The sequence below is a fragment of the Mytilus edulis genome, chromosome 13, assembly GCF_963676685.1.
Source record: "Mytilus edulis chromosome 13, xbMytEdul2.2, whole genome shotgun sequence".
Taxonomy (NCBI): Eukaryota; Metazoa; Mollusca; class Bivalvia; order Mytilida; family Mytilidae; genus Mytilus; species Mytilus edulis.
Window position 1 is genome coordinate 63,490,342 of NC_092356.1, and position 144,179 is coordinate 63,634,520.

The window sequence follows — 144,179 nt, forward strand, 5'->3', positions numbered from 1 at the left end:
AAATATTTGAAAGCTGTTTTCCATTATATTAAACGGTTATGACTAGCTAACGAATGCTTTATATGATAATTACGTTTTTGTATATTCGGAATAAGTGCTGATTATGCAGTTTTCAGTAAGCAGCAAAACGAATTGTAGAATCTAAATCCGAATTTATGAAAAAATAAATGTATCTAGATGTGGGATGAACGTCTAGGACGACGCAATCTAGCGAGAAATGTAACGAGATGTGGGATGTACGTCTAGGACGACGCAATCTCACGAGAAATGTAACGTAATGTGGGATGTACGTCTAGGACGACGCAATCTAACGACAAATGTAACGAGATGTGGGATGTACGTCTAGGACGACGCAATCTAACGACAAATGTAACGAGAGGTGGGATGTACGTCTAGGACGACGCAATCTCACGAGAAATGTAACGAGATGTGGGATGTACGTCTAGGACGACTCAATCTAACGACAAATGTAACGAGATGTGGGATGTACGTCTAGGACGACGCAATCTAATGACAAATGTAACGAGATGTGGGATGTACGTCTAGGACGACTTAATCTCACGAGAAATGTAACGAGATGTGGGATGTACGTCTAGGACGACGCAATCTCACGAGAAATGTAACGAGATGTGGGATGAACGTCTAGGACGACGCAATCTCACGAGAAATGTAACGAGAGGTGGGATGTACGTCTAGGACGACGCAATCTCACGAGAAATGTAACGAGAGGTGGGATGTACGTCTAGGACGACGCAATCTCACGAGAAATGTAACGAGAGGTGGGATGTACGTCTAGGACGACGCAATCTCACGAGAAATGTAACGAGATGTGGGATGTACGTCTAGGACGACTCAATCTCACGAGAAATGTAACGAGATGTGGGACGTACGTCTAGGACGACGAAATCGAACGAGAAATGTAACGTAATGTGGGATGTATGTCTAGGAAACTGCAGTTTCAATTTCACAATGTTTATTTGAATTGATCTTATTGAAATGACAAATAAGATCTATAACTTGTAAATTGTACATAGAGTTTTTAAATGGCATATTCAATCCAATCCATGTAGTTGCCGATATATACCCAACAGCGGATATACGTTTCACTTACATACAATCTCTTAATTACTTATCCATGGACATGTCATACATGTATATTGTCTTACTTTAATATATATTTATTTATGAATGTGTTGGTTCGGCATATCTTTGTTGGAACTCATCCAAGTTTGCAGGCTGATAAAATGTTACGCTTTACATGTTTTTTTCGTTCTACACAACGGTGGAGACCTGATGCATTTCAAATATTGTAATTGAATTAATTTTCTATGCTTTCAGGCGTCATTCTATCATTAATTTAGGGATGGTTACCAATTATATTGTCTCTCAACACATAAAATACAATTACCCACGGTGGTAGGTAATGATATTTGCCGAAGAAATTTCTACCTATGATTAAAATGTATTTCACGAACTAGCTGTTCCTCAGCACATAAACTGTGTAATTTTTTAAACTTTTTGCTCTATTTCTTTATTTCAAAAAAAGTTGTCTTATTAATAAAGGTTAATCCAGAAAAAGCAATTGGACGCATTCAATTTATGTTCTTTCTTTCAAAGAAGGTTTTTAAATATTTATTTACGCTTTATAATGAGTTGTGTTGTGTTGTGTTGTGTCGTATATGTTATGTTATTCAATTATGGGATGTTTTATATAATACTGTTGTCATTCCTTTGTCTACGTGCCATGTGTGTGTCAGTTGTTTCGCGTACGAGTTGTACATATCATAGTCAAAATGTCTTTAATTTAGAATAACGTATTGGCTTCATTTCCATGTCAAACAAATTTTGTCACAGTTGAAAGCAATTAACTTTGAACGAAATAATGAACTTACAAGATTCTTATAATGTTATTCTGTACTCCATTTTTGGCATTTTTACCTATTATGTCTGTTTTTTTGTTGTCAAAACATTGTTGTCAATATAATGGAATTTTATTAGACTGTCATTCAAGTGAGAGGTTAAGCTAGCTTCAAAACCAAGTTGAATCCATCATTTTCTACATAAGAAAATGCCTGTACCAAGTTTGGAATAAGACAGTTGTTATTCATTCGTTTGATGGCTATGAGCCTTTTTATTTTTGACATTTGATTTGAGTCTTTTCATTTTGAATTTTCCTCTGAGATCAGTACTTTTTGTGATTTTACTTTATAGAACTTCTTAAACGTGTTTAAAGTATTTTGTTATACAAATTTGTATGTTAGTATTTGTTCATGTCATAATTTGCATAAACTCTTCGGTGATGCTCGAGACCGAAAAGGAGAACACGTGAAGACAAAGCCGGGCAAGGAATCAGAACTTTGCATGAGGAAGGCACATGTTATATTTCTTTAACTGAAATTAATTTCCAAAATTTTTTAACAGCAAATTTTGATAAAACAATATCCGTATTTTCAGCTATTAAAAGTACTCAAGATTTACTTTGTATCTAATCCTTTTTCAATAATCCCTTTCAAATTCCTTTTAGCGTTCAGTGGCCGTCACTTTGAACAAAATAATGATGCCATTCGTTCATGTATTTTATAAGCAATTAGTTTGACATAAATATAGAGTATTGTCATTATAATAAGTCAAAGAAAATTGAATATTCAATAAGTTTAATATACATACTTGTAAGTATCATTCATCGTTTATTAACAGACATAGAAGCTTTATTGTGTGTATATAAGCTAAAAATATAATGTATTAAACTCTTTTCATCAAGAATGTAAAATGAGATTTTTATTTGTGTATTAAAATATGTTACATTTGTTTCTCTCTTTCTCTCTTAAAGTTAACTGATAAATTATCAATTTTATATCTTATTAGAAATATAAGCAGGACTCAACATTAATCACCCAAAAGCTTTCAACTGAAACATATTCCGAATATATAGAGCCAGATAATAATCAACATACATCTGCTTACCTGTTAAGTTCGTCATAAAAGGTCTTCTTGGTTTAATATAAATATAAATAAAGAGTGGTGTCGTGTTGCCTCGTATCCAGGTTTTTGTGAAGAGGTTCGTAAATTGTTTCTCTTTCGTTTTAAGTTGGGGATGACGTTTTAAGTTTCTCTACAATTAATATGTTCATTGTGTATTTGGTTTCTACATGAATTGCTAAATATTCAAAACAAACATGTGTCTTTACAATTTGTCAACGTAAAGCCGCCTAGAATCAATACATTTAAGGATGTTCGCTTGTCATGTTTTGGAATTTATGTCAGATTTTCGGAATCCTCTGGCGTATTAAAATTATAATCATGGTACCTTTGATAACTATTAACACCACTTGGTCGATGCCACTGCTGGTGGACGTTACATCCACGAGGGTATCACCAGCCCAGTAGTCAGCACTTCGGTATGGACATGAATATCAATTATATGGTCATTTTTATAAATCTGTTTACAAAACATTGAATTTTTCGTAAAACTAAGGATTTTCTTATCCCAGAAATAGATTACCTTAGCTGTATTTGGCACAACATTTTTTGAATTTTGGGTCCTCAATGCTCTTCAACTTTGTACGTGTTAGGCTTTATAACTATTTTGGTCTGAGCGTTACTGATGAGTCTTATGTAGACGAAACGCGCGTCGGGCGTATTAAAATTATAATCCTTGTACCTTTGATAACTATTAACACCACTGGGTCGATGCCACTGGTGGTGGACGTTTCGTCCCCGAGAGTATCACCAGCCCAGTAGTCAGCACTTCGTTGATGACATGAATATGAATTATATGGTCATTTTTATAAATTTTCTGTTTACAAAACAGTAAATTTTTCGTACAATTAAGGATTTTCTTATCCCAGGAAACGATTACATTAGCCGTATTTGGCACAACTTTTTTGGAATTCTGGGTCCTCAATGCTCTTCAACTTTGTACTTGTTGGGCTTTATAACTATTTTGATCTGAGCTTCTGAATATACGGTTTGGGTGTTTTCTCATTGTTGACGGCCGTACGGTTGCTTACATTCATATGACTTAAGCTTTGGTGGAATGTAACAAATATATTTCTTTATTCAAACAGGGCCACGAAAATGCATTTTTCCTCATGCCACAAAAAATAGAACTTACTAAAATAAATGAATCCACAGTATTTTAACAAAATATCAAAACTAAATACAAACTAATATAAACCAAAAATTAAAAGAAAGCTCGGGTCCATCAGAAGGGCATACAATATCTGAACCATATTCGTTGTCCTACTGTTGTTTATATCAATGGATATATTACAATTTAATGATCATGAAGAAAAATTGAAAAATAAGATTTGTTGAAAAGGGCAAATGTAATTCAAAACAAGATCAGCATGAACCCCTTTACAAAATAGGCATTACGTAAGGCAAAGTGTACTGTCTGTATGATAGGGAAACATTGATGATGCTAAACAGTGTTTTATCAATAACGATCATTAACATATTAATCGTTCTCGGCTGCAATTAGGCAAATAGAACTGCATCCTTTTATGTCAAATTTTTATTTCTGGAATCAATTATAAAAAATACAATATCAAGAATACCGAAATTATATGAACATTCAAATCGGAAATGCCCTTATCAAATGGCAACATCATAAACTCAAACACATCAAACTAATTTAAAAAACAATTTGCAAATTCCTGACTTGGTGCGGGCATTTCCTTATGTAGAAAATGTGGGATTAAACCTGGTTTTATAGCTAGCTAAACTTCTCATTTGTATGACAGTCGCATGCAGTTCCATTATATAATTATCGACAACAGCAATAAAGTGAGATATGTAAATGCGTAAATTTGTAAAATAAATATATTTCTCTAATTCTTCTTCAATTTATCCCTTTCTGCACCCATTGTATGAAAAAAATTAATCAACGTGTGCTTTCCTCTGTATTTCCTATTGTGACGGCATGAAAAAAGTCGACCATGTCTGATGACGTCACATAGTAAGAACACATCTTTTTGTAGATCACTCGAAAAGAAGAAATACGTTTGCCTGTATATTGTTAGAACATCATTAGAGAAACAGATTCCACCACCAAATCTCGTGTAATACGATATTTATCCACTCTCGACAGTTAAATTTTAAATATTTAAAACGCTCGGCGAGCGTTTTAAATTTAAAAATTTGAAAATCTCGAGTGGATAAATATCGTATCACACTCGATGCAGTGGTAGAATCTATATATATCTGTCATCGGTAACGATACATTTATTGTTCTCTACTCTAGAAAAAAAGAGAAAATTATGAAAGTAATGGCGACCGAAGTTTACAAATCTCGCACATAGATCAGGAGAAAAATAAATTAATATAATAAACGATACTGAAAAAAACATTTCAAACTAAAAAATAAGCTGTATTGATAATACATATAACAGTCTTTAATATTAAATTTTACTATTACGCATATGATTTTGAAAGATGATTTAACAATAGAGTTGGTTCAATAACTCATAATTTTAATCCTAGAATTTAAAGAAAATTTCAACTGTGATAACGTTTTGTTTATTTGCTGAAAACATATCTGACAATTATTTTAATAAAAACTGAGGGAAAGAGATTTCCGCCAATTGTGACATTAGTGATGAAAATGTAACGTCATACAATGCTCTTCAACTTTGTACTTGTTTGGCTTTATAACTATTTTGATGTGAGCGTCACTGATGAGTTTTATGTAGACGAAACGCCCGTCTGGCGTTCCAAATTATAATCCTGGTACCTTTGATAACTATATACAAACTAGATTGTTAACATAATTCGACAAAATGTATTAAAATTTAATATTCTCTATGTCTATTTTCTTTCCTTTTCAACACCAAATTTTTTTTCGAGGGGTGGCGCCATGAATAAAATCATTTAAAAAGGGTGGAAAAAGGTTACAAATATCAAGAAAAATGGACGTGAATAAAATATATTCCTTTTTTGGGCTAATATATTTAAAGCAGATATACACATTTTGTTTATTATACTTTCAAAACCATACATTTAACAATACATACACTCTAGATTTAGTTAAACGAAAAAGAAAAACGTTTATTGTAATATAAACTAGCTTTAGTCCTTAAATTCAGTAATAATCAATAACATAGTTAATCCATGCTTTTAATTTTAATATAGATCATTAATTCTTATTTAAGTTTCTGTATTATTGACAACCAATATGTGTTCAGTGATGTAAAAAAAAATCCACATTAACTTCGAATATAAGTTAAATATGTAAAATATTGAAGGATAACAATCATGAGACAAACCCTATTTGTATCAATCAATATTGCAAAATCAATTAGTATGTTAAACTTTTTAATACAAACACAAATCATTATTATTCTATTTACAACGAATCATTTTTTGTTTTTATTATACATTTTATTAAGAGATAACGAGACAACAAATAACGAAATGTGTGTTTGTTTTTCCAGGAAAATATTTAATCATAGTAAAAAAGACAGATTTGTAATCGTGTATAAAGTGGTTATTTGACTAAACATATATTTTTTTTAAATTTTGGAAGTTAAATGGATGTATTTCTGTCCTTTTTTTGTTTTTATAAAACATGATTTATATTAGGTGTGGGTTTAAATTGCCACATACAAAAATACACCTCTATTTAGGGTTAGCTTACTAGGCGGTATGGGTTTTTCTCATTGTTGAAGGCCCTACGGTGACCTATAATTGTCATTGTGGTCTCTTAAGGAGGGTTGTCTCATTGGCAATCATACCACATCTTCTTTTTTGTATAACTGCCAGTTGTGTATTGTCTATGAGGCAATGTACACTTAATTTAAAATTAAATACTATACGGTGTTTGCCAATGTGAACATCAAAATGTGGCTATCACTTCACATTGATTTTTCTATATAGGTTGACACAGTCCAGACATATAATATATCCAACAACAAACACGATGACAATAATTCCTGTAGTGCCAATCACTTTGGACGAATATCTATCATCAGGTGCACTGATAAGGGTTCTTTTGTATTCTGAAAAGAAAATCAAACAAGAAAAACATTTGTTTTTCAAATGTAAACGTATGAGCAGTTAAATGTTCATGAATTATTATCAGGGACTTACATCATACATCCTTACGACAATACATTTTGAATACCTCTCACTACAACCCATCAACTCAAGCACATAGAACATTTTCAAAGGTTGTTTATTTGATTCAATGATGAAATTAAGTGAACATTCAAACGCATAAGGTGTGAGAATTGACATTGCAAACCAAAATAACCAACGTAAAGACACACACGTTCATGAAACAATAAACATAAAAAAAAAATTGAGATTTTGCAACATAAATTCCACCGACAAAATGATTAAGATGAAGATAACATAGTGACCAAAGTACAACAAAATATTCAGAAGAAGAATAACAACAAATTTTATCCACTGGATTGACGAGAAAACCAGTTTATAACAATAAGAAGAAACGAAGCATAACATATAGGTGTGTCCTAATGGTGTGACAAATAGATGTTCGAATAAAATCAAATGTCAATGTTTACAAAAGCAATTGACGTCGTTTTTATATTGTTTTCATTATAACTTATCCAACATATCCAAAGTTGTAAATACAATGTATTTTAATTCAAATCTTACTGCTTGTATGTTTGTGGTTGATAGTAAGAAGCTGTGTGATTGCACTGGCAGTTGCTCGCAGGGTCGTCATATCCGTTGAAAGCTCTGGTATAGTAGTTTGTACTGTAGACGGTACGTGCTGAGTCGTGGGAAGCGTTGTGGCAGATTCAGTAGTGTCTGTCTGGGAAGATGAATATCCAGTGGTTGTGATTTCTGGGCATGGATCATAGCAGAACTTTGCATCGTAGAGCTGAATGGGATGTGAACAAACTGGGAGAGATCGGCAAACTCTTGTTTGAACTGTGAAAAATATGTTTAATTCATGTCAATAATACTTGCATAACGAAATAATATTTTCGTAAAAAGCCTTTGACTGTTATAACGAAACAATTACAAAACCGTCTGGTATACAGTAAATTTAGATATGTGAGTGTGAGAATTGTGGCGGTTTCAACTAGAATAGTGGCATGGCTCTCCAGAATTTTGTTTACAACTCGAAAAGAATGAAAGGTTTAGTTAGTGAACGGTTTGATATTCGCTTGCTTTAAGTCGTTCTTATGTTTAGATCCTCTCAAAGTTTTGATGATACATGAATTTGAGTTTCTGTATGATATGTATAGATTATTGCATGGCATTTTTCATATCAGACCCTTTATCGGCCCAAGGTTATGATATCAGCCCAAGAGCCGCAGGCTCGAGGGCTAATATCATACACGAGGGCCGATAAAGGGTCTGATTTGGAGAAAAAAATGACATGTAATTATCTTTTTATCATATACTTCAGCAAAAGAAATACAGACAAGAACTATTAAAATTTAATATTGTTTGCCTTTGCAATTTCAGATGCCATTTAGAGACAACAACAAAAATTTTTAGCTTTAATTGTTTTTATTGATATTACAAGCATTTTATTTATCTTCTCACAACAATTATTATGTTCTTCAATAATAGTGTCAACTTATTTATGTCTTTCAAAACATGTTTAACTTAATTCATTTAATGCTCCTCAACCGTTTTATGAAAAGTTTTATCACTTGCCGTTTTCCGCAGTCAGTTGCCATTTTCAAACAATTTTCCGGAAATGCACGAAGTTGCATGTGGTAAACGTCACGGAAATTAACGGAAAGGCATGTGATAACATTCCGGAAGCAGTCAATAAAGGTACCTTTATCAGCCCGCTATGGAAATTCTTATGAATCTGGTGAATAAACCTTGTAATCCTTTCATAGATTTTTGATATCTTCAAATGTTATTGAACTGTTAAATTTTAATAATATTTTATACAAGTATATGATAAAATAATAACTCTCTGCAAGTATGTTTAGTGGATATATTTACTTAAGTTATTTTTTCTATAATTATTAAAGCAATTTGTTATTAAAGACGACATATTTCTATTTTCCATCTAATCTACATAGTAAAAACAGTTATCGACAACATTACATGATATTTACCTAATGTAAGTACTTACATTTTACGAAAATTGCTAAACTATCTGCTAGAATTTCGTCCATATTAGCTATGATATATATAAAAAGGCATCATTACAAACTTAATATTGGAATAATCGGTATAAAGCAAATATAAATACTTACAAAGAAATACTTATGGAGCCACATTTGAAAGAGGATATGTTTACCCTTCCGGATCACATGAGATCAATCCCTTGGTTTTTTTTTTTGTGGTGTTCGTGTTGCTGTCCTAATTTTTTATGTTGTGTATTGGCAATCAAATGCACCTGGTTATTTTAACTTCCATTGGTCTTTATTCTTAAAGAGAGCCGATTGATCTAAAAGAATATTCAAACACATATGTCGAAAAGCGTAATGACAATGCAATGACGAAAAACTGCAAAAATGACAAACAACAGTTAACAAATAATAAATATTCACCAAAGAAAAAAGGTTCAATGAAGCTGCATTTATCAGTACATGTGAGGCTTTCATCAATGCTTACATCTTTACAACACGACCCAGGATAACAGAAAGGGAACCGAAAATTAAACGAGAAAAACAACGACCTTATCTTAGCTTATATATATCATTCAACAAAAAACTCACTGTGACAAATAGAAACTTATGACACAGAAATTGTGGTTCTTTTATATAGCATCTAGCTAAGAACATGAGAATGCTATGCGCCATTTGTCTTTAATTAATAGTTATGTTATTGTAAATCATATCGCATTATCTGACTGTACAGTCTTTTTGGGTTCCATGTGAGATTAATGTTAAAAAAATATCTGCTGCATTATAGTTGCTGATATTCGACAAAGAGGAATGCTTCAATGTTTCATGCTTTGTATTTTCCGGTCTAAGGCTGGTAATTGTACAGTTGAAAAGGTTTCTGCACACCTACATATTGTATACCAAATGGAAAACTTGGCTTCTATGATTAGTTGTTACAATCATTTAGTATGTCGATGTCACAACTGGTAGATGTTTCGTCTACGAGGTGTATACAGCCTAGAACTTTTGTTTTGATACTTTATGTAAATTTACTGTTTATCGTCACGAGTGAGTAGACGATACGCGCGTGTAAGTATATCAAATTTTAAACCTGATATACTGGATTTTGGTCGAAATAATTGCCAAATTAAGGAAAGATGAATGAGAATTACAACGAGCAAAGGAATCAAAAAGAAAAAAAAAGAACTGAGCAAAAACAGATGTGTTTTATTTTTGTTTTAATTTTGTTCGGATATCTTAATTTACATATGTACAAAAACGACTTACCAAATTCAGATACAGATAAATTTACGGAAATAAACCACATGGCACACAAAATAAAGACACGTAGAAGTCATAAAACATTTACAATATATACCCTTGTATCAATATAACAAGGACTGGAATCGTCTCCAATCTTGCCAATCAGTAAATAAATTGAATAAGGACTAAATTAGTTTACTTAAACTCGAATGCGTTATTGGTCAATACCTTTGTACGTTATTTTATATATTTAATTCTGACAAAATATTACTTTGGTGCTTGAATATACCTATTAATTGTGAGAATTTGATAATGATGTTTTTTCTGTCATTAACCAACTTTTGTATGTATGTGTAACGTACCTTCACCAAACTTAATCTGTGTAGAAAACGGACTAAAGAGAATGAATGGTTTTTGAGAAAGATGGTTTGTCTCGTACTGGCAATCGCCGGTGGATAAAACATCCGACACCATTAGCCATCCCGAATCCAGACAGTGTCCGCTTGTATCCCATGCAGCATTCACATAAAAACGTCGATAATTTACATTGTTGGTATCTTCAAGGCTGTAACCATCAACAATTGAAACAATAGTATAATGTCTTGGGAGATAACAAATGCTCTATGTAATCACATATAACTTGGGGATATGTTCGTTAAACAGAATGTGAATTGCCAATTATGGACATTATTTCTCAGTAACTAGTTTTAAATTTCAACATATCAAACGGACAAATATGATTGTTTAGACCTTAAAATTACTTTCAGTAGAAACAAATATGTGCCGTGTAAGGCCTTATATCAATTATATATACAAAGGTAAGATGTATTTCGTATTAGTATAAAACTGATCAACTGATTTTAACTCAGACAATCAACGATTTTAACTTCGACAATCAAAGATTTAATGTATTTTAATATATTGCTCAAATTCAGTGCAGATTCCTTCTTATTGGACTATTTTTTAGAGCGAGTAAAGCTTGTTTATATGTACTATATTACTAACCCTTGTAAGTCGAAATAAAAACCTATTTTGTTTGTATCAGCTCCTTTCAAATCAGAATAAGAACTTGATAAAAGTTTATCTAATGAAAACCAGCTAGTGCTTGTTGATCCAATGCCGTCAAAGATCAAGAATGCTTTAACTAATCCATTTTTGTAGATGAGAACTTTAACCTAAAATAGAATCGATGTCGTTAATTATTTTTAAAGTAAGACATCTTTAATGATTATTTTTTCGAACTTTCTCTGTAAATGGGATTCAATAACATTAAGTCATTGTATTAAGGAGTAAATACAGATACAAACAATTATACACAGAAATGGAGGAAAGAGTGAGAGAGAGGGTTCCTAATTCATCATTTTAGTTCTTTTTGTCATACAGACATGTGTATCTACAAACGTTAAAAGCTGTTTCTGTATGATTGCGATGCTATAGAATACAAAAAATATAATAAATTTGTTTTAGTGTCAATAAAATATATTCTATAGTACGTGAATGTAGAAAATGTAAAATAAAATCCAATCCTAAAACTGAATTCATTTTGTTAAATTCTTAAATAAATAATTACTTGTTCAATTCCAACAGAATTCCAGTTGTTCATAATGTCCGATTTAAAGTGTTTAGAAGTTGATGTAAATAAACGTGCTTCGGGATCATCAATATTTTGTGTCTGGCTATTGGTGAATAAATCATAAATGCCACCAGAACCTAAAATTCAAATATTCTCTTTGATACAAAGCTGTACTCAAGATAACAAATGTCTATTACTAAACATACTTTATATCTATCAAAGCACTTCTATAATTTTAATTAGAAACTGTATAGTTCATGTGACATTTCTTTTTGGTCAACTACTACGGTCTTCATTATAACATTAGCAGTATTGTGTTGCCTCAATCGTGACTAACTGTAGCTAGAACTTTATATGTTGCTTTCTTTGCAATATGCATACATGGTTTAATATGCTATGCTTTGAGTTCAGATGCTAATTTATCCTACCTTTATCACTTCCTTCATGTCTCATTTGCAAAGGTTTTTAAAACCATATGATGTACTAAACCCGCGTTTGCCTTACCAAATGATATGCCTAGTATCTTTGATGACTTTTACCTTAATCTTTTTAATTTAAATATAACACAAAAAAATTTCCCTTTCATCAGGTGTCAATGTATCCTATGTACAATAAGCATAGATAGAGCAAAAATCTGATCCCCTACTTCACGTATAACTTTACCCTAGATATATAATAATCTTAAAGATAACAAGTCTTATATTTTACTGTCATGTTTTTTCTAGATGAACTGATGTTAAATTGAACACCCTTCTCTATCATCTATTTACATTAAATAACCTTAGATGAATTTACAATGTATCTTACAACCTTATAATAGCACCGTCCTAAAACATGTCTTGTTATTTGTAGTATCCGGTACCAGGCAATATGCGGTATGGACTTGCTCATTGTTGAAGGCCGTACGGTGACCTATAGGTGTTAATGGCTGTGTCATTTTTGTCTCTTGTGGACAGTTGTCTCATTGGCAATCATACCACATCTTCTTTTTTATAATAACTAATTTGTTTTTGTTATAGACAATGTTACCTCCAGTAGCTATTTTGAAGACAAGATTCCATTCACTGCTTGCATTGGTTTGAACTGTAAACAACAGTATAATCTTTAGTAATACTGAAACGAGAAATAGAACATCAAACACAAACACCTTATTTTAAAAATGAATACAATTTGGTGCTTCATACACTGAATAATAGATGCTAGGTTATGATAACAGTTCTTTACTGATGTTCAACTTCTAAACCTCAATAAATAGAGAAAACCCGAGATAAACACACATACTTGTATTTTAGTATTCCATTTTCGCTAATGTGCTTGTGTATCTGCCTTTTTGTGCTTCTTTATTACATATATTTTTTTTTATATAGAGATTTAGAGTAGCACACAATGTTGACTACTGTACCCATATTTTTTTACACTTTTACCTTTAAAGTCCGTTTGTTTTGTTCAATTATCGTTGTCAATATAATGAAAAGTTTAATGCGACTGTCATACAAGTGTGAGATTTAGCTAGCTACAATGTATCAAACCAGGTTTAATCAACCATTTTCTACAAAGAAAAATTTCTGTACCAAGTCAGGAATAACGGAATGTGACAGTTGTTATTATAATTCTGGTACCTTTGATAACTATTTACACCACTGGGTTGATGCCACTGCTGGTGGACGTTTCTTCCCCGAGGTTATCACCAGCCCAGTAGTCAGTACTTCGGTGTTGACATGAATATCAAATATGTGATCATTTTTATAAATTTTCTGTTACAAAATTTTGAATTTTTTGAAGAAACTAAGGATTTTCTTATCCAAGGAATAGATAACCTTAGCCGTATTTGGCACAACGTTTTGGAATTTTGGGTCCTCAATGCTCTTCAACTTTGTACTTGTTTGGCTTTACAACTATTTTGATCTGAGCGTCATTGATGAGTCTTATGTAGACGAAACGCACGTCTGGCGTAATAAATTATAATCCTGGTACTTTTGATAACTATTATCATAGTTTGATATGTTTAAGATTTTGATTTTACCATTGAACTTGGGACTTACCGTTTTGAATTTTCCTCGAAGTTCAGTATTTTTTTCTTATATTACTTTTTCCAATAGATCAAACCCTTTTCAACATGAAGTAACAAATAATTAGAACTCATATTTATTTGGATCAATATCTTAAAGTAATGCCTCACGGGTGATCTATTACATTATTGGGTTACTATTTGTTTGTGAATCAGCTGAACAACATCAACTAGTAGAATAACCATGGTTCAATAGTCAAATATTTTGTGTATATTTCGGTTGAAAACCAAATTTTACGACAAAAGAGATGAGTCCAGCTTACCAATTCTGAACTTTCCATTTCTAAGTAGCAACATATAAGCAATAAACAGTTAGGAAAAAATTCAAATGTATTGCCCTAATAAATTTTACCATCCCCCTATTCATTGCTTTCTTGCACTATTTAGCTTACTGTTTGTGTCATATGTGCATATGTTTGTAATCAGAAACTTCCATAGATTTAATATTCAGTATATAAAATGGTAAAATATCATTTCTTTTGGGTGAATCCATGGCAGCAATCTGCATTTATTTGCTATAAAATATTGCAAAAAAGGGGGAAAAAGATGTCACATATTTTCCCGAAATTTGACTAAAAATAGAATTTCAATAGCTTGAAGTAATAACTTATCTGAAACAGTTTACATATATCTTTCAGAAAATCCGATGTCTTTCATCTCTTTTTTTTTTGTAAAATTGCGTCAAAACGTCGTGTAGAAAAAAAAAATGTTTGTAAACAATACATTTATTTCTTGACCATTGGCAGGTCTGGCTATGCAAATCCGGAGAGTCAAACAGAAAATAGCCCATAAAACATGTAAAAAATAATAAGCTTATGAGCAATCTTTGAAGGCTTAATTAGTACTCAGTTGTCTAAAAATGAATTTTATTACACAATAACTTTCATATTTGAAAAATCCACTGGGGTCAAAATGCGAAACCAAACATCTAACTGTGTATTGCTACCTAAGCAGCACCTGCATACGGGGTATATATCTCCCAATTGATACGATATACCCGTGCTTGTTTTTCCCATCATGATTTTCTTGATAGAGGTTGCTGCTCACAAGATAGCTACTAAACTAAGAGTTCCAAATGGTGAAGTTGAAATCATCCACTGGTAATTTTTACGGACGCCATCATAAGTTGGTTGACCGTTATGGAATGACTGTTTCACAGAAAATATCGGATATGTTCCTTACGTCGTAACTACAATTCCCTTCCTTTTCATGAAAGTGACCTTCCGAATTATACTTTTTACCGGATTTGTTATAACATGAGCAACACGACGAGTGAAACATGGAGAACAGGATTTGCTTATCCTTCTGGAGCACCTGCAATTACCTCTAGTTTTTGGTGGGGTTCGTGTTGCTTATTCTGTAGTTTTCAATGTTGTGTCATGTGTACTTTAGTTTGTATTTTTCATTTTTAGCCATGGCGTTGTTAGTTTATTTTCGATTTATAAGTTTGATTGTTCCTTTGGTATCTTTCGTCCCTTTTTTACATTTTCCCCAAAACTTATATAACATTTACACTGCATCTTCCTGTTACAGTATTTAGCAAAGCAGTGGGTAAAATAAATATTTCCTGCTTGAATAGTTTAACACTTTTTTAGGGTACATTATAGCTTGCTGTTCGGTGTGAGGTAATGCTCCGTGTTGAAGACCGTAGTTTTATCTCAAATTGTTTATTTTTTCAACTGGTGACGTAGATAGAGAGTTGTCTCATTGATACTCCTAACACATATTCTTATATTTATGCAAGGTTTTTTGTGTCGTCCTTTATGTATCCATGTAATCTTAATTTTGTGTCAAATTTAGATGACATGTGGTGTTGTCTTGTGATAGTCCTATTTTACAAGTTGTTTTGATTATAATTTTGTTTAGAAAACAAGTTTTGACCACTTTGATATGAATTATATCAAACATTTCCGCATTTTTTGTTTCTCTTTGAAAAACATCTAGCGGTTACTCATATAAAAGAATGACAAAGACATAAGGTCAACTTCCACTGATCTGTTTATTTACAAGTTTACATTAAAAGTTGTTTAGTTCTACTGAAATGGATTTTTTAATGTCGTTTTAAAAAAAAATTCCATGCAATTTAACATCGTCATCACTAAAATTGATTAAACTTAAGTCTATAAAATAAAGACAATGAATGATGTAAGCAAATTACAACTTAGATACTAGTAGATAAAAACTGACCAAACTAGAAATAACAATAATATGAATTGTTCTAGGGTGAACATGTCAAATTTGATCTGTCGAACAGCTGGTGGACTTCATACGATATCTGGTTTTTTGTTCAGATTGTTGTCTCTTTGAGATATTCCCCATTCCATTTTCAACTGGAATCTCTTAAAGAGTACAAAAGGTAAAACTGAACTCTGAGGAAAATTCAAAACAGATAGTCCCTAATAAAATGGCTTAATAAAACGCTCAAACACATCAAACGAATGAACAACTGTCATATTTCTTGACTTCGAAAAGGCATTTTCTTATGTAGACAATATTGGATTAGACTTGTCAAATTTTTTTATGTTTAGAAATGTCCAAAACCTTTTAAAGTTAGAACTGTCTAAAACTATTTTGAGGTAGAACTTTGCCCGTTAGAAACTGTTCGTAATGTGTCAGGAGAACAGTTCAACAACTTTTTCTGTAAATCTATAATACATCTCATAATAGTTTAGTAGATTTTTAAGAGATACAAATAGACGAACGAACATAAAGATTAACAATGTATAAACAGCTTACAATTCCTCTTATTTTCTTATAATTATCAATTGTTTTAAACTATTGTCTTTGGTTTAATTTATCGCATGTTTTCAATTGCTTTAACATTTCAAGGTGAAACATACCATACATTTAAAGTGTAGTAGTATAATATAGGGCGGCTTACCTGTAATTCTTGCCATTTCCTAGGTTTTTGAAATTATTTTCGAAACAAACTCCGACATATTTTACACTATAAGTAAGATGGGAAGAAAGGCTTACTGCACATACATGTAACTATTTGAAAAAGAGACTTTCTTCTTGTTTGGTTGTAGTAAGAAACTAAAATTCTACACTTAAAACATACTGGAAACATTTTTAAACTTTGTTTTCATACTCAACACACTAGAGGATAATAATGAAATCTCGAACACAAGATGAACTTATTTCTGTAGAACAATATTTTCTGATTGATTTTCTATGTAGATTTATCAGGTAAATCATTTTGTCGGTCAAATCAAAGTATCTATGTTGTTTTATGTAAAGTCAAATATAACAGATTCATATCATTCTAAAAGCGACATTATAAAGTTCGTTGTAAATGCGAGAAGACTCAATTCATTTGCCACTTTAAATTGTGTAAATATTTTTCCCAGGCGTAGTAACAATAGATATCTCTTTTTTTAGGATATTATATTGGATTTTCAAGTATTCATTTCCTGACACAGAACATAAAGTGCAAACAACCATTTTAATAAGTTAATGCATTTTTACTTTGTAACCTATTTGAGTTTCCATAACTCTATTTCTATGTTCTTACATCAGGAGCTTGTAATGTTGATGTTGTCGTTTGTTGCTGAGTGAAATATTTGTTTTTCGTGTATTTCTCTGTGCATTAATTAGGCCGTTAGTTTCTGTTGTTTGAATTAATTTCCAGGACCTCTTATATGTGACTATATATTATGGGGTTGCTTATCATCGAAGGTCATACGTTGAACTTTAGTTGTTAATTTCTGTGTCATCTTGGTCTCTTGTGAAGAATTGTTTTATTGGCAATCATACCACATCTTCTTTTTTAGCTCACCTGGCCCGAAGGGCCAAGTGAGCTTTTCTCATCACTTGGCGTCCGTCGTCCGTCGTCGTCGTAATCTTTTTACATTTTGAACTTCTTCTAGAGAACCACGGAATGGAATAAAATCAAACATGGCATGAATGTTCCTTATGAGGTGCTGACCAAGTGTTGTTACTTTGTAGCCGATCCATCATCCAAGATGGCCGCCATCGGGGGACTTAGTTTAACATAGGACTCTATGGGAAATGCATACAAATGACTTCTTTTAGAGAACCACTGAATGGAATAAAACCAAACATGGCACGAATGTTCCTTATGAGGTGATGATCAAGTGCTGTTACTTTGTAGCCGATCCATCATCCAAGATGGCCGCCAGTGAGGACCTAGTTTAACATTGGACCCAATGGGAAATGCATACAAATGACTTCTTTTAGAGAACCACTGAATGGAATGAAACCAAAAATGACATGAATGTTCCTTATACGGTGTTGACCAAGTGTTGTTACTTTGTAGCCGATCCATCATCCAAAATGGCCGCAAGTGGAGGACTTAGTTTAACATAGGACCCTATGGGAAATGCATTCAAATGACTTCTTTTAGAGAACCACTGAATGGAATAAAACCAAACATGGCAAGAATGCTCCCTATGAGGTGCTGACCAAGTGTTGTTACTTTGTAGCCGATTCATCATCCAAGATGGCCGCCAGCGGGGACTTAGTTTAACATGGGACCCAATGGGAAATGCATACAAATGACTTCTTTTCGAGAACCACTGATTGGAATGAAACCAAACATGGCAGGAATGTACCTCATAAGGTGTTGACCAAGTGTTGTTACTTTGTAGCCAATCCATAATCCAAGATGGTCGCCAGCGGGGGACTTAGTTTAACATTGGACCCAATGGATAATGCATACAAATGACTTCTTTTATTGAACCACTGAATGAAATGAAACTAAACATGACATGAATATTCCTTATAAGGTGCTCACCAAGTGTTGTTACTTTGTAGCCGATCCATTATTCAAGATGGCCACCAGCAGGGGACTTAGTTTAACATAGGACCCAATGGAAAATGCATACAAATGACTTCTTTTAGAGAACCACTGAATGGAATGAAACCAAACATGACATGAATGTTCCTTATAAGGTGTTGACCAAGTGTTGTTACTTTTTCGCCGATCCATCATTCAAGATGGCCACCAGCGGGGGACTTAGTTTAACATAGGAACCTATTGAAAATGCATACACATGACTTCTTTTAGAGAACCACTGAATTGAATAAAACCAAACATGGCATTAATGTTCCCTATGAGGTGCTGACCAAGTGTTGTTACTTTGTAGCTAATCAATCAACCAAGGTGGCTTCCAGCAGGGGACTTGGTTTAACATAAGACCCTATGGGAAATACATACAAATGTCTTCTTTTAGAGACCCACTGAATTGAATGAAAGCAAACATAGCATAAATGTTCCTTTCTTAATGAGGTGCTGGTCAAGTGTTGTTACTTTGTAGCCAAATTTTATCTTTTTATATGATTTCAAAAACCCAAGTAGAATCAGGGGAGCGATACAGGCTCTTGAGAGCCTCTAGTTTTATTCAGCAGTAAATAAGTAAATAAAGTATTACATGTCGCTACTGATTGGCATATACAAATATTCATCCTCGTCATCTGTCAAATCATACAAGTCTGGTTCACTAATTTAGATAGTATTCAATAACATATAAGCAAATGAATAAATAATAAAAAAAATAAATAACAAAAATAAAAACATGATTTACGAGTTGCTCATTTGAGCTAAGTCAAGGCTACTTTTTTTTTAAATTTCAATTGATTTAATTCGTAATAGAAAGACATTATACGTGTAACAGAAAGACAGATTCATGTATATTGGCTTTCAAATACTCGTTTTTTAGCGTTCCTGGTGTAGTTGAATCGATAATGCGCCTCTGACATGTCCGACGTATGCAATTTATAACTTGTTGCTGCCTTTTGTCATTATCGAGGCAATATTTGTGCTGGTGAAATATCAGTCTCTGTGGATTTTATCAGTTTATTTATTCATTACTTCGGTTATGGCATGATTAATAACAAATCTTTATAAATATTTCGTATATAAATTATTTATAAAATCGACGAATTGTTTACAACGCACAACGTCCGGAATCCCACCCGTGTATATTCAAGTATAAGCATCTACGAATACATGTAGCTTGCATTTCAAATTGTAGATATCATCAATATTTAATGTCCAAGTATAACAGTCCATTGTACATGCCAGGCCTTAAGCAATGTTAAAAAAAGAACTCATAAACAACAACATTAAACCAACGACGTCTAAAAAGCTTGTAGAAATTCTAATGTTAAATAAGTATAAGAAAAAGTCATATGGCCTTTATTTGGTTTCATTAAAGCTTTATTGATAATTTTATTAAGCAATTTTTTTTTAAATTTTAAAATCTGACTCAAAAAATATTTCATACATAAAAAGAGGTAAATAAATGGAGAATCTGGACCTCATGCTTTATTAACAAACATTTTTTTTTTTCAAATATATAAATAAACGTTTTGAATATAACCATTCAAAAAATTAAACTATGTGTATTCAATTAGATATTTTGAACAATACTGTGTGTTATCGAAAACACAATATATTCTAGGTTTAGTAACATTATCAACACAGCTATCAAAGAAAAGATTTGGATTGTTTGTATCTTGTAGTGGCGGTCTAACATAGTCATCTCTTCCACAACAAGTTTTACCCGCCAAAACTGAATACACAAACATAAATTTATGTCCGTTAGAATCAGATTGAGCATATCCATCAGAATATTTGGCATCTTTGGCAAAATAAGTTCCTTTGCCTAATAATGTACCAACTCTTGTGCCTGCCAAACGACAATCTAAATTCTGTTCCACAATCAAGTCTACCTTGTCAGGGAGTGTACCATGAAACAAATTCTGTTCATTTGCACAACCGATTCCGTATTGTTTCTCCAGTTTTTTCTTCTTCCTGAAAATCGAATTATGTATTTCATTTGATGAGCGCATTTTTTTTCGTCTTATTCATATAACAAAGTTTTCAACAAAATTTTCGAGTTTATACGTGTAGAACGCCACATGCAGGGTGTGTGCAATGTTTGACACGTGGTGGCGGTTTTGAAGCGAAGAATAAGGATAAAGGTAACTGAAAATATCAAAATTTCTTTTTTGAGAATTGTTAAAACAAAATAATGAAATGCATGGAATGAACCGAGCCAAAATAAATTTCAAGCAAGCAGACATTTACAGTGCTCTGGTTTCTTATACACCTCTCCCTAGTTTTCTGTGCTGCATGTTGCGTTCTACACGATGGTTTTTTTTGGCTTATGGGTGAACTATCCTAATTGACCTGTGATTTTCGATGGAAGCGTGTCATAAGGCATTGTGACGTAAAGATTTTTCCTTCGTGACGTCAAATGTATCGAGAAATCTTATCAATTGGAAGATCTTGTACAAAAAACATTTATTTATAAATATATGAGAAACAATTAAGTTCAAAGCACAATTACCTGTCGTTTATCTGTTGTAAGGGCAATTTATTTTCATTTATTGCATTTACTCTAAAAATACAATACAATCTAGTAAGCTATGACAATATACAAAAATAACCCATATTTGGAAAGACAAAAACTAAAATATAATACATACACTTGGTACATTTCCCAATTGAATTTGTCTTGGATTCTTTGTATTGACACGATTCTGGCCTGTGGTAATGTATTATCAAACATCTGTTTCACATCCTTCCACTGTTGTTTCATTAGATCAGTTTTCGAAGGTTCTATATTTACTCTCAAAATGATTTCCTCACCCATATCATCCCAGTCCGCTGGAAAAGTAAATCCTGATTTTGTTTTTGCAAATGACTTTTCTATGACTTTTTTAGCAAGTCTGAAAAAAAAGATGTTTTCAGTGTCATTAACTGTTAAATGTAATGAATATCAAGTGAATATACATTGATTTAATGTAAGTATACATATCTACTTTAACTTCAATAATTGTTTTTGATAACGTTAATTGCCTTATTTTTCTCTACATACACTGAAGTATGTCCAGTGCACGATGTTTTGTCGATATTGTTAACATCGCAATGTCAACTTTATTGTGTCGTTATTGTGTTAACATTGTATCCTATCTTTATGTTCTGTACCTTTGTGTTTACATTGTCTAAATCGTATATTCGTGATGTTAACAATGTCGTGTCAACATCTTGTTTATGTTGTATATCGACTCTTCTGTTTACATCGTTGACATCGTATACATGGTGATGTTGACAATATCGTTTTTACATTTTTAACATTGTATAGATGTTGTGAACCAAGTTTTTACTTTTGTGTTTTCATCGTTCACATCGTATACATCGTGATGTTGACAATATCGTTTTTACATCGTCCACATCGTAAAGATGTTGTGAACCAAGTCTTTACCTTTGTTTTTACATTGTTCACATCGTAAACATCGCAATATTGTCAATATCGTGTCAACATCGTGTTTATGGTGAATATAGAGTCCATATCTTTCTGTTTACATCGTTCACATTGTATACATCATGATGTTGACAATATCCTTTTTACATCGTCAACATCGTATGGATGTTGTGAACCAAGTCTTTACCTTTGTGTTTACATCGTTCACATCGTATACATCGCAATGTTGTCAATATCGTGTCAACATCTTGTTTATGTTGTATATCGAATCTAAAACTTTCTGTTTACATCGTTAACATCGTGATGTTGATAATATCGTTTCTACATCATTTTCATAGTCAAAATCCTATAAATAATGTGTACCAAGTCTATACCTTTGTATTTACATCGTTCACATCGTATACATTGTGATGTTGATAATATCAAAAAAGCTTTTTTATTCATTTATATAATAATTATTCAATGAAGTTTGTCGATTACATGTATACAGTTTGCATTATTATGGTTTTTTTTTAACAACAAATCATTAAAACAAATGTGATGTTATAGCTCTAATTTGACACAAAATAGTGTCAACATAGTTTATATGGCGATGTAAATAATGTAAACACAAAATCGTTTTAACATTGTATACATCACGATGTTTACGATGTCAAAAATGTAAACAATATATAAGAGTTAAGATAATGTAAACGATGTTGACACAACATAGTGTTAACATTGTACACATCGCGATGTTTACGATGTCAACGTTGTAAACAATATATAAGGGTTAATACAATATATACGATGTTGACACAACATCGTGTTAACATTTTATACATCGGGATGTTAACGATGTCAATGATGTAAACAATATATAAGGGTTCAAACAATGTATAGGACGTTGACACAACATCGTGTTAACATTGTATACATCGCGCTCTTAACGATGTCAACGATGTAAACAATATATAAGGGTCCAAACAATGTATACGATGTTGACGCAACATCGTGTTAACATTGTATACATCGCGATGTTAACGATGTGAACGATGTAAACAATAAAGAAGGGTTGAAACAATGTACACGATGCTGACACAACATCGTTTTAACATTGTATACATCGCGATGTAAATAATGTAAACACAATATATTTTCTAGATTGTATACATCGCGATGTTAACGATGTCAACAATATATAAGGGTTCAAACAATGTAAACAATGTTGACACAATATCGTGTTAACATTGTAGATATTGCGATGTCTACAATATTGATTAATCATCGTGCACTGGACATGAAAGCATACACTTTTACTTACGTTTTTATTAAAAGTTTTTCCGTTTCATCTTTAGTTAAGTCTATAGGTGTTTTACCATTCTTATTCTGTATCAGTACGTTAGCTCCATTCTCGAGAAGGAAGCAAAGCACCTGAGTATCATCAGCCCCTCGCCTTTTCCGCATCATCTACATACAAATGATTCATAGATTAAATACATAGTGAATGTTTTCCGGAACTTTTATTAACTTATATGTGTGCTTCATTATATCATTATACAATGTTTACTGTGTACCAAGTTAAAAGAAAAAAAGGTTTTACGACTCACTGTCCAATTTCAAACTCTGTCTAGGTGCTGTGATTTTTATCAGTATGTAAAAAAATCATAAAACTTGGATGAGAAAAACTTAAGTTCGAGTTGGAAACGAAAAAAAAAATATGAATACCAATTTTAAACGAAGCATAATTCTATAACGGTAAATTCGAACTTTGTCTGTGATTTGTGGTGTATTAGCCTTGTGTATGAGTCCATTGAAGGTAGCAATACACAGTTACTTGTTTTGTTTCGCTATTTTGGCCCCGCTGGATTTTTCTAATATGAAAGTTATCGTGTAATACAATTCAATTTTAGACAGCTGAGTACAAATTTAGCCTTCAAATGGTTTATAAGGACATCAAGATTATTTTTTACATATTTATTGTCTATTTTCTGTTTGACTCTCCGCATTATCATAGCTAGATCGCCCATCGATCTAGAAATTAATGTAATGCTTACAAACACTGTTTGACGCGATTTACAAAAAAAATGATTTTCATTGGATTTACTAAAAGATATATGTAAACAGTTTCAGAAAATGAATTACTTCAAGCGATTGAAATTCTACTTTAGCCACATTTTGGGGAAATTTGTGACATCTTTTCCCCCTTTTTGCAATATTTAATAGCAAATAAATGCAGATTGTTGCCAAGGATACACCCATAGAAATTATATTTTACCATTTTATATACTAGATATAAAATGTATGGAAGATTCTTAGTACATACATATGCACATATATGACACAAACAATAAGCTTAATATTGCAAGAAAGCAATGAAAAGGGGATGGTAAAATTTATGAGAGTATTTTTTTGTTTTTTGTCCTAACTTTTTATTACTACCTAAATTTGGATGAGGAAAACTTTGTATTATATGTCTCTGATGTGGTCAAAAGATTTTTGTTAAACAGGTCCGTCCGAGGTATGAAAACTACTCGTTAACAGATATTACATTTGGTTAATGAGGTCAGATAATTTTGTTATGTGATAACAATTGTATTATATGTCTCTGACCACATCAATCTAAACTGACATTATTTGCTCTTTCTTTCTGCAAATCTATATAGCTGCACAGTACTTCAGTTTTAATTTTAGGTCAAGAGGGACTGTACTATACAAGTTACAGCAATAGTGGAAAACAATTTTGTTCCCATCAATTTATAGTGCCAGCATGCAGGGGCAGATCCAGCCATTTAAAAAAGGGGGGTCCAACTATAAACTCCTGAACCCCCCTTGATCTGCCAATGACCATGTCCTCTTTTTATTCAAAATATTGAATCATAAACAAATATCAGTAGTTTTCATACTTCAGACTGAGTCGTATAATAAAATCTTTTGACCGCATCAACCAAAACTGAACTTATTTACACTTTATCATGTAAATATACATGTATATGGCCTCACTGTAAACATGGTAAACCAATATTATTTCTATGTGAGGACGGATCGTATGATAAAAATGACGACAACTTTGAAACACAATACACCTTATCGCTTATCCTGGCTGACCTGGCCTCTTGAACTTTTGAAGCATACAACAATGACTTTTCCATTGTGGCGTCAGATATTTTGTTTTAAGACGTCAAAATTTTACGGGAACCTGTGTGATATCCAGTAATGGCAGACAAATAGCGACAAGGTGTATTTATACCACATCTAAGAATTTAGCGCGCCGTTATTTCCTCTCTGTATCCATAATAATGAACCGTCATTAAAAATTCTAAAGTGACTTTTTAACATGTTTAAGTCAGTAGTTTGTGATGGTTTTTTTTTTTAAACAAAACTATTTAATGGCATCATCCAACACTCACATGGCTGATTCGTATACTTTATTTTAAAAATAAAATAAAAAGTACATGTATGGGAAGTTCTCTTCTTGGAATAGAATACTGTTAATAATATAATTTGAAGAAGGCAAAGAAAAATGCATGATTTTGTTTGTAGCCGAACGTCCAGGGGCAAATGTTTCATTCATGTTCAGATCCAGTATATTTTTCTGAGTTGCAGACTCCCAGATATCATTTATATTCGTTATGGATAAGTCTGGCTAAATTGACGAGATGGTGCAAATGTATATATAGTTTGTTTACGTTGTACAACACTTTTTTCATTAATATCCCATAATTCATCCACTGTACAATTTTTGTTTGAACATTTGTCAAAACAGAATCTTAAATGAATGTAAATCCAAGGCAAACAAGGTAAATTACGATTAAAATTCCATGAATTAAATGCAGAGTTTTATTAAGAAAGAGACTGTTAAAAACGGGGAACGAAGAAACGTAAACAATGATGTTTCCGTATGCAATCTTATAAAAATATTTCTCCGATGAGTTGGGTAACCTTCTATTCACTTCGATATTTGTACATGTAACGTAATAAAAGTCGTTTGATCAGTAAAAAATATAGAAAATCTGCTATTTAATATATAGCAAAGTAATTGGAAGTGATTTATTTCTTCTAAATTCTAAAGTGCCCTTACTGCGGTGACGTCATTTAGAACTGTTCTACAGTCCTGACTGATTTAGTCAGTTCTGCTGACAGTTCTACGGTTAGAAGTGATTTGGACAGTTCTACCTAGAACTGATTTAGACAGTTCTACCCTAGAACTGATCCTGACAGTTCTACCTAGAACTGATTTAGTCACTTCTACCTAGAACTGATTCTGACAGTTCTACTTAGAACAGTTCTAGAGTAGAACTGTTCTAGGTAGAACTGTTCTAGGACAGGTTAGAACAGTTCTATGACAGAATATTCTGACAGTTCTAATGAGAGGTTAGAAGTGATCTCCACTGTAGGATACAAAACTTAAATCAAATAGTTTGGGGGTGGGGGGGTTAATATTCTGCAAGTTTTGTATATCTAAAATCGATTTTTACATATATCCCTATTGGTAAATCAATTTTTCCCAAATTAAGTAAAGAGGGGGGGGGGGGTGGGGGGTCAGTGAAAAAACTATGTGAATTAAGTTTTTTTATCCTACATTGAACTTTTGATGTCATCCCTAAAGCTTTAAATGCCCCCACTGACTATTGAGGAGACAAAATAGTTTGCCAAAACTGATCCTGAAATCACCCTAATTTTGAGGGGGTCTCTCATGATTTTTATACTATTTTTTTTTATTGTTTCTTTTCAATTTTATTATTTTTCTTCACTTATTCATTGTAAAAGTATCGATTGTTCTATTAGTGTTATCTATAATTGATTTTCAATATCATACGCTTTGTATTTATTCAGGATATAAACACAAACACATACTATATAGACGCTTGTCATACAACGTAAATTGATTTCGAAATATCTATTTAGATTTGTTTTGTAGTTGGGTGTACCACACGTCCAGTTTAGTTCAATCTGATACCTACACTAGAACTTTTCTGTGTCTGAAGAATATGCAATGCTGTGTCCCCGCTGTTGTCCTGCGCATTTACCGAACACTCTGTAAACAAATGTCATTACATAAATATATATATGTTTTTCAATAAGAAGATTTGAAATGATTGCCTATCAGACAACTCTCCTTCAGAGACAAAATAATATAGACGATAACATTTGAAGATCTTAAAAATATATATATTTAAAAGAAAGACACATTGATTGCCTGTAACCCCATTGAATATTTGTTTTGTAATCTGGCTTAATTACTTATGTCTGCTAGATAGTTTATATTCCATATACACAGTTTTGTCCTTCATTGAATATTTTAAATCAAGTTTTTTGCATTTAATTTCCCCTTTCGAATTTTCAATATTGGATTTTTGTCCTATTATAAATTGCTAAGTAAGATACATATACATTACCAAACTTTATTAGTTGTTCTACTGATTTTAACGTTCCGCCACTATACACTGCACTCATAAGAGGAGTTCTTCCTTTGTTATCCTTGACATTAATATCTGCTTTTCCGGTCTACAAATGGAATGTAAACAATAGTAGGAGACTGATCAAATATAAATCGGATGGTGATGTCATTTATCAATACGTTTAATAGTTGTATGCATAGGAGTAGCTCTTCGTTTTGAACTATGTACTCTTGCAATTTCCCATCAATAGCGGGGACGTTATATTCTGTACTACGTCAAACTGAATTGACATTTTTCAGTAATGACAAAAAAGTGTTGGTAAGGGGGATAAGCTATTTTCATAATTTTCTTAACATATCTTATTACATTTATCAATGATTTATTACTCATTATGTTACTACTAACATTTTATATATATATAAAACGGTACCAAAATATCATATAGTTCCTAAATTGCACCTACTAGTAATTAGTTTTTCTTGAGACTAAATCATTTGTATTTTTATTATTTTACTCTATGTTCGTCTTTAAACGTAGGTAAACATATCAAAATATCATAAAACGTTCACAGTAGATCTGAAAAACATTAGTACACATTATAATTTACCAGTGTAAAAATATGATCATTACATAATACTGAAACAAAGTAATATGCAACGAACGTTTCGGACGTACATACAGTCGGATGAAAAACAGATGAATAGATGGAGGACAATCAGACAAGTTAAATGCAAAATCTATCAAATTCTTAAGTCCCTTATGGGTATAATAACGCTGACGAAATAACTGTATTTATTCAAACAGAATGGTATCTGTATGAAATTAACTTAAGTTACTTTACTCTTCGTTTTACGTATGTATCATAGTTAAGTTACTTTTAACATTTGATAAATCACAGCATTGAAATAATAATACTGCATTGTAAACTACGAAAGCCGAGAAGTATAATTCAAAATTCAAAATTTTAAATTCAAAACTCAAAAATCCTACATTAATCTATCAGGATTCCCCGCGCTTACGAAAGCCTAAAAGATCGCACTTTACACTTTAATATACTACTGAAAGCTATTTTAGAAAGTTTGTTAAGAACACGAACTCATTGAAACAAGGCAAAGGGTCCGTTACACCTTCATAGGGATACATCCAATTTTACCATTTGAAACCCTTGGTAACACAGCGTCCTTGCAAGTAGCAACCCTCTATCAAAAAAATAGGAAAGGAAACCCGAGCCCTATACTACTACAGCTGGAAAGTCGCTTCACTGAAATGGAACGTTCACAATGGAAAAATTGAAATCATCGCTTTTTCGTAAAGTTTAAATATGCATGAAATATTTACCACTGGTGGTTAAGCAAACAACAACAAATCTCTTAAAATGTCTTAGTTTTCAACGGAAGAATCTAGTTATTAAAATATGTATATACAAAAGACAGATTTTGTGTATTGTTCATCAAATTCTGATAATTTTATGTTGTTATATCAACAAAATTCGTGTTAAGTTTTTGACTATTTTTCTTTATGTTATTTGGGAGTTACGGTCTATGATTGAAATAAGATGATACTTTTGGCATTTACTTATGTAATTCCATTTATTACGAAACCGTATTAGGGTCATCCTTTTTTATTTAACTTTTTTCAAATTGTCGACTTTAATCTTGGAATTATCAACTTTAATCTTGGAATTGTCAACTTTAATCTTGGAATTATCAACTTTAATCTTGCAATTTCCAACTTTTTTAACTTCGATTTTTTTTGGTAGAGGTGTGCTACGTTTGTCTAAAACAATGTACCCATTTTTATATATTATTTACTAATATATGGTACCTATATTTATATATTAAAATTGTGATCCGCCATGACATTTCCAGGCTCATGGAGGTAGAACGTCATTGTTAGAAAAATTATAAACATCTTAAATATCGAGATTCAATGAAATACGTATGGCTTCTTTTTCGCGGACGCCGAACTATACATTATGTATAAGTTTTGAAGAAGTTTTACTTTATCGTTTGAAAAATATTTGAATCTACGATTTAAATTGAAACACAAAAAAAATCAAAATTCTCAGCTCTACAGATTTTATTTCATAAATGGAGTCGGAAATATATCCATAACAAATGCACCGTATCAAATAATTCATATATCAAAACACTTAGTTATAAACTGTTACGCGTCGCATACTATGTATAGAGACATGCATAATAAATCTAAAATAAAAGAAGGAATTCTTAAAGCTTACTTTGACAAAGGAGTAGGTCCGGTAAGGACCGATTTTGGCCTCAAATTTCAGGTTCATCTGACGAAAGATTTTGACCACTTTTTAAACACTTAAGTGTCTATTTTATTTGAATTAATTAGTTTATGTGAAAGATTTTCACAGATTTAGTCATTAAAAACGATCCGATTCAAGCTCAAATATGAAAAATCTACATTTTGTACCTAATATGCCGAAAAATGTCACTTTTCAGATGGTTTTTGGTAAAAACGAAAGTGGCCGCATCCGTGTTCATCCTCAACCTTTATATATGTTATGTATTATCATAAAATACAACTTACATTTCAATATTAAGGATGAACACGAATGCGGCCACTTTCGTTTTACACGAAAACCGTCTAAAATTTAACTAAAATGCTAGAAATATGAGGATTTCAGTAATTTAGCATGACTTAATGGTGTTAGTACCGGATATATGTGCATTGTATTGTCAAAAAAAAAAAAAAAACAGCCCATATTTATGTAGCAGAAGTATTCTACTGTCCAATAAATAACTAAAGGTTTACATTTTAACAATTTTGTAAAACTGCTATATTTTGGGGCCAAAAAGGGGTCTTACTGAACCTTCTCCTTTTAAACTAACTTCATTTCAACAAGTTTAAATCACATGTTCTAAAATAGAGCTACAAAAAAAAACCAAAATGCTCTGCTGTATAGATTTTCTTTCATAAATGGAGTCTGAAATATATCCATAATAAATGTTCCGTATCAAGTGCATATATGAGAACACCAAGACTTATAAACTGTTACGCGTCGCATACTCTGTTTAGAGACATGCATGATAAATCTAAATTTAAAGACAAATTGAAAAAAAAAAGAAATTCTTAAAGCTTACTTTGACAAATTTTAAACTAACTTCGTTTCAACAAGCTTAAATTACATGTTCTAAAATAGAGCTAAGAATTGTTTGTATTGTAGTAAATTTAATTCTTTGCAATTTTATTCAAGTACGCTATTGAACATTACTAAGAGCCAATAAATACAATAATTTTGTATTTTATAAATTAGTGCCATCCACAAATAAAAGTCGTCATAGAACAGTTTCATTTTCATACCGGTATTCGAAATGATTCGTTTCATTGCTATTACAAAAAAAATATGTCATAATAACAGTGTACGTATAGGAGCCAGGGGCAAAAAGGTGACAAATATATGCCCCCTCTCATTTTAAGACAAAAATTGAAAAAAATGAAAATGAAAGAGAACAATCACTAAATTTAAGATAGAAAATAGTTTTTTTTTTTTCTTGTCAATTTCAGAAGTTTGCCTTCCCCTTTTCCACATACAAACTTTTTTGAAACTTACCCATTCTTATAAATGGCATATTTCTATACGAATGTATACACAGACAGACGTGCCGCCGGAATAATCTCAGCTACAGCGGAGGGGAGCATTAATTTTAACGCTTGTCCGTCTGTACGTCCGTACGTATTCATGGGAAAATTTAGAACTTGGAGTTTCCGCAAATTAACTTTATTTTGCTTCAAACAAATACTATAGAAATTATACACAATGTTAATTACCACCAAACTGAGATCAAGTTTAAAATTTGGCTGGCATCACTTCCACCGTTCAAGCCCATTTATAAATAGAAAAAATGTTAAATTTGTTGTCTACGCGCTCTAACTTTATTTGCCTCAACCAAATGTTATGAAAGTTACATACCCCATACCCCATAGCAAATCATATAAAACCCCGATGTCATTATATGAAAAAGAGGACTGCTTCAAATGCCATCAGCACCACTGAACCAAAATGTACATATGATACATATGCGGATAATTAGCATGTTCCAGAGAGGTATACAGCCGGTAAAAACATAAATTATAGCTGGTACTCCAGGAATATATTCGCATAGGAGTATTTTAACCTAATTTGACACAAAGCTTCTTCTTTTTATCTTTATTATACACAAAGTTTCTTTAGCCTGTTGTACTCGTCGTTTAATTGTTATTTTAGGAGGGAAAGTAAAATCACAAAAATACTGAACTCAAAGGAAAATTCAAAAAGGAAAGTCCCCAATCAAATGGCAAAATCAAAAGTTCAAAAACATCAAACGAACGGATAACACCTGTCATAATCCTGACTTGGTACAGGCATTTTCTTGTGAAGAAAATGGTGGATTGAACCTGGTTTTAAAGCTAGCTAAACATCTCACTTGTATGACAGTCGCATAAAATTCCAACAAATGATAACTTTATTTGGAAATGTTATTTTTTAATGCAAATCTTTTTTATTGTTACTACCAGAAAGTTTTCTTGTGAATTTTTATCTTATAGAGTCTTTGCTAAAACAGAACCAACATTGAAAGATCAAGTTTCAGTGTTTACTTAGAAGATAATATTTTGACACTAGATTTCCCAATGACAGCAATGAAAAAATCCGAAAAAAATTGGTAAAATCGATCTCCAGGAACATTGCAAAACATTTCGTGTTGTTTATTCTTTAGTTTTCTATGTTGTGTCGTGTGTGCTGTTGTTTGTTTGTCTTTTTCATTTTTAGCCATGGCGTTGTCAGTTAGTTTTAGATTTATGAGTTTGACTGTCCCTTTGGTATCTTTCGTCCCTCTTTTTCCACCAGTTTCAAAGGCGGTTTCGGGTTAAAGAAATAACAGAAATAAATTAATAAATAATCATTTAAAAAAAACAGTTGAAATTTTATATAACAATCAAATATAGTATGTCAAAACTATGTAAGCATCCTCTACATGTACAATGAACGAAAATTTGTCTTTTCTGATACAATGCGAAATGCTTAATTGTTCCCTGTGTGGATAAAAAAAAACTGCTATAATCTCCATTCTTCGCCTGCCTATTCTCTAATTTTACACCCGACAATAATTCTCATTCACTACACCGAAAAGTGGACGACATATTTTTTGTGTTGTATAAATGAGGATGGTGCACGTTCTGTGTGTGCCTGTCCCAAGTCAGGAGCCTGTAATTCGGTGGTTGTCGTTTTTTGCTGTATATCAAATTTGGTTTTTTTTGTCTGAATTGTTTTACATTTGTCATTTCGGGGCCTTTTATAGCTGACTATGTGACATGGGTTTTACTCATTGGTGAAGGCCGTACGTTGACCTATAGTTGTGAATATCTGAGTCATTTTAGTCTCTTGTGGAGAGTTGTCTCATTGGCAATCATACCACATCTTCTTATTTCATATTATAAAAGATTCTCAAGTCATGAAAAGGAGAAGAAAAACAATCGAAAAAGGATTGAAGTGACACTCGATATCTCTCTCTCCCTGAGTAAAAGTGATAACAAGAAATGTTTCACTTGTCTAATGTCGGCACATATCATTTGAAAAGTGTTATAATGTTTGTCTGTGCACTATTATATTATTAATCTACGGTATATTTTATCAAATCAGTTGATCAGATTAAGATAATATTAATTGTGTTTAGATTGCAACTGCAATAAAACAGGATTATCTTTCTTGATTTGCGAGTTTTGAATTCTGAATTATGAATGATCCTTCTCGGCTTTCGTAGTACAGAAAACAATGAACATTACAATTGAAAATATGCTACTATATGAAAAAATACCTACTGTAATAAGGCAATGTGATATCTCCACTTTGTTGTTTGCAGCTGCAAGATGAAGTGCTGTTCGACCATCGCTCATCGTGTCACTTGTGTACTTTGTATTAAGTCTGACTATCAGGTCCACAACGCTGAAATGATTTTTAACCATTTGTTATAATATTTTTTATGTTGATATTAATAAATTCATAGCCATAGTTTAAGTGTACAGAATAAGAGTACTGAATTTTGATAATGATATAAAAATGACAGTTTTAAAGGTGATTACAGTAAGCATAAACACACATCACTTAGACTCTATTGGAAAGTTGCCTCACTAACAACCATACTTCCTAGTTTATATTCTATACAATACATTCAACTTATTATGTCTCTGCATGTCTAAATATCCATGATGAAAACCAAAGAGAAGATAACCCATTCATTGCGATACACATAACTACAAAGGTTGACAAGAAGTATGATCATGAATTGGACTTCTCCAGTTCTTTTAGTCAAACCCTTGCTAAAGTGAGTGCCTGTTAGCTGTGCAGTACACATTAAAACACAGTTACATCTGGTAAGAATGAGTGCGTTAAATCCTATGCCTTTTATAGACAAAACAGAGTGGACCGCCCTCTGATTGTTAAGAAACCCATGTAACAATTCTCTAAGATGCATGAAATATTTCCCATTGAACGTTAGCAAACAAAAATCACTGTTACTTTGAAAACGGCACTACAGTAAAATGTCTATTGTTTTTCACTAATTGTAAAATAATGCATACTATTTATTATTCTTCATCACAGCAAACGACAGTATAGGATATCCATTTCCATTTACTGCTGAAAACTTCGCCCTCTTTGATCTAAATATAGATTTGAGTGTATCATGTGGGCAATCTTTCTGTGATACAACAAAGTGCATAACTGTGTCCTTTTTACCGTCCTAAAATGAGAACAGAAAGTCAGAAAAGTCTTAAGAGTCTTCCAAAGGTAGATGTGATTGAATTCCAAAATGAACACTTAGCCTAATTTAGCAGTATTCTACTCGTTTAACAGCAAATAGTTCTATTGCTGAATAACATCGTTATTTAAGATTTACTTCATTTGTTCCCTTTTTTTTAATTCATCTCTAAATAAATGAAATCGTGTTAAAAAAGGAAAAAATTCACTACACGGAATGAACAAAAATAAATAGAGACATTAAATATGACTCAATGTAGTATACTATCATGTTTCAAATCAAGTACTATTTTACCTGTAAACTAGGATCAGCCCCTTTATTTATCAAAACATTACTGCCTTTCCAGTTGCTTTTGTTGACAGTAATGTGTAATGCTGTTTGCTGTTTTGCATTCGTGATGTTGACGTTAGCACCATTGTCAGCAAGATGTTTCATAATGTCAGATTCATTTCTATAAATTTATAGAAAAACTGCTCTTATATACAGTTTAACAAATACAATGAAAACAAGACAAGTCATATTGTTTAAATTAGTTGCCCGAGCCCTCCCCTAAAAAAACCCTTTATTTCTCATCCCATACTAATTTTCACAATTTTTAAAAATGGTTACAAGTAGGAAAATGTTTCAACCAAGCATATATTTTAATTTTAATAGACACTCATTAATTAATGGTTGAAACTTGTACAGTGTATATATATATTAATTTTATAAGAATGAATGCGTGGTTGATGACGCTTATACAATACCCATTTGCAGCAAGATGAAGGGCAGTATCCCCGGCTTTGTCCTGAAGATTTACAGATGCACCATGTTGTACAAGAAACACCACAGTATCATACTTTCCTTCGTAACATGCAACTTGCAGTGCAGTTTGGTCCTTAAATGTTTCATCAATCTGTTTAAAATCATATGAATGTCAGTAATAGAGATTAAAAGTACACGTTTAGATTCAATACCTAAAAAATACTATGTGAAATAATAAAAGATAGACGAAATATCTCATATTGGCTTTCTTTCACTATAAAAAAGAAGATGTGGTATGATTGCCTATGAGACAACTGTCCACAAGAGACTAAAATGACACAGACATTAACAACTATACGTCACCGTACCGCCTTCAACAATGAGCAAAGCACATACCGCATAGTCAGCTATAAAAGGCCTAAATAAGACAATGTAAAACAATTCAAACGAGAAAACTAACGCATATGCTTTAACTAATAATCACTTATTATGTAGCAATACAAGAGTGTTGATCACATCGTTTGAAAACATTTTTATTGAGTTTAAGTGTTGAAATTACATTTTTTGCACTAGTTTTACGTCACTGGATGCGGATTTCGACAAGTGAAATCTCTATATAATCCTTTATTATTTCATTATATGAACTATTGTCTTTGTTTAAAATTTGTGTAACTTTTTTCAATATTAAGTCACGATCAGGAACCTGCTGTTCAATGTGGTCCATAAATGCTTTTCGGTTTTTGTATTTTATAAAGATTAGGTTTTTTTTGTTTAAATGGTATAACACTAATCAAGTAAATTTGGCCCTTTATAGCTTACTGTTCGTTGTGAGCCAAGGCTCCGTATGCGTATTGAAGACCGTACTTTTACCCATAATGGTTTACTTTTTACATCAGAGGACCGTCAGGGCCTCGGGTGTATTGCCATCGCCTAATTTTCCGCCTAATTTGAATAATTATGTGCATATATAATTAGTTTTGGAATGATAACAGAGCTATGCAAATTGTAGATTCGCACACATTATATAGTGCAAAATAAAATTCCTTATCGCTTCCTTTAAGTTCATGTTTTCAATTGATACTTAGAAAATTTATTTTTGTTAAATACAAATTAATAATATGGAAATGTTTTGTGTTTAGAAATATTAGATTATTAGTCAAACGATCTTTATTATCAATGACGTAACGAAAAATTGTTGTTGCGGATGAATACAACCAATGCGCATTCATCATGAGCGAGCTTGAACAAACACGAGAGGCAATCAACACAGGAATTAATACACAGAAAGGTTATTTATATATTTCAATTATTTGATTTTAAGTAACTTGTTTAAAACCGTTTGTAGCATATTTGTCTATCCTATTATCGTAGCAAAACCAGGAATATGTAATCTGGCACAATATGAACATAATTTCTCGTTCCCTGTCGCCATTTTGAAAATACCAGCTGATTGAGTTGGAGAAACGAGAACATGCAAGGCCTTTAAAGATAACTTGCTTTTTGGGATACGATTGCTTTCAAGCAATCTGTAGACTTTTACCGTTGACTCAGGGCTGCATTCCCTCACGTCAACCGTTTTATTCTAAACATTCAGCAACATCTCAGATTCTTATGATTGTCTTGCTTTAAAAGGTAAAAACAAGCAAAAGGATTGAACATAAACAACTCTCCTGTAATGTTTATCTCATGATCTTCATGTTTTATATTTCCCTTGACCTATATGCGTGTTTTTAACAACACGGAAAATCAGAATTAAGCAGTATTTATATTTAGTGTTTTTATAAATTTAGAAACACGTCAGAGGAAATTCCCCAGTTTTGATAAATGCGAGAGTTCTCTGAATTCCGATAATTCTATTTCTGTCATATATATAAGAACTGAAGTGGAGTTTTTCCATATTTGACCGTTATAAAACTGATATTTGATACTGTACTCTCATAAAGAAATGGAGAACCATTCATCATTTCATTTAATAAACGTTCTTGTTCCAAATTGCAAGTCGTGAGTTTGTTTATGTATTAATGCGCATGCGTATAGTTTTCTTGATTTCAAGGGGTATCAGATTGAGTGGTTGCTCTGGATTCCCCGCTTCATTGATTAATATGAAACTCGTGGGATTCTTTCTATGTCTGTCTGCTATTGAGGGTTATTGTTGTTGCATAATTTTAAATCAGATGCATCATTTAAATTAAAATAAATGTAGCGTTTACCTATAACAACCCTTCAGCCAAAATGGAGTCTTCCATATTATCGTTTCGAGTTGTCTCCCTTCCAGATGTATTATCCGTCAAAATCGAAAATCGAAATACAATACGACTCGTCAAGAAAAATTAACTCGTTAGATGTCGATAAACGTCGTATTATATTAAGAACGATCTCAATTTAAACAGAGGAGTGTGTACGGACATGAGTCATGTCAACGGACCCAAAGGAAATTAATATTTTAAGAGTTAGAAATGGGGTTCCTCCTAGAACTAACGGTGATAAGATACGAAGTGAAATACCTTCTCTCACTCTCAGTGACTGCTGTGGAAAGTAAACTTGGAATTGATAGTACAAACATAAAACACAGTAAGTACATTGCTCATACACTTGTATCCGGGATTGGCTATTTTTAAAGTTGAGTGACTATTCAGATTATTACATTTTGCATGTGCAGTTGAATTAGTTTTGAAGATAATACTATCCAGCTGTACCAGGGCTGCCAAAAAGTCTCACGCATTTTAATGAGGGTCTGGATGGGGGGGGGGGGGGTCTGTTATTCTGTAAACATTTAATTTTCACCCCTTTTTTCTCTAATCATTATAAAATTAACCCCTTTTTTCTCTAATCTTCAAAAAATTAGCCCCTTTTTTTTCATTTTTAAAGGGCATTATTCTTTAATCATTTAACTCCATCCAACCCCTCGTTCATGCTTTTTTAGCGGCAGTATTCTTGGATCTATTTTTTTCCCCCTCTTTGATCTTTTGAATTTTGGCCAAATCTCAGGCATTTGCTTAATGAAAAGTTGACAGAACTGCTATACATGTGTCAATGAAAACTATGGCAATCGTATCCCTCAGAGCATTCTGCTCTTTGATTGTGTACTCTTTATTGAAACAATTTGTTTTTTATATTAGATCTAAACAATTGTTTGAGTAAAATTTATTTTCTTCGTATTAAAGTAATAAGTAGATCACATATAGAGTTATACAAGAACGCAATTATTTGTTTACATTTTACCGCCCCAGAATCTTATACGGCTTCTGATTGTATGATACAGGATTGGAATTACATTTAATCGAAAGCTTATCTAATATAAGGTTTAAAAATTGCCGAAAATCCAGTGGCGGATCCAGCTATTTTAAAAAAGGGGGGGTCCAACTATATGTCCCCATTTAAATGCATTGATCGGCCAAAAAAAGGGGGGGGGGGTTCCAACCCCCTGGATCTGCCACTGAAATCATATTCACATATTATGAAGTATAGAAAATATCTTCCATTTCTGCCCGTCGGAGCCATTAAAAATATGCCTTTTTCATTAAGAAAAAAAAAAATAGAAGATCTTTATCAACTGGATTTTAAGTCAATTTGAGCCACATGACCCTAAATATTTTTTTGGTTGTAAGCCCTTGTAATGCAACCCTGGCAATTTCCAGTAACAGGAACTGCCACCCGTTTTCCCCTAGTTTGTGTAGTCTTCGAGAAAAAAAATACGGAAGACCAGTGGTACCCTATGGAAAATGCATTACGAATAATTGTGCTCTTGTAACCTTCAACAGGGGCGGATCCAGTCATTTAAAAAGGGGGTTCCCAACCCAGGACAAAAGGGGGGGGTGGGGTTCCAACTATATGTTCCCATTCAAATGCATTGATCGGCCAAAGAAAAGGGGGTGCCAACCCCGGAACACATATATGGGTGTGGATATTCATGTAGCTGTACAGTGGAGTCTATGGGACTACAATCTTAGTAGACATCTGAATAAACAAAAATCAACCTGTATTTTCATGTTTAATTTGATAATTAAATTTTAACACATTTATACATTGTTTTAAATTTGTTCTTTTTTGTTCATTTAAAAATATAGGGACAACAGAGTTGGTGGATGTGGGTTCGATTCCCACCCTAGGCATTCATTTATATTGGCTGGTGCAAAGCGGGCAGTTTAGCTTAGTGGCCCCACACTGACTGTTGTTCATATGTCACTTAAAAAAATCAGGCAACCTCATTCAGGTTTTGCCATCTTTATTTTTCTTTTCGAAAATCATACAAAATCATTCAAAATTAAACCATTGAATAATTGTGGAAATTACACCACAGATAACTATGGTAATACTTTACTTGTTTTTGGCATTATTAACCTTGGCTGCCATCCAAGATCCAAAAAGTTTTTAAATTGATGAATTGTATATATCAGATTTGGATTTTTTTGGTTACAAATCATTTTGGATTGTAGGTGGCGGCCAAATCTTTATTCCCAAAGGCTTAAAGCTTTCAGGTCTGAAAATTGTCCAAAATCATCACATTTTGACAAATTTGGAGCATAAAATGTACTATTATGAAAAGAACTGATTTATTGAGCATTAAGACTTTTGAAAGAGACCCATTTACAAACCAAATTGTGAACTTTTTGGAGTTTTATGGTAAAGTAACTGTTTATATTTTAGGCCATTTTTGGCAATAAGTGAACCTTGTCCTTTGAATCAGTGGTTTCACAATAACCATAATACTAAGTATCTGTTAGAAGATAGCTCTTTCACAGTACATTGTCAAACTTAAAGATAAATATATACCAACAATGACCAATATTAATGATGGAATGAGATTAACATGTACATATACTGTTTTATGTCGTTAAATGTACATACATAAATGAAAATTAAAACCAAACTGTTATCATTATTCATAAAAAAAGAAAAGAAAAGGGAGGTATGATTGGTAATCAGACCCCAGCTCTAGACAAAATGATGAAAAAGAAATAAAGCTTACTATACAACATTTTTACAATCAGAAATAGCTATACATAAATCAGTTAGAAATAGCCATGAAATGACAAATGTTAAACAATATATACATTGTATGTATACAAGAAAACTAACGGCCACATCAACGAACAAACTGAAAATCAAGATATACACCAAAAAAAAAATTACAAGCCTTTTTTTACAGGCTTCTTACTTAGGACCCACACATTCATATGGTAGTTGTGTTCTATATGTATGGTGCAAAATATTATCATTGCTAAAACCAGTGGTATCCAAAGTATTAAATCCAGAACAAAGTAAAAAAAGACTATCAGTTGAAAAACTATCCAGATGTTGTGAAATTCAATTAACAAAAATACCATCATTAGCAAAGGGCTATCTACATATAATACATTGTAATATTTACAATGAACCATTTAATAATTAGAAAACAGAACCTACAATGTACATGTATAGCTGCTGATTTAAAAAAAAATATAATGAATAAATGATTGACTGTGATTACAATAAAACCAAGATAACTCAATGAAGCTATTCATGAACATTTAAAAAGTTTGTGTTGACTGCAACAAAAATCTAGAATAAGGGATAGTAATCTCGCTGTGTTAACATCCATTTAATTAGCAATTGATCCAAAAGCTAAATGTTTCAGAAAATAGAAGACCTGGATACTGCATGTACAAACATTGTTAATAAATGCCATTTGGAGAGCAGGATCTGCTTACCCATCCAGAGCACCTGAGATCATCCCCAAGTTTTGGTGGGGTTCGTGTTGCTCAGTCTTTAGTTTTCTATGTTTTATCTATTGTACTTTCATTTGTCTGCATGTCTTTTTCAGTTTTAGTCATGGCATTGTAAGTTTATTTTTGATTTATGAGTTTGCTATTCAGAGAGCCGTGGTGTAGTGGTTAGTGCATCGGACTACTAACACAAAGGTTCCTGGTTCGATTCCCGTCTGGGATGAAAATTGCAGGGACTTAATTTTCGACTCTCCCTTGACACCATTTGCGAGTATGGTCTTGAGGAAACGATGATAGTCCGTCGGAAGGGGACGATAAATGGCTGACCCGTGAGAGGCATATCTCTTGCAAGTTAGAGACACCCTTGTAGATTTCGAAAAAGAGAAGTCTAATGCCGCTACAAGGCAGCACTCGCACCCGCAAAGTGGAAAGGGATTAATATAAGTTAAAAAACTTGTTTCCCAATCCACTATAAATAAATATGTTTAAACTAAACTATCTGGTATCTTTAGTCCCAATTAAAGGCAATATTACAATTTATCTGTTTTAATATGATTGTCTTGAACCTCTTTTTCATAGTTCAGTGAGTGACTATATAGCTTTCCGAAGAATTGTTTGCTATGTTGATTCTCTATTATAAATTATAATTTTTTTAATACGCTAATGATTTTTGTATTTGTGCAACTATATGGTCATAACAGAGACAATAATGCCAATCATAATGCCAATCTAATAGTTCTCATTTGACCAAGTCATCGTTGATAATTCACAAAGTTAAGTTTCCTAGTTCAAGTCAGTATCTCAGATATTATAGCAAATTATATTATTTGTACTATATAGTAAGATGAACATTTCTGTCTGGCAGGTATTATATAAACACCTGTCATTTATCAATAATTCAACATAACTTGAGGTCCTCTGATGTTCAGTACTTCAGTACTTTGATTACATATTGTGACTTGGATGGAGAGTTGACTCAGTGTCACTAATGCTACATAATCTTATTTTTTTATTGAAAAAAAATACATATTAGATAAAAAAAAAAAATGCTACCTTATTAGGATAACGATTGACCAATCTTCGAATAGTTTCCAAATCTCCTTTTGAGGCAGCGTCAATTAGTGAAACATTGACGTCAGCGGATGTTTGTTCCTGTTGTAGCAAATCATAGAAAAAGTCTGCAAGGTTTTCTGATACCTCTGAATCATATAAAAACAATAAATGCATTTTCGAAAGACATTATTGTACATTGTTTAATCATCACAATATTAAGTTTAAACAATGTTTTAAGACAAATGAAATAAACATTAAAGATTCAGATACAAGCAAATTTGCTTTTACAAATCTTTCTCTTTTTATCCAAATATTACACTTATTGAACAATACATAAATACATATACTCACAAGATCTTATTTAAGTCAAAATTGAACAATATACAAAGGAATTTTAATGGCATATCTCTTTGATAAAATTTAACAAGGAGGCGTTTGTTACAATCTATAGGCATAGTGAACAAATAATAACATATAGGTTTTCATTGGATAACTGCGTGATTGATGTTAACCTTACATTTCAATTACGGTTTTTTTCAGTGGGTATAACAGAAGAAAAACGAGGTACATGTAAAGCCAAACATAAAATGATATAGAAAAAATAAAAAAATAAAATGTTATTATAAATGTTAACAACTTACAAATATTTCTCCCTTAAAATGCAAATGAATATATATATAGAAAAATGAAATGTCTGGCGGCACACTTCGAACAGTGAACAGTCTATCAACACATGTTGTTACTAGTTTTCTTACGCAAGTCGACCTAAGCCAAATAATTATAACGTCTAGAAAGGGTACATGTATTTCAAGGGGTCAAGGAAAATATTAAACGGTATATAACTAATATGTGGTACCTGTGTAGTCGTCATCACTGTCGTCTGTATCATCAGAATCATCGTTGTCGTTATCTGTACACGCTGCTAGAGCTTGCCTTGATAAACGATCGCCTTCTATGGATGTTATACACGTTGGGTTGAATATCCATTTTTTATTTTCTATTTGTACCATCATATCTCCTTCGTTGTCCAATCGCACTATATGTCCATTCTTCCCTAGCGCCTAAAACAATTATAAACGTTTTTAAAAAGACAATGTCCCCAGTGTATCGTCAATATTTCCGTAACTTCCTTTATCCATATTCATTTCCAAATTTAAAGTTTCCATCTCTAAATGAGCGTTTACTTTTTTCCAATTTAGAGCTGCATTTCGTGTAATTCACAATTGTTAGACTCCCGTTCCAATATGATTGTAATAGTTGATATTGACTTGAGGAAAAGAAAAAAAATATAAAAAAGAGAATGACACCATTCAAATATTCCAAAATACATAATCTAATTAAAAAATATATATATAATAAATATCACCAATAATTAATGCCTTGTCAATTGACAAAATAATTATCCAATTAACTGTTATAGATGGGTGGATTTTTTTGTCTAACTTTTGAACACTTGCATGTTTCATTTCATCGTTCCATCCTCCGTGCCCTTTCTGTAACTCCTTCACAACTTTGTAGTCTTTGTGTATTTTCACAGGATCCCCGAGACTAAACGTGTGTTTCTATTTAAAAACATAAAAATTATACTGATGTAGAAGGTGTGAATACAAAAGTGGTGTCTAAAAGGTATTTTCAGTTAATATAAATATATATGTTTTCCGTGGTGTTTTATTTTCCTCTCCGAATTAAGCAACATCTAATTAATAGTACATGTGTTTATTTGACACCAACAACGCACCAAAGTAATGTCAAATGGACAGAATCTACTTTTAACTAAAAATGACTTGTCTTTAATGGTTCGTTAAAGTCTTGTCATTTTTTTAATGTATTTTTTTAAAATAATTACAGCAAACGACTTGCGTCAATTAATTTTAACAATCAAATGGTCTCAGGAAGAAGATTTATTAACCAACAGTTAGAAAAATACTTAAACCATGCAATAAAACAACCAGACGATTTAAAACACTTATGACATATCATTGGGCTTTGAGTTTAGTTGCTATTTACACTTACTCTAAAAAGAGCCATCCTGTTGACAAGCCAAGTCCGACTATCTTCATATTGTAATCTGGCGCTCTTTCCACCATACAAAAAGCTCGTTATTGTTCCCATTTCCTTAAGACACTGTAATAATCAATTATGAGCTTTCAAGTAATAGTTGAAATGCATAGTAGCTTCCGTAGAACAAAGACTGTTGAGTGTAGCTTCCGTAGAACAAAGACTGTTGAGTGTAGCTTCCGTAGAACATAGACTGTTCAGTGTAGCTTTGTTTGATATCGATATTCATTTTCGATTATTGTCGTCACCTTTAAAACGGTTATATATATATATCAGCAAGTTCATTATTGTGCCATGTTCCTCTAGACTCAACCCTAATCACGTTCTTAATTGTGAGATTACCGATTGGGAATTATTGCCATATCATTTCTTGCAATGACGGGTGTCTCTAGTTAAACGTATACTGCTGTCGATTGATAAGGAGCTGAGTCCACATTCGGTTTAAAAGGGGGTTCTGTTTATTGTTTTTTGGGTAGTTGTTTTTTTTTTTGTTTCTTCTTTTTTCTCGTGTCAAACCTATTTTTCAAATGATATTTACACTGTGTTCTTATGTCGGACTGTTCACCACTGTCCAAGTGCTACATTAGGTGGATGATTATGTGCTTGTATACATGTGTAGCCCGATCACATGATGTATTTGCCTTTACTAAGCTTGTTATTCGTGATAATTGTAAGTGTCTATCGATTAAATTTGTGTTTCGTGTTTTGTTTTAAACTCAAATCAGGGAGTTGTTTTTTTTTCTTCATTTGAAAGTGTTTCCCCTTTTGTGATGGATTTGTTGCTTTTTGTTTTGTTTATTGCTAATGGCTATATTGTGACAAAAAGTTCCTTACATTTACGTCATTTTGATATCTGGGTATAATTGCCTAATTGTCAATTTTACCATTTGATAGATTCAAATTGGAAATATACTTTTTTTTCTTCCTTTTAACTCTAAACACATTTATTAAGATATATAATTACATGTATAACATGTTTTTTTTTGTTTGATTGTTTGATTGGTTGGTTACTTTTCTTCGTGTCAATGATATTTTCCATTATAGTTATCTTTTTTGTTATTACATACAAAATTAAGACTATTTTTATTAACAATAATTCATTTTAATGTACGGTTACAACACTTTCGGAATGATTTCTCACCTGACCCAAGCCTTCGTCCCATCCACCATATATTGGATCTTTTTGCATCTCCATAAAGTTTTTTAGCGGAAGATTAACTATTACTTTGTCACCAATTTTTAAAGCAATTTTTTCAGGATCAACAACATCTGCAGATAGATATCACATATATAAAGATAAGGAGATGTGGTAGGGTTACTAATGAGAAAACTATCCACCAAAGTTAAAATGAAGAGGGTGTAATCAATTGTAGACAACCGTACAACCTTCAACAATAAGAAAAAACATACCGTTAAGTCGGCTATAAATCAGCAAACATGAAAAATAGAAAAAAAAACACCGTTCAACATGTTTATGAGCGCCGAACCCTCCCCTAATCTGGAACAGAGGTGTAACAGCAATTCATCATCTCTTAAAACAAAACAAAAACTCAGTACAGATCTTACAGTACTCGAAGTACTGACAGCTAGTTCAAGCCAATACCAACTTCTAAAAAAAATCATGCATCTAACACAAATATATCAATCATTTCACATTCAATTTCCAATAACTTTAGTGTAAAGACGTCATGAAAAGTCAGAGAAAAACATGACCTTCTGCAATGCCAACATGTAGGTATCGACAGATTTTAGTACCGTTAAAGTACATATGCATGATATTTACTTACTGACAACGGGTAGATGATCACAGTAATAGTTTCCACCAGTGTTTGTATCTGTCTTATCAACACAAATCACATCAATACAACCTTCCGCCCCAACACGGTAATTCTTTACTGATCTATCTGACTTCCATACCACTTTTACGCCTCCACGGTATCCATTCGTACCCCATGTACATATCTCTTTGATGGCACCGATACCAGACTCGCCTCCTAGAAGTATAAAATAGTGACTGTTGACACGTTTATTGCATAACTAAACAAGAATAGTTGATTTACTATCCTGAATATTCTTACAATATGTTTTACTAACACCCAATCAGCAGCGATAACAAAACTCTTTCGCCATTTAAACTGTTAATTTACGTATTTTCGCTCCAGAAAACGTTTCATATACATCTTGATTGATGAATACATAGTTCGATGTTTCACATACTACATGCATATAAGGATGATAAAATATAATTGTAATACAGTTGTAAGAGTATGATCCCTGCTTAACTGTCCACTCGCACTACACATTGATTAAAAATTTAAATTTTGCCAACCAGACACATACAGACACATCAAAAAACAAAGACCGTGTTAATTTTCTTATGTTCGCATTACATTGAAGAAAACGCTACATCTTCTCAGCACCAAGATCTGCAACATTTCTATGTATAATTTCATTGATCAATACAATTGAATTAAAAATATATTGGTTTGTATATAACGTCTAGTGGCAAACATAACAGACATAAAGCAACAGGAACATATTAATGAGTATTGAACCATTGTGTACCTGACACAAAAACTGAGCTGGGTATTGAATGTGGTAATGCACTAGGTACCAGTAAAGGATAGACATATTACCCTGTAGGTCTTACACCGGTACCATAGTCGAACAATCGCGAAAAAGCTCAAAAATACCAATTCTTTGGTTTGACCTGCCTTAGGATTGAATATAATACTTCCCAAATTCAATTCAATTCAGAGATTTTATTGTTGCAAGACCAAAGAGATTGTATCGCACTCGAAGTGAGATCCCTACCAAGAAACTACTACAGCAGTTTTACCGAAAGGAGAAGTCTGCAAGAAATTGGAAAATGAATTACACTGATGCATGTTATCATATGCACATACATGCAATACCAATATTTATGAAAAATTTAGATTTGCTATGATTATACTTTTATAGAGTAATTCTTTGTCCCGTCTATATTTTTAATTTATACAATACCATCATCATTTTTCCATTTCCAATGTGGTCCCCTCATTACTTGTACATTAGGGAATAACCCACGTGCTGTCCTCCGTGAAAACTTGCTGTCCGCTCTAGGTGGTACGTTAACGCTATTGAGGAACAAAACTATGATTTACAAGTATACATTGTAAAATATTGTCAATTATGTCACTGCGTTGAAAACAATATTTTAACGATTTTTTAAAGTAAACTATTTACGTAAAATATGTATACATAAAATGAATGTATCGTTGCACCACCTGTTTCAATTGGTTGATATATATTTGAAAGTTTGGGTAAAGGAAGATGCGAATCTTATGCACTGCAATTAGAACATACTGCGCAAGTTCTACGTGTATCGATACAGTCATTAATATACTAAGTCTTTAATTTGTATTTTCCCACACGAAACTGACAGCCGAGATTTCAAATAGTAATCTTTTATTAATCGGTTTAAAACAACACAAACAAACCAATGTATATATTCATTTTCATAAAAATGTTTGTGTCAATATGGCACATTCAATGACCTTGCTGTTTTAAGCCCCAGTCCCACTAGACCACGATCGCACCACGCTAACCGCGATCTCCAAAAAAAAATAGATCGTGGTGATCTCGCAGTATGAGCGGCATGAAAATGTAAATTTTTGTTTCAATCATGTTGCTACTACGTCTTAATCACGCTTCTACGACGATACCATTGTAGCGACAGCGTAGCGAAAGCTCGATTCTAGTCGGGGAGACTGCGCTATGATCTCACAACGACATCACTACAACCATCACGTTCTTACCGCGACCAAAACACGCTTCCACTACGTCTATACCACGTTTATACCACGCTTATATTGTGCTGTTCAAGACTAATAGTACGCCCTTGTCGTCCTCATCCCGCTGTTTGTACGACCCGACTACGTTCATAATACGATCATCATGTTCATTGTCATTGTCATATAAAATTTATAAAAGCTCTTCAGCTTTTGTTTGTATGTAATTTGGACCTCTTGTCCTTTTTTCACACGGCTCAATCATTCTTGTTACATATATATGTCATCCTTACTATCGTTCACTAAAGCATCGTCATTTGATCTTGATGGACCAGCAATAAGTTGTGATTCAGGTTGGATTGGTCGGTCCGAAATATATCTTCTGGATCATGATTCGTTACTATCAGATATGCCTCCGCCTCTACCTCTACCCTTACCCTTACGTAGATTTCGGTTGCATGACTGCGTTATTTCCGAGAAACTCTATGAATCAATGAGAAATAGCAGGAATGATTCAGTATTTATATGGAACACGATGTAGACCTTATTGCTGGGAGCGTAGTAAGATCGCGGTATGAACGTGGTTTGTTCGTAGTATGGTCGTGGTAAGTGCAAGCTATAATCGCAGTAGAAGCGTGGTAAGATCGTGTTGCAATCGGATGAATCGTGGTATGGTTGTAATGAGGACATGATGAGCGTATACAGATCGTGATAATCGTAGTCAGGTCGTAGAATAAGCGTGGTGAGAACGTGGTATAATTGTAGCGCACCACGATTGTTTTGAACATGTTCAAAGTTGGCCACGCTCATCACGATCATGAAGATCTCACCAAGACCGTACTACGACCTTACTGCGATCTGCACGATTGCTTTATGATCGTCAAAATTTTCATTTTTTTAACAGATCGTAGTGCGATCGTGGCCTAGTGGGACTGCGGTATTAGGCAAATAAGGGATTTGTAAAAGCAATTGAAAGTTATTACTTACGCTGACGACTGCGGTGAGTCAATCCTTTCAAATGAATGATGTATGTCATGCTTGTCTGTCATGTAACAAGTTGAACACATATTGTATTGTCCACAATCACAACATTTCCATCGAGCTCCACGGATATCTTTCTCTTTACAGCTATCACAAATCACACCAGTGTGGGTGACTCCTAATGAACAAGTTTAATTTCAAAATACATTAATCGAAATTTGACATACAAATATAGAAATGGTATGAGTGCCAATAAGACAACTCTCCATCCAAGTCACAATTTGTAAAAGTAAACCATTATAGGTCAAAGTACGATCTTCTACACTGAAATATACATTGAAAAGTAGCTATTATTCGATTTGAGATGCATTAAATCCCAGAAAACGTTATTGCAAGTTTGATTAAATCTAAATTGTAAGCACATGCATTTTTTTTCCTATCAGAAACCTAAAGGATAACAGAATGATCGATTAAAAATGTTACAATTGCTATCTTATTCCATCCCCTTCTTATATTTAGATTTCGGAAACGGTAACAACATTTTTAAGCTTTTTATTGTTTGATTAATTTAATGTTAGCTTCTACAAAGACCCACAGGCAAAATAAATAACAAAAGTACATAAAATCTGTAAAAGCTACGAAGCAAACTAATTAGAAAGATACCAGAGGGACAGTCAAACTCACAGATTGAAAACAAACAGACAACGCCATGGCCAAAAACAAACAGACAAACATACAAATAATAGTACAGAAGACAAAACATAGAAAACTAAAGACTAAGCAACACGAACCCCACCGAAAACTAAAGGTGATTGCAGGTTCACGAACACGAACCCAACCCCACACCCACTGCGAGTGATTGCAGGTGCTCCGGAAGGGTAAGCAGATCCTGCTACACATGTGGCACCCGTCGTGTTGCTTATGTTATTACAAATCCGGTAAAAAGTCTAATTCGGTAGGTCGCAATCGCGGAAACTACCAAGTATGAATGATTTCAATGTTAATTGTATTCTCATTTCGTAACTTTTTACACACTTTGATAGGAAAACAGTCAAACGTCTGCTACTTAAAATCATAATTTTTCAGATTTCCAAGCAATCACTATTTTAAATTAGTCTTTTTCTTTTTTTCTTATTAGACTGAAACATTATAAACATTATACATGAACTTGGATCATAGTAAAATTGAAAATCCTTTACAATTGCAATTTACTACAAAATTAGTCAATACAAAGCCTTAAAACTCCATACACAACATTTTTGTGGTGAACAGCAAATATAACATTCACATAAGAAAACGTTACCTGCAGGTGCTGAATCAAAGACTCTCAGATCATATTTTCCATGTAGACCAGCACGGTACCTCAACTCTCGCCCAGAATCCCAAATGACCGTGACTTTCTGGTCATCCGATCCTTCCTTAGGCACATACACAATAGTGCCAAGAAAACCTTCACCATTATCTTGCCTTTGATTATTCCAATCAGGTCCACGTACGACCCGAAAACCCGTTTTTGTCCGCTGAAAGTGTGAGTGATATATCAATAATATATAGGCACTGGCTACGGTTACATGGAAATGTAACAATAATAAAAATATTATTGTTACATTGAAGACTAATTGCCGGAATGCAAAGTTGGGTGAGGAACCGATTAATTACAAATGTAACAATAATTACTGAGGCTACGGTTACATTACGTTATTGTTAGATGAAAAACAGCAATGTACGCTAGATTGATTAAACTTAAATCTTCTATAGTTGTATTGCTTCATTCTTGCATATGTACTAAACAATACTTGTAATTTAATACTGATAAATAATAAAATATTATTATTCAACAAATGGTGTACAACTTGAATAGTTTTACTACGTATTAATGGTTTTGATGTTCTTAAAGATACTACTCAAGATTAGGAGTGTGACTGTCAAAGGCGAAAAATATAGTTCGATGGTTTCACTTTTTAAAGTATTTAACTCCACACCTACTCTTATTACTGTCATCATACTTTGGACCAATTTTGTTTATGGTGAAAAAAATAAAAACTTGGGATGCGTTTTAAACGAAACTGAAACAATATCAAGACATACATTTCATACAGCTTTATAACTTGACGCAAATTGATAATCAAAAGCAAAGTTTGCTAACTGTAACTTAAATACTAAGAAATTCTGTATGTACACGTATCCGTGGAGGACGTAATTTCGTTCATCAAAAATGTGTCGGACTTTTAAAAACAACTTACTGGATTTGTAGAAATTGTCATTGTAAATAAAAAATTACAGTAAATAAATTGTGTTATAAATGTATGTAATAAATGTCCTCAACTTTTATTATTTAGTACATATTACTAGTCCCATCGTACATTGCTTTTTTCATGTAACAATAACGAAATGTAACCGTAGCCTCAATAATTATTGTTACATTCGTAATTAAACCGGTCCTTACCCAACCATGCATTCCGGCATTTAGTCTCCAATGTAACAATAATATTTTTATTATTGTTACATTTCCATGTAACCGTAGCCAGTGCCTAATATATATGTACCGGTATTTATATTGATGTTAATTTATCCTAGTCTCGTTTTTCTGTAGATATCACTTCTAGCTAGGAATGACTGTAATATCTTGTTTCTGTCTATGAAGAAATATGCGTGTGATTTAAAAGTGTGAACACCTTTTGTTTTATATTATTTCGAAAAGACAAAAAAAAATTATTGCAGTCAGTTTTCATAATTTCATTCTTTATTCCAATCCTGAAGTTAAAATCATGAAAACGCGTTGATGACGTCATGGTAACATGATTAACTTATGTCTATGGGCTGATAACAAAAAAGAATCTCAGATTTTCAGAAGATGTTTTTCATCCAAAATTATATGATTTGTCAGTATCACGTAAATCAGGACGTTGCTGTTACGTTTTTTCTCTCAGACATTTTATATCCATTAATGTTGTAAAAGCTTCGGTCATCCGAATCAAATATAATTAGATGATCGTCCAATAATCTGAAGCTGCGACATAGGAAGAAACATTTTATAGAATACTCAATGATTCAATCTGTATGTAGATTTTGACTTCACAATCGAAAGTATAATATTCCTTTCATTTCTGGTAAAAAGAGTGTAACTTTTATTTCCTATAAGAATAAAAATGTATTTCTGGAAAGATTATACAAATGTATAAATTCAAAGAAAATAGCAAGCCATTCGTGTAAAACTGAGAATGGAAATTGTAAATGTGTCAAAGAGACAACAACCCGACCAAAGAACAGAAAACAGCCGAAGTCCACCAATGGGTCTTCAACACAGCGAGGAAATCTCGCACCCAGAGGCGGGCTTCAACTTGGCTCTCAACAGAAATATGTACTAGTTCAGTGAACATGGACGTCATATTAAACTCCAAAACGTATTGACGAACTGAAGTTAAAAATCATACACAAGATTTAGACTAACAAAGGCCAGAAACTCATGACTTTGCACAGGACCAAACATGCAGCGGGGTTAAATTTAACATGTTTTATGAGATCTGAACTCATGTAAATTCTTCATACCGGCAGAAATGTCTCATGGTATTCATTTTCACGAAACAAACATAATATAATGATACTTTCGTTTTAGGATATGCTTTAATGCTGATATATGATAATTAAATTACTCGCCGAAAATTCGCTAAAATGGAACTACTTATGATATGAAATATCTTAATAGTTTATATATAGAAATATACATACCATTTTTGCACCCAAAGTGGTCACATTTCATTTCTTTTAATATATTTCTTTCAGATTTTTTACTTTGTCTTCATATGGTTAACGGTTTATAAAACATCCGGGTTGACATGACGGTATATATAGAGAGAGATGTATAAATACAACGTTCAATAAATAAGCATTATGGGTAAAACAGGTATTTAAATCTTTAAATGTTCTTCCGCGAAGCCAGAAGTGTTTTTATTTTATTATTGATCAGATCTACACATCGACGTATTCTGTTTATAGTGAACCTGCGAGTCCGTCATTTACTTTATTAACATTCGCAGTCTTTTTATGCGCATCGGATAACAATTTGGCAGTACTTATAAGTATTCATTATAACTTTTCGATCGTCATGCATGTACATACACTCAATGTATTCATAGTATCAAAGATGGTAATACTGTCGAATCTATCAAGTCCCTGTCAACGATACACCTAGTAATAAAATATCAATAATTATTATATGTTACAGAAACATATGGTATAATAAAAAGTAAAATCACAAAAATACTGAACTCAGAGGAGAATCCAATCGGAAAGTCCATAATCACATGGCAAAATCAAATGACAAAACACATCAAAAACGAATACACAAGAACTGTCATATTTTTATAATATGTGTAATGCAACATGTCATTGTTCTGAAAAAATAGATAAATTGTAACTCTCATCTAAATGTTTTTAGGACGAAGGTTTAAATTTGGCGCGCTCCCGCTTGGTCTTGCAGACCCCAAATACCCAGCCTCGTTTCAGTTTGGACCATGCTTTCTCAGTAACTTGCTCATGGCTGCACGCTTTCTTTTTTGCTAGCTTTCTCAAAACGCGATGGCCGAGGGACACGATGCTAAAAGGTTAAGAGACATTATCGAGAGTTTGAGATGCGGTAAACAGAAGAAATTGTATTCGAACGAATCTGATGATGACTTCCAAGAATCATTCGAGGAACTTGACCAGGCGAACGGTGGAACGGCGAATCCGAAATTGGACACTGCACATGTTAATTCTGAAATGGAAATAAGTGAACTCGAAACACTATTGAAAGAACTCCAAGTTGAGAGTAAGAAGGCTCATTTACGCCAGCAAATCGAGAAGGAGAAAGAAAGTTTGCGAACAATACACAGGTCTGCTTTGACACTCTCCGAGGGACTGCAACCATCATCCTTACAACAGCCTTCTGCAACAGGTGAGCATATAAACTTTTCGCAACCTAACAAGGAACAAAGTGCACTTCAAATCCTATCTTTCATATGGCCAGAACCCCAAACTTTTACTCTCGGAGGCGAGATCGAGTTCCGCGTCGGTAAAAAGAAAACCCTAGATAAAGTAACGATCGAAGAATGGGGGTACGCCAACATCAGAATTATGCAGGAATTGCTCAAGCAAAAGCGTTTTAGTAACGTTCAGGGTTATCTTAACTATACGGCTGATATTTATCGTTTAGCGGACAGGGATGTTTGGTATTCCGTGTTATTATATCAGAATTATGCAGGAATTGCTCAAGCAAAATCGTCTTAGTAACGTTCAGGGTTATCTTAACTATACGACTGACATTTATCGTTTAACGGAAAGGGATGTTTGGTATTCCGTGTTATTATATGATAAAGAATATCGCCAAAAAACAGGCCGATGAATTATTCGAATTGGGAATTTATCGCCAGGATTTACGCGATTTCCAGTTGGTGTCTAAACGTGACAACCCTACAATTCGAGCATTTTCTGAAGCGTTGGTTGGAGCATCTAAAGGTAGGGGAAGGAATTCTAGAGCAGGGATAGACGAGCACCGCAAAGGTCCGTTTTTACCAGATTGGAGAGAAATTTGTCGAAATTTTAATTCCAATTCTTGTTTTCGATCGGATTGCAGAATGATGCATAGCTGTGCGATTTGCTTCTCTAATGCGCATTCGGCGCTTAACGGTCGTTCTCAACCCAAAAATAGGCCAAAAAACTGGGAACTGCCTCAAAATTGGGAATAGTCGTGAATAGAAAGGCGACCTCTACGATTAATTGTTTGCATTTCGAGGCTTGGGGTCGTTCTTTGCCTATAGACATAGAAGACCGTGAATATATTTTAGATGGAGTAAAAAATGGATTTCATTTGTGTATAAAATTTGGTCCGCATTATCCGGTTAATAGAGAAAACTATTCGTCCGCTTTCAGATACAGGTCAAATGTTGAAAATCAAATTAAGAAAGAGATAGAATTAAGAAATTATATCGTAACAAAATCTATTCCGACAATTGTGAGCTCATTAGGGGCCGTGCTGAAGCTAAATGGAGATATTCGTTTGATACACGACGCGAGTCAACCAATTGGAATTTCCTTAAATTCGTATACTAGTGATACTAATTGTGCTTATATGGATATGCGTCACGCTTTAAAGCTCATCAAACCTAATAGTTTTCTTGCAAAGGTCGATTTAAAAAGTGCTTATAGATCCGTGTGTTGCCATGTTTCAGATCACAATTTAACAGGTTTAAAGTGGATGTTCTTAGGTGATGATAGTCCTACATATATGTTTGATTCTAAGCTTTCTTTTGGGCACTCCCGGAGTCCAAAAATATTTCACAAATTAAGCCAAGCAGTGTGTATAATAATGAAATGTAGATATAATATTACATGAATTGCATATTTGGATGATTTTCTAGTTATTGAAGATACATGTTTAATTGTAATAGAGGGTTACATTTATTGATTCGTACTTTACGAGAATTAGGATATAACATAAACTGGTCTAAGGTTGAAGGACCAGCACAACGCATTACTGTTTTAGGTATAATTATAGACACTCGTGAATTGACTCTTACTATGCCACCGGAGAAACAGTCTGAGTTTTATACTTTATTTTTGTCTTTTCAAAAGCGCAAACGTGCAAGTATTAAACAGATTCAATCTCTTTGTGGTAAACTAAATTGGGCCTGTCAAATGGTAAAGGGAGGAAGAACTTTTCTCCGACGTTTGATGAACTCTATTTCCAGCGCACAAAACCGCAATGACAAAGTTTTGTTGAATTCTGAATGTAAAGCTGACATTTCTTGGTGGATAAACTTTATGAGTGTATTTAATGGAACTGTTAAATTCGTGCATTTTAAGCCTATCACTTCCTTACAAACTGACGCTTCTTCGTTAGGAGGCGGGTGGCTATTATAACGGAGATTACTTTTATGTGAATTGAGCTATTGACTTTCCGGCTTTCCGAAAGGAACATATAAACATAAAAGAAACATTGGCTGTTGTTTTATCAGTGCTTCGTTGGGGCCACTTGTGGCAAAATAAAACTGTAATTGTGCTAACTGACAATATGACTATAAAATATATTCTAAACAAGGGATCGACAAAAACAATGTGTTAATGAGTTTATAAAGGGACTTGTTTTGGCTGTCCGCGATGTATGACTTTGACATAAAAGGAAAATTTCTAAGTGGACGTTGCAACATTATAGCGGATGCTGCGTCCAGGCTGCATGAGGAAGGCCAACTTTCAAGACTGTATGATATCTTAACAAGTTATAGTTATATTCCTTTTAGTGCAGACGAACTGTTGAGACACGTGTCTAATGAATTTTATATTTTTAGATGGTGCAAGCCGGACATTAGACTTGGAGATAACTGTAGGACGCTTGCATGGCAAGGGGTGGGCTGAATCAACATCAGGAACTTATCGTACGCATTTGAAGACGTACGTTCAGTTTTGTGAAGAGTATGAGTTTAAAGCGGTGCCTTGTGATGAAAAAACAGTTGAGTTTTACGTGGCTTATTTAGTGGATAAAAACATTTTGCTTATAGTTCCATACGTTCTTATATTAACATTATATCTATTTTGCATAAAATGCACAACTTGCAAGATCCTATTTCAAATTCGTGGAATATAAAACACTTGTTAACTGGTGTTAAACGAGAAATAGGTACAAAACAATCTTGTATAGCGCCAGTTACACAGTTTGGGCGGCTTGAATGACCGGTTTTTTTTTGTTTTTGTTCTTACGACCCAATAATTTTCTACTTTTAACCCAGAGTTCAACTTGCGCAGAATAGAAGTCTTGCCTTGCAGCTGGGGTATGCTCTTACGCCTTAAAGTCATCAAAACCCTTCAGTTTCGTTCCAAGCCAATAGAAGTAGTGCTACCTCATTTGTATAGTCACCCACTGTGCCCTGTTACAGCCATGTCTAAGGTACTAGCCTTGGTAGGAGAACCACTTGATCCCCTTTTTAGCTCACCTGGCCCAAAGGGCCAAGTGAACTTTTCTCATCACTTTGCGTCCGGCGTCCGTCGTCGTCCGTCGTCGTTAACTTTTACAAAAATCTTCTCCTCTGAAACTGCTGGGCCAAATTAAACCAAACTTGGCCACAAACATCATTAGGGTATCTAGTTTAAAAATTGTGTCCGGTGACCCAATGAACCAACCAAGATGGCCGCCATAGCTAAAAATAGAACATAGGGGTAAAATGCAGTTTTTGGCTAATAACTCAAAAACCAAAGCATTAAGAGCAAATCTGACGTGGGGTTAAATTGTTCATCAGGTCAAGATCTATCTGCCCTGAAAATTTCAGATGACTCGAACAACCCGTTGTTGGGTTGCTGCCCCTGAATTGGTAATTTTAAGGAAATTTTGCTGTTTTTGGTTATTATCTTGAATAATATTATAGATAGAGATAAACTGTAAACAGCAATAATGTTCAGCAAAATAAGATTTACAAATAAGTCAACACGACTAAAATGGTCAGTTGACCCCTTTAAGAGTTATTGCCCTTTATAGTCGATTTTTAACCATTTTTCGTAAATCTTGGTAATCTTTTCCAAAATTTTCTCCTCTGAAACTACTGGGCCAAATTAAACCAAACTTGGCCACAATCATCATTAGGGTTACTAGTTTGAAAATTGTGTCCGGTGACCCGGCCAACCAACCAAGATGGCCGCCATGGCTAAAAATAGAACATAGGGGTAAAATGCAGTTTTTGGCTTATAACTCAAAAACCAAAGCATTTAGAGCAAATCTGACGTGGGGTTAAATTGTTTATCAGGTCAATATCTATATGCCCTGAAAATTTCAGATAAATCGAACAACCCGTTGTTGGGTTGCTGCCCCTGATTTGGTAATTTTAAGGAAATTTTGCTGTTTTTGGTTATTATCTTGAATAATATTATAGATAGAGATAAACAGTGAACAGCAATAATGTTCAGCAAAGTAAGATTTACAAATAAGTCAACACGACCAATATGGTCAGTTGACCCGTTTAGCAGTTATTGCCCTTTATAGTCAATTTTTTACATTTTTCATAAATTTTTGTAGATTTTTAGAAAATATTTTCCACTGTAATTACCGGGCCAAGTTCATTATAGATGGAGATAATTGTAGCAACAAGAATGTTCAGTAAAGTAAGATCTACAAACACATCACCATCATCAAAACACAATTTTGTTATGAATTTAATATCTTTGTCCATCGTTTAATATGCACATTTATAGACCAAGGTGAGCGACACAGGCTCTTGAGAGCCTCTAGTTCGGTTATCAGATACTTCATGTTTGACATACACAGTTTTCCTGAATGCCTTTCGTTTGATATTACAACTAATGAAGTTGGACCATCTTAGTTATGGAAGCCATTCTTTTCGCCGAGGCGCGACGACATGGAGTAGCAAAGTGGGCCTTTCAGACGATGACATAAAATTGTTAGGTTATTGGTCAAGTGATTGTTTTTCTCGATACATAGATTGTGAAATGGATAAACGGCTGAAAGCTTCTTTACCTTCAGTACCCTTTTACCACGTTAATTTCCCCCTCTTTGTGTTTGGGACTTTATATTACTTCAATGCTTGTCATAAGATTGGGGGCACGTATGTAAATGGGTTTTTTTTAGCTGGGGGGTACCAAGCTATTAAATATTGCCATATTGTCTTATGTTTTTGTTTTTATACCAAGTAAGGTAAAGTTCAATTTATTTGTAAATTTGTTTTTAGCACGAAGGTTTAAATTTGGCGCGCTCCCGCTTGGTCTTGCAGACCCCAAATACCCAGCCTCGTTTCAGTCTGGACCATGCTTTCTCAGTAACTTGCTCATGGCTGCACGCTTTCTGTTTTGCTAGCTTTCCCATCCACCCTCCCAGTAGCATTACTAAGGGTGTTGTGTACATGCATAGCCAATTATTAACTGTATTTTGTAGCATATATTATGATTATGCTATGGACTTTATATTACTTCAATGCTTGTCATAAGATTTGGGGCATGTATGTAATTGGGTTTTTTTAGCTTGGGGGTACCAAGCTATTAAATATTGCCATGATGACGTTACGCACAGTGTTCGGTTTAGTAATGGTAACGTTAGTCGACGTAATTTTCATTTATTTCAACCGACTTATGTGCAAAACGTTCAAGCTTTGCACTATTTTTAATAAATATGGCTTTTTGATGTTTGACTACTTATTTAAAAAAATCATAGACTGTGAACATGACTGATTATACATTTTTGATGAACAATCTTTCCATTCTCGATTTATTTATGTCCTCATAATCTTAACTTATTGAAATAATTTTAGGTCTTTCTATCCGTACTACCAACAGTTACATTCCAAATATGAGTCTTTCGAGAAGATTAAAATGAAATTTCTCGTTCGGGTCAATGGCAGCAACAGCTACTATATGTATCCTCTGTTTGCTTGATATATAATTTCAATTTCATTCTCAGCTTTTGGAAAGAAAACGGCAGTTTGAAATTGCTCATTTTAAGAAGTGATCTACAGTCCTTGAATTAGGATCAGTATTTTTTACATGCGTCAGTTTGTCGGATGCGCGGAAATAACTGTTAGTGTATGCAACAAACATTCGTACTAGCAGAAACAAATCTTTTACTAAAGGTCCCAAAGTCGAAAGGTTCGGTATTATAGAAAACTTATCATTTACCAAAAACTTCGACGCCTTTAAAAACAGCACATGGTTTACAAAACACTGATGGAAGTCAAATCTTTTGTTGATTTATTACATTTTAGAATAAATATTTGAAAACTCTCTCCAAAAAATATATCATTCAACAGAACGTGTCAAATGCTTAAGACTCAAAAATGCTTAACTTTTAGTCAATGGAAAATTAAATATATATACGTTGCAAAAAACGTTCACTTTGGACGTGGTAACATTTTGGGGAGACATGGACAACTTGATGGAAATTGATGAAAAATTTAACGTTTGCTTAACATTGAAGGCTTAAACCAATCTTTAAAAAAATTACATTTCAGTACATTGTAGTAACATTTGTTTTCATAGTTCATTTGTCTGTCACAAATTTAAAATACCCTAAATTAGCATGGCACTGAAAAATCTTAAACAATGGCTCTATGGTAACATTTAAGGGAGACACGGAAAAACCGGAAAAAAAATAAAATGAGAGAAGCTATGTTAGAAATAAATATGTGTTCGTAAAATTCAATAAAATTACATTTGCATGTAGAGGTGGCGAACCTTTTCTATGACTTATGTGAAAATATTGTAATATCGAAGTGCTTGCTTTCATTTTTGTATACTCGAATTTTCAAATCTTACAGCTGTATGGAATTTCGAAAATGGCCACTAGAATGCGAACTGACATGATATTTATCGTAACCGTTTCACACCATGCATATGATCATATTGTATCCCACCTGTTTGAATTTCATCGTAATCCATTCAGTAGTTTTTGATTTTTTTTTTCGTTTATATTTGTATGGTAAGTTATTGTTGTTACGTCTTACACGGCAAAAATGGCATTATGAACACGGGACTTATTGCTTAATTATGTAATAATACATAAAATTAAATATTTTAAAATTAGGTTTTATTTAATATCGATTAAACTGATGAACCAAGACAAGTAATTATTTGATAATACGCATAATTGATTTGTTTCTGTTCTACTTATGTATCAAGAAATGGTCAAATGAAACATAGACCGGATACCGTGCGTAACGTCCATATTGTCTTATGTTTTTGTTTTTATACCAAGTAAACAAATTGGTGTTAAAGTTCACAATGTATGGTCATCAACTCGGAAATAAAAGTTTACCCACAAACGTCTCAATACAATCCAGGAATTTTTAATGCCAAAATACACCAAAAATGGTTCTTCCATGCACTTCTCTTGAAAATTGAATCGTAACCAAACGCGGGTTTGGCACGACACTGCGAACAATGCCAGTTAAACAACCTCACTTATTATGAAAGCTTTTGAGCATAGTATATATATATATATATATATATATATATATATATGTACTTAACAGAATAGCGTTCAAATGGTTACACAAAGCTCTCCCTATCAAATAAAGTATTGAAAGTATTTCATGTACACTATCAAAATGATGTAGAGTTTATCTCTGCTATTAAGTTATCTCCATTAAGCAAAAACCTCTCTCTGTCAGGCCCTCTATCCCACTGTAGTGATACATATGCATTTGAACCACAAAACATTCACATTTCACATAAAATAAGTGTTTTGTCTGTTCCCAGAGTGCCTTTTGCATAGGGTTTTTACTGTAGTGTTCGCAAAGTGTTATCGATGGACGAAAGAAATATATCACAACTTCAATTTGTCAAGGTACGAAAGGGAACACATCGGAGTTGTTCCGATTATAGAATCTTTTAACGGGAAACTAGTTATCTATTCTATCGAACTAGAGATAAAGGATACAACAGATACAGTTAAGTCTGCCTCCTATCTTGACTAACATCTAGAAATTGACAATAACGGTTGGCTGAAAACAAAACTTTTCGACAAAAGGGATGATTTCTGCATCCCAAAAGTTAATTTCCATTTCTATGTAGCAACTAGCATGCATACGAAGTACAGTGGAGATCAGTTCTAACCTCTCATAAATTCTGTCAGAATCTGTCAGGAGAACTGTTCTAGAACAGTATGTAGAACTGTCAGCCTGACACCTTTTAGTCAGTTCTAGGTTAGAACTGTTCTAGCTAGAACTGATTTGGTCAGTTCTACCTAGAACTGATTTGGACAGTTCTAGCTAGAACTGATCCTGACAGTTCTACCCTAGAACTGATCCTGACAGTTCTAGCTAGAACTGACCAGATATTTGGTCAGTTCTACTTCTAGAACAGTTCTACGGTTAGAATTGATTTCTAAATTCTACGGCCAGAATTAATTCATAAATTCTACGGCTAAAATTGATTTATAAATTCTACGGCTAGAATTGATTTATAAGTTTTAAGAAATATTTGTCTTAATATAAAGGCTTCGGCAAAATAGCGATTAATATTATATAGAGTTTTGCTATTTTGCCGGTTTTATTTCAGATTTATAATCGGCAAGAGAACATGATTAACCTCGCCATATTCTGCATGTATGTGCCTGTTCCAAGTCAGGAGCCTGTTATTCAGTGATTTTCTTTTGTTGATGTGTTGTTTTTCTTTCTTTTTTTGAACATAAATTAAGCCGTTAATATTGGGGGGGGGGGGGGGGGGGGGGGGCATTATTATTTCATTTATTTTACATTTGTCATTCGGGGAGTCAGGATGACTCGTTTTACATAACAAAATTATCTGACCTTAATGTAATACGTTATTCCGGCCCAAACCACCAGGGACGGATCCACCAGTTTAAAAAAAAAGGGGGGGGGGGTGCAACTAAAATTTATTGTCCTCATTCAAATGCATTGATCTTCCATAAAAAGGGTGCTGTACAGTAATTCAGTTATAGTTTTAGGTCAAGAGGGACTGTAATATATACAAGTTATAGCAATATTGGAAAACAATGACCTAAAAATTTTGTACGCATGAATTTATAGTGCCAGCATGTACTCTTTTTATTCAAAGTATTGAATCGTAAACAAATATCAGTAGTTTTCATACTTCAGACTGAGTCGTGTGATAAAATCTTTTGACCGCATCAATCTAAACTGACCTTATTTGTTCTTTCGTTCTGCAAATCTATATAGCTGTACAGTAATTCAGTTATAATTTTAGGTCAAGAGGGACTGTAATATATACAAGTTATAGCAATATTGGAAAAGAATGACCTCAAAATTTTGTTCGCATGAATTTATAGCGCCAGCATATCCTCTTTTTATTCAAAGTATTGAATCGTAAACAAATATCAGTAGTTTTCATACTTCAGACTTAGTCGTGTAATAAAATCTTTTGACCGCATCAATCTAAACTGACCTTATTTGCTCTTTCTTTCTGCAGATCTATATAGCTGTACAGCAATTCAGTTATAATTTTAGGTCAAGAGGGACTGTAATATATACAAGTTATAGCAATATTGGAAAACAATGACCTCAAAATTTTGTACGCATGAATTTATAGTGCCAGCATGTCCTCTTTTTATTCAAAGTATTGAATCAAAAACAAATATCAGTAGTTTTTATACTTCAGACTGAGTCGTGTAATAAAATCTTTTGACCGCATCAATCTAAACTGACCTTATTTGCTCTTTCGTTCTGCAAATCTATATAGCTGTACAGTAATTCAGTTATAATTTTAGGTAAAGAGGGACTGTAATATATACAAGTTATAGCAATATTGGAAAACAATGACCTCAAAATTTTGTACGCATGAATTTATAGTGCCAGCATGTCCTCTTTTTATTCAAAGTATTGAATCGTAAACAAATATCAGTAGTTTTCATACTTCAGACTGAGTCGTGTAATAAAATCTTTTGACCGCATCAATCTTAACTGACCATATTTGCTCTTTCTTTCTGCAAATCTATACAGCTGTACAGCAATTCAGTTATAATTTTAGGTCAAGAGGGACTGTAATATACAAGTTACAGCAATATTGGAAAACAATGACCTCAAAATTTTGTTCACATGAATTTATAGTGCCAGCATGTCCTCTTTTTATTCAAAGTATTGAATCGTAAACAAATACCAGTAGTTTTCATACTTCAGACTGAGTCGTGTAATAAAATCTTTTTACCGCATCAATCTAAACTGAACTTATTTGCTCTTTCTTTTTGCAAATCTATATAGCTGTACAGTAATTCAGTTATAATTTTAGGTCAAGAGGGACTGTAATATATACAAGCTATAGCAATATTGGATAACAATGACCTCAAAATTTTGTTCGCATGAATTTATAGTGCCAGCATGTCCTCTTTTTATTCAAAGTATTGAATCGTAAACAAATACCAGTAGTTTTCATACTTCAGACTGAGTCGTGTAATAAAATCTTTTTACCGCATCAATCTAAACTGAACTTATTTGCTCTTTCTTTTTGCAAATCTATATAGCTGTACAGTAATTCAGTTATAATTTTAGGTCAAGAGGGACTGTTATATATACAAGCTATAGCAATATTGGATAACAATGACCTCAAAATTTTGTTCGCATGAATTTATAGTGCCAGCATGTCTTCTTTTTATTCAAAGTATTGAATTGTAAACAAATATCAGTAGTTTTCATACTTCAGACTGAGTTGTATAATACAATCTTTTGACCGCATCAACCAAAACTGACCATATTTGCTTTTTTTTATGTGAGTCTATATAGTTGAACATGTACACAGTACTTCAGTTATATTTTTTTTACTGTAGTATATATAAATAACTGCAATATTGGAAATTGAACAAACATGACTAACTTATGTCTATGGGCGCTGATAACACAATAACGACAGCTAGAAGACCCGTTACATCCAAACTTAAATTATTAAATAATGAACCGTCACAAAAAATGACTTTTTATTTAGTCAGTAGTTCATGATGGGTTTTTTTTAAACAGAACTATTTAACGGCATCATCCAACACTCACATCACTGATTCATATACTTTATTTTAAAATGAAAAGTACATATATGAGAGATCATATGAGAAGTTCTCTTCTTGGAAAGGTATACCGACTATACTGTTAATATTTGAAGAAGGAAAATGATTGGTTTTGTTTGTAGCCTTACGTCCAGTGGCAAATATTTCATTCATGTTCTAATCAGATCGAGTATATTTTTCTGACGTTCCAGACTCCCAGATATTATCCATTATCGTTATGGATAAGTTTGGCAACGAGATAATGCAAATCTGAGACCTCAGTGCAAATGTACATAGTTTTCTTGCGTTTAATAACAACACTGTGTTCATTACTATGATATCCCATAATTCATCCACTGTACAATTTTCGTTTGAGCATTTGTCAAAACAGAATCTTAAATCATGAATGTAAATCCAAGGCAAACAAGGTAAATTAAGATTAAATTTACTTGAATTAAATGCAGAGTTATATTTACGAAGAGACTGTTAAAAACGGGGAACGAAGAAACGTAAACAATGATGTTTCATTTGCAATCTCATAAAAATATTTCTCCGATGAGTTGGATAACCTCCTATCCACTTCGATATTTGTACATGTAAATTTTGATCAGTAAAAAATATAGAAACATCTGCTATTATATATAGTAAAGTAATTGGAACTGATTTTTTCTTCTAAATTCTAAATTGCCCTTTCTGTAGTGACGTCATTTAGAACTGTTCTACAGTCCTGACTGATTTAGTCAGTTCTGCTGACAGTTCTACGGTTAAAACTGATTTGGTCAGTTCTACCTAGAACAGTTTTAGACAGTTCTACCCTAGAACTGATCCTGACAGTTCTACCTAGAACTGATTTAGTCAGTTCTACCTAGAACTGATCCTGACAGTTCTACCTAGAACAGTTCTAGGGTAGAACTGTTCTAGCTAGAACTGTTCTAGGACAGGTTAGAACAGTTCTATGACAGAATATTCTGACAGTTCTAATGAGAGGTTAGAAGTGATCTCCACTGTATATATCTTCCAAATAATACGATATTCCCGGGCTTGCCTTTCCTAACATGATTTCCTTGATAGAGGGTTGCTGTTTACAAGGAAGCTATTAATTCAAGAGAGTTTCAAATGGTGAGGTTGAAGTCAGCCCTTCGTAAATTTTCCAGACGCCTTCACGAGTTATGGAATATCCGTTTCACAGATGATATAGGATATGTTCCTTATGTCATAATTAAACTCCCGTCCCCTTTTCGTGATTGTAACCTACCGAATAAGACTATTTACAAGATTTTTAATAACATGAACAACACAACGGGTGCCACATGTGAAGCAGTATCTGCTTACTCTTCTATATCACCTAAGATCACTCCCAGTGGGTGTGGGGTTGTGTTCGTGTTGCTAAGACTTTAGTTTTGTATGTTGTGTCTTGTGTACTTTTATTTGTCTGTTTGTCTTTTTTCTTTGAGCAGTGGCGTTGTCAGTTTATTTTCGATCTATGAGTTTGAATGTTGGTATATTTCGCCACTTCTTAAAAAAATATAAAAAGTATAATGTGTAATTGACTTCATCATTAGCTTTCAACAATAATAAATGAAGCAATAATCGATTCCGTTTTTGTTGACTTAAGAAGCCACACTCATTCGTTTGTAGGGTAGAATATAATTAGGTCGTGTATTGCAAATACGGACCATCAAATTAAAAGTGGATTAAAATACTGATCCTTTGATATACTGGAGTTTAGTATGACGTCCATTATCACTGAACTAGTGTATATATTTGTTTAGGGGCCAGCTGAAGGCACATCCGGGTGCGGGATTTTCTCGCCGCATTGAAGACCTATTGGTGAACTTCTGCTGTTGTCTGTTCTATGGTCGGGTTGTTGTCTCTTTGTCACATTTCCCATTTCCATTTTGAATTTTATGATATGTTTCTCGTGATAAAAAGGTTAGATGTCCTATTTGCATTTCTACGCGTTTCATTTTAAAAATGTACGCACGGTCAACGTTTTTAGGTGTCACACCACCAATTACTCCCTCAAATTTAGAACGTATGTAAAAGTAGGCCTACTCGGACAAAAAATAGTGCATTTGATGTCATTGTTTACTTAAACTAACCAACAAATTGGCAGAAATGAAACTTTTGGTGAAAGAGAAATATATTAAGACCATTTTGAGCTAAAATTTACTTGTTTATGAGTTTGCATTCAAAATTGATAATTAATGCAATCCATAGTATACTAATTTAAGATTTCCAGAAAACCAGGTGTTATTTTTAGTGGTACCTCTATTCGGAAGACCCTTTCTTTTTTATATGATTTTAAACATCTATTGAAAATTAGCATGTAGAAAGTTGATACATGTACGATTCAGGAAATACCTGGTTTCTACGTAGTTAAACTTAATGTAAAATATGTAGAAAGCTGTGAAAATTGTAAAATTTGGTTGAACAGATAGGGACTTTTAATTGGTGGTATGACACCTTTACACCCTATGAAATTACTAAAAGAAGCATTCAATACTTAAAATTTCATTTTTTCCTCATGATCATGAAAACACGATTTCTATCACGTTTTTCTTTTATTTGCCTGTGCTTTTTATTGTGGAAACGTGTGTCATCCTGTATGTTACAGGTCATGAAATTTATTTTGAAATGACGAATGAAGCGAGATTGCTGTTAGCCAATCAAAATAATAATGAAACATACATCTAATTTAATTATATTTGAATGCAGAATACATGTTGTTGGTTTTGTTTTTGTCTTGTAATATACATCACCTGTAAATATTCATATGTTTAAGAAATGTTGATACGGATATCTCTCCTGAAATGAAATATCATCGCGCAATTTTTTTCTACATTATATGTTATTCAGGTCTCAGACAGGGTATATACTGTGACATTCCCGGCTTAGAGTTTATATCCCCTGAGCCGAAGGCGAAGGGGATATAAGCCCTAAGCCGGGAATGTCACAGTATATACCCTTTCTGAGACCTGAATTACACATATATTACGGATTACCCCTGACTTAATGTTATTTTCCAGTGCAGGTATTTGTTGACAACACATATATATTGAAAAACCCAACCTAATATGTTCGGCATACGTGAAGGATTTTCTAATTTGCTGTGAACATAATTTTATCGTGTATGTAATAATTTATAATAACACTTTTAACATCAAATTAAAGTATTAAAATTGTTAATTGCGTAATTTGGTATCAACAATGTATTATTGACTGAAGCACGTCATTATTTTCCCTCTGTGAACCTCTGACAGTCTGATAGCTTATGACTACGTCACATAGTAACCGGTGTTATGATGACGTTTTTGAGGTTCCAATTGGGGATAAAAACGTCGTATATACCCCGGCAGTTTCCTGAATATATACTGACATCTCTATGTTGTTATCCAATCAGAAACCTCGACACATTTGTAATCCGTAATATAATCTTAAATATCTTTGAAAACATGTATCGGAACACTTTACACAATTGCATTATACTTTGATTTAACAATTTCGATATAGTTTGTGTTAAAGATACGTGTGTCCCTAAATGGTCCGTTAAAGGATTTCTAGACACTCTAAATTAGACAACTACAATGTAAACATTGAAACACAATTATCACAAACATGTCGAAGGATTAATCCCTACGCACTGTCAGATATACAATTCCGTTTAAAGTTCCAGCTGCAACTCCTGCAAACATATGCACATACCGCACTACCAATGGTGGTTCACCAAATGATATCCAAAGCCCCTCAACAACACTTCCACCGAACTGAATTACATTGACCACTATATAAAGTGACAGTCTCAAGGCAAGCCTCTTAGTGTTGACGGCCGATGCCTGTTTGAGAGTTGTACTTATTATAGTAGTCTGCCTCAGGACATTTATCCACATGGTAAGGTAGATAACTGCGATGATGACAACAGACAGTAAGATGACAAGGAAGTAAATTATAAAGTGCCAGGTTAGAAAGCCTCGTTCTTCTCTGAGACCACAGCTGAAAAAAAAATTTTGCATTTGGTAAAAACAATGATAATAAAAAAAAATTAAAACAGCATCTAAAATCAACGAAATGACTGTTGCGTTATTTAATAAGCAATCTGATGTGAATCGTAAAAAAAATAGATTCAAAAATGTAACACCCGCTGTATAGTTATAAAACTTAGCAATAAGTATGTTAAGCCACAAGAAATGATTTACCAAACGGTGTCCCATTATGATAAATGATAAATACCATACACGTTGGATACGAAGTGATGATTTGTGTATGATTCCTACTCACAGAGTCTCTGAATCTTTTTCTTTTTTTATGATATGTTAATTTTAACCTGCATTATATTTTACCTAGCATCTTTTTACAAAATAGAACATTTGTATACTTTTAAATGTATTGCTAAGGACACATAATGTGTATGCTCGTTGTATGACATGTTGATTACAATAATGCATTCCAAAAATATTTGACCCATTTATTTTTACTGAATATATGAAAATATTTATAATAAAATCAGCTAATCAAAGACGGAAAGGATATTTAATAAAAAATAAAACATGGCGAATGATGATAGTTTAAGAATGATTTGCTATTCATTAAGACTGCGGATACATTATTTCTAACAAAACGGTATCTCTTATTACTAGTTTAAACATAATATGTAATTGTTCAAAATGATAAATGGATCAGACACAAGTTTTACAACTTAGTAACGTCTTCTTTTATTATTCCATTTAACATTGTTTGTTACAACACTTACAGTGGAACTTTTTGAATTGTAACCTAAATAACTAGAACGAAAAAATAGGCAAAAAATACTAGAGGGTCATTCAAAGTCATAAATCGAAAATAAATTGACAACGCCATGGTTAAAAAGTAAAAGACAAATAGACAAACAGACAAACCATAGTCACCAAAACACACAACATAGAAAACTAAAGACTTAGCAACACGAACTCTACCAAAAGAGTGACGGAAGATACCAGAGGGACAGTAAAACTCATAAATCGAAAATAGACTGACAACGCCTGGCTAAAAATGAAAGAAGACAAACAGACAAACAATAGAATACATGACACAACATAGAAAACTAAAGAATAAGCAACACGAACCCCACAAAAAAACTAGAGGTGATCTCAGGTGATCTGGAAGGGTAAGCAGATCCTGCTTCACATGTGCCACCCGTCGTGTTGCTTATGTGATAACAAATCCGGTAAATAGTCTAATTCGGTAGGTCACATTCATGAAAGGGAATGGGATTGTAGTTACGACGTAAGGAACATATTCGATATCATTTGTGAAACGGTTATTCCATAACGGTCAACCAACTCGTGATTGCGATTGTAAAATTTACGAAGGGATGATTTCAACTTCACCATATGGAACTCTTGGTTTAATAGTTTCCTTGTGAACAGCAACCCTTTATCAAGAAAATCATGATAGGAAATGCAAGCACGGGAATATCGTATCAATTGGGAGATATATACCCCGTATGCAGGTGCTGCTGGAATGTTGCTACTTAGAAATGGAAAATTCACAATTGGAAAACTGAAATCATCTCTTTTGTCGTTAAGTTTTGTTTTCAACCGACCCTCATTGTCAATTTCTAGATGTAGGTCAAGATATGAGGCCGACTTAACTGTATCTGTAGTATCCTAGTAATTAGTTCGATGGGATAGATGCGTTCCACATAGTCACCAAATTTTGAATTATTTAGTAAAAGAACATCACCTATATAGCGGAAAGTAGAGTTAAAGGATATCGCTAACTTCTTATCTTTCTCCCTAAGAAGATCCTGTATGAAGTCAGCCTCATAATGATAAAGAAACAAGTCGGCAAGTAGAGGGGCACAATTTGTTCCCATTGGAATGCCGCCAGTCTGTTGAAAAACACGTCCTCCGAACGTAACAAATATGTTGTCAATCAAGAAATCAAACATCTTGGTAATGTCAGTTTCAGAGAATTTTTTGTTTGAATCAGAGTGATCTTTTACAAAGTAGGATTTATCCCTCCCTAAAACAAGATACTTGTAACTACGTTGGCCATTCTTTTTTTATGAAACAAAGCAATACCAACTCTTTCAATTGGTCTTTTAGTTTAGAATGTGGAATACTTGTGTTGAGTGTGGAAAAGTCAAATGTTTTAATACTATTACAAGATGAAAGAGAGTTATATTGTATGTACTCTAAAAGATCTTTAGAATTTTTTAGTATCTACATCTGATTCACGCCACCTCTAGAATATGCAGTTTCACAATAACTTTACGTATTTACGAGATATAAAAAAAAGTCACCACAAGACAAAATAAAAGACAAGAGAACACAACACAGAATTAACGATTAAAAATGAAAACACCATCAAAATCAGGATTACTTCATGGAAATACTGTTATATGACAAAAACAATGGCTTAAATATATATTTCCAGTATGAGAGAAATACAGTGTCATTACAATATTCAGAACACATAAAACATAATCCTTCATCATTATCTATTAAGAAAAGATTTATCTTAGTTTTATAGATAAAAACATAAGTAGTATTCGGCTGTTCAAAGTCATAAATCGATTAAGCGAAAACAAATCCGAGTTTAAACGAAAACACAGAGAAGCACATTAACTTTAGGAGGACATTATTAACATACATAAAAACGAACTATTTGAAAACAACTGCCATATACCTGACTTCCTGTAAAACATGTTATGATAAATTAATGAGTAAACACTCGTTTTTCTGTGAAGCATCCCTTCTATGTTACACAACTACTAATATCGCAAAGATTGCACCATTATGTGACAGAAATACAATACAATACAAAAAACAGAGGAACACTTAGAACAGAAAAATTCATGAATAAATAATATAAAAGTACATAACAACCTGTAAATAACACAATAAAAACGGTCATCTCCCACGAATTTACGACAGTACACCTGGACACCACAAACAAAGTATAAAAAGCGTATGAGACGAAAGTATAAGTTTCATATTTTTTGGTAAAGTTTATATTATCACAAAAACATTTCTTAAAATAAAATAGAATTAAATTATTATAGATACGAATAAAAATGTAAAATTGTGATTGAGTTTGTAGTTTGTTTGTTTTTTCTAGCCATGACAGGAATACCAAAATGGAATGGTGTTATTATTATATTTTCTAACCATGCAGGTTTATCTTCTCAATCACAACAAAACAAATGTGAGTATACAGTTGCCTTAAACATAGATCAATAGATCATATGAAAGACATAACTGATATATAAGCGGGACCATGTCAGAACAAAAGTGGGTTGTGATGTTACACTATTGTTTTAGATAAGGGTGAAGGTTGGTACCTATCAAAACGTTTAAACCGACTGCATTTGTTCGCACTGGTCCTAATTCAGGAATCTGAAAGTAGTTGTCTTTTGTTGATATGGTTCATAAGTGTTTCCCGTTTTAAGTTTTTTATATAGATTATACCGTTGGTTTTCCGGTTTGAATGGTTTCACACTAGTCATTTTGGGTGTTCCCTATAGGTTGCTGTTCGGCTTTGTGTTGAAGACCGTACTTTGACCTATAATGGTTTACTTTTACAAGTTGTGACTTGGATGAGGAGTTGTCTCATTGGCACTCATACCACATCTTCTTACATATACTTAAATAATGGCAACATTGACAAAGGAAATTCACAACTGAAATTATTTATGTGTCGAAAATATTTGTGCTCGCTCCTTGTTCAAGATTAGATGCAAGTCAAGATATGTAGCATACTTAACTTGTCTCTAGTATCTGTTATTTTAGATTCGATGTGATAGATGCATTGAATAAGGTAATCATATTGAAAAACACCATCTTTATAACGGAACATGAATCTAAAGTATAATCCTTTTTATTCTCATCGCGACGCAATATCATTATATTATCGAGTGAATACATAGGCACGGGACACAGGGTCCTAATGTTTATTCATTTTAATTCTTGGTTTTCTCGTAATTTATAATAGAATTCTAAGGATTTACAATGACAATTTTGACCCGTTAACCTTTTCTTTTGTGTTGACAAAGAAAAGGAAAAAAATATTAGTGTTTTTTTTTTCAAATTATCAATTCTATATTAATATATTGATATTCACACAGTAATTAAATATATGCATGAGTGTCAAGTTACTTACTATGTTGTATTTTGTACTACTTGGCCAAATAATGCTGCAGTTACAAGTATCACAAAAGGGATTCCAAACGAAGGACAGATCAACTTCATATCAAACCTGCCGAGTGATATATGCCGACTTTTAGATATCAGATTGAATACATATACGGTCATGATCACGCTGAAGATGAGCTGACAGAACCCAAACTCTAATATCAATACACCGTGAACTTTACACGACAATCTGGAAACACTAGAATTGTATGTCTCTTTCTGTATACTGGCATGCACAATAAATGCAACAAGAGCACCATAGAACAGTAAATCACATATCACCGTGTACATGGTAAATCTATCGAACGGCTTCCATTTGAAAAAGTTATCATTGTTCTTTCTTAATAGTAAAACAATAATTACAATAGAAAACACAATACTACAAATTGCTACTGCACTACTTGAAATTCCAATTATTCGCGGTACACTAAATGGTACAGCTATATCACTAGAATTGTAGTTGAAAAAAGTTGTGTTCATTTTAGTCTTGTTTTTGCCTTCTTCAATAATTATACGCGAAGTGTTCCTTTCCATCTTTCTAGGTATACTCGCTAACACAAAATTTGAATATATACTTCAGAAATTCAATAAACACTTCTTAACATAATTATTGCGACTTAGTTTATCCAATACAAAGCATGGATATGAGTTAAAATGGTATTCAAATTTGCCATAGTAATCATAGTCTTATATATACATTGTACAAGATATAAATTAGGTTTGTTCAATAAATATAAATTATTAAACATAGTAATTAATTATCACCGTCTCGGGGAACAGAAAGACAAGCAGCAAACCGACAATTTATAGATAATAGCTACCTATGATAGTGACAAAGACTTGTTATAATGTTATCGTTTATTAGATATTTCAATGAGATTAGCACAATGTATACCACATAGATATTACCAAACTACTTTTATTAATACTATTTAATTAACGATGATTTCATGGAAATCAATTAATACGAAGCCTTAAATATTAAGTATCCCTTTTTCAGGGATTGGAAAATGTGAATAACATCACTCTGTAATACATAAAATGAAACATCATTTCCGTTCTTAACTGTGCTTATTATAGATTAAATGTTCTTTACGTTCAATGTAGTTAAAAGAAACAATGTTTGTATTCTTATTGTGAAATCAAATTTTTCTTAGAATTTCAGAATTAATGTGGAAAGTGTTTTTCGAAAAGTGATTATAATTTAAATTTTAACTTAAATCCCACGATAGATATGATACAGAATTTACTGATAGAATATAATTAACCATGAAGTTTTAATTCAGATGCCACAAATAGACAATATTGCATAAAAGTATAAACGATATACTTATCTTTAAGCCGTGGATCCTGAAAATTTCTAAACAGCTTATCAAAATCACCATCATAAAAGAATTTTGTAATGATTCCAAATTTTTCATCTTTAGAATACACTACAATCAATATGCTTGATTGATCGACTGACTTTGTATAAAGTAAGAAAATAATTTACTGAACATCGGGGATTTCAAAATGGTTGTAAAAGAAGAAGATGTGGTATGATTGCCAATGAGACAACTCTCCACAAGAGATCAAAATGACACAGAAATTAACAACTATAGGTCACCGTACAGCTTTCAACAATGAGCAAAGCCCATATCGCATAGTCGTAATGGCAAATCAAAAGCTCGAACACATCTAACGACTGGAAAACCACTCATATTCCTGACTTTTAACAGGCATTTCCTCATGTAGAAAATGGTGGATCAAACCTTGTATTATAGCTATCGCAATCTCTTTAATTAAAAAAAAAATAAACATAATAGGTTACAAAGTCAAACATTTGAAGTACAACAGTCAAAAATGTGTTTTAGTCTTAATCACTATAAAAACAAACAACTATGGCAAGAACGAAAAATAAAATGGCATGCACTTCATGGACTTGGACACAAATACTCATATAGGTAAAACAAATCACGTATTTCTCATTTCTATAGTTTTTACTTGAAGTAGATTGTTTGTATTTGATCTATGGGTTTGAATTTCCCTCTGGTATCATTTTCCTCTCTTGTGTATAAGAGGCACATCCCTGTAAATAAAGTCCTTATAGTATGAACACAAGATTGTACTGTATTAACTGGGGTATGTTAATGCACTAATAGGGAGTAGAGTTTGTGTTTCTGCTGGAAAATAGGTGTTTGAAAAAGTTAAAATCATCACGTTTTCCAGTTTGAAGTCGTCCTTAATTGCCAATGCAAAGTAAACACTTAAGATATAACGCAACTTCATTCGGAAGTATGATTAATCTGTAGTTGGTTGGAATATATGACATGTAAGCACTCATTTAAATGTGGGTTATTGGCCAATAGTAGTAAGCAATGCAAAAAAATCACATAAATACCGAACTTCGAGGAAAATTCAAAACGGAAAGTTCCTAATCAAATCGCAAACTCAAATGATAAATAACATCCTACGAATGGAAAACAACTGTCATATTCCTGACTTGGTACAGGCCTTTTCAATTGTAGAAAATGGTGAATTGAACCTGTTTGTTAGCGCTAATCTCACACTTGTATAACAGTATCATCAATTCCATTATATTTACATCGATGCATTAACAAAACAGAGATAGTAGGTACAATTGTCAACATATGGGTACAGCAGTCATCACTGTGTCACACTCTCAATTAGAACAAAAACAAACAATTATCTAACAAAGCACAAAAAGCATCTATCAAATTTAAAAACCACATTCATTGCTTACTTAAATACGATTTAAAATCAACCCATAAAGGATTGGAATAGTTGTAGTCCTTTGACTGCATTCAGTTCAAGTGTAGAGTCGCGTGTTTGATTTAACCACATGAATACCGACTGTCTGTAAATGAATGAATTATATGATGTGATGTCGATCAAATGTCTACCATTTAGTTGATGTCATGTTTTATTAATTTGTTGGAAAATCAGTTTTTTCATGACCTAAAATCTAGGATTTTGTATCAACGTTTCTTAACTTTGTAAAAATGGCCTGTTTAATAAGGCGACGTATTCAATCTTTTAATTGATCATGGGTTAAAATAGTATAAAGCAGGGAAAATCCGTAAGGCGAATCGCGGCGAATTTATTGATGATATTTAAACCTTTATATATTTACCTGTCTGTTTGTTTTGTTCACACATCGTTGTCTATAAATGTAATTATTTTAGACTGTCATACAAGTGAGAAATAAATAACTAACTATAAAACCAGATTAAAACCACAATTTTCTACATAGAAAAATGTCTGTACAAAGTCAGAAATATGATAGTTGTTTTTCATTTGTTTTATGTGCATGAACTTTTGATTTTGCTATTTGCTTAGCGACTTTCCGTATGTGCATGACCTTTTGATTTTGCTATTTGCTTAGCGACTTTCCATATCTTAAATTTCCTCGGAGTTGGTTTTTTTTTTTGTAATTTTGCTTATTACCAAATTGAACTACCTTTGTCATCACTTTTTGAAGCAATTGGTTTTGATTTGTCATTTTTTTTATTCCTTCCTTAGGAAATTATGTCAAATATATAAAATTTCTACAAAGAAAAGGCTTAAATATCTATAATACCGAATTTTAGAAAATGAGATGTAAAAATTTGATACTATACTATTTCTTATAAAACATAACTTGAAAAAGGTAGATGTCTTGGTGAAAGTATGATTATTCTCATTTTCAATGTCTGCGTCTTTTATTTCAAGGTTTATGCAATAATTTTCTAATTAAGCCTTGAAATATAATCATATGTTCTTTGTAATTTCATATGTCGTTGATACCAATAGTATATTTTTCGCATTGCTAGAATTATCTGAGGCTTTGTAAATATTAAGGTGCGTTTGTTGCTTTTATGTTTAATACCACGCGTAGGTTGGAAATTTTTTTAAATGCTCTCAACTGATTATAATAAGAAAATATATAGAATTACAATACGTTAATCAGATAGTGATAAGATTTTGAATTAATTTTGGTATATGGAATTTGAAAAAATAATCAAACGAATTTTTACATCTTTTAAAATCATCATTTAATCCACGAATACGTAACATTTTTATAATTTGTTTGTTATGTAATCTGCTATTTTGATAGATATTTATGAATGTAATATAGAAACAGAGAAATCTGTGCAACCTCATGGGTACTAGAAATTGTTCATGAAATTTAATTTCGAAATCTTTAATTCATAAAATTGAATATTGTTTTCTTCTTATGTAAAAAATTATGCAAAGTATTAAATAACAGCAAATTATTATAAATATATACTGTATACACAAATAGAAAAGATTTAGAAGTTACCATAGAGTCAATCAACCATCATTTTTATGTTTTGGAGTTAAGTATGGCCTCCATTATCACTGTACTAGTAAACATTTGTCTTGAACGGCTTGTTGGAGCACAACATCGGACGCGGGATTTTATTGCTGTGTTGAAGACCAATCGGTGGATTTCGGCAGGGTTGGGTAATTGTCTCTTTGACACATTAATCATTTCCAATCGCAATTTTATAAGTCTAAGAAAGATATCAAAATATCATGGAACCATAGAAAATGCATTGAAACAAGAAAAAATAATTGCCGAAAAAGAAAAACAAAACGTGTAAAATATATTTTCATTACATAGCATATGTTCACACTTCGCAAATGAGTATCCAGCAACACTTAATTCTACTTTCAGTTCTAGTAATTATAAAAAAAAACAACAGCCAATGACATTTCAATCATTAAATAAAATTTCTTTTTTAGGTCATGCATTTGTAGAATGTGGTAAGTACACAGTGTTATGACTACTCGCCACCTCGCTTTGTCCACTAATAGTTTGCATTTTGTGGTAGAAGAAGAAGCGTGTGTACACTATTTTGACAAACAGGAAGGTAACAAAACGTTAAAAGAAAAATCAAAATATTTGCAATAAACATCTAGAAATGTTCTTAATGTGCTGGACCATTCATTTGTAAATGTATAACATTATAAATGCAAATAAACTCATCATAGATACCAGGAATAAATTTAGTATATACGCCAGACGCGTGTTTCGTCTACAAAAGACTCTTCAGTGACGCTCGAATCCAAAAAAGTTAAAAAGGCCAAATAAAGTACGAAGTTGAAGAGCATTGAATACCAAAATTCCTAAAAGTTTTGCCAAATACAGCTAAGGTAATCTATGCCTGAGGTAGAAAAGCTTTAGTATTTCAAAAAATTCAAAATTTTGTAAACAGTAAATTTATAAATATAGCCATATCAATGAAAATTCATGTCAGCACAAAAAGTGCTGACTACTGGGCTTGTGATACCCTCGGGGAACTAATCTCCACCAGCAGTGGCGTCGACCAATAAATGATGAATAGAGTAATTGGAGGATTATGATCTCACTAAACATGTTTAACCTCGCCGCATGTTTGCGCCAGTCTAAAGTCAGGAGCCTCTGGTTGTTGTTAGTCTTGTATGTTTTATAATTTTATTTTATTTATATGTTTTTGAAGTTAAGTATGATGTCCAGTTTCACTGAATTAGTACATTTGTGTTGACGAGCCAGCTAAAGTCCGCCTACGGGTGCGGGATTATCTCTCGGCGTTGAAGACCCTTTAATGGCCTGCGATGAGTTTTTTTAACTCTTTAATCGGCTTGTCTCTTTGACACATTTCTCCTTTCCATTTGTAATTTCTTCCTTTCTCATGCGTTTTTTATAGAAAAAAAATGAAAGAGGATTTACCAATCTTCATCTTTATTAGGCTTAACTTAAAATATTGTTTGTTTGCAGTTTACCGACCGACCCTTGAAAATCCTCCCGACTGTGAAAATTTTATTGCTTTAAATTTGAAGAATTTTTTTTTAATACTTCTATTGACGCGATCCGGAACTTTGGGTCCTTTCCGGAAATGGTTTAAAGTCTGGGTCAATTACGCATTTCAAGTTCGGTTTTTAGCTTCTCGTCAAGCCTGCATGTGACCATTTAATGATAAAGCACATGGAAATTGTTTACAGGTATCCATGAAGTCACGGGGGAGTACTTTACGCTGTCGTCTCGTGTCAATTTTAAGACAAATAACAAACAAAAAAGTTTAGTAGTAAACTGTTTATACAGATTCAGGCACATGTAATGATGTGTGATGATATCATTGACGATGATGCAGCAGATATTCATAACTATTAACACGATAACCATTCTGTCTCAAACAAATCGGGTACAGAATCTGTGGAGCCTGACTTTATGAAACCACTTTCAGTGGTTAAATAATTCGACAGCAGCTTGAAGTATGGCATATTTTCTACAAATCGTTGTGAAGACGACAAAGATGAAACCACTCCTCCGTGACTTAAATCTTCATGGATAATATCTGCAAACACGCCTGTACGGCGGAAGGGCTCATTTGAAATGTTAAGGTTCATGTGGACCCTATGGCAAAAATGGCCGTATTTTCACCTCAAAATTTACTCTGAGTACAGGCAAACCTGTGCATCTGGAAAAGTTTTAAGGCATAGCATGCCCTAGATAAATAGAATTCAAATGCATTGTATGATTTAGAAAATTCATAACTTAACTGGATTTTGCCGTACACTTTTTTTCGTCCCTGCAAAAGATGATAAAATTAACAAACAGTTGAGTTTACCTTGATATGGTCCACTCAGGTACACAGTTTAAATAACAATTATTGTCAGGTATCTATTGTCATGGATCTTATGTCCATGTCAAGCAATACAGATCACTTCAATAATTACCTGTGGGGAAGTTCTCAAACCTGTTTCCCAACTTAGTTTATTTTGGCATCTTCTCGAGGAATGAAAAAAGTGCACGGCAAAATCCTAGTAAGTTTTTATTTTTCTAAAACATAAAACATATTTGAAATTTATTTATCTAGGGCATGCTATGCCTGAATTTTTTTTACAGATGCACAGATGTCTGTACTCAGAGTAAATTTTGAGGTGAAAATACGGCCATTTTTGCCAAAGGGTCCACATGAACCTTAATGGATATAGATCATGCCAAATCAATAAGAAGCAACCCTAACTACACAAAGATGTAGAGAAAATGAATGATTAGCTTGAAAAATAAATATACTCTCTCTATATTAAATCTATCTTCGATTGTAATGAGTATGCTCCTTTAGGATAAGGGGGCTGCCCCACTCATTGCAATTATTCTCTTTCTTACAATATTACCCAAACTGTGTGGCCTGTGTGAATTCAATTAAAACATGTCCTTAGGAGCTATGCTGCCAAATTTTTTTATGCATTAAAAACATTTCAGTACAGACCATTTACTTTTAATGGGGTGCTATGGATTTCACCCCAAACTTTAGATTTCTTTGGTTTTCATTAAAGCCTGGCAAAAATATAACCTTATCACATATAATTAAATATTGTTAGAAATATGAAAACAGTCGAATGTCTTAATACTTTTTTTTCAAGTTGCCTTTTTTCAATTGAGAAAGATTCAATGGTTATTTTATTTTATTAAAAATACACTCTTTAATGAGGGGGAGGACAGGGGGTACCCTTCTCCCTTCTCCCACCCCTCTTCTCCTTATTTTATTTTTTTTTAATTTACCGGAAAAAAGAGATATTTTATTTTTTCATATTTTATTTTTTTCTCCAACTTTTTCTCCTTTCTCCCAGCCTTCCTCTCCTTTCTCCTTTCTCCTACCCCTTTCTCCCTTATCCCTGTCCTCCCCCTCTTTAATACATTGTCTTATTAATCTTTAATATCTACATTTTTCTGATGAAAATACTCTACTCATGAAAACATTCTAGTCAAAAATCATACATGTCTGAATATATTTCTTTAAAACAGTTCTAGTCATAATGACATTCCTTGTTTATAAGTGTTCCAGTATTTAATAATTATACCATATTTTATGTCATAAATTGGATAATGACACTATGTTAAAGTTTCAGTTTTGGTTAAAAAGTTTTTTATCTGAAAATGCCTGTTCATTTGATGTTGGTTTTCAGCATGTCCAGTGTTTGTTGTTTTAAAATGTTTTTTTTTTTCTTTACAAGAAACTTGGTTTAGTGTAACTGCTTGTTTAAACTGTATTTTGGCTGATAAAATAAAATATTTTTCCTACCTACCGACCCTTCAGTCTGAAGGTACAGTCGGAAAACTGCAAACAAACATATTTTTAAGGTTGGCCTTACTTATCCCTAAATAAATTGTAAAATACAGACAACTCAGTGCACGACCCCAACATAGTAATGAGGTTTAGCCCTACATGTATTCTAATTTCGTTATTTTCTTAAAAAGAATTAACTCGAAGAAACAAAGAAAACCAATGGAATTGCATTACCTGTAAATGAGCGCGATTGCAATCTTCGACACATTGAGCATCTCCTGCTATGTCAGTCAAAATATCGCATGTTCGGGAAAAGAACACAATCGTGAAAACTACAGATCAGACAACTTTTATGGTATCAACGCAATAATACAGCGAAAATATGTTGCTCCAAGAGTTTATTAATAGTAAGTCACATCTGCTACTGTAATAAACCCTCGTTCATTTATTGGTACGATGTTTAAAAGTGTCCAAAATAAAAATGTTCTGTTGTTTATCAGTTTGCAAGACAGTTTACTGGTACATAAATGAAAATCATGATTGATTGATTGATTGATTGATAATACCACTTTCAGCACTTTTGTGCTATTTCGTGGTTTTCTGTTTTTATTCGTGGATGGAGTCGAATTGTGTAAAAACTTATACTCCTATGCTCTTGGTAATAAAACTTTACACAGCACCCGGAGTACAAAATTAGTGCTCGAAACACAAAAAAACAGTGTTTTGATTGGTTGATTCTTGCTCGAATCTTTTATGATCGCAAGGCCTGGTCAATTAAGATTGAAGTCGAACTCACTTTGAGGATAACAAGACGCAACCACGCTCTTATACTATATGTTGACTTTCTGACAGATTTCGGTTTGTCATGGACGACAATGGATGGGTGCTGAACGCCAATTTTTTCACATTGAGCAATTATGTCTGTTTTGGTTGCTCTAACAATGTTGCAAATACAACGGATATATCAACGTCATGCCTACAAATGGATAGTTAAACTAGATTTAAAACCAGATACTACCAGCCATTTTTCTTCGAGAAATAACTAAACCGAGTCAGTTCGTTTCGGTTGGTATTGTCTAACGTTTCATTTTTTCAGAATAAATGGACCTCACCCTTTGTAAAATTAACTTGTTTATTAATATATGCATTAAACACAATAATAAGGGCTTTGAGTGTTGTTTTTATTGGTTTTAATATTGATTTTGTTAGTGAATTATAATCAAACTAAATATAATGTTTATATACATATGCGCATTCATGGCTCTACAATCTGTCGAAACCTCTATCATGGCATTGTACAAGGTCATATTTATCTCTGATTATAACTGACGTCTATACACTAATTCATAAAACGTTGGATGTGTACTGATTAATATTTTAATTTCTGTCTTATAAGCATGATTTATTATATTTGTTTGTTGTAATTGGCTATGTTTTTTTTTTGTTGGGATGTATAAGTACCCTGCAACGTCCACCTTATGCTTTGTTAGCTAATTATCTGTTTTATATCGATCTGATGAGTTACGTCCAATTCTACTGTTTAACATAGTTTGTTCTAATGTTTTGTTTTATCACTGTCTTAAGGCAGGATATGTAAGCACTCCTGTATGCTAGTTTTATCCAGCCACATTTTGTATTTGCGCTCTTTATTAATTTTGAGCATCTGTTAGTACATTATTCCTAACATTTTCATATAATTCAATTTGGGATGTAACACGTCTTCCATTTTGCTATGGGAATTTTGTTTATCAGCTCATAGACACAATTTGCCATGTGACCTTGACGTCATCAAGTTTTTTCATGATTTAATTCTAGCCTTCAACATGGAATTTAGAATTAAATCATCAGAAATCAAATGCGTAATTTACATTTTTCAACTATTCTTTTTATATATAATTTTTATTGCAAACAATCTTCCAAATACTTATGTGTTGAATTATTTAATAATGTTTATTAACGCATAGCTTTATCTATTAATTCATTCTTAATTCAATGTACTTATTTGATACATAAAAGTATAATTCCAACATATCGTGGCACTGTTTCTGCGTCATAAGTTGTAAGCATTATATAAATATTATATACTATATGTACTACTTAATAGCGTTTTGGCTTGACATATTATCACTTGTTGAGCCTTAAATGTGAAACTGCCATTATATCAAGCTGAATATTTTCCCTTTCCGAAAGTTTTGTCCAAATTAACAATATGTCTTTTTGCTTTCCTCTTGATTTCGTCTGGTACATTGTCACTGCAGTTATACTTCAGCCATTTATATTTTCCTTGTGGTATGTTATATCTTCTCCCAGAAATTTGTAATCGTTCAATTTCAAAATCTAAGTCTTTTTCATGCATTTGCCAATAGAGGGATAAGTGTACGGGATCGATCCTGTTGTCATTTTTGTTCCTTGGTCGAATATTCCGTAATGCATCTTTCTCATATTGTGTAATAACGTTAATATTTGTACTCGGACTGTATTTGTTAACCATGTCAGCTAAAAATATTGTTTCTAGTGCGTTCTGAAGACGCTTTGCTTCTTCGTGTATATCTTTATCTGGAAGATACTGATAAGCCCTTAGATATCCATATGATTGCCCTTTCGGAAGAAAATTATTTCCTTCTGTAGACAGTTGATCACTTAATTCTTGCAGTCGTGCTTTGATCGATTCTATCTTCAGTTGATTAATAAATGGGGACATTATTTCTTGATCGTATCTGCAATTCTGTATCGCTTTTATTTCATCGTCATCCGTAAGGTCTTGAAACCTTGTATCGTTTCCATATTTGTCTTCAATGTCTTTCAAGACAGATTGCACTATTCCATCAACCCTTATTCTCTTTCTTTGTGAAGCAGCATCGTCTATGTGGTAATTTACCTCATCTTGCACTCTCTTTTCATATTCAGCCAACAATGCTTTTTCGTTTAGGATTCTAAAATAGTGCAAAATAAATTAGGTTAAAAAGAATTGGAACTGTATCGGGCAAATTTCATCTTAATTTAAATTAGTTGCTCATTTCGTGTCTTTTTTAGTCATGAAGTACATATAACGGCGCATCAGGCTCACATAATACAGTTTTTTTTTAATTTGTCACTAAAGGTAACCCGGACCGTTTAAGCTCAAAATATTACTTTTAAACATGTATGTAAGAGAGACCATTTTTCGATGAAATGATACGGGAAATGGAGGTGTTGACATATTTTTATCGGAATTTAAAAAAAAATTGATTTTGACACTTTGTCCAAAACTGTAATATAAAAAGTTGCAATATAGCTTCAAAGATAAGCAAATAAAAAATGTTGGTCACCGATAAGGAATAAAAATAATTTAGCTTTAAAACCAAAATTTTTGGCGGGAAAATTGTGAAATTGGGTGAAATGTCATTTTGAGCCTTCACAGATACACATAAAATCGATAAAAAAAAATAATGACAAAAATACAATAATTTCACATTTTTAATCAATCAAAATATTTAAAAAAATATTAGTTAATTAACGACACAAACTTTTCGTGTGTATGGTATGTCATGCGTGAAATTATGCGCAGTCGAAAAGTTCCGATTCCCCTTAAAAACCACCACGATTACTCTTAGTTTGCCATTGGTCATGAATAAATTCAACACATAATTTGAAATGCAAAAGAAATAGTATCTACAATATAAACACTGAACCAGTTGTTTCTGTTGTTTGTTTCTGCATAAGTAATGCAAAATATGGCAGCAATGAAACAAACAACCCTTCGTTTAGCGGAAACACAAAAGAACATGCTGAAGACATTGTTAGTTGTTGCATGTAGATATAAAATCATCGCGACGGGTGGTACATGTGGAGCAGGATCTGCTTACCCTTCCGGAGCACATGAGATCACTCACAGTTTTTGGTGGGGTTCGTGTTGCTCAGTCTGAAGTTTTCTATGTTATTTCTTGTTTAATATATTTTGTCTGTTTGTCTTTTTCATTTTTAGCCATGGCGTTGCCAGTATATTTTCGATTTATAAGTTTGACTGTTCCCATGGTCTCTTTCGCCCCTCTTTTGAGTAAAGGTTTATACATAAACAAAATATTTGATGACATCAAATTAAATTTACATGTTTTTCTTCATATCTATTCAAACTAATCTAGTCACTCAATATGGTGATTACAAATTCAAACATCATTTAAGGAATATTTGGGCACATTATATTATCCTTAAAATTGCTGCTTTTGTTTGCAAACATGCGTAAAAAACTGTTTTTCATGGACATATAGATGTCAATTTAAAACAAATGCTTACTTTATACAATAAAACATTTGCGGATTGAATATTGTGATATTTATTTGAAATAATTAAGTTTGAAAATTTGCATTCGATTTGATAATAAGACATCTTGTGAATGGTCATAAATCTCTCCCGAGACATCAGTTATTCTTAATGCACAGTAAACTTTGATGGTGGCAAATCGGCGGGAGTGATATTAGGCTATGCAAACAAGCAAAATAGTATTACAAGAAATAAAACATCTCAACCTTTTCTGATTAAGGTAAACTGTTGGTATTAAGGCAGTGACGTCATTACTAGCATATTCGATCATCTCAGCAGTCAATGGTCTTCTAGCCCATAACTCTCCATCTTCTTTTTTCAATTTCACCTGAAATATATAAAGATAAGCTAAAAAAAATAACAATCAATGTATTTATTTAAAAAAAAAAACATATGAAAAAAAAATCTTAATACAATACTAATGTTATCATTATGCCGAAACATGAGTTTTTATGGTCATTCAGATAAGGAAATGAATGAAAGCATTGATTGGACAATACTTATGATGATGAAATTGATCAGGTAGTACAACCGTGCCACATTCTATATGTGCCTGTATGTAGTTTATTTGTTGTCGTTTGTTCATGTCTGTTTACAAATTGTTTTGTTAATATAACAAAAGACCGTTTGGTATCTCAATTAAATTGTTTAACATTGTTTGCGTCATAGACTTCTATAAGCCAACTTAGTTATCGCATTTTCAATTATACCACACCTTATGTGTATGTCAAGTCCATACTAAAACGACAAACTTAAGGCACCACTTAATTAGCATGACAAATTTGTTGAATTAAAAATTGAATTAGTTTTTGTGGATAAGGAATCTCTGTATTCAATGGCAATATTTTACCAACAAATAACGTAATTCATATACAAAATTTGTGTATTTCTATTGCGCTCAGCAATCTTCAACAGCGTATCTAAATACTAATTTTAATGTATATAACATTACTTTGCTCCTTATTTTTAAAAGTTATTCATGCTCGTAGGGATAAAGTATAGAATTAGCTCAGTGAAAGCTTACAGTAATTCTTTTTATTCTGCCTTTTAATTTTGCCGAAAATGCATGTCTTTTTCACACTAAGTATGCTAGGCGTAACCATGTATGTGTAGTTTACATAATAACTTCAATATATTTGCATTTGGTACGCTACATTTATTCTTATGATGATATTTCATTTTGGTTATCTTAAGAGACGAGTATTTAATATTTTGTTTATCAAAATATGCAGGTTCAAATAACTGTAAAACGGTTAACTAAATGAAGAATTATTATCATAATTTTACATCAGAATATTTTGACATTCTTTATATTTAAAAAAAATGAAGATGTGGTATGATTGCCAATAAGACAACTCTCCATAAGAGACCAAATGACGCAGAAATTAACAACTATGGGTCACTGTACGGCCTTCAACAATGAGCTAAGCCCCTACCGGGTAGTCAGCTATAAAGGCCCCGAAATGACAAATGTAAAACAATTCAAACGAGAAAACTAACGGCCTAATTTATGTACAAATCATGAACGGAAAATAAATACGTAACACATCAACAAACGACAACCACTTAATAACAGGCCCCTGACCTGGGACAGGTATATACATACAGAATGTGGCGGGGTTAAACATGTTAGCGGGATCGCAGCGTCTGTACTGCAAATATTCGCTTATATTGTACATTTTTTATTACTATAATTCAAATAAGTTAATTCAACAGATACAGTTAAGTCTGCCTCATATTTTTTCTTACATCTAGAAATTGACAATGAGGGTCGGCTGAAAACAACACTTTACGACTAAAGAGATGATTTCAGCTTTCCAATTGTGAACTTTCCAATTCTAAGTAGCAACATTCCAGCAGCATCTACGGGGTATATATCTCCCAATTGATACGATATTCCCGTGCTTGTATTTCTTATCATGATTTTCTTGATAGAGGGTTGCTATTAAACCAAGATTTCCAAATGGTGAAGTTGAAATCATCCCTTCGTAAATTTTACGGACGCCATCACGAGTTGGTTGACCGGTATGGAATAACCGTTTCACAGATGATATCGGATATGTTCCGTACGTCGTGACTACAATCCCCTTCCCTTTCATGCGTGTGACCTACCGAGTAAGACAATTTACCGGATTTGTTATACATGATCAACGCGACGGGTGCCCCATGTGGAGCAGGATCTGATTACCCTTCAGGAGCACCTGAGATTACCCCCATTTTTTGGTGGGGTTCGTTTTGTTATTCTTTAGTTTATTATTTTTGTTTTTCCTTCTTATTTAGATAAGCTATTATTTCATAACAATAGAACAGTATTCTTATTCAGAAAATGGAGTGATGAACAAAACAACATTGAACATCAAATGCATGGCAGGATTTTGTTGATCATAAGAAGGCTTGCATACAAAATATTCATTTGAAAACTTGGTGTATAATGAAGAAGCTGAAAGAATACTGATTTAAAAAACAATTTAATAACATATGTTTAAGTTACAATGATTTTAAAAGGAAAATTACGAAGCCAGTTATTTACCGGTGCTCAAAGCTCTTACATCGAAAAGGAACAGACAAATAATGCTGACAATGAGAATAAATGAGAAAATCTCATGAACACCAAAAGCGGCAAGACCGGATGCATCGAGTAGGTAAGGGTATCCTGCTACGAATGCATCGTGTTATTTGTGGAGAAGCGAATTCAATCGTTCTTCTTATAACTATGTGTAAGTACTTTTAAGAAAAAAGAACACCCCAGTCAATTAATATATTTATCGATTGATGGAAAGAGTGACAAGTACGGCCGTAATATATTAAAGCTATGTAATGCCATGCGATGGGGAAGAGGATTTATTACTCCTGAGTTTGAAGTAAGCAATCGTAATGTTGAAATCCTCTGGTGCGATATATTCAATTTTTTTTAAATGATACAGAAATAAACATGTACGTCTCTATGCAAAATTTGATGTAAAATGTAACATTCATACTTAACGACATTTATTTTTGTATAAAGACGTTCTACCTCCATGAGCATGAAAATGTCATGGTGGGACACATACAATTATGTATTCAGATATTGCAGGTCGAGTAAAGCAACTTTTAAAAATAGCATAAATATGTTTTATATACTTTTTATTTATTTTTTGTAGTATCAGACGTATCAATGAAATTAAAAAAAAAACATTGTTTTCCCTTTTGAATAGACATCTCTCGTAAACCTCAGATATTGTCCGTAAAGGCGAAAGCTGAACTATCACTTGGTAATGAATCCACACCTTCATTCTGCTTGATTATTCCTTTTGCATTCATGTCACTGACTAGCTGCTAAATCCATCAATTTATTTGAATTTCACTTCAAACGATTTGCTCTTCAAATAAACCGCTTAGTGAACACTTTAAATCCTATCATTTCTGTTTCATTATTATCAATCATAATGACTTCATCATATATTTTAAGTAACTGCAAGTGATCGTAGATCAATACTATTTGTCTTTTGTATTTATGTTAGTTATTTGGATGCGTGTTTTATGTGTCCGAGGACAAGTTTTGCCTTTTTCATATTATAATTCAGTATCCTTCGAGACATTATGATTATTATATATTTTTGTCCATCAAAATTCAGAAATTATCTTGATTTTTATGATATGTAATATTAGATATAGTTTATACACATGATTAGGTGGATTATTGTTAGTTATTTTGCCGGTATATTGTGTAAATTCTACCTTTGCATTTTTGGTTTTTTTTCCATCTTAATTATTTATTCAACCATACAAACCTTTAATAAGTCTTTCTGATCAAGTGGTTTTGCTTTGTCACTGTACATTTGACATACATCGCTTAGTTTCATTGCAGTAGGTATCCTCCGGCCTTTAGTTTCCTCAATAATGATATTTGCCACCTAAAAATATCAATCAACTACTTATATTTTTTTAATTCAAGGAAATATTACACTAACTGTATTTTGTAAAACCTTCAAGACTTTTTGATTCCCAATACTCTTACTTTATTTGCTCATTTTCCTTAGATGGTTGAATGAGGATATATTTACATGTTACCAAATCATGGATCGCTTCTTGTTGACTCAAAATGTGTTGCTTTATTTATCTATCATGTATTCAATGTAAACAGGTATTTAGAATCCAGAATCCAGAAAACAGGGTAAATTTTATACTGAAAGTTTATCGATGCACGTATGATGATGCTAGGAATTATTTAGTCATCACGGAATATGATTGGAATATTATATTTGGCGTTTTTACATTCATGTCAGATATCGTGAACGTTTTATATTCAAGGAAAAGTCATTAATATTAACAAGTGCTTCATCTTGTGCCTCGTAACGGCAGAACGATGTTGTTAATTCTGGTATTGGTGGTCTAACTTTTTGTTTTCGTAATTCCGGTCGTGTAAAACAAAATACTTACAAATCTGTATAGTTCGCTTTTCCATTAAGATGATTAAAAACATGTAAAATGTCAAATAAAGGGTCGAATCGTAAAGGTTGTAAAACAATATGAAGTATACACGTAATATGTCCGGTTGTAGATTATAAATTCTTCTAACTAACTCAGCGTCTGGTAGTTCAAGAACCTAGCTTATGTACGTCTTGATATAGAATTGAGAATGGAAATATGGAATGTATCAAAGAGACAACAACCCGACCATAGAAAAAAACAACAGCGGAAGGTCACCAACAGGTCTTCATTGTAACGAGACATTCCCGCACCCGGAGGTGTCCTTCAGCTGGCCCCTAAACAAATATATACTAGTTCAGTGATAATGAACGTTGATATGCATGTTACTACTGAACTGTAAATAGTTCTCTATACATTATGCATAGTTTTATACTTGCCTGTGTGTCGAACACATTTTTCAGTTGAATTCCAAACTGATGGTATAATGCAGCACTGTCACCTGCGCAGGCGTGTATAACCTAAACATAGAGATGTCACTATGATATAAGAATTGTGAAGTTTAACATTTAAACAGATAATATGGTGATAATGCTGAAATAAGATATAAAAATGTAGACATTTAGATTGTTACTAATTTCTGTTTAAATAAAAACAAAATTTCCTACGCAAAACTACAGTCATTTGGATTTACAATTTAAATAAACTTTTAAATTTGTAAATACAAGTTTGAAACAAACCAAAGAAAGAACAATCAATATGTGATGGATGATTATACTGATTCGACTCAGAACCTGCAAAGTGCTGTGATTTCTTACCTAGATCTTTTCATGATCCTCTTTTGTGTTTGGGGGGGGGGTCTTCTCAATGGATAACTATATGGTATCTCAAGAAATTATAATACAGTAAAAAGAGTCCAATTATTGTTGATTGTTTCTTTTGCAGATTTTCAAATTTGGATTTACGTTTCATAATGAATAAAATATCAAACATGAAAAAGTGGGACAATTCATGGCATCCTTTTGGTCGTCTTTTTTTTTCATTGAACACGAAAATTAAAGGTGCAAGAAATCACTAACTTCGTATCAACTCCTTGTACAGTGTGCTATATAACAACCATTTTAACTGTTCATAATGCGTAGTAGCAAAGTTTAAATAGTGTTATGAGCTGATCAATTTAGTGAATCATAGTCGACATTAATAGTTATAAGGTTAATTACAGATAATAATAATTAATAGTAATGCAAACACATTGTTATAAAAAAACATATAGTATAAAAATAAATAGATACGTTTTGAATATTCTTATACCTTTACTGGCTTGTCAGATTGTAAAATATCTTCGAGCTTCCCTTTTCTGAATAAATCTTTGTTTGTTGCAATATCAAAAAGATAAACATTGTCGTCCACAGTTCCGATCTGTAACAAAGTTAATGGACCCTCTTTTCCTAAGTTGATACCCTCAGCGTCCAACGCTATGACGTCACACTCAGATAAGTGTTCTACTATACGCAAACATCTATCCGTTTCTGTAATTATCTCTACCTTCGGGTTAGAGGCCATGACTCAATTCTAAAAGAAAGTATGAAACATAACCATCATAGTTACCAAGCTAAATAGTTCTTACGACAGATGCGCTTTGCGTTTACAATGTGACACTCGAGTCAGAAAAAGAGAGCACGAATACGAAGATTTGCAATCTATAATTTTGGTCAAATACAGCTTATGTTACTTGTTCCTGTGGTATAAAATCAATAGTTTTGTTAACAGTTGGTTTATAGTTATGACCATATCAGTTATAGTTTATGTCAGCACAAACGGGGGAGCTTAAAGACAATGAAGTATTATATTGTCAGACCACAAATTCCCACAATTACACCTTCATGGATAGATACCACAAATTCCCACAATTACACCTTCATGGATAGATGTAAATCGCTGTAACCATAAAATAGCAATTAACCAACCGGAATAACACTATCGTCTGATAGCCACACATTATAGAAGATCACAAATGTTCTTTTTGATTAACGTTAATTTGTATTCACTGTCGTATTCAAAGAAAGATACGAAGGCGGACAAGTTCGAAACTGTTTTTTGTTATAAATTGTACGCTTTGATTATAGATTTATAGATAAGTATTCATATAAGTATTTCTTCATAAGGGTTACTTTTATGAATTTGTTAAGTTTGGTTTGACGGAGGTGTTATCAAATATTACAACTTATTGATTTTACGTGTTTAGTAGTTCATCAACTGCTAAACCGCCTTACTTAACAGACGCTTTAATCCTAACACGATATTTACATAGTAAAATTTACAGTTACCATATGGACCTTCATTTAGTGAAATACATATGGATCAATATATCTAATAGTTATGAGTAGAATAAGAATCTTGTACTCATTTTCGAAATTATTATTATGCCACAGTTCTCGGATTCTATCTACCTACTGGAAATATATTTGAGTTCTCAATAAATATAGAATAAGAAGATGTATATGATAGTAACTTAGCAATTAACAATTATTGAATCTCATCCATATATAAGTTTTCCGAATTCTTTTTAATATTTGTGTATGTTGAAATAAATATGTATTTAAAGTTAATAAAAGTAGTATTAAATCACGGTCTGACATTTTGACATTAAGGTAAATCTGGTGTATTATCAATCTTCTTTTACCATTATATCGTATCGTGTTATTTATATTGAATACACTGTATTTTTCATGTACATATAAATGCTAAAAACGAATCTCACCTTTTCGGATAATTCCAACTATTATACCAACTCTCTCGGGTAAGACTCATTCAAATCTCAAGTTTAAAAAAAATATAATATCTTGTCTTACAGGCGTCACCGATGAAAGGATAGAAAAAGTAAATACAACATTTTGACTTTTTGGAAATCAGGTTTTGTAAATCCTAAATATTGATCTGCACAATTCAATCCCATTCAAACTGTGATGTAATGTCGATAATTTATTCAACTGTTTAAACATTTCTATAAATAGCACATGTCTAATTTATTTATGTAGGATAAGTTGTGAAGTTAAGCGTAGCTGTTCGTGTGATGATGTATCAAATGAATAGTAAAGTCTATATTAATAATTAATGGTTCTACTTTTGTAATTTTTAGTATTAAAGACATATTTTTGTCGAGCAAGTTTACAGATTCACAACCATTTAATTTTTCTTTAACTCTACAAATGTACTTTTATTTCCGCTGACATCACTATAGGTGAAGATAAATACCTTGTGTATTTGTTTATAACCGTCTCCAAGTGGGTGGAATAAAAAATCGAATGATGCATAGATTTAAGATTTTTCTGAAAGAGAAGCGATGAAAACCAAAGGCCTTTCAAATATTTTAAGTACATCTGTTGATCGGTTGGTAGTATTCGAGACCTAGTTAATGACGTTTAAGCCTAACGACTAAAGGATTTGCACTCGGTAGTTGACTTATGTCCATGATAAAAAAACATGATCCGTGAGTTAAAACAAATATTTAAAAACAGCTCTAAGTGAAATATAATTTGATAAATATATCAGCGATACTTGTAAATTCTAACAAATTTGCTTTTGACTGAGAATCTGGTAAGTTTACATAATCATCAATCATCATATATAGTTGTTAATTTCTGCATCATTTGTCCCTTGTGAAAAGTAGTCAATCATACAATATCTTTTTTGTATATATTGATATAAGTTTCAGAAGGTCAAATCGGAATCAGATTTTTTAACGATTATGTTTACGACGATTAAAACATATCCGTCCTCATTTGTGAAATAGATATTACATAACTACCAATCGATTAGTGATTCAGCCAGTATAACTTTCAAAGGAGTGATTTCAAATTAACCACTTCAAACACTTTGTCTTTTAGCTTCCTCAATGCAGCAATCCAATATCACTGCAATTTGTATAGGAGACGCAATTCCTAGAATATCGTATCATCTTGAAGATATATACTCCATGTGCATGTGCTGCTGGAATGTTGCTACATAGAAATGGAAAGTTCGAAATTTCAATCAACTCTGTTTTCGTAAAGTTTTGATCCCAACGTACCCTTATTGTCGAGTTATAGATGTAAGTCAAGATATGACACGGATACACTGTGTTTCCATTATCTCAATTTCAAGCTGGATTGACTAAGTACGTTCAACATTGTCACCGCATTTTGTATAATTTAATGAATGACATAATCTATTTACGGAAAGGTGGAGTTAAATGATAACGTTAACGTCTTTTTGTTCTTCTTACGAAGCTTCTGTATACAATTAGTCATGTATGAATATAGAAGCAAGTCTGCGAGGGGAGCAGAATTGGTTTCCGGTTGATTGCAAATTGTTTGTTGACAAAAATACTCGTTGAATACATATCATAGATTTATATGTTTAGTTTAATTGGTTGAATTATAAGTTACCATGACATTTAGATAATGTCAACTCAAATATTTCGTGTTATAATTTGGCTTTTGTGTGATTTAAAATCTTTGTTGTAGGTGATCTATAGTTGTCAATTTCTGTATCATTTGTCCCTTGTGAAGAGTAGTCAATCATACAATATCATTTTTGTATAATTGATATAAGTTACAGAAGGTCAAATCAGAATCAGATTTTGTAACGATTATCTTTTCAGATAAAAACAATTTTCTATGATAAGATTGTGGGAGAGTAAGAGTGCAAAAGTCGAAACTGTCCATCGAATAATAATTGATCATTACCAGGACGTACTCTATCTTAAACATACACGGAATATTTTACACTAAAAAAATACTTAATTCTTCTATTTTATATGCTTTATTTAGTGACTCTGATTGATTCTCAATTTATATCTGCGACAGAGCGTTTGACAACACTTTTTCCTCGATACCTCTCAACCAAAAAATTATATATAGCGAAATTTCATTATTCTATAGAGTTATCTTCGAAGATCGTTCTTTCCAACAGAAAATAACACAAAGTCAGATTTTGAGGATCCATTTACTAAACTCTTACAGGTATTCAGAACGGATTAGTAAATTCGACTTTACCAGTAAAAACGTACTTAAAATAGTATTTCACATCTTTAATTTTACTGTAACAAAATCATCAATCCTTTAAACTAACTTTAAGTTATTAATAAATGTTATCTTATTGATTTTGCAATAAGATCTTTATATATTGTTTACATTTGCACTAGTAACGATGTCGCCATTTAAAAATTAAAACATAACTTAATTTGTATTCTTTTGGAAATGTTTTTTTTTTATATTTAAAACAAAAACCAAGTTTAATTTATGAATAGCATTATCTATACATAATATGATACATATTTATCATAAGGTCAAATCCTAACTATCCTTCTACCTGTCGATACTTTAACTTCGGCATTGGACAAGTCCTGTCTTCTTTAACTGTCCATGGCGTTAAAAGCTAAATGGCTGATATGTGTTTAATTGATTTTAGTCACTTTGAAATCGTACTTTTGTGTTTGTTTGATGATGACGCAGTTTGTAATGCATATCTGATTTTCAATGTTTACTTATTTTGTGTTACATCTTGTCTTTCTATTTTAACTATGTACCATCTAATATGCCGATAAATGAGGGCCCTCATGGGGTTTTTGATTATGTGATTACTTGGCCGTTTTTTTAATGATTATTTGATCATTAAGCCAAATATTTCATGATTATTTGATTACCTAGGACTGTATTTTTAGTTTATGATTATTTGATTACTAAAGATAAGCAAATATTTAATGATTATGTGATTATATTGGCAAATAAATGGTGATTATGTGATTACTAGGACCCCCCATGAGGGGCCTCATAAATGTTCACTTAGGTATTCGTATTGTGAACAACAAATTCATTATATTTTACAAAAGGTAACTTCCGTACTCCTAAATTCACAATCATGATATTAAGATTTTCCTGTGTACTTTGTTTTATTTAATGCCTTTTTGTACTAGGTTATTGTTGTCTTTTCGACACTTCATCTTTTTGTATAAATATGGTATCAATATTGTGTCATAGATCAAACTTATTCGTTTTATGTTTAAATGTCTTTTTTATTGATATTTTTTAGTGTGTCTTTTTATGTTGTAATATAACACTACCGTTTCAGGTTTATGTGAAGCTTGGCACCTGTTAAAACCTTTGCACCCGCTGCATTTTAACGCCAATGTCCGTATCTAGGAACCCGTTGTTCAGTGGTTGTTGTTTGTTAGAGATAATAATAACTGTTACTCATTTCTTATTTACTTATATAGATTAGACAATTGATGTTCCTGTTAGAATTATTTTTCTACCTTCAATGTGTGGTCCTTTATAGATTGCTTTTCGTTGTGAACTAAGGCTATGTGTTGAAGGATTTCTTTGATCTATAATTGTTAACTTTTTATACATTGTGACTTGGATGGAAAGGATTCTCAATGGCTCTCATACCACAATTTATGCATATTTTAATGCATTTGTTTTTAGGCTTGTTTAAGGCATATTACGTATATACATACGTTTATAATCACCCTTCTTTCAATTAAAACAATCTGTTTGCGAAAAGTTATATAGACATTGCTACTGTCTTTTTGCATATGATCAACAAAGACAGCGCATCCATATGATACACTTTTTTTTTATCTTTCTTTAGTTTCACCAACTGTCATTTATAACCAGAGATCTTGAAAAACTATCAGACAAATAAAACAGCGTTATAATAAACACATATTGACTGGGTTTTTTTATATGAGAAGATGTGGCATGAGTACCAATTAGACAACTCTTCGTTCAAGTCGCAATTGGTAAAAGTAAACCATAATAGGTCAAAATACGGTCTTCAACACCGAGCCTTGGCTCACACCGAACAGCAAGCTATAAAAGACATAAAAAATTACTATTGTAAAACCATTCAAACGGGAAAACCAACGGTCCAATTTATATAAAAACAATAGAAATGAGACATAGTTATGAACCACATAAACAAACGACAACTACTGAAATTACTGACTTAGGAAAGGTACATGAATGTATATATAATAGAAAGTAATAACTGCGCGAAGTTGTTTTGATTTCTTTGAAAATAATTGTTTTCAGTAAACGCTGAATGGCTGTTTATGAGAAAAGTAGCAGTAAATGATAAACGGTCTGCTCTGAAATGATCAGAAAATCCATATATAAAGATGTATTATCAATATTCCTTTTTCTATTTAATAAGATGCAAAATACGTACGATAATTCCAAATGCGGGTCATAATCTTATAAATTTATAATATATTTCTTTATCATAAAGATTGTTTATTTCTTTTTACAAGCTCATATATCTTTAAATTGATTCAAATATACCTATCAACAGCTGATATTAACATGGAGCTCCATACAATATATCACAGTTATTAGTCTGAAACTGATTACTGTACAAAATAAACAAACAAATGATTACCTTAAATAGATATTCCGAAAAGACAGCAACTAAACAACACAAATAACTATAGGACATCTAGAGTGCAACATGGCAATATATTAATGTTAACATCGCACGAAATCAAACAATATGAAACTGATAACAGATATATTTCAATAAATACGGAAACATTGTTTTACATTTTTTTTTTCGTACGATTCACGTTTTTTTCAGAATTTTAGTTATTGTAGGAATTACTTAAACTTTGACTGTTGTTTAAATTATAATTATTATGTTATCTAACTTTTTATCTATTTCCTTAAAAGTACGATACGATTTTGCCTAATATTCGATTTTAAATTTTTGCACTGCTATTTGCTACATACGTTTTTTTTTATATTAACACAAATATAATTACATAATGATGAATATTAATTATCACTTAGATAAACATATCATGTGATTCCGCATTAATTGTAAGTTGTGTAGCTCCCCTATCTTTACGTTTTGTCGTAGTTATCAAGGTGTCGTTTTGCTTTCCTTTTTATTCGGTCTGGTACATTATCAGTGCAATTATATTGTAGCCATTTGAATTTTCCTTGAAGCATATTATAGTTTCTCCCAGTGATTTGTAATTGTTCAATTTCAAAATCTATGTCTTTTTCTATCTTTTGCCAATAAAGGGATAAGAGTACGGGGTTGATAGTGGAGTCACGTTGGCTTCTTGGTCGAATACTCCGCAATGCATCTTTCTCGTAGGGTGAAATTACACTGATCTTTGTAGTTGAACTGCATTTGTTTTTCATGTCAGCTAAAAATATTGTATCCAATGCTTGTTGGAGACGTTTTGCTTCTGTCTGTATATCTCTTTCGGAAATATACTGATAAGCCCTGAGGAATCCATATGATTTTGCCTTCGGAATGAAATTATTGCCTTCTGTAGACAATTGATCACTTAGTTCCTTGAGTCGGGCTTTGATTTCTTCTGTCTTCAATTTTTTTATAAATGGGGACATAACTTCTGGGTCATATCTTAAATGGTGCATCGCATTTATTTCATCCTCATCTGTTATGTCTTTGAACCTTGTATCTTTCCCATATTTTTTTTCCATATCTGTTAAGATTGATTCCACTATTTCGTCAACTCTTGTTTTCTTTCTTTGTGACGTCGCTTCATCAATGTAGTAGTTTATTTCATCTTCAACTCTTGTCTTAAATTCAGGAATTAAGTTTCTCTCTTCCAGGATTCTGTAAGAACATATCAATGTTGCAGTGAAATACAAAGATGTGTCTCGTCTTTTTATGTCGCTTTTGGTTATAAAGATTTTCACGTATTAAACAATGTAACTGTTTATAATAAATTTTAAACAAAATGCGCCTCGGACGCACCAAATACATAGATATAAGAAGATTTGGTATGAGTGCCAATGAGACAACTCTCCATCCAAGTCATAATTTGTAAAAGTACCCCAAAATATGAACTAGTGTAAAACCATTTATACCGGATAACAAACTGCCTTTATTTATCTATATCAAAAAGGGAAATGAGAAATACTTATGAACCTTACCAACAAACGATAAACACTAATTGGTTGGCATTATAAAACTCGATTTTATTCCTCAGTAAAACCCATGGCAGAACGTGTTATGAGTGAAAACGTATAAATACTAATCTCACTGTTGAAGTAGTAAACTTGTAATTATAAGAAGCGAATGTTTCTTGTCAACATTTTATTGCCCGAAGCACATTTTATATAAAACGCAGAATTCTTGTATACATTTGAAGTTATTGATTCACAAAATCAGTCTTTGATTTACATATTTTTTTGAGAGTGGTCATAAATCTAATTGCAACATATTTTACAATTTATTGCATTTAATGAAATCATATTTCTACAATCAATTATCCAATTTTAACGTAAGCATTGTTGTTTTGCAATGACCATTGAAAAACAAAATATTATTAATAAAAATACACAAAAGCAATGTTTTACCTTTTCTGATTATGATAAACTGTAGGTATTAAGGCTGTGACGTCATTACTAGCGTATTCAATCATCTCATCTGTTAATGGTCTCCTAGCCCATAACTCCCCATCTTCTTTCGTCCATTTAATCTAAAAATATATAAAACCACAAAACCGTATTTGAAAACCTTATTTCATTTATTATCTAAATTATGTAAGCTGAATGGACATATATTTAATATAATGGCATATTTCTTACCAATTGTATCACTTTAAGAAATAAAATAACAAATATACCGAACTAAAGGAAATTTCAAAAAGGAAAATCCCTATACCAATGGCAAAATCAAACGCTTAAACACTCTAAACAAATGGAAATAAACTGCCATATTCATTACTAGTTACAGGCATTTCGTTATGTACAAAATTGGATTAAACCTGGTTTCATAGCTACTGAAAAATCGAACTTGTACGGTATGGAAGTCAGCATTGAGTTATTATCTCAATGGCTTAAAAAAACCTAATATGCCAAAACAAAATAGCAAAAAAGGCTTGTAGACGCTCATAACAAAAAAACAACTATAAGCAAAAACTAACGACAATAATACAAAAATGAAAATTGCACTGTAACACAATAGCTAGATGTATGAACACCCAGACTCGTGAAAAGTATATTACCAATTGAACTAAATAGATAAGCTTACCATTTCCGGAGCACCTAATATCACCCCAAGTTTTTGTTGAGGTTTGTGTTGCTTAGTCTTTAGTTTTGAATGTTGTGTCTTCTGTACTATTATTTGTCTGTTTGTCTTTTTATATTTTAGCCATGGCGTTGTCAGTTTATTTTCAATCTATGGGTTTGACTGTCCCTCTGGTATCTTTCGTCCTTCTTTTAGAAATATACAAGACATAATATACAAAGACAAATGTGTGCACCTGTCCTAAGTCAGAAATCTGATACAGTAGTTGTCGTTTGTTTATGTAATTTATACGTGTTTCTTAATTTTCTTTTTTTTATATAAATTAGACCGTTGGTTTTCCTGTTTGAATGGTTTTACACTAGTAATTTTGGGGCCCTTTATGGCTTCTTGTTCGGTGTGGGCCAAGGCTCCGTGTTGAAACCTTTAATGGTTTACTTTTTTAAATTGTTATTTGGATGAAGAGTTGTCTCATTGGCACTCACACCACATCTTCCTATATCTATATCTATATAAAGGGAACACAGTTACACGTAATTTTCTGTGCATGTTGGCTTTTGATTTTGTTGCACATCAGTATTTTTGTTATATAGTTGTTTTCCTACTACAGATGATGTGTTTCTCTCGATTTTAGTTTGTTACATGATTTTGATGTCTCTCAATCGATTGATGTCTTTTAAGCAGCGGTAGTCTACAGTTGCCTGTATGCATATGCTTAACAAGTCAGTACATATAATATACTTCACTACCATTATATATTATTTGTGAAGTTGATACCGATCTTTTTTTATTATCTTAAATACATATTTTTTTTTTCATTAGTTGTATTTGGCTTTGATATAGCTGTTGTAGACACTCTACATTCTCAGATCTGTACCTGCTGTCTTTTTTGTTGAATAAGGAATTGATTATTAACATAGCAAGTCCAGTCTTTGTTTTTCTTTTTGGTTTTTTATTTGGTTCTGATGTGGGTTTTCTTCCTTGTGTAAGATCTGATGAGTTATTCCCTTTTCAAGTGATTCTATAGTTTGTTCTTTTGTTGTGCTGTTACATCATTGTCCCAGGTTAGGGGAGGGTTTTATGTGTCTGTCCCAAGTCGGGAGCATGTACCTCAGAGGTCCTATGATTGCTTAGAACCTCTATATATGAACTTCGGTAGTTGTTTCATTGGAAATCATACAACATCTCCTTACATGAGATCTTGTAAGATCCAATTAATTCATTTAGAAAAGAGGAGACGTTCTTTGACCTTAACATGATTCATCAACTTTTGCACTGAAACTCATGATATTAAACAAAATATATGAACGACATAATTGATGAACAAACAGGTAATGTGTATACCATATGCATTTATATTGAATTTTATTAGAAGTTTAAAATCATTTTAAGTAAAATTCTTCTTAGTTTTGTAATCTTTCGTATGTTTTGTCTTCATTTTAATATTGTTTCCTTCTTTATTAAGTTTACAAACCTTAACTTTGTCTTTCTGCTCTAGTGGTTGCGCGTTATCACTGTACATTTGACACACATCGCTTAATTTCATAGAAGGAGGTAATCTCCGCCCTTTGTTTTCCAAAATGACCAAATGAGCCACCTTAAATATCAAAAATCAGTCAATCAATTATTAAATTAAGCTTACACAGAACGATTTGCTTTTGTTGATTTCTTTCTTGTGTTCAGTGATACATTTTTATACACTACTTAATTAAGTTGATACACCGAAACCGTTAATTAATACCGTATGTTAACAGCATTGTCGATAAACTTTCTATATTGATGGTAGGAACTGAAAGACATGTGATGCTGATATTAAATATCGAAATGTTCGTATATAGTTAAAGGTTTATATTAAATAATGTTTACACGCTTTTTATCCACATTCATTTAACCGCGTCGTAGGTCTTGTCTCCAGACTGGAGGTCAGGCATTTGAACACAAGTCATCTCAACTAAAGTCTTTAGGGTAGGTATCAATTGTTGCCTCCGAATGTGTACTTTTATTTATGACTAAAGATATATTTATTGCACTTTTCCTTGCTGTAAATAGGGTTCACTATAAAGCGTTACAACAAATCTATTCTGCAAATTTTTTTTGTTATACATGCCTGTGTGTCAAATACATTTTTCAGCCTCACTCCAAACTGGTGGTATAATGCAGCACTGTCACCTGAACATGAGTGTATAACCTAAAAGCAGACGAGTTGACACATTAAATGTGTGAATGGTTCATTTAAAAACTCGTTCATGTATAGATTATGCTCTATCAAGATATAAAAGAGAGACATAAGTTACTATAGGGACATTCAACCTCGGTAGTCGATGATAAACTGACCAACGCCATGGTAAACAAAGAAAAAACGGCCAAAAGACATACTCATACTATTTTGCTCTTTTAACTTCATGTTTATTAATTCATTCATTAGAGGTTTATTTTATAAAGGAGCTCCATTGAACGAATAAATGACGCTAATACTAGTCTATGAATTTGCAGTTCGTTGTATAGATGCCCTTTCACTTCTAGTGACGATCTTATAACAGCATATATCCCATTGAAACATGACTGAATTATTGAATGTTCAGGCCTTTCAGATGAAGATGATGTTGAAATGTAAATGACTGATTTAGATCCATATTATTTTACAAGTGAATTACACGAATCATTATCATCATTAATAATAGTTATCAGATGTACTCAACAATTATCCATACATACTTTCATTAGAAAGAAAACAAACCAGAAATACGATTTTGAATGTTCTTTTACCTTTACAAGATTCTCAGATTGTAAGATGTCTTTGAGCTTCCCATTCCTAAATAAATCTTTATTTGAAGCAATATCAAAAAGATAAACTTTGTCGTCCACAGTGCCGATCTGTAACAGAGTTAGAGGGCCCTCCTTCCCTAAGTTAATACCCTCAGCATCCATGGCTATAAAGTCACACTTCCATAATTGATCAACGATACGCAAGCATCTCTCTGTTTCTTTAATTATCTCTACATTTTTGCTTGAGGCCATGATTAAATTCTACAAATACAACAAGGTATAAGTATACTGTCAATTTTACAATACTTAAAATTGTGAATCGTAGTAAACCCTGAAAAAACAAATTGTGTCGCGCAACACCAAATCGAGTGAAGGCGATACTATCGTGTGTGAAAAAAAACAACCTCTGACTATTGTATATCTGCTTTGTTCCAGCTTTGATTATGTCGCTCTATCACTTTGATGGCTTCAAAAATATGTATGTCAGGATATTAAGAAGAGCTATGGAAACCAGTTTAACGCTACGTCTTCCTTTTCATGCCTATTAATCATATTCGTCTATAGTCCTTTCTTGGAAGCCTAACAGTGATTTGCTTTTCTTTTTTTCCTATATTTATGTTTTTTTTTATAGTAGTTTGTGGTAGCACACTCCGTCAGTATGTCAGGATAATTTGGAAATGTATAATATAGGCCAAAAATGACAAGAAAAGACTAGAGGTAATTTCAAAAGATTGCAATATGATACAAATGATCATGTTACAGAATGAAAACATATTTTATCTTCACCGAAATCCCCAAATTCCCTGTATGTTATGAGTATCCAACAAGAATTTTGTATAGAACATTTTGCGTTTCAGGTAAATCCATTTTTAAAATATACATCGGTTTAGCAAAGTTATGAGGAAGAACGACTGACACTGAAAAAACAGACAATCGTTGTCACGCATTGTTTGTCCAGTTCGATGTGTCTGTCTTTCAACTCACTGGTGAAATATTTTGTAGTCTCATATTGTTCAAGTGTGAAGTCGACTGCCGTATAATGGAGAGCTAACAGAATATACCTAATTGTCTCAGTATTCAGTTGCATTCTGTTTAAAATTCATGCAATTCCATTTTTAAATGAAGTTTCCGAAAGATAAAAAAATAATTTGGTTAAACCAATGCTATTTTTTGAATGTTGATACCTGTGAAAAATGTTATTCGAAATAGATATTGACCGTTTACACTTTACCGCCCTGAATATGATATTTAGGAAAATTGAAGTTTATTTCATAAGTATAATTCAAGACATATACCACTTGATTCGAACAAAAATGTGTATATTTAAATACCGGATGCATATTTGGAAATATATATGTCAACCTGACAAATACACAGATGATCCAGCTTTATTGACTATTAGATCTTTTTTCTTCAACTATGTTGCAAGTGTCAAGTTATGTCCAAAAACGTTTGCAAGTAAGAAAGCGGATATATAAGATGTTTTGGATATTTAGAATCCAAAATTTTATTGAATGATACTGGTTAGAAGTTCGTTGTTGTCATCCCATTTTATTCAAAGAAATTTCAAATGCGTGATTTCATTAAATTTCTGTAACAAGTTCTATATTAAGGATTATTCAAGGTTAGTGTTTATGTTTGTTTGGGGAAGGTTGATATATATGTCGAAGTTGTGTCGTAGGTCTCCTCTTATATTTGAATTGTTTCACTCAGGTTTAGTTTGTAACCCGGATTTGATTTTTTCTCAATCGATTTTTGAGTTTTGAACAGCGGTATACTACTGTTGCCTTTATTGAATCTTGTATATACTTTTTATGTAATATTGAGGATGATATGTAGAAACTTTTATCTCGTGGTGTAACAAGATATTTGTTTTAAGAATTTCAAAATGGACGACGAACGGCAAATGTTCGACCTGAGATCACAATGGTCCTATGAGGTCAGGTAAATTTGTAAAAAGAAAGCACGTCAATGCATATGGTAACAATAGAAATGGTAATACGAAATAATTGTAATATAACCTTTTTTCATCAATATTGTGAATGCAGTATTTTCTGTAATATATTTAAATACAAAAAACAAAACTCACCTTTTCATGTTAATCCAGCTAAGACTAAATTTTTCAGACAACAAAATGTTCAAGTACAGATCGATATTGGCAAATATTCAAATCACAGTTTTAAAATAAATGGTATTTCGTAATAATGTTATCGTTGAAGATATGCTTGTAAATTTTTTATTTTTAATTCTATATATAATACTGTTTGGTGACCATATCATAAGCATTGCCCCAATTAATTGAGATGTATTTTGTTTTGTTTAATTGTCATCTATTCATTCAAGTATAAAAACCTTTTTTATTAATAGGATATTTCACACCGAATATAGAAAATCATTTTGATTCAAACAGTATGAATAAAATCGATGGGAATTTTCGCATATTCTATATCTGTTATTTTAAATATTTTGAAAGTTCATGTATAGACTATTCCCTATTAATGTACCAGTAAAAAACAAAATCAATTATGTCTTGATATTAATGTGCTGTTTATATGCAAATATTATCATTTCGTCTAACGAAATTATGATTAAAACACACACTACCTTGTATTACATATAATGTAACTGAATAAATATATTGATTAAAGTTATGTGCACCGCTATGTATACGTAATAACGTGTCTTTGTATATAAGTAATAAAAGGTTTGAATGTTTATATTAGGTTAACTGTTTCTCATTGTTTTAGTTTATTTTAAGATATTTCAATACGAGGTTCGCTTTCGATGCAACATATTTCTTAATTGTTTAATTGAATTCTTAAACGCAATATTATATGTTATCTAAAATGTGTATTTGGGTGCACAATGAAAATTAATTCGTTTATCGTTCTAATAGATATGTTTGTGTTACCTGCAGCGACCTAGAAAGGCAGTAATTGTATAACTACACTATGACTTTAAGAAAACAAAGTAGCCTCGTCGTCTGGCTAACTGTTCATATATGCAGGTGGTTGATTTGGAAAAAAAGAAGATGAGGTATTATTTTAGAGTTTATTTTGAAAAATGTTAGTTTGTTTTAAATTATGAATTTAAAAACAAAACTACACTAAAAAGGTATCAAACGAATAAAAATGATACTGCACTGAACCCTTATAATTTTAGGTATTAGATTTTTTTCGACACATATTTATAGATTATCGTTCATCTTCCTACGAGATTGATTTTCTCGCTTGAGCCGGGACGGCGAAAGTGAGAAAGTCAATCGAGTTGAGATGACCAATGATAATCTGTTTATCGCTATTTTACCTATGGCGACGTTGTCAATTTCATGTCAATTTTATTAGCAACGCCACGTGCCTCCTTAGTTTCTAACGATAATTTTCCATCTCAAGCCAGTAGTATGATATAAAAAAATTAAAACAAAAGAAGATCAAAGGAAAACTGCACAAAATAGCGATAAATATATATATATATATATTTAGATTTATATGACTCAAATATGTGGCAGTGTTCAAATCATTAGAGCCAATGGCAAATTTGATGTCACAAACGCAATAAAAATCATAATTCTTTGTTTATTTTTGTTTTCTCAAAACCTATGGAAGATTTTGAAATTACGTAATTTTCAATAAAAATCTATAGCGTTCAATAAAATATATACCATGTTACCGCTAACGATATTTTCTTTCCTTTGTTTATGTCTATTTGCTAGTAAACCGACCTTATCCTATCTTTATGACTGTCACGTGAATAACTGTTAAATATATAGAGCAGAACATTCATGCATCATTGATACAAAATATATTTTAAGATATTAATACATTTAGGACATATTGAAAAGTATAATAACAAAAATACAAGTGAGGGATTTAGATAGCTATAAAAGCTAGTTTAATCCATCATTTTCAGCATAAGAAAATGCCTGAACCCAGACAGAAATATCACAGTGTTTATTTTATCGTTGATATGTTTGAGCTTTTGATTTTGCTATTGTATTACGAACTTTCCGTTTAGAATTTTCCTCGGATTTCGGTATTTTTGTTATTTTTCTTTCTTCTCATACAAAACCTGATACCATATATGTCAGACCTAACATTGTCAAAGCCCGAGACATAATATAGAATTAAGAACAAATGGAATACCATATGAAAACGTCACGGTTACATAACAAAATTATGTATATGGGCTGATAAACAAAACACCGTCAGCAAATCAGAAGACGCGTTACATCCAGAAGTGAATTATTTATTGATCCTTTTAATAAGGATAATGAAATTTAAACTTCAGGGTAGAAAAACTTAAGTGTACTGAATACAGTAAATATTAAAAAAAAAAAACTATATTCAATGAAAATACTTCTAGTATGTTGATAACATCGGGGACCAAACTACCACCAACAGTAGCACCGACCAAGTGATTTTAATAGAGAGTCGAAAGATATTAAAGGGATATTAAAATTCATCAGTCGAAAATAAATCATTATACGAGGACGCTGACAATCTTCCTCTTGTACCAGACGTTAATGCTACATGACAGTACAAGAGATTTCAAACGTCAAATCCACTACAGTGGCATAATCGTTGTCCAAACATAGAAAACGGAAATTAAGGTTCGATCAATAAAATCAAACAGATACTAATTGTTTTCATTTTTAAGTCGAACATTATCGAAAGCACTTAGTATTTTAGCTCAGATTCTGAATTAGAAAATGTATAAAAAGTTCATTTATTACCTTAGCGTCTGTGTTAACAAGGTTACTCATTCAGTATATTTTTACGTTTTGATACAGTCACCCTAATTGTAGTCCTGATAGTTATAAGTGTCGATTAGAGTGTCAGCTATGAACCAAATAAACAAACGACAACGACTGAACAACAAGCAGCGGGTTTACATTTTTTGCAACTGTACGTGAAACAACAATACTGACGTCAGTTGAATATTTTCAAAAGTATCATGCTTATGAATAATCTCATCATAGAAACCAGGATTAAAATTTTGTATTTGTGTCCGATGCGCGTTTCCTCTACACAAGATTCATCAGTCGGCAGAAACAAAAAAATTAAAAAGGCCAAATAAAATACGAAGTTGAAGAGCATTAAGGAACAATATTCCTAAAAGTTTATTATTAATATAGCTATTAAGTAATCTATTACTGAGGTTGAAAGGCTTTAGTATTTCAAAAATAACAGCTTATCTATAAGTATGACCATATCAATGATAAATCATGTTAACACTGAAGTGCTGACTACTGGGCTGATGATACCCTCGGGGAATAAAACTCCACCAGCAGTTTTGTGTTTTTTAAATTTCTGTGACACAATTTTGGTAATTATTTAAAATTAAGGAGTTTATCTCCCTCACGCAAAGGTCTGATTCCATGCTCGGCTTTTACTTTACGCTTATCTCTTCATCGTTTTAATAAGTTTTTGATTTTGACCTCGAGTATCACTGAGAATACATTGATTGTCAAAATGCGCATCTGGTGAAGAAAATTGGTACCGTTTAGTTCAAAAAATTGAAAACAAAACGTTTAATAATTTTTTGCGTCCGAGGCGCATTTCGGGATTTACCTTCATCAGGAACGCTCAAAGCCAAACATTTGAAATCCGAAGAAAGATAAGTAACGAAAATCGTTGAAGAGCTATATGTCAAAAATACCTAAAATAGTCATAATATCAATATTTTACTACAATGTTTGACGTAAATAAAATAGAATATTGACGATGTTTGTATAAAAATTGATTTAGTTTGGTTTGATAAGTGTAGAGTTCAAGTGTTGACCTGAATTACTTTTGTTTGACAGTACATATACTAGCGGGGAAGAGGGTTGTGCTCTCATTTCGATCGTAGTGTGTGTTTGTAGAATGTATTAGGTTTATTTTGAATGCACCATTTAACTAAGTTACCAATATATATAAGGTTGTAATTATATACACTTCCTTACGAATCGAAAACAAAATGCATTGATGTATATCTTTTATCTATTCATTTAATTATTCGGTTTTTTTTTTTACTTAAATATTCATTTATTCCTTCATTCATTCAGGATCATTTTCAATTATTTGATAATATTGTAGCGTTGTCGTTTTTGTATAGATGGATTCTTGTTTGTCGATGTGTTATTTTGAGGTAGCGTAAATTACGTAAAATCCTTATTCAAATGGCACAAAGAAAACAAACCACAACATAAAGTTTCAATTAAAATCACAATGTAATCTGTTAAATATATAATATCGGTTTAACCCCCCCCCCCCCAAAAAAAACATCAGTTGAACAATAATTCTGAGCTCACTAACACAATATTATCTCAATTCTTCTAACTAACTATCTATCTATTCTCTGATCACTCTCGCATCCCCTTATATACATAATTACAGGCGGTACCCCGACGGTTCCAAAGATGGGGTACCGGGCGGTTCCAAAGATACCGGGCGGTACCTCAACGGTTCTACAGATAGGCTATCGGGCGGTACCCTGCAATCAGGTACACAATCTATAAAACAGAGAATGTTGATGTAATTGTCGATTTCTCTCTCTAACTGTCCAACACTAAAACATGTATACATACTAGTACATGTATATAACTATATCGAAAATAAAGGATTTCTATTGTAGAATTTAACATGACAAACACTACCTTACTTTAATCGGAGTTTATCTTAATTTGCATATTCTGACATTTTGTCAGTTTAGCGATGAAAATGCAAGAATAAGACATAAACAGATTGTTTTGTCCCTACTCTTCATCTTTTTTGTCTAAAACACTACATTATTTTCGCCAAATTTATAGTCCTGACTCAGTGAGTGTGATCGATGGCAACAACTGAACTTGAAAACTGATTAGCTAGCATCGACCCCGTTTACATTTTTTTGTGCAAGGTAATAGCGGGTTCCTAATTAGAAAATGATCTATGTAATACATACCACCTTCACATACAGGTATACCGGAAGTAGATTTCAGGTTTGCAGCAAGTGCCATATTCGTCATCAGAGGAACACAAGAGATCGTATGATTTTCAGATAACTGTGAAATATGAATGATCGCATCAACTGAGACTGTGGTACCACTGTCCTCATCAGTGTTGCTACATACATCTAAGTCAGGTATCAAACGTGATGATCCCCCATCGTTTACAAACAAAGCTAAAGAGCTGGCCATGCAGGTTTTAATAATTTCACAATGAATATGAATGTTGTCTTTAATTCGTGTAACACTTTGCTTTAGCTGTGGGTCTATTATACAAAAGAAAATATAGAGATAATTCATAATATCTTGCGTTAATATAGTTCCAATTCTTATTTTGTTATTTTATTTCAAACCAAAATCGAAGAAGGAATTTTCAAGTTCTCTTCTAATATTCAATCCGAAAGCAAATTATTGATATTACTGGATACGCAAAATACTTCATGAACTTTTTGTCAGAACACCAGTTTCGCCAGCAATTAAAATTATGTGTTTAAATTTCAAAGAAAGCACACAAGTACAAAAGGATAGTTAGAACTGATAGCAATTAATTCCTTATTGATACTTTTAGCTTTTTCTACGTTACTGTAGGTTTATCTATATGTAATACCAAAGCATGTATGCGTTCAAACTAACAAAAGATGTCATGGCATCTTCTTCAGATGAGATTCAGAAAACAAACTGATAATTTTGTGACATTTCAGTATTCATTCCATTCACGATCCTATATTTTTTATCATGATTCTTTTTATTACATCATTACCACTGTGTAGATGTTTTTTTTTTTTATTGTGTTGTTTTCAGAGTCCGGTAAATTTCTTAGCTAATCAATCGTAAAATTTACAAGACATTCTATTGATTAACTGTAGCAGAATTTAATAAATAAAATATGAGGTCATTCCGGTATGTCTTTTTTAACTAACCACAACATTAGACATAAAATTGAGAAAGGAAATGGTGAATATGTCAAAGCGACAACCACCCGACCATAGAGCAGACAACAGCCGAAGGCAACCAATGGGTCTTCAATGTAGCGAGAATTCCCGCACCCGTAGGTGTCCCTCAGCTGGCCCCAAAAAATATGCACAATAGTACAGTGACAATGGACGTCATACCAAACTCCGAATTATACACAAGAAACTAAAATTTAAAATCATACAAGACTAACAAAGGCCAGAGGCTCCTGACTTGGGACAGGCGCAAAATTGCGGCGGGGTTAAACATGTTTATGAGATCTAAACCCTCCCCCTATACCTCTAGCCAATGTAGAAAAGTAAAAGAATAATTTTTACAGCATTTTAACTACAACAATTTTATTATCCATCAAAATATTTAAATGGGATTTAAGAATCGACAAAAATAAAAATCGGAAAACTTTTTGAATACTTGTTGCCCCTAAATGGCATAATGTTCCACCCGCGAAAATAACCCGCTATACAGTAATTACTAATTGTACGCATACCTTTAAAACTGATTTCAAATTCGAATGATGTAACATTTCCATCGTCATATTCTATAGTAATTTCGTAAATACCAATACTGTCACATGTTGCAGTTTCCTTCATGAAACGCAATTGTTGGTCAGGTCTTGAAATATTGAAGTTAACTATCCAATCTTCCTTTTTTTGGGAAACGGTATCGGATGACACATTGATGAAAAAACTTGGAAGTGCACTAAAGTATTGTGATGAAACTTGTTTCACCTGTATACCTGACGGGTTGCTAGTAAACTGCTGTGTATATGGAAAACATATTTGTTCTCCGACCGTTGCAGTAGATATATCATTTTCACACTTATCTAAAACAAGACCATGCTTTATTCAATATTCATATAGTTTATTGTTGGAATATAAATCAAGCTGTATTTTATTATAATTTAAACTATATATTTGGCCATTGACAACTTATTATTGACCATTATACGGTATGGGGTTTGCTCATTAATTTAAATGTCTGACGATGTATAAAAAAGAAGATTAGTATGATTGCCAATGAGACAACTATCCACAAAAGACAAAAAGGACACAGACATTAACAACTATAGGTCACCGTACGGCCTTCAACAATTAAATATTTCATATTTGGTAGCATCACTTTTTTAAAAAGTGAAAAAACCTCTTGCAAAAACCTTTAAACTAGTATGCAGGTAACAACTGTAAAATATCTGTCCCTAATCAATCTATCCTTGTTTTTCAGTGGCAGTTACACTTTTCATCTTCGTATTTGGTCGAAAAATATTTAAAACTACACTATACACTGATGGGTGAATTTGTTCTGATACTGAATATAAATGACACATTTGCCTCTGGTACAAAACAGCAATTAATCAATGCTTCACCTGAAATGCTTTTAATTTCATGATTTTTTGAAGAGTAATAATCATGTTTTATTTTTCTTATACTTTTTGTGTTGGTTATGCATGAGATTCAACAATTTTTTTTTATCTAAATATGAGTTTCTTCCTATTATATATACAAACAGAAAAAAAAACCCACCTTGTAACTATTTTTAAAAGGAGCATAAAGTTAGTTTTCTGTGATAAATGATAAACAAAACTTACCCACAACCAGAGATGTAGTAGGTGGATCATCTGTTGTCTCCTTTTTCGAACCTGTGACGGGAACAAATAATTTAAAATAAATAACATTTGGGAAATTTTAAATAGATCACTAACATATGAAATTAAAAGAAGAATATGTCTAAGGACACGAATACCAAACAATTTTGTTGAAAGAGTCCTGATAAAGCCGCATAAGGAATACCACTTAGGACATAATCATTAGATATAGGAAGATGTGGTGTGAGTGCCAATGAGACAACTCTCCATCCAAGTAACAATTTGTAAAAGTAAACCATTATAGGTTAAAGTACGGTCTTCAACACGGAGCCTTGGCTCACACCGAACAACAAGCTATAAAGGGCCCCAAAATGACTACTGTAAAACCATGCAAACGGGAAAACCAACGGTCTAATCTATATAAACAAAACGAGAAACGAGAAACACGTATATATTACATAAACAAACGACAACTACTGTACATCAGATTCCTGTCTGTATGTCATTTATAGAACATAAGAAAGATACAATCAATTTCCTTAAGTATAACAAAAAAAAAGTGACAGATTAACCACAGGACGGAGGAACGCAATGACTGAAAACTATATGCCTTTCGAATCAGGTGTCGTGAAATAAACCATGTACTAGAAGTTACACAAACCCTATTAAATATTTGGCGAAAAACCCTATATTGAACACTTGAGGATTAAAAAAGGGTGAACTGTTGAAGTCTCCCAATTTGGTTTTAATTTTAATCCGGGTATTTATTTGTACATTTAAAAATTAACAAAGAAGCTATAACACTTTGCAGCTGTCTATTTGTTTGAATACAGTCACGTAATTTTTAAAGTGTTTAAAAAGGATAGCGCAAGACATGCAATATGATCTGATGCTTGGAATATTTACTTTTTTCTTGCCACTTTATACTCCTTCATTCTTAAACGAAATAACAAACAAATAATTTGTATTGACAGGAAGACAACTTATACTAGTGTTAACTTTATTATGATGTGCATACCGTATTCTTTTTGAACAATCCATGCTGCTACACCGGAGGCACACACACATATAAAAACAAAGACAAACCATTTCCTCCAATGGCAGTTCTTAAAAATAAGATATAAGCAGTGAAAATACTAAACGAAAACCAAATCTTAGAATAAATTACAATTGTACTGCATTCAATGAACGTGGTAATAACTTTTTTTATGGGTTGTCTTATCGGTTCAAAATTGAACTTATCGCATAACGAACTTAAAATCATGACGGATGTATTATATCATTATATTTCAATGCTATATCTTACTGTTCTTCGATACTTACTAATTTATTGTCGATACTCATGAAAAGCATAAGTTAACATTATTGTATTTCCTTTTTAATTACTAGTATACCGATGTTTTAGGAAATGATGTACGTCTATCACAAGTTTGAAATCAAGAATCATGTACTCAGTAAAATGAAGTTGACATGATTTTAATAGTTTTCACATTAATCAGTCAGGGGCATTACTTAAACAAGTAACAATTAAAATCACCTATACAAGTAATGTTGAAAACGAGGCTATTTTAAATATTACTTATATAAGTAACTTTTCTAAATATTATTTTTATGGTTGTCCAAAAATACAGATTTTACTAGCTTTAACTAAATTTCACAGTCTTCTGGTTATTTTCCCCATGAAATATAAAATCTAACTCTTCTGAAACACTAATTAACTTTCTGACGCACTTATCTTTCATACCGACGCTTCTGGGTCAAAGATTGGTCTCTTGGGACTATTAAATTATCATTTTCCGCCAAAATCTTGAATGTAGACTGATATAAATAAATAGATACTTGTGAATTAATTAAGACTTGAAGTTATTTATAATTTGTAACCAAAATCAACTACATATGTTCCTTAGATAAGTGTAATTACTATTTTTTTCAAAATGGTATCAAATAACTTATTCAAGTAATATTTTTGTCATTATTTTTAAAGTAACCCTTTATCTCTTTACACCTCTCAAATCTGACAAATTCTTTATTTTATGATATAAAATGATGTAAAAATTCATGAAAACTACATTAAGTCTATGTTTCTATTGAAAATTAAAATAACTCTATTAAGTAATTTTATTATTTTTAAAAACAAAAATTACTTAAATAAGTAACTTAAAAAAATGACTTGTTAAAGTAACGCCCCTGACTGTTAATTAGTTATCAAAAGTACCAGGATTATAATTTTATACGCCAGACGCGCGTTTCGTCTACATAAGGCTCATCAGAGACGCTCAGATCAAAATAGTTAAAAAGCCAAACAAATACAAAGTTGAAGAGCATTGAGGACCCGAAATTTCAAAAAGTTGTGCCAAATACGGCTATGGTAATCTACTCCTGGGGTAAGAAAATCCTTAGTTTTTCGAAAAATTCAAAGTTATGTAAACAGAAAATTTATAAAAATGACCACACAATTGATATTCATGTCAACACCAGGTGCTGACTACTGGGCTGGTGATACCCTCGGGGACGAAACGTCCACCAGCAGTGGCATCGACCCAGTGATGTAAATAGTTATCAAAAATACCAGGATCATAATTGTATACGCCAGACGCGTAATAATCAAATTATTCTTCTTTGTTCGCTTTATGCTAGTTAATTGAAAGGGTGATACTGATTTAATCTATGAAATTGTAACTTAGATGAGAAGTGTTCTGCTTAAACATTTTCCAATGTTTTAATATACCGTACAGTGCACTAATCTTTGAGATGTTTTTTTTTGTTAAGAGTATTGTTCAAGTGATAAAGGGCTTTTACTTCAACTACTTCTGTTAACAACATACAACGAAACATACAACAGTGTGAGCATAATATAAATTGGCAACTTCATTTAGAGAAAATAGCGTTTCTAAATTTCAAATTTACATCTACGTAGGTTGTTTTGTTTATCTATAAATTGAAACTAATAACATACCTTTTTGCTTTTTAAATCCTGAAAAAATATACAAAATATACTATTATTCATTTTTTCCAATAAGTTTTATTCATTTTTGTCTTATTCAAAATGAACGGCGATATTAAAGGATTCTAGGAACAAGTTTTGCTTCAGGTTTCATTATTTAAAATGAAGCTATTTTCTTTACCGGTATATCAACACGGAATTCTTTTGGATAAGACGACTAATATAACACTAAGTTCGAAGTTTCTTTGTTTAAAGATTCTGTGTTCTCTTGCATTCACCACCGTATTCATGGCCATGTATATATAAAAATAATGTGATATGAATGCCAATGAGACAACCACCCCCAAGAGACCAAAATGACATAAAAAGCAACACCTTTGTGTCACCGTTAGTCATTTGAAAAATGATAAAAACACTATAAACTATATTAGCCAGCTTTAATAAGATTCGAAATGATAAACCTTCAAGATACAAACGAGACAACTAACTGCCTGATTTATGTACAAAATAAAGAACGAAACAACAAATAAGATATAACAATAAACGACAACCACTTACGTACATGCTCCGTACTTTGTAAAGCGGTATACTACTGTTACCGTTACATATATAATATGGCATGGTTAAACTAGTTTTGAAGGCGATACCCTCCCCAACCTGATGTGTTTGTTCCTTTATTTGTTTTTAATTTAAGAGATGCCAAACCTGTTAGAATGTTCTAGGCAGATGTATATGTTTTGAAAACTATTGTTGTCTTGCTCGGATAATGTATACTATGAGTTAAAGGAGCTTGCAAGGCCTCAGAGTTATATCTAATATTTCAATACTTGCAATATAAGGAGAGTAGAATGATCTATATTTCAACAATGATGGGGGTTATTCTACAGATAGTACTAATCTTTAAGATCTTTGGATAAAAAGTTATTTTTTTTCATTAAAAACGTAAATAACAGAAACGAACAGAAACTCCCTAATCAAATGTCAAAATCAAAAGCTCAAACACAAAAAACGATTTACTAACAATTGTCATATACCAGACTTTGTACAGGTAAAGACGATGGTGAGTTGAATCTGGTTTTATAGCTAGCTATTCCTCTCACTTGTATGACAGTCGCATAGCACGCCACATTATTGACAACGATATGTGACTTAAACAAACAAACAAATTAATCCGGACAATTGATCAACCAGCTTCAACGGTTTTCATCAATAAGGTTAAAGGTCAACGATCATAAAGTTTTAATCTTTAGAAACTAAACCGGACGAAACTGTACACTTTCCGTCATCATTAAACAATATAGTTTGTAAAATGTATGTAATAACCATGAACTGTAAAACTAACAAAGTATCTACAAATATGAATTCACTGAATAAATTCCTTGGTTATCCAGTGACTAATTCACAGGGATACTCGCCCAACTGCTGTAGGTCGAATAATTTGTTACAACAGCAAAGAAAAGTGCAATAAAGATATTATTTATAAAAAAAAACACAAAAAACACACCAAACAGACATAATAGGTACAAATGTCAAAAAGGGGTACAGCAGTCTACGTTGTGTTATAATCTGAATCATTATTAAACATATAAAGGCACACAGACACATCAAACCAGCAAAAAAGAAAAACAAGTATACACAAATTCACCATAGAATAACAAAATAATGACGGGGTGTATAATTTATGAGCCACGACAAATGGACATTAAAAAAAAATAGACCAAAAGTAAAAGTAAAATTCACAAAAGCAAACACATAAATACATAATAACGTTATTTAGATGATAAACAACGCCATTACATAAAATCCACTTTTGACTGTCCCTCTTGTATCATTCGACCCTCTTTCAAGACCATTGTGTATTATTTCTGGAGTAAGGAATATTTATCAATAAGGTCTTGGTATCTTCGAATGAAATATTTTGAAGAGAAAATGGAGGAGACGTTCTTTAACATAGCTTTGGTTCATAAAATTTATAATCAGACACTGGTAACTTCTTGTAAAGTCTGAGTAGCAGCTGCCAGGTCTTCAATAACGAATAAGCTCGGACATGTTTATCTTATATGCAGGCGACTTTGGTATGTTAATAATATAGTAGAAGAGATTGATAATTTCAAATTTAAAATCGTCATTTGTCACAAATTTGGGTACTGAGATGACCGCTTATGTCAAATTCGAGGTATGAGTCTAAAATGAAGCTGCGGAAGCCGTGTCAATTGTTTCCTTAATTTCTAGTTCTGAGTGATAAATTAATAGAACCCAATCCGAAAAGTTTGAATTAACAATGGACCTGGAGAACATATTCAATATATCTGAATGTGCAATTAAAAAATTTAGCTTCTACTATCTTTTGGTTTTGACCAGTGTCTGAGGAAACTCCGATTTATATCAAGATAATATTAGGTCGATTAAGCGAGACGCACAGTTTGTTCTTATAGAAATGCCGACAATTTGTTGAAAATTCTCAAAGTTCAACAAATATATTGTAAAAAAAATGTCCGTCGCCGCATTTCAGAATAGTATACGCATTTTTGCGCCTGTCCCAAGTCAGGAGCCTCTGGCCTTTATTAGTCTTGTATTATTTTAATTTTAGTTTCTTGTGTACAATTTGGAAATTAGTATGGCGTTCATTATCACTGAACTAGTATATATTTGTTTAGGGGCCAGCTGAAGGACGCATCCGGGTGCGGGAATTTCTCGCTACATTGAAGACCTGTTGGTGACCTTCTGCTGTTGTTTTTTTATTTGGTCGGGTTGTTGTCTCTTTGACACATTCCCCATTTCCATTCTCAATTTTATTTGTTATTATATAGCGAGAAAGATCATTCAACACAGATTTAAGATTTATATTTCTACTTTTCTATCAAAACTGGAAATAGGAAAAAACTTACGATATCAATGTTGACCAAATATAATTATATCAATCTTGTCGGTTTAGACAACTATTTTTTTTTACTAGCTACAAATTGTTTTAAGATATTTAAAAAAAAAAACATTTAAGGAAATTCCAATAGCGAAAAAAAAACCATTTATTTTAAATAAAAAAAATCCTTCAAGTACTCCTTTGCTGGAAGTAATATTTTTTTATCCCAGTCATATGTTTCTATTATAAAAAAAAAGGGGGGTGTTTCTAACTCTCGACCAGACCCCCCCCCCCCCCCCACCCCGTTATCCAGTGGCCGTTCCGGGGTAGTAGTTCCGCGGGTTGGACCAGATTTAAAAGATCAATGTATTTAACTTATTTGAACCCCCGCCCCGTCTTTTAAGTTGGGAACCCCAGCTGGATCAGCCCCTCTTCCGCAAAAGAGAAAGTTACGAAATATTAAATCTGTATCTTTGTATGCTAAGCGTGCCTGGTAGTCGGGTTTCTATTGCAGACACACTTATCCCTTTGTAGGTCCGAATATGAATGTTTATTCATTCTCTAGAAGAGGGGGGCTTTTTTCCCCCATAAAACCGTAAGATAGATAATAATATAGTTATGATTACCTTTATTAAACTGATACAGGTAAGTACTTTGGGTTATAATATTGCCTTTATCTTTTAAATTAGTCTCATCTACCAAATCCAACGCTTGCTAAGAAATGTCGTCCGTCTCATACCCTTCCATATTGACAACTGCATACAAGGAGCATGACGTATTTTTTGTTTTTAATATGAATACACGATACGGTCAACCTTGACCTGCTGATCCATATCAACCCAAGGGTTTATTTGGAATATGAAAAACAACCTTGACATTGGTAAAACATACTCACTTGTCAAAGTGTGAACGAAGTTAACCAAAAAAGGTTACTAGTGGGTTTTCATGTAATATCAAAAAAATCTTATAAATCATGGTTTGATATTGTCAATAATATATATGCTATCGGGTTTTTTTCCATTTGATAATCAATTTAACAATATAGAGTTTAAAATGAGGTGTAAGTTAGTTATACACCTCGGGATACGGCATTTCTGGAGAGGAAACCCCTACGGCAACACAAACAATTATTTTTCGAAACCTTTTTTGAACATGGTATATGTAACAAATGCAGTCCACAACAATTGTGTCGCCAATTCACAAACTGTATAGATACTAGTATTGGATTTTTTACCACCGTCCCTACACCGGTACCTAAGTCATCGAGAAAACACAATAGAACAAATCAAGTACACTACAAATCGTGATTGTAGGTAAAACATCAAGAAGCTGTTGCATCTGTATCACAACGAAGGGCCGATTTGTTAAAATGACAGAAAAGACAATATAACATGTGTTAGTAACACAGGGTGATCTATGACCAACTGATGTAAGATGTTCTCCGGTTATAATATATACACGTATTATCTTATCTTATCTTAGAGACGATAAAACATTAAAAGACCAGGACAAATACAGATATAAATATATTCAGAATGAGAAAATCACGATTTATATTTACTCGATATTATTTGGCTCCTTTACAAGTTACGTGGTACATTGTATGGCACCTTGCATAAAGGATGTTAATAATAAAATAGAATCAATATTAAAAAATCAATAGTCTTGGCCTTGTTATTGTAGGAATACCTGTTCAAGGTATGGAAATAGATGATGTGACGTATTTTCATGTACAATAATTAGCATCAATCTGGCTATTTAAAACATGAATAACCTATCTTATCGAATGAAACAAAGAATAAAACAAATCCTCGGCAAATCGGTTCTACCTCAAATTTGTGACTAACTTTTGAATCCAAGAAATAATCCCTGGCTTGCACATTAACACTAAGTGAACCATCTTCTTCAGATTAATATTATTTTTAAATTCTGATCATAAAACTATTTTAGATGTTGTCCTCGTATGGCGACCACAATCGTTAGAAGCATTTTATTTATTTCATTTTTATTGTAGGACTAAATTATTGCTTAAGCAAACAACCCAAACAAGAGAAAATGATTGTGATACAAGTATTGAATTTTTTTTTCAAGTGGTGACAAAATTATTGTATTGGAAGGTTGACTAAATGAAAATGTGTTTAGTTTTATTGATGCTTGTTCTTTCCGTTTATTTTGTGTGTGTTGTCTTCAGTCATTTAGCTATCATTTAACTGTATTTTAAGAAAGAGGATGGTTGTCCTAAAGAAATATAAGACAATCAGATGTAGCAAAGGGTTTCTTGCTGTTAATTGATAGCCCATTCCCCGAACTTTAAAGATCGGGTACAACTATAGAATGACGTCACAGCAAAGTTTCAAATTCCCATGATACAGTTCAAAGATTTTTTTTTATCTTGAAGACAACACACATTCCATGATGATTTCTTTAAGTTCATAACAAAGGAAATGATGTTTATTTTATCACTTACGATAAATCAAATTAAACTATGTAAATACCATTGCATATTTCAGAATCTAAACAGTAACATAAACATATATTAAACATTTTAATTTATGAATGAGGTTGTCTTAGATTTTGACTGTAAAAAGCTAAATGTCATTTTTTTTTCTTTTCTGGTGAGTCTGTTATAGAAGTACAAAATTGTAATCCTGTTATTTTTGATGATTTGTTTTTGTTTGTCTGTGTCGTTATGTTTTTATTTATTACTGTTTACCATTCTTAATTTTAAAACTATATGGAAAGTAATAAAAGGTGTTATACTATTACTCAATTTGGCAATTTCAAACAGCAACATTGGTTAACTTTTTATTAAAATTATGTTTGACATTTATTGTTTTATAATCTTTTTATTTAGAATAACTATAAAAATTTAAACCACAACAAGTGGTAATGGTATTTTTGAGTTATCCTAAGTCATGTTGGTGTTAATGAAAGTTTTGAAATATGATGAAAATGTTGGCAAACTCCCAAAATTAGTATGTAAAGAATTGATTATATTATTTACATTATAAAAAAGGAACGAATATAGCAGTATGAAATTGCCCAACTCAAATTAATTGAGAATTGTTTAATTGGTTTAATTGTTTGCATCAGATAACAATATTATTTCAACTTTCGTATTCTTAACTTACTTGTGTGTTTTAGATTCATCTATATTCGGTTTTTCACCAAAGGATAATTCAATAACCTAACTTAACTTAATGAATGATTTTGTAGAACTTGGTTCCAAAGGTAAACAAAATATTTTTTAATTTGTTTCATATAAACTTGGAGCTACATGTAGAAACCTCGAACACTCGTTTTAGTTTTGGATTGTTTTAAGTAAGTAAGATTTATTGATATTCCAACGATTAATTTTTATTGTCTCCATTTGCAACCATTTAAACGGAAAACTGTTACGGTAGAAAATACAAATAGCGAATTGAATTGATAGATACACCCAATAAATAAATTGTCTGTCATTAGTGATGTTATCTGTGAAGGCTTACCACTGTCCGTGGTTAGGGGGAGGGTTGGAATCCCGCTAACATGTTAAACCCCGCCACATTATTTATGTATGTGCCTGTCCCAAGTCAGGAGTCTATAATTCAGTGGTTGTCGTTTGTTTATGTGTTACATATTTGTTTTTCGTTCATTTTTTTTTTTTACATAAATAAGGCCGTTAGTTTTCCCTTTTGAATTGTTTTACATTGTCTGATCGGCGCCTTTTATAGCTGATTATGCGGTATGGGCTTTGTTCATTGTTGAAGGCCGTACGGTGACCTTTTGTTGTTAATGTTTGTGTCATTTTGGTCTTTTGGTGGATAGTTGTCTCATTGGCGGTCATACCACATCTTCTTTTTTATATTAGTTTATCGTCGATGTCTGTCGTTCTAATTAAAGTATATCATTTATTATGACTTAGAAATCGTATTTAGTTTGGGTAAATAAACAAGGTCGTTGAATTTGTCAAAAGTATATAGAAAATAACTTATTTCAAAACTGCAATGGTTGGTTGGTTTATAAAATTTAACTTAAAAAAAATACCTCTAAAAAAAATTAACTGTGCTAAATAAAAAAAAACATATTTTTTTGCAAGGATTCCAGAAATCGAAATACTAGTAATTGAAAACGAAAAATAAAATATTTCCAAAATAAAAAAAAAACATTCAAAAGTCATATACAACCACTAGCAGCAACGTCTATGAAAACATGTTTTACATTAAAAAAATATTTCAATTGTGCACCTTAACGTAACCTGTGACTTAGGTATACAAATAACTAAAGGGTCGCTTCTTTGTTTTCCATTCGTTTTATGTGTTTGTTCTTTGATTTTTGCCATTTGATAAAATAATTTTCGTTTAAAATTTCCTTTGATTTGGTTTTTTTTTTTGTGGTAATTTTACTGGTTTTATGACAAATAACTTCGTTTTCCATGGTATACTCAGGAATGTACGGAATTTTACAGTTTAATTCCAACGTCGGTATAAAATTATGTACATATATATATAAGAAGATGGGGTATGAGTGTCAATGAAAACAACTGTCCTATTCAAGTCATAATTTGTAAAAGTAAACCATTATTAGTCAAAGTACAGTCTACAACACGAAGCATCGGTCCACACCGAACAGCAAACTATAAAGAACCCCAAAAAAATGACTAGTGTGAAACGTTTCAAATTGATATCATCAATCCAGTTATACGCTAAAGGTATGTTTATTTATAGAAAGTCCCCCTTCTCCTAATTTCCTTTTTACAAAGCACTTTATTAAAATCGGGCAATTGTAAGCTGTTGAATAAAGTTAATAAAGCACAAAGCTTGTTAAAGTATGTTGTATGCAGTATCTAAAATGGCCTAAATGCAAGACGAAATATATTTACCATAAGTTTCAAACAATCTAGTAGTTTAATTTCTGATTTATAATAATCTTGAAAATTAAACAAAATAATAAATTATTTCAATTATATCTATTTTTATATTTTTGTAAGATTTTTTTCCAAAATGACTTTTACAATTATTTTCCGAGAAAATGTTGAAACAGCAGATTAAGCGATTGCCTGAAATAATAAAGGTCTAGTTTATTTTTCAAAAGAATTAATTTAAACCAAACATATTATATATCGTGATTGTTGATCTTCTCTTTCTTTACTAAACTAAAAATGACGCAATACCGATACTTTACCTTTTGTATTCCTATAATTGTTTATCTTTTAGGAGAAGGTAAATGGGATTCACACACGATGTGTACCTTTACACTTGGCTGCTTTTATGCTTTTCTCTTAACCATTATTTCCTTTATATTACGTGACTAGCCTTTCGCATTTATTCAAGATCCAAATCTGTCGCACATTTTTTTTTATTTTAACACTTTAACAATAGACAATAGACAATACTTTATTAATAAACCTCAGAAACATAGGTGTACAAGAGGACATCATATATACACGTATACACATGTTTATACTCAATACATTCACACTAAACATAATACTGCTACATACATGGGAAAATATAGCAAATGTCAATTTTCAAACTACCATAACTTTCAACTAAAAACCAACATAAATCACAAGTATCGTGAAAGAATTTTTAAAAATATTGCTAAGTTTTTGTAAAGTTCTACATGACAAAATGTTAAAAGCTGTTTCAATTTGTACTCCGTTGGATTTGCAGAATAATATTGTGGAATATATTTATTTCTAAGCATTTTTATGTCCTATTTTTGACATTAAAAAGATAATGAAATTCATCTCCTATTCCATTTCCACAAAGATGACAAATTCGTGCATTTTTTGGAATTCCGGACCATCTTCCCGTTTCTACAGGAATTTTTAAATTTGAACATCTGAGTTTTGCCATATAAATCCTGTCACACAGCTTCAACTTTATCAAATAGGTTTCCAAACGAAATTCCTCTTTATAAAATGAATAATAGTTATCAAAAGTACCAGGATTATAATTTTATACGCCAGACGCGCGTTTCGTCTACATAAGACTCATCAGTGACGCTCAGATCAAAATAGTTAAAAAAAAAAAAAAAGCCAAATAAATACAAAGTTGAAGAGCATTAAATGCACCTCTTGAAGAGTTATTTATTTGCGAAAACCAATGTTGGATGAATTGATCATTAAGTTTTTGTGAAATAATGTTCTTTAATCCCAGTTTATCCAATGGAAGTTGATTTTGCCAAATAAAACTAATTCCATTTTTGTCAAATATGGATTAAACGTACGTAACCCATTTAAATTTTGTGGGGTTTTGAAAATGTAATTTGAGCATTAATTTATACATAATGGAAGATAACTTGTTATTTTCCGATAACAAGTTATTCCAAAACAACACCATTTTACGTTTAATAATGGTTTCCAACACATTTATATTATTTTATCATTTGTCGACAAATCTGTGACCATTTTTACACTGACATTATAATACAAGTCTCTTAACTAAAGAGTGTCTTCAAAATACAATCGGTTTTTTTTTCTTCAGAAAACTATTCAGCTAATTTATTGACTTATTATTCACGGTGGGTATGGTTGTCCTGCGAGAGAACGTTCTGTGTTGGTGATTCGGTCCCGACGGGTGCTGGTGATCAATGAAAAAATGTAAACAACGACGAAAATGATGATTTTTGACGTTTTCACTCATGAAAAATGGAAGACAACAGTTGAGATTTTTCAATTTTGTTTTTTATGGGTTCATATGTAAACCATTAAAAAGTTGACCCTTTAAACTGTTTCAGTAAGCGTTACACAAAAATGCTCATTTTCAGAAAATCTCGAACTGAAAAAATAAAACAAAAATGGTCATAGAGTCCGCTTTCTATACCGCAATCTACACGACAAAACTATTTTGTGAAAAAAAAAACATTGCAATTTATTAAAATTTAGCATTTTCTCAATTTATTCATGTCCTGATACTGTGCTGGTGGGTCCTGTCATTGTGCTGGTGGGTCCTGATACGGTGCTGGTGAGATTGGATAAGAAGTTGGTCATATTTGAAACAAATGTTACAAAATCAATAAAATTGGGCATATAATTGTTGTCAATAGGATCTATGACTCCTATTTTAGCTCTTGTGCATCCATTTGGCTGTTTAATATGTGTTTTCAAATGATCGTAACTTGTATTACATAATTACATAAAAGAGCAACATCTTTCGTCCAATATCAGATAACAATATATAGTATCTTAAATAAGAATAGTTTTATTAAGATATTAAATGCCCCTTACATTGATGCTTCAACAATGATAAAAGCCCATGCCGCATAGTCATGTTTGTTAGCGCTCCGCATACCCCTCCCTACTTCTACCCAACTAACCCTCCTCATTTCCTCCTTCATTGTTACAGTGGTGTACCAACACAACAATTTATTACATAAAATAATAACACAAAGACACACATTATTCAACAAAGAGTGGTAGTTCAAAGCCGCATTTTCAACTAATAGATAAACCATGTTCTCATATACAAAAATCCCAATCGTGTCGAATAAAAAAGTCTCAAAACTTAAGTTCACATTTTAAGGTTTGATGAAGCCGAACTTTAAAAGTGTGCAGTGAATCTTGTGCTTACAACAGTTATTGTCATAATTATGTTTACATAAGACTTATAAAGGAATTAAGAAGGTACCAACAAATATTTTACAGTTCAATTTAATGATCATGAATGGAAGGAAATGGTACGGAATAAAATTGAGAATAGAAATGGGGAATATGTCAAAGAGACAACAACCCAACAAGTCTTCAATGTAGAGAGAAATTCCAGCACTCGGGGGCGTCCTTCAGCTGGCCCCTCAACAAATATATACTAGTTCTGTGATAATGAACGCCATACTAATTTCCAAATTGTACATAAGAAACTAAAATAAAATAATACAAGACTAACAAAGGCCAGAGGCTCCTGACTTGGGACAGGCGCAAAAATGCGGCGGGGTTAAACATGTTTGTGAGATCTCAACCCTCCCCCTATACCTCTAGCCAATGTAGAAAAGTAAACGCATAACAATACGCACATTAAAATTCAGTTCAAGATAAGTCCGAGTCTGGTGTCAGAAGTTTACATAGGACAACAAGAAATTGATAGTATTTTTTGGCGAAAGACTAAACCGCTTCTTTGCATTATATAGTACAGCTCTTCTATAAAAGCATGCAAAACAAAACTTTGATTGACTTGCTTGCTATGTTTGTTTGTATGTTTTCAAACAATAGATAGGCGGAGTTTCAATACATACTGGGATTTGATTGTACAAATACAATCTGACGGGAATTGAAGTTAATGTTTATTGTCCGAACAAATTCAAGTATATAGTAAACAGACTACTTACCTGTCGTTTAAAACATCCAAACAATCATAGAAAGCAATTTAATCAATGGTTTGCTTTGCATATAGAAGAGCTGTAAATTCTTTAAAAAAAAATTCTTGTTGTCGTAGATGGTTGAATCCTCAACAAAATCTCAATAACTTTGTTGGAACGAATAAAGGTTTTAATTCAAATTTTCGTGGACTTTTTAGCTTCCACCCTGATGAGGCATGTTAGCTCGTAAATATACTGTTGCACCAGACGCATGGAAACATTCACATTTCCATATTCTTTTCTGAAATATTTTACCCAGCTCATACTTGACAGGATTGTTATCCTAGTAAAAGGTGTAACCAATGAATTGAACACAAGTTAAAAATTCCACAATACTATATAATTCATTTTATGTGTCAATTTGTTCGAAAAAAGTCGAAAAGAAGAAAGTTTTTTTAATGTCATGATTATCTCTCGCTTTTTAGATCTATGCTTAGCATTTATTTCAGATGACATGGACTCCTCACCCTGGTGACCCTGTTCATAACTTTATCCGTATACATACATGTATATTAATAGATAAAAAAAAAAAAGGCTGCAACTGTATTTAAAATGATTCGTTGTAATTAGAATATTTGTGGTGAATGGAATCTGTGAGGGTCAAAATCTTAAATTGCTTATAAATTTTGCTGGACCCAGTTTCGTTATCTGATCTGAATTTTTCTGAAATGTGCAAGGTAGATAGACATTTTGATTTTTTTTACTCGGTAAGTTTTGCCCTAATTGCTTGAACTTTTGCAATATTAAAGCCGATTTCAATGAGTGTGTAGACAAAGGGAATATCTTTGGTTGTCTTGCTTGCTGAACAGAAAAGTCATTGTTAGGTTATGAAAACTACCCTACTTTAAGAGTAGACCAGTCCGACAAATGACACATCTTTCTGTCTGTAGGACCAGGCTACTTCGAAAGAAGGGTAGTATACCTTTCCTAACAATGACTTCAGGGTTTAGCTAACAAGCAAGCTAACAAAAGATATTACCTTTGTCTATATACTCAATGGAATCGGCTGTAACTAAAACCTCGAATACATTGTAACAGACAGTGGTCGTGGTTGTTGATGAATATTTTTTTCCCCTAGATTCACTCTTGAAAAATCATTTGGTAACATTTGGTCAAGTAATTTCAGAAAAGATCTTTTTGAAATTGCGGACGCCAAGACAATAAATGAACCTCACACGACCCCTCGACACAGGTGAGCTTATATATGATCTTATAACGATTTGGGTTGATAACCAGTTGAAATTAAGCCAGTTTTGTGTGTGTGTGTAGATTTGTATTGTTTTAAACTGTTATGACCTTTTAAAGTTAAATGTAGGTGTTTTATCTAAGAATTTCTTTTTAAAACTTCTATACTTGTTTTATACTCAATTGGTAGTATGAAGCTACGAGATATTTTGATTTTTGAAATTAAAGGCACAAATAACAAAGCAAACGTTAGTTTCAAATACTTTTAAATAGATTTTAAGGATAATGTACCCTTGTTTTGATCCCATACTAAACATAACAAAAATCTCTGTACAAAGGTCTGTGAATTTTCTACAAAATTAGTGATTTTATTTTCACCAAAATACAATAATGAACTATAAATAATAATGCTTTGCAAGAATTTCCCCTTGATATATGTACAAAATTATATCTCTTTAAATCTTTGTCTGTGCTGTTTTGATACAATTGCAGTTTGCACATTTCGTAATTGACAGGCCGCAGAAGGGGTCATAATTCATACACGAAAAGATAAAATATTTATCTAAGTACTTAATTTACATCTCTAAACCCCCACCCCCGGCTTGTTTTTAGGAGGGTGTCTCTAAATAGTCGATTACAGACAGCCGAATACGTATTTTACTTTCCAGGCGTGTTTATGTTAATTGTTAAAGTCAGGAAAACGGATAGATGGAAACAAAAATGTTTGATATATCTGGCTTTAGATTCAGTTTTTTTAAACATAAATCAAGGCTACATTTTAATATAATAATACTAAGAATTCACAATATAAAAAATTGCAGAAAAAAATGGATGAAGTGAAATATCTTAGTAAGGAGTTATTACTACAGAGATGGTGTATTTTACACACAAAACTTAAAAGCTTAGTGATATTACCAATATTAAAATAAAAGTGTATTTTAGTTGGGTATTTTTTCCATTTACTCATTTTCAATTATACCCGCAATTTTTATAGTCATCACTCAATTGTTCTCAAACAAATGTGTTTTAAGCTGCTAAAGACATATGATTTAAACGCTCAGAAAGTCCTTTGTTCATATTTTTGCTCTCCATTTTATGCAAAACCTTTTACATTTTTATTTTATGGGTTATTGTTGAAGATCGTACGATGATGTATGGTTTTTAACACATACTTCCTTTGGTTTCTCATGGGAATTTGTCCATTGACAACAAACACTCCACATCATCTACTTTATATAAGTATTGTATAAATTACAAAGTATTTTGGTGATCTTTCAAAATGATCGTAATCCCGAAAATCGTAAACATATTTTCTTATCTTAAAAGGGGGCAAGAAGGGGTCCATTAACAGGTCAATAAATAAGATAACAGTGAATTCAAAAAAAAATAGGGGTATTTTTTCTCTCATAATAACAGTAAACAGATTCCAGAATTGTCAATTTCAAGAAAGCAGACAACAGTTAATTAGTCAATAACAGTACATCATCAATGCTCTATATATGCCACTTTTAACTAAAATATAAAGGCAAAGAACCAGGACATAGGAGCACAGAACCAGGACAGTTTTTCTAATCACCAGCACAGCGTCAGGACAATTCCGTTTAACGAACTTGTATGACTTTTGCAATATAATAATGTTGTAATATACTTTGCATGGTACTTATGACGCATCAGAGAAAAATTCAGCAACAAAACAGTCGTTTTATTGCCGTTCTGATACAATGTAAACAAACCCACCAGCACAGAATCAGGACCAACCAGCACCTGACAGGACCAAATCACCAGCACAGAACGTTCTCTCGCAGGACAACCATACCCACTGTGATTATTACAAACATTATAATAACATATATAAGATGACATGTGGTGTGATGGCCAATTACAAAAGTATTCACTAGAGTTACACCCCAGCTCTATTATTATACTTCATAGTTTCTATTTTTGAAACACGTGTAAATTGAATAGATCTATTGTTACGAATAACAATGGATTTTGACCACAGGCTGTGACAAGCGGGGTTTCTGGAAACCCCTGCTTCTACATCCCGCAAACAAAGTCCATTGTTTTTCGTAACAATAGAAATTGATTATTCTTATAATAGCATGAACACAAGAAATTACTTACAGTGTTCAGTACAAATTGTTTCAAGATATTTAAAAAAAAAAACTTTTAAGGAAATTCCAATAGCGAAAAAAAAAGCATTTATTTTAAATAAAAAAAATCCTTCAATTACTCCTTTGCTGGAAGTAATATTTTTTTTATCCCAGTCATATGTTTCTATTATAAAAAAAAAGGGGGGGATTCTAACTTTCGACCAAAGATCAATGTATTTGACTTATTTGAATCCCCGCCCCGTCTTTTGAGTTGGCAACCCCAGCTGGATCAGCCCCTCTTCCGCAAAAGAGAAAGTTACGAAATATTAAATCTGTATCTTTGTATGCTGAGCGTGCCTGGTAGTCGGGTTTCTATTGCAGACACACTTATCCCTTTTTAGGTCCGAATATGAATGTTTATTCATTCTCTAGAAGAGGGGGGCTTTTTTTTCCCCATAAAACCGTAAGATAGTAATAATATAGTTATGATTACCTTTATTAAACTGATACAGGTAAGTACTTAGGGTTATAATATTGCCTTTATCTTTTAAATTAGTCTCATCTACCAAATCCAACGCTTGCTAAGAAATGTCGTCCGTCTCATACCCTTCCATAGTGACAACTGCATAAAAGGAGCATAACGTATTTTTTGTTTTTAATATAAGACACGATACGGTCAACCTTCACCTGCTAATCCATATCAACCCAAGGGTTTATTTGGAATATGAAAAACAACCTTGACATTGGTAAAACATACTCACTTGTCAAAGTGTGAACGAATTTAACCAAAAAAGGTTACTAGTGGGTTTTCATGTAATAACAAAACAATCTTATAAATCATGGTTTGATATTGTCAATAAAATATATGCTATCGGGTTTTTTTCCATTTGATAATCAATTTAACAATATAGAGTTTAAAATGAGGTGTAAGTTAGTTATACACCTCGGGATACGGCATGTCTGGATAAGAAACCCCTACGGACCCCGGCCGACGGGGTTTCTTATCCAGACATACCTTTCCCTCGGTGTATAACTATTACTGAAAATCAAGTCTGTGTAAGTACTCATATATTTATCCAAGTTAACAAAACAACATACCTGTAATACCTGTTCTTTAAATTTTAATGTGAAATAGCGTAGCCCAGGAATATAATTACGTAATTGGTAAACCCAGCGTGGTTATAAACAACAGTCAATTGGATTGTATAAAGACGGTGTTTCTCATGTATGAAGGCGAGAAAGGTCAAACCTCTTCCAAACTATACAATTTGGAATTATGTCATTTGGAATGGTGGTACAATGGAAACTATTTGTTATTTTTTTTGTCGAATTAATATTGCAGTTTGATCAGAGTTAAAGGATATAACACATGTTCTTTTTTTTCAAAAATAGAGTTCATACTTGTCATGTTTTAAAAGCATTTACTGAAGTATATATAGAAAATGAAACAAAAAGTAACAAGAACATGCAGCATAGTTTCATAAATAAATCAACTTGTTAATGGACGTCAATAAGAACTAAAATGATTAAGAACATTGCAATAAAAAACCACACAATTCATTTTTTGTACTTTGAATATTTTTCTATGCCATCCTTTTGAACTATAACTAGTTTAAAGCGATGTGGTGGTTTGAATAATGGCTGTGATAATAAAATTATGACACTTCTAGCCAGGTACACAATGATAAAGACATAAAAAAAAAGATAATATCTTATGTTTAATTAATTGTGAACCAAAAACCATTATAGAAAAAAAAAAGTAAAAATTGCAAAATACCGAACTCCGAGGAAAATTCATAACATAAGTCCCTAATCAAAAGGTAAAATAAAAAGCTAAATCAAACCAATGGGAAACAACTCTCGTATTCCTTACTTGGTACAGGCATTTCCCTATGTCGACAATGGTGGATAACACCTGGTTTCACAACTAGCGTAACCTCTCACTTGTATGACAGTTGCATACAATTCCATTTATATTGAAGTGAACAAAACAAAAAAAAAGTAAAATCATAAAAATACTGAACTTAGAGGAAAATCAATTCGGAAAGTCCATAATCACATGGCAAAAATCAAACAGCAAAACGCTTCAAAAACGAATGAACAAGAACTGCCATTTTCCTGACTTGGTACAGGCATTTTCAAATGTAGAAAATGGTGTATTAAACCTGGTTCTATAGCGCTAACCCTCTCACTTTAATGACAGTCTCATCAAATTTCGTTGTATTTACATTGATGCGTTAAATAAACAGACACAATAAATAAAATAGTCAAAATATGGATACGTACATCAGTCATCATCGTATAACAATTTTCGAAGGAACAATTTAACAGAATACAAAAACATCTACTATCTACGAACACATTGATTGATTTGAGTATCTGACATCAGAAAATTATTATACGTCACATAAATTTGTCGTTCAATGTGCATACCAACAATTTTAAAATTTACATAAGCAATGTTGGCATACAGGGTTAAAAAATCAAAAGTATGTAAGAGTAAATTTCAGAAATAGACCGAGATTTAAACTAGTCCAAAAGTGATATATAGAATTTATAAGAATCCAAAAATAGTTAATTCCACTACGCGATTGAATGATTTTGACGTTTGTGGTTCAACGTTTATAGTAATTCATAATAGAAATATATCATAATGACATATAATAGAACGTTATAAGAACAAAAGAAGTACACAAATTCGCATACACAAAACAAACCACCCAAAAATGAAAGCCAATACAAACACATTGACGAGATGTATAAGTACCGACCCACGTCAAACGGATATCACATAAAGCCATTCAACAGTTAAAGTAATATTAATAATAGAACAAAGATAAATGAAAGTACAATAAAACATGTTGTTAAGATGATAAACAACACCAGTACGCAGAATCTATACATCAAGACCATCGTGTATTATTTGAGAAGTTGATACGGAATATTTATCAACAAGGTCTTGGTACCTTCCGATGAACTTTTAAAAAAAAAGGACCAGACGTTCTTTGACAAACACCTGGTTCATCAACTTTCTACTCAGACACTGACACAAACATACTCAATAGGCAAACATGTCAACAATAGGGATACAGTAGTCAATATTGTGGTACAATCTCAATCACCATCAAAACAAAGATTGTAGAACAATATCACAATGACGGGTTGTATTATTATAGAGTCACATCAAATGGATATCACCTAAAACCTTACTAAACAGTAAAAGTAATGTTCATAAATATAAATAAAAGAATAATTTTACACGTTATTAAGATGATAAACAACGGCAGTACCTATAAAAGAGGGACGAAAGATACCAAAGGGACAGTCAAACTCATAAATCCAAAACAAACTGACAACGCCATGGCTAAAAATGAAAAAGACAAACAGAAAAACAACAGTACACATGACACAACATAGAAAACTAAAGAATAAACAACACGAACCCCACCAAAAACTTGGGGTGATCTCAGGTGCTCCGGAAGGGTAAGCAGATCCTGCTCCACATCTGGCACCTGTCGTGTTGCTTATGTAATATCAAATCCGGTAAATAGTCTAATTCGGTCGGTCACATTCATGAAGGGGAAGGGGGTTGTAGTTACGACGTAAGGAACATATCCGATATCATTTGTGAAACGGTTATTCCATAACGGTCAACCAACTCGTGATGGCGTCCGTAAAATTTACGAAGGGATGATTTCAACTTCACCATTTGGAACTCTTGGTTTAATAGCTTCCTTGTGAGCAGCAACACTCTATCAAGAAAATCATGATAGGAAATGCAAGCACAAGAATATCGTATCAATTGGGAGAGATAAACCCCGTATGCAGGTGCTGCTGGAATGTTGCTACTTAGAAATGGAAAGTTCACAATTGGAAAGCTGAAATCATCTCTTTTGTCGTAAAGTTTTGTTTTCAAACGACCCTCATTGTCAATTTCTAGATGTAAGTCAAGATATGAAGCCGTCTTAACTGTATCTGTAGTATCCTTTATCTCTAGTTCGATGGGATAGATGCGTTCCACATAGTCACCAAATTTTGAATTGTTTAGTGAAAGAACATCATCTATATAGCGGAAATATACAACTCGTCTAAACATCAACCCAACAATGTAAGATCTGTAAATTTGCTTTCGCAAATTTATGGTTCTTCCCTCGCCGGGATTCGAACCCATGCTACTGTGATATCGTGACACCAAATCGCCTGCACTGCAGCCGTCCCGCTAGACCACACGACCACCTGGGCTCTCAAAAAAAGAGCTTTCGGTGGGCATGTGTTACCTTTCCACGTCAGTTTTAATCTAGCGGCGTACTACAGTACTGCGCGAAAGCAAATTTACAGATCTTACATTGTTGGGTTGATGTTTAGACGAGTTGTATATACATTATGTACACAGCCATGTATCACCATCATTGATGGCGATCCGATGGATACATCTGTTGTAGGGTTGTCACTGACTCAGACGTACTTAGAAATATAACATATATACTTCAAGACTGTCGTTTATTACTCGTGAAGTTCATACGGAATATTTATCAACAAGGTCTCTGTCCCTTCTGATGATCTTATATCATAAAAAGGACGAGACGTCCTTGGCAAACCTTTGGTTCATAAACTTCCTGCTCACTGATGACGTTTTACAAAATTTGAATAGGAGCTACAAGTTCTTGAATACTGAATACGTTCGGAAATGTATTTCTCTAATTTTTGTGCTATTTTCTCATTTTCTGACCGATGTGAGAAAAATAATTCTCCCAACTAGAGAAAAATCTGTTCTCGGCAAACAATTGGTTGAAATTTAGTTGTGACGTTAAATTTTTTTGTTTTCTTCTGAATTATTTTATTGTGACGTCATGAAACTAGAGGCTCTAAAGAGCATGTGTCGCTCACCTGTATAATGATGCTTTGTAAATCGTGTAAAATAAGGTTTAAATCATAATTTATAGTATAAGATATTATCATTAAATACTATTATAATTTCTAAGATAAAAGCAAAATTTTCCATAAAATTACTAACTGAGGGACAGTAACCCAACAACAGGTTGTCGGATTCGTCTGAACATTTCAGGGCAGATAAAAATTTTGCCACCACTCAGATTTGCTGTAATTGCTTCAGTTTCAGAGACATAAACAAAAACTGCATTTTACCCTATGTACTATTTTTAGCCATGTCTGCCATCTTGGTTCGCGGCCAGGGTCATCGGACACCTTTTTTAAACAAGATATTCTTAAGATAATTGTGGACGAGTTTGATTTCATTTTGTCTTAGTAGTTTTAGAAGAGAAGATTTTTGTAAAAGATTACAAAAGGTTACGAAAAATTGGTAAAATTGACTAAAAGGGCAATAACTCCTGAAGGGTTGACTGACCATTTTGGTCAGTTGACTTATTTGTAGATCTTACTTTGCCTTACATTATTGCTGTTTACAGTTTATCTCTATCTATAATAATATTCAAAAATAACCAAAAACGGCAAAATTCCCTTAAAATTTCTAATTAAGAGAAAGCAACCAAACAACCGGTTGTCCGATTCATCTTAAAATTTTAGGGCGGATAGATCTTGACTTGATTAACAATTCTATTCCATGTTAGATTTGTTCGAAATGCTTAAGTTATAAGCCAAAATCTATATTTTACTCATATGTTCTATCTTAAGCCATGGCGGCCAACTTGGTTGGCAGACTAGGCCAACGGACACATTTTTAAAAATACATATCCTATTGATGATTGGGGACATGTTTGGTTAAATTTGCCTTGGTAGTTTCAGAAAAGAATATTTTTTTTATAAGATTACAAAATTTACGATAAATTGTTAAACATTGACTATGAAGGGCAATAACTTCTGAAGGGGTCAATTGACCATTTTGATCATGTTTACTTATTTGTAGATGTTACTTTGCTTAACATTATTGCTGTTCACAGCTTACCTCTATCTATAATAAAATTCAAGATAATACCAAAAATTCCTTTAAATTACCAATTAAGGGTCAGCAACCCAACAACTTGTTCGTCAATTCATCTAAAAATTACACAGCTGATAGATCTTGACCTGATTAACAATTTTACATCATGTCAGATTTGCTCTAAATGCTTTGGTTTCAGAGATATAAGCCAAAATCTACATTTTACCCCTATGTTATGTTTTTAGCCATGGCGGCCATCTTGGTTGGTTGGTCGGGTCACTGGACACATTTTTTAAAACTTCAAACCCCAATAATGATTGTGGCCAAGTTTGGTTTAATTTGGCCGAGTTGTTTTAGAGGAGAATTTGTGTACAGGTTAACGACAACCGACGACTACAGAAGACAGACGACGACGGTGGACGGACGACGACGGACGCTGGACGCCAAGTGATGAAAAATCTCATTTGGCCCTTCGATTCAGGTGAGCTAAAAATGAGACAATGTCTGATGATGTCACATCAAAAGTACACAACATTCCTCAAATCTGTGAAAAAGAAGTATAAAAATCATAAGAGAAACAGATTCTACCACTGTAACTCGTGTATTACGACATTTATCCACTCTCAACAGTTAAATTTTGATCATTTTAAAAGCTCTGTAAGCCTCACGCTTTAAATATTAAAATTCAACTGTCTCGAGTGGAGTAATATCGTAATACACTTGTTGCAGTTGTGGAATCCCTATATCTCATATGAAGGTGAAAGTTGGTATATTACTTCTAAGGTTGTTTTTTTTTGGGGGGGGGGGGGGATTCTTAAAAATCCAAATCGTCCCATTTGTCATCAAAAGTACTTCAGTTCTCTGTATCTGTATCTGTATAATACTGGAAATGACCTCAAAATAATGAGTAAAACTTATCCAGGAAATGTGTGTGCGCCCCTGATGTATCTAGTCGCGCGATATAACTGACTTAATACTTTCCACAGTTTTTCAGTTCACGGCAGCATTTGGTAGTGAGTTCCAATCATTGATAGTTTGTGGAAAAAAAGAACGTTTATAAATGTCAGTATTTGCTAATAAAAGTTGTATTTGTTTGACGTTAGAAGTTCTGGATGGTCTAGTATTAAATTCTGTATGATGTTCAGTGGGGATGGCTACCAGGTCGTTCACTATTTTATACAGTAGTACCAGTCGTTGTTCTCGTCTTCGTTCCACAAGAGGTTTCCATCCAAGGTCCTTCATTATGGAGGTGACACTACTGGTGCGTCTATAGTCTTTGAAAACAAATCTAGCAGTTCTTCTTTGTGTGTTCTCTATGCGGTTTATGTCTTTTTGTAGGTATGGGTCCCATACAGTGCCTGAGTAATTTAAGACTGATCGAACTAGTGTGGTGTAGGCTGTTTCCCTAAAATGTTTGTTGCAGTGTTTAAGGTTTCGTCTGATTGATCCCAGTGTAGAATTTGCTTTGTTGCAGTATTTATTAATGTGTATTGATGACCATTTCAAATTATCGCTAATAATTACACCTTAGTCTCGATTTTCATTGACCTGCTCTACTATGTAGTTACTTAGTGTATAACTGTATGTGAGCGGGGACCTGCTACGGTGATTTAACATGACATAGCATTTACTGGCATTAAAACGCATACCCCAGTCCTTTGCCCAGTTGTCAAGTGAATCTTGATCTTTCTGTATTTGGAGTTGGTCATGTGGTGTCTCGATTGGACAGGAGGTAGTCGTCGGAAAACAGACGTTTTTGTGATTTTACACATAGCGGCAAGTCATTAATATGACATAGAAAAAAAAGGGACGGAGGACAGTTCCTTGGGGCACCCTTGAGTCGACGGAACAAGATTAAGAAAATTCTCCTTCGACGATAACTCGCTTGTGGCGTTGCATTAGGAATGATTTAATCCATGCATTCGTATTGCCATCAATTCCATAGTTCTTTAATTTGTGTAGGAGTTAACGATGAAGCACAGTGTCAAATGCCTTACTAAAGTCCAGTATGGTTAAATCAATTTGCTTCTTGGCATCAAAGGATTTCATGATGTCATGCATAGTAATTAGAAGTTGACTTTCGCAGGAATGGCCACTACGGAAACCATGTTGAAGTGAGGTAAGTATATTGTGTGCTTCCAGGTGTTTCAGGATATGCATGCAAACTATGTGTTCAATGAGTTTGCAGCAAACACAGGTAAGTGATACAGGTCGGTAATTTGCCGCTGTAATGTATGTCTATCTCCTTTTTGAATTTTGGACTGATGGTTCTCCAGTCAGATGGAAGAGTACCCGAGTCTAGACTAACCTGGAATATGTGACTCATTACTGGTGTTAATTCAATTGAGCACAGTTTTAATACTTTTTTTGCGATGCCGTCTGATCCACTAGATTTGCTGATGTTTAAGTTTCTCAATAGTTTTTCTACTCTTTGTACTTCGATGTTGATGTTTTTCATGCTTGGGTATTTTGATTCATGGGTCTGTGGTAGTTGATCTGATGCGTTTTCCTTGGTGAAGACCGACTTAAATTGGTCGTTTCGTAATTCTGCCTTGAATTTGCTGTCCTTATGTAAAATTCCATTTTTTTAAATTCCAGCTATACCTATATTGTCATTACGTTTGGACTTTATGTATCGCCAAAAAGGTTTACTTTTACCTTCTGCCAAAGCTGCATCTAGTATTGTGTTAACATACTGCCAGTGAGCTTGTCGTACAGCTTTTTGTGTAGCTCTTTTATGTTGTTTGAATTTTGTCCAGTCTTCTGGCTTTCTTGTGTGTTTAGCTTTCTGAAAAAGTTTGTGTTTTCTCCTAATTTTCTTTTTTACGATGTTTGATAGCCAAGGCAGACTATGTCTCTTATTTGGTTTTTTTCTTGGTACATTAAGGTTGAGTGTTGTTTCTATACCGTTTTTAAGGTTGATCCACTTATCTTCAACAGAGGTGTTACTATTGATGATGTCAGCGTCAAATTTTATAATGTCAGCTTTGATCTCCTCCCATTTTGCTTTCTTATAAACATATATTTCTCTTGGTTTTGGTTTATTATACTGCGGTTTTAGGTCAGTATCAAGAACAATCATGTTATGGTCTGATATTCCAGGTAGTGTTTTACATGACTTAATGATGGTTTGTGAAAAATAGGTCACGGATGTTGTTCCAGGCTTGGTTGTAGTTGTAGTTGTTCCATAACAAACTCTTCTATAGTAGTTTTTAGTGATGTTTTACTTGTGCTTTTCCAGTTTTGACTGTGTTGTTGTTCCAGTCAATATGCGGAAGATTAAAGTCTCCTGTAAGTATAATAGGTGTATCTTTTCTGTTTTTACTTACATTTAGTACTGATGTTTTAAGGTTATGCAGTGCGTCTATGCTTGCGTTTGGTGGACGGTAGTAGTAACCAATTATGACTGTTATTGTCTTTGTTTGTATTTTTGCCCGTTGTAGTTCACAATCGTTTTCACTGTTTTCAACTGCGGAAGTATTGAATTTATCATGGACTGTAATGAATACATCTCCCCCGTTTTTATTTCTGCCTTGCGAAAAACATTTTCGTTAAACTCATTGGGAAAGATTTCTGCAGTTCGGTGTTCGTTTGCTAACCAAGATTCGCACCCTATGATGACATCAGGTTTTATGTATTCGACGCTTTCGTTTAGTTCTAATCGTTTATTTCTGATGCTTTGACAGTTTATCATAAGGATTCTGAGGTTTTGTTGTTTATGTTCTAGGCCACTAATTGATTTTGAGGCTCTTGATGGTGATTTTTCAGTTGTGCTACTAAGTATTCTTGGTTTTGGACTACTAAATACTGATGGACTGAATGAAGAGTCAATTGATGGTATTGTTGACATAGAGTCTGTGGACAGTAATGATGATACTGAACTGAGTATGCTAAATTGATTTGATGTTTCTAGTTCATAAGAATGGTATGTGAAGCTCACCATATTTTGGCTACTACATTTACAGCATATCCAAGGCACATTAATATTTTGTATGTTACGTAGAGACAGTCTGAGTGATACCAAATGCTACACTCATCACAACATATTGCATGTTTGTGTTCCCAAGTAACTGACACTTCACAATATCCACATGGATATATGGACGGGCCCGGGTTCAATTGGACATCTCCCGCAAGTAGGATACTTATAAGTGTAAAGTTTGTCCACACAGAAGACGGTGATTTAAGGTGATATGGGAGTCTAAAATAAAAATGATAGAGTTTGTTCATACTTTGGCAAAACGTAGTATCTATTGATATATGTTCAAAAATATAATAAAAATGATAGGTCACCGTGCATTTTCTCAAGCTACAGGACGTGACAAAATGGCACATTTTGTATGGATTATACAGGAAAAAACACCATTTTGTGATTAGAAACTAAACAAAATGATAGAATTGTTAAATACTTAAGGAAAAGATAGCTTTCGGACAATGTTTTGAGAATATCAAAAGAAAAGATATGGTCACCGTACGTTTTTTCCGGCTAAAATACAAAATAGGAAAACTTCCTGTAGAATCCTTCAGAAAATGCAATGTTTTAGAGTTACCTCCCCTTAAAATGCCAATTTAATTTTTGTTTAAAACAACCAAAAATAATCAATATTTGCAAAAATATTTATATTTATAAGTTATATTCTTATAAATTGGTTCTTTTAAATGAAATTCACATTAAATATCTGCATTCCTGCATCAAATTTTGCTAGCTTGATAGAAAATATGGACCTTTGATTCTCTGTTTTTTTACAATCCAAGATGGAGGAAGACACCCATACCACCTTAAGTAACATTTCAATACCATGATTTAAATTGGAGTTTTGTTTGAGGACGTAGCTGATCATAAGTGTTGAAGGAATATCTCATAAATGGATAGGAATGTTGAGAGTTCAATTCATTGATTTTGAAGACTGATAAACATATAGAGACGATTACGATTTTCAAGATTGCTGCCTTCTTTTGTTTTGTTTACGATTACCTGGCAATCAACCCCACTGTGTTTTGACGTTTAAAAGAACATCGTTGAAATTTTCAAACGAATAAATATATATAAATTATAAATATGTAAGGTCTGATGAGTTTTGTGGTTTTGTTACACTTTTTTTCCTTCTTCTACAACCCTTCACCCAAGGAGGTATTACAGTTAAAATGTACATTGCTCAAATGCTCAAAGGTTTAGTTACAACTTGCTTTTTATAGTTGTCAAGGGTTTCTATATACTTGACAAAGTTCATTTTACCATTGATCACAGATAATGTGCTGACTCTATAATATATGAGACATCCCCAGACATAGTTTGAAGAATGTTGGATGATCGCTGTGCAACATATCGTTAACATTCAGATCTCCAAATTTAATTTGACTTCTTGCAAACATTGAGTGTACCATTAGTTTTGCTCACTTGTATCGTCTCATCTTTTTATTTAACCTTTTTCCAATGATTTTGAACAGTCCGATGAAGTTAACTAATCAACTGTTTCTTTTGATTAATAATTGTATGCAGTACACATCGTTTGGTGTATCCAAATGCATGTTATTGTCGTTGCACAGTTTCTCTGTATACTTTTGCAGGTGTTCGTGTCTTAAATTCATTTGTTATATCATTTATAGTTGAACGACTAGAAGTTTTCATAAAACTTGATAGTATTTTCTGTTCATTTGATGATTTCTTTTTCTTCCTCTTGAATCTCGTTTTATATGTTAATAATCATTATCCACGTTTCTAAAGACTGAACATGATAGATTTACCTATGCCGTAGCTTTTTGCAACACTGCTTGCTTAAAAACCGCTATCAATTTAACTTTGAATGACCCTTTCGTGTCGTCTGAAAATTCTTTCTTGTGTTTAGGGAAAACGGTAGTATTACATTTTCGCAGCAATAGGTTGGCCTTTTGTGTACCCAAGACAGGTGAAAGAAGTCAACTTAGGAGCGCTGTGATTGGATGTAAGGGTACAATATATTGTGTTATTTATCTATGAATAACTGCAGTGTGTAAATTTACAATATAAGTTTTAAAACCTATTAAAAAATTTTCTAGAGAATTATTCGAAAAGGCTTCCAAAATTTCATAAATTTGGTACAAAATGACGGTTGGCATAAATAACATAAACAAGCACCGTTTGAAATTGGTCATAATACTATTTGGCTTCAATTTTTAGAATTTAGTAATAAGTACCTACACCACACATAACTGTTTTATCCAGGTTTTTATTATAAAAACTGGTACATTTAGAAAATGTTAGTACTGTCGCCTATGGCAGAATAAATAGTACCGTTTTCTCTTAGCCATTGATGTGTATAACAACAATATATAAACAGTCCTACAATTTCGTATGTTTAAAAATCCGAATTTACAAAGATAATTTCGAGTAATCACCCTTCGAACACTAAAAGTCTTGTAACTAATTTTACATTACACAACAACGATAGCGGGGTCGGGCAACGTAAACCTAATTGAATATCTTACTCAAGTTTACTAATCAATCCTTAAACAAACTTATTTTATAAGATTGCCTATTCACCATTGAAATTAGATTTTTGAATATTATTTTGTTGCTATAAGTAATAGTTTTGTTATAAGTGACTTGTTACAGTTTTACTGAATATTTGTGTTATGCACATTCATGGTATATCAGTCTGTTAATACCTTTATTTTAGCATTGCAGATTTGTCATGTTTTTATTTTTTTACTGTTGATGGTGTCTATATACTTTACATTTATCTCTAAAAGAAGTACAAGAAGTTATATTTATAATACAACTTAAGTAGACATAGAAAAAAGGTATATGATTGAAAAACTTTTTCTATGTTGCAAATGACAACATGATTAAATTATTTATTTCAAATATTGGCTGGTTACAATATCTTTCATGGGTCCAAGCTTCTCCTGATGTCCCCTGTTACATACCACGAATCACTCAGGGTAGGGTAGTAATTAGTTGTAAAACTCATATTACATCAAATTTATATTAAATAATATCACTTACAATAACTATGCATATGTTTTCTAATGATTCAATTCAATGTTTTATTAAAGTCTCATCTCTCAACAAGTACAATCAAGATTATACATTGTAAAATAACAATAAATAAGATGAGAGACATTTTATACAGAATTATAAGAGACTATTAATGATTGTTAAAACAATTCTATAAATTGTCAAATATACTCTTCTATTGAACTCATTGATATGTAATAGGCTTTGTAAATTGAAAACCAACACTTGTTAAAAAAAATTAAGTTGAAGTGAACTTACTCTTCGTTAGAAGTTAAATATCCAAATACCAAGTGTCTTAGTTTTATCTTATAAGTTATTTTTTTTCTTTAAACCTTCATTTATTTTTTTCCAAAATGTTCTGAATGCAAATACATTATAAAGAAGTGATCATAATCTCTTGTGAACAAAAATCAACAACTATTGTTTATAATTTTCCACCTGAATAAACGTTTCATTAAATATGTTGTAGTTAATTCCATCTAAAAATTCTAAATTTGTTTTCTAATAAATGTATGAACAAAAATTGTAATACATCTTTTAGATACAACACATCATAATATACAACAAATATACATAAACATTTTTAAAGTCCACTAGCTGGTTCTAATCGTTTATTAATCAGAGACTTTTGATAGTGATTCTATTTTTTTTGGTAAAACTTTGAATATAAATTGGTTTCTTTTTATATTGACAGTACTTTTTGCAGAATTTTCCAATTTTAAGATTTCTGCCCAGTCTTTTGGTATTGATTTTTAATTCAACTAATTTCAACTGTCCAGTTTGATGTCTTGCGAAATCCAGCCTTTTTTAATCTATGATATCAATTACATAAATAAGCTTTTAATCAAATTAAAAAAAAATATAGCTTTATTTTCAAATTTCATAAATTTATTGTTCGATAATATTTGTTTTTTCTTATATCTGTAAATGTTTCTGTTTTTTTTTTTTTTTTATTTTACCTCCACTAGTTAATTTTCATCATTTAATGATATTTTTATAAAAACCAAGAATGCTTTCAAGGCTTTTGTTTAAACATATTTTATTAAAGCAAAATTGATTAGACACAAGTAAATCATACTTATGAAGACTTCTCCGTGTTACAATATAAAATTACAATTATATTATATTAGCAAACATGGAGGTGAAGTGAGTAGTTGGTCATTTATCGCTCCGGCCAAAATCGACTTTTGATGACTTATGCGAACACCTAGAACTTATTTTTTTGTGAGTTTAATCTATTTATTGTGTCTGGATTTATTCTGTGCTTTGATAATTTTGAAAAATGATGTTTGCGTGGGTAAAAGAAAAAGAAAGACAAAGTCTACCCAAACACCACCCAATATGGCGGCGCCCATGATCATAACAAATCAGGATATGAATAGTTCACCAAATCTTTCTCAGGTATTGGCTAGTGCAAATGACTCTATTTATGGTAACGGTTAACCGAAACCATTTACAAACTGTTAGCAACAATCAATTCCATCATAGTACACCAATGAACATACAACAAGGTCCGCCCATGTTTAAAATGACCCATGTTCTACCAGGTCCTAGTGTTAGTGAAGCTCTACCTATAAATACTCAGCAATTCTCAACCTTAACTTCGCAACAGAGACCCCAGCCTTTTTGTGACAATAATACACTTCAAATGATACTAGAAAATATGAATCATATGAACAGCAAATTAGCAAAACTCGATATGTTGGATGACTTGTGCTCTAGAATGGCATCCATTGAATCTCATTTCAAATTGTTAAAACTTAAATTAAAGATATCAGTTATGATTTGAAACAACAATCAGAAAGAATAACTACTGAAGAGTTCCATTACAATATCGTTGAATCTAGGATATCGGGTATAGAAGCTGATAATGAAAAACTTCAATATGAAATTTTTGATCTGAAAGAAAAGTTACAAGAGATGCAGGCACATTCAATGAAATATAACCTTATATTTAGTGGTATAAAAGAAAGAAGTGAGAGACAGAATGAAAAAGTAGAAGATACTATCAAAGAATTTATCTCTAATGAACTAAAATTTGATAGTGAGGCAATTCAGTTTCAGAACGTGCACAGGCTAAAAAACAGGGGTGATGGTAAACCTAGAAATATCATTGCAAAATTCGTGAAATATTCTGACCATGAGATCATAAGATCAGCAGCTTATGAACACATAAAAAATAAAAAAGAGGTTGCGGTTTATCAACAATACCCAGCTGAAATCAGCAACCGAAGGAAAGAGCTTATCTGAAGAGAGAAAGTCACCAAAATGTGCGCTTGGTGTTAGATAAACTCTATGTTGGAAATCAACTATATAACAACCACGAAGCTCCGAATCCACCAAGGAGTCGACAGGATGCATATGCACAAGGACCTCAACCCGGATTTGTTCCCAGTAGAGAGAGATTTCCCCCGAGGGGTCCACCTCCAGGACATCATACCGGCCCAGTATTTCAGTCAGGATCTACATAA

The 144,179-nt window shown here is 32.5% G+C and overlaps 3 protein-coding genes and 1 pseudogene across 9 annotated transcripts; 1 reads left to right on the forward strand and 3 right to left on the reverse strand.

The window, feature by feature from the left end:
- Positions 1 to 20,096: 20,096 nt before the first annotated feature.
- LOC139501979 (E3 ubiquitin-protein ligase MIB2-like) lies at positions 20,097 to 52,498 on the reverse strand. Of its 2 annotated transcripts, none has more exons than XM_071291292.1 (19): positions 52,371 to 52,498; positions 49,945 to 50,161; positions 48,648 to 48,819; positions 46,894 to 47,006; positions 45,678 to 45,884; positions 45,032 to 45,159; positions 43,846 to 43,956; positions 43,290 to 43,394; positions 42,689 to 42,893; positions 41,833 to 41,978; positions 35,077 to 35,225; positions 34,625 to 34,781; positions 34,152 to 34,312; positions 33,393 to 33,516; positions 27,564 to 27,672; positions 27,129 to 27,202; positions 23,489 to 23,634; positions 21,407 to 21,649; positions 20,097 to 20,729 (listed from the first exon to the last, which is right to left on the reverse strand). In XM_071291292.1, exons 1-19 carry the CDS (start codon positions 52,371 to 52,373, stop codon positions 20,312 to 20,314), a joined length of 2,988 nt encoding a protein of 995 aa, XP_071147393.1. In that variant the 5' UTR covers positions 52,374 to 52,498; the 3' UTR covers positions 20,097 to 20,311. The 2 variants fall into 2 exon arrangements, with proteins under 2 accessions (XP_071147393.1, XP_071147394.1); XM_071291293.1 differs by having other exon boundaries at positions 42,689 to 42,886; positions 43,286 to 43,394; positions 52,371 to 52,494.
- A 721-nt stretch (positions 52,499 to 53,219) lies between these two features.
- Positions 53,220 to 78,453, forward strand: LOC139500458 (uncharacterized; annotated as a pseudogene).
- Positions 78,454 to 82,238: 3,785 nt separating this feature from the next.
- Positions 82,239 to 92,024, reverse strand: LOC139499909 (ribonuclease D-like). Its single transcript, XM_071288541.1, has 6 exons — positions 91,821 to 92,024; positions 90,371 to 90,631; positions 89,500 to 89,580; positions 88,423 to 88,545; positions 84,859 to 84,980; positions 82,239 to 83,286 (listed from the first exon to the last, which is right to left on the reverse strand). Exons 2-6 carry the CDS (start codon positions 90,620 to 90,622, stop codon positions 82,515 to 82,517), a joined length of 1,350 nt encoding a protein of 449 aa, XP_071144642.1. The 5' UTR covers positions 90,623 to 90,631; positions 91,821 to 92,024; the 3' UTR covers positions 82,239 to 82,514.
- A 3,124-nt stretch (positions 92,025 to 95,148) lies between these two features.
- On the reverse strand, positions 95,149 to 114,372 carry LOC139499910 (piRNA biogenesis protein EXD1-like). Of its 6 annotated transcripts, XM_071288545.1 has the most exons (10): positions 114,350 to 114,369; positions 112,412 to 112,499; positions 110,299 to 110,634; positions 108,797 to 109,105; positions 104,784 to 104,863; positions 101,873 to 102,133; positions 101,214 to 101,294; positions 100,581 to 100,703; positions 98,437 to 98,558; positions 95,149 to 97,690 (listed from the first exon to the last, which is right to left on the reverse strand). In XM_071288545.1, the coding sequence occupies exons 6-10, from the start codon at positions 102,122 to 102,124 to the stop codon at positions 96,943 to 96,945; spliced, it is 1,326 nt and encodes a 441-aa protein (XP_071144646.1). In that variant the 5' UTR covers positions 102,125 to 102,133; positions 104,784 to 104,863; positions 108,797 to 109,105; positions 110,299 to 110,634; positions 112,412 to 112,499; positions 114,350 to 114,369; the 3' UTR covers positions 95,149 to 96,942. The 6 variants fall into 6 exon arrangements, with proteins under 6 accessions (XP_071144646.1, XP_071144645.1, XP_071144643.1 ...); XM_071288544.1 differs by lacking the exon at positions 104,784 to 104,863 and having other exon boundaries at positions 114,350 to 114,372; XM_071288542.1 differs by lacking the exons at positions 104,784 to 104,863; positions 112,412 to 112,499 and adding an exon at positions 105,534 to 105,626 and having other exon boundaries at positions 110,299 to 110,789; positions 114,219 to 114,369.
- Positions 114,373 to 144,179: the final 29,807 nt, after the last annotated feature.

Excerpts from the sequence above, each read along its gene's own strand:
- LOC139501979 (XM_071291292.1), bottom strand. Across the intron at positions 45,885-46,893 it reads GAAATGGAAAAATGATGATG|GAGGCGAGTCTGGTATCGGT; the intron begins GTATTGTATAAA and ends TTATACTTCTAG. Across the intron at positions 33,517-34,151 it reads GTGATGAAGAATAATAAATA|CGTTGTGGACCTGATAGTCA; the intron begins GTATGCATTATT and ends AAATCATTTCAG.
- LOC139499909 (XM_071288541.1), bottom strand. The coding sequence starts at position 90,622 with ATGGCCTCTAACCCGAAGGTAGAGATAATTACAGAAACGGATAGATGT. Across the intron at positions 88,546-89,499 it reads AAAATGTGTTCGACACACAG|GTGGCAAATATCATTATTGA; the intron begins GCAAGTATAAAA and ends TGATATTTTTAG. Across the intron at positions 83,287-84,858 it reads GTTTACCTTAATCAGAAAAG|AATCCTAAACGAAAAAGCAT; the intron begins GTTGAGATGTTT and ends GCACTATTTTAG.
- LOC139499910 (XM_071288542.1), bottom strand. Across the intron at positions 98,559-100,580 it reads AGCAGAAAGACAAAGTTAAG|ATTAAATGGACGAAAGAAGA; the intron begins GTTTGTAAACTT and ends ATATATTTTTAG. Across the intron at positions 97,691-98,436 it reads GTTTATCATAATCAGAAAAG|AATCCTGGAAGAGAGAAACT; the intron begins GTAAAACATTGC and ends ATGTTCTTACAG.